The 144,179-nt window shown below is 36.9% G+C and overlaps 1 protein-coding gene across 1 annotated transcript; it reads right to left on the bottom strand.

The window, feature by feature from the left end:
* Positions 1–31,242: 31,242 nt before the first annotated feature.
* LOC131067021 (uncharacterized) lies at positions 31,243–132,555 on the bottom strand. Its single transcript, XM_058001955.1, has 11 exons — positions 132,139–132,555; positions 131,991–132,034; positions 130,397–130,477; positions 105,642–105,749; positions 105,340–105,431; positions 97,128–97,202; positions 96,959–97,028; positions 32,187–32,288; positions 31,894–32,005; positions 31,703–31,765; positions 31,243–31,583 (listed from the first exon to the last, which is right to left on the bottom strand). The coding sequence occupies exons 1-11, from the start codon at positions 132,344–132,346 to the stop codon at positions 31,492–31,494; spliced, it is 1,047 nt and encodes a 348-aa protein (XP_057857938.1). The 5' UTR covers positions 132,347–132,555; the 3' UTR covers positions 31,243–31,491.
* Positions 132,556–144,179: the final 11,624 nt, after the last annotated feature.

Raw genomic sequence — 144,179 nt, 5'->3', positions numbered from 1 at the left:
TGACTAACAGGAACCCCGATGATAGACATACGAAAACCAACTGAGACTCCACAACTGATAATGATTACAAAGGGGGTTTGAGCACAAAATAAGTGTTGATATGCAATGATGAAGAAATAAAGATAACAAATCTTGACATACGGAAAGAGAAGTTATCTTGACACATCTAACTCAAGATACCAAGAAGTGATTGTGTTTCATTACATCAATTGCATATATTGTTGATAATTCATGTGAGCACAAAAAGGAATTACTAATTTAACATATGAAAAATCAGTAATGACAACTTAGAAGAACATCAAGAACATACAAACTTGAAAGCATTCTTTATTGTCTTTGTGAGATTATACAATCTCATAAACCTCTTTGTACATAGTTTAAAATTAAAATTCATTACAAGATTCTCTAACAATTTCTGGAGAGTTTCCCATCTGTTGAAAGTTCCCCCCTCCCGTTTTACAATGCAAAAGCCTTGTATATATAGGCTTGAGAGAACAACTACTTGTAACCACCTAGCCTAACTACTCAGAATAACTACCCTTATAACCAACTTCAATCCTGGGTTAATAACTAACTCATTTCTGCGTAAATTTCAATGAGTTAATAACTTACACCTTTATGCAACTTTCTAACCTTTGGTTACAATAAGTGACATAAGTCACTTTTTACAAAAAGAATTTCAAACCCATTACATTGAATAAATAACCCGTTGCCGATTTTGTTGAGGTGGCCTCCATCTTCATTTGCTTCATGTGCATTTGTAATTATCCCAAAGTATCAACTATTGCAATATACTAACACATTAATGTTTTTGACCATTGACTTAAAAGAAATACTTGCCCACAAATATATTGACTTCAAGAACATGCTCTCCAATTGCACCGATGTTTAATAAGCTTTCTTTTCTTTCAAATTCATAATGTTCCTTAAATAATGAGAAAGCTTTTATGATGATATGATTTATTCTTGTCTAATCACTTTCATTGCTGCCTTGGAGTTCTAATAAACAATAACATGTTGTAATAACAACAACCATGGTGACAGAGTAAGGCTCTAGACCAATGAAAAACATCTGATAAAAAAAGTTTTAAGGCATCTTCTACTTATTCTTCCTAGATGTCATTTGCAACCATCGTATTCCATGTGGCACGTGTCTTCCTCGACTCGCCATCTGCATTAGTCTAAGTACTTTTGATGATTTATTCTTCTCATATCATGATTGGTTATGAAATGCAATGTTTGTTCAACTTTTAAGAACATTAAGATTTCCAAGATGAGTGTTTCTTCCCTTTTGTTTCTGTTTCACCTCTACCACTAAGAGTAAATAGATCTTGAAGCCGTCTTCCTTGGCTCCTATCTTGGGTATCAAAGAAAACTCGACATTCTTCATACCATTATCATATGAGCCTTAGGTACCTCTCGTTTTAATCCAGTCTCTGAAAGACTATGTATCTTTGTAGGTATGACTTGTCTCCTATACGAAAAACATAGAGCATTTAATGTCTTTTCGACAAATTGCAACTGTGCTGTCATTGGCATCATAAAGTAAAGTTGGGGACATTTTTAAAATAGCCACCACGATAAAGGTCAATCTGACACGCATAATGATCAAACTACGTATGTAATGCACTCCATGAGATGACATTCAAACCTTTATGTGCCTAGTCTGTGCTTCCACGATTCAAACAGTATACGACATTGGCTATACTTCCACATTCTACAGTATTATCTATGCTACCGTGATATTCATTTTTCAAACACTTCATGGCATGGCTATGCTTCCACGATCTGCATTCATGTCTACCAGAGCAGTTGCAGCTACAACATTTGATTAAATTCCTCTATCCTTTTATGCTTTGATGAATGTCCATACCCTGATCAAAAGCTCCCATTTTGATATAGATTGAAAGGATGCTTGCAACGGTTGTGGAATTTGGCCTTACACCTACCGATTGCATTAGCTTGAAAGATTCAAAGGATTTTTCAAGAAATCCATTTCGTGCATATCCTGCAATCATTGCCATTACATGAGATGACACCTTCTTCGAAGCATTCTGTCAAATAGTTCGTGCACATTGTCTAAGCTTTTACATTCATCACATTGTCTATTCTCTCATGATCTGCAGCATTCTGTGAAACACTTCACGTGCATGCCACTTCTCTTCCAAAGGCTGCGAAATGACATTTCTGAGGTGTTTTGTCAAACAATAACGTGCATTGCCTATGCGGCCACCTTCTTTGAAGCATTTTGTCAGACAGTTCACTTGCCTTGGCTACGCCTCCAACATTTCTCTTTGAGACAATCTATTAAATGCTTTGTGTGCCTTGCGTGTGTGCTTCCACTTTTTACATTCATGTGTACAAGAGTGTTTGCAACTACAACATCTGACTAAAACCCGCTTTCAATCAATTTTTTGATGGATGCCAATACTTTGTTGTAAAACTTCTATTTTATCGGGTATGGGAGATCGATGATGAAGGTTGTGGAATTTTGAATTGACACCAACCAATCATATTTTCATTTTCTTGAAAGTTCCTAAAGTCCTTTCAAAAGCTCTATTTTGAGCATCTCCTACAAACATACCAGGCCACAAGACTATATTCCTTTTGAGGTAAGCACTTTCATATTGGTACGAGCGGGAGAGGCAATGTTTGTACAACTCAGCTTGATGCCTTTTGATTGCATTTGGTAAAACAATTCAAATGCCTTGTCAGTGGTTCCACATTAACATGTATGTCACCTGAACACTTTCAATTATATTTTCAAAACAAAATTCTCCCACACCGACAAGGAGGATGGACACAAAGGTTATTGTAATTGGTTTCAATGCCTACCCGTTGCATATATTTGAAAGTATCTGAAGCCCTTTCAACATGTCCATTTTATGCATATCAGTTACGCATTCCGTGAGATGAAATCTCTTGAGGCATTTTGTCAAACAAGTCTTATGATTCCACATTTTGCATGAGCTATTAAGTTTGGAAAGCCGTTTACACTAGATTGCATCTCTTTTGAAAATCCTACCAAACAACTCATGTGCCTTTGCTATCACAATTGCCATTCATTTACTGCTCTTTGTATAGGCTTATCCCTTGAGAATCTTTTATTTACCTGTGAAAAAGGTTTAAGGATGCTGCAAAACGGAGCATTTCTAACCTTTTTATGTAACTCATAAAGTGGGCCCACACAAGATTAGAAAATAAGGTTAGAGATGCTCCATTTTGGATCAATCCTAACCTCTTTTGTGAGAGGTTATAAATTTGGATTAAGAATGCTAAAAAACAGAGCATTCCTTACCTCTTTTGTGAGAGGTTATAAATTTGGATTAAGAATGCTAAAAAACAGAGCATTCCTTACCTTAATCTCTCAAGGGTTATGATTTTGACTTTTAGGAGCCGTTGACCTTGAAGTGGGAGAAAGGAGAAATGAAAATAATGGTATTTTTAAATAACTTTCCCCCCGAAATGATCACAATATTGAAATTAATTTAAAATATTAAATTATTTTTGAAAAATAATTTAAATATTTTTCATTAAAATTTAATACCCAAATTTAGGAAAAACGGCCATAACTTTTAAATGGTAAGGATTTAGGCTCTAAAATTTGAAACACATGTTGATGGTAGGGAAATGAGAAAATACCATCACTTATCCTAATGACAATACCTAGGATGAGAGATTTTAATTATTTTTGAGCGAGGGACATCAAAATTTGAAAGTTTAAAATATGGCAAACTCTGAACTGGGTTCAGGCAAAAAATGGTCATATGGTATAAAATGATGCTTAGGACATGTTCACAAAATGTTTTTCCTCAATTCTTTGTAATTTTAAAAACTCATCCATTTTTCATATTTTGACTGACAACAACCTTGGATCACGTGCTCACTCATTACGCATAGACACATATTTGGGCCTTCATTCAACATTGGGACCAATTTGAAGTTCTAATTTTGGGTATGTCAAATATGGGGCAACAAGATGCCAAGGAGCTATTGGAAGTCGAGGATCAAAGTTCCTACCTGATGCATGCTAAGGAGCTTTCAATGATTGGGGGTTAAAAGCTACCACTTGACTTGTGTCAAGTCAAAGGGAAAGAGAAACTCCAAACCTCTAATGATGAAGTTTATAAGCCCTAAAGGTTATAACATGCAAAATATGTACTACCTACGATTTAGGATGCATAATTCAAATTCAGGCCTTGACACCAATTTAGGTTTAGGTGGACTAGTCTTTTCATTTGGGTTGTAGCACACAAAACTAGTAAAAGTTTACATTTTGAGAGGAAGAATGTTATTTTCATTTTTTTAGCACTTTGTGTTCATAATTTTTTCTATGGACAAAAACCTATAGGAGAAATTAATTTGTGCATGAAAATCCATTGCTATCAGGGAGTGGATTGGAGCTTCAAAATTTTGCAAGGAATATCAATTATTCATTTGAGCATTGTTTATTGTAGAATTATAGTTGTGTGTTGTTATCATAATGATTGTCATAATAGTCCATTTGTTGTATCAATCAGATTATAAATCAATATAGTTTGATTTGTTTTGTGCAAGTTTATGTGTTATAGAACTAGTTATTGGTGCCATTCGGGTATAATTAATAGCTACTATTTGGATATAGTTTGGTGAAGATTGTTGTTAATGTTGCAACTCTGTTATTCTTATTGATAATTTTGGAAAGGGACATTACATCTCTAAATCAAGATCTTGGAGAGATTTGATCATATCTCACAAACGGCTTGGAAATTTTGCACCAAATATTTTTTGTAGGTTGAAGAAAGTATCAGGAGCTCTCAATACAAAATTCTGAATTTTTGGAGTACATTTTCATTTTCTATGAATGTTTTATGATTTTTCATAAAAAAATAATTTTGAGAGCAAATGAGAGAATTTTTTGGATTTTCTTACATTTTTGGAAATCTCTCATAATTATACATAGGATCTGTTCTTTGTGATTTTAATTTTGATGCAAAATATTTCCCTAAAAATTGGATCTTTAAAAATTAGGGTTTTTTTCCTTATTTTGATCAGATCTCACAAACGGCTTCAAATTTTGACATCAATTTTTTTGTGAAGGTTAGGAAAAGTATTAGAAGAGTTCAATAAAATTTTTAGATTTTTTGGATCATTTTTTCAATTTATATGAATTTTTTATGATTTTTCATAAAAAATTAATTTTGAGAGCAAATTAGTGAATTTTTTGGATTTTCTTACATTTTTGGAAATATCTCAGAATTATAGATAGGATCTATTCTTTGTGATTTTAAATTTGATGCAAAATCATTCCTCAAAAATTAGATCTTTGAAAATTAGAATTTTGCATTATTTTACTCATATCTCACAAACTGCATGGATTTGTTGCAGAAATTTTTTTACGCAAGTTTGGAAGACCATCAGGACTCTCCAGTAAAAATTTCAAAATTTTTGGATCGATTTTGCATTTTATATGAATTTTTTATGATTTTTCATAAAAAAATAATTTTTGGAGCAAATTAGCAAATTTTTTGGATTTTCTTACATTTCTGGAAATCTTTTGAAATTTTACAGGTGGTCTTTTTTAATGATAAATCAAATCTTTGAATTGGTCAACAAAATGCATTGTTGAAGGCTCGTATTTCACAAAGTCTTTTGGATCTAAAATTTACCTAACTTGTGTGCTTGCAGGAAGGGGTGATTATTTCAAACAATCCAAACTACTAATAAATATTTGTTGTAGGTCCTTGGCAAGGGTTTTTGGATTTTTATTGTGTGCCTTGTTTTCATAGACTAGCAAACACTTCAATTGGTGCACTAAAATTGAATCATTGTTTTTTGTGTCTTGAGCAATAGGCTCTTTTTGTTTAATCTTTAGAGGGCCTGTCTTCTCGTGTGGTCATTAGGACTACTAGTGAGAAGAGAACAACCCAAGTGGTAGTGAGGAAAACCCACCTCTTCCGAACCACTATAAACAACTGTATTCATGGTGAAAACTATGGATAACGTGTGCTGATTAGTTCATACTGACACTATCTCCCCATAAATTCGTTTGATCAAATTTATTTGATCATTTGTAGGGCGTAACCCCTACCGGCTGGGAGCCTTCTGTATTTACAGAGCTGAAAGTGCCGCATGTATGGCCACACGAGCGGATGCCCTTACTAGCACCTTTTTGTTTTAGAAGCCAAAATCCTTCTAGTTGTTGAGGCAGGAGGTCGGACCTCTAGTAGCGGCCCACACACATACGATTCTTAGTAGAGATACAAAGTTCGCCATGGGGAGTTTTCGTGGGGACCGATGCTTGGTTGACCCGAGAAGTGAGTGCCGAGGGTGGAGCCAGTGAGGTCAAACATCTAAGTATCTGCTCTGAATAGTGTAGCCTCAGGGGTAAAACCTCATGTGGGATCAACAACTATTGTCTTGGCCAGCCATAAGAATTGTGCTTGACTTATTTTAAACATTCAAAACATTCAAGACCAAACAGCAAAACATTGTGTCTTTTGTGTCTTCAAGTGTATGCAAAACATTTTTACATCAAACAACACACTTTTCTTGGAGTCATTTTGAGTCTAAACACTTGCAAACATTGAGTCCTCATTAACATTGTGTCCTCTTGTCACGAAAAACAGTCAAACATTCAGATTTGGTCACAACCAACAACTTCACAAATTGGAAAATTTTTACAGTCCAGCAAACAAGAGCGATCAGTTTCAGAATTCTTGAGCTTCCTAGGTTGTTTCTCCAGGTTTTCATCTAGCATTCAACTTGTCTTTGGGTCTCACAGAATCCATCATTGCTTTACACATTACATTACATTCACATTTGTCTAAACTTGAGTCAAAAGGTCACTTGCTTGTCCTCACTATACTTTGTCAACACACTACATACAACAACATTTTGCTAAGTGGTCCCTCATCAAGGTCTATCACCTTTGGGTCTCATTTGGTCTTACTTAAGAGTCAAGGTCAACTTACCTCATCAAGAGAAACTATCATCTCTTTGGAAGTCACACCTACTCTACTACATACATACTTGGTCTTACACTTTGGACATTGCAAGTACACTTCAGATTCATTTACATTCCATCCAACCCTTGGTCTTCCATAATTTTTCCATTTTTCATCTAGTCTCACACATCTCGGTCAATACCTAGTTCATGGTTGAAACCTGTCTTAAAAAATCTAGGAGAGAAGCTAAAGAGGCTCAAGAGTCCGCACATATGAGTTCCTATGAGTATGACAATGATGTCTTTTTCAATTCTGATCATACTACATTACTTGACATGGATGCCTATAGAAACATTCCAAATGTTGAGAACATGGACACTACAAACAACAATGATACACACAATGATGATATGGACAACTTTTCAGTACATTCAGCCGATGTGGAAGAATCCATTATGGATCCCCGTTTCAATCGATTGGTTGAGGAAACAATGAGGAGGGATAGACAATACTTCTTACAAATGATGACACAAAGTGGAGCCAAGATACCTCATGATTTTGACACGTCTCAAATAATGGAAAATCAACCTTTGCAACAACCTCATTCCAACATGGATCAAAGGAGACCTAATAGTGGAGGCAATAGAGGACCACATATGGTGCCTGAATCACCATCATCTTTGTTTCAAAAACCAGAGGTCCCATATACACATGGTCAAGCATATGATACTCACCTTCCCAGACCATTATGGAAGTCTTATGCAGAGAAATATGCTCAATCACATATGAACGCTAAGGATCAACCACCAAAGCAATTGGATATTCAAAGGCATGCTCAAAATTTGGATACAAGGAAACCCCGTGTCAAATTTGGGGGCAACACATTAGAACAAACTCATGACATGCCTGTAGAGTATGGTATACATGGACAAAATAGATATTTCGTTCCTCAACATGAATCTATACCAAGTGGTCCATATATGCAGCATCACTATAGACCTCCTCCATATTAACATGTGTATGATCAATATCATCCATATATGCAATATGCTTCTCCTCCAATTGGTGCCTCAAGCATGGGGTATGGTCCAAGAAGTCGGTCTCCACCTAAGAACAATTTGGAACAACAAATCAAGGACCTACAAAAGAAAATGGAGGACATAAATACACCAAAGCCAACATACACAATGAGAGACATATGTCCTTATCCATTTGACAAGAGCATTCCAATGCCTCCATTTCCTACACACTTTGTGAGACCTAAGTTTGATAAGTACAGAGGAAAAGGGGATCCTAAGGCACATATAAGACAGTTTTTCATAGCTTGCATTGAGGTAGCAGTAGAAGAGACATATTTGATGAGATTATTCCCACAAAGCTTAGGTGATCAAGCTATTAAATGGTTCTCTCAACTCCCACTTGGAATTAAGTCTTGGGGTGATCTAGCAGAGGCATTTATTCAACATTTCTCATACAACATAGAGACAAACATATCAGTCACTACCTTGTGCAACACCAAACAAAAGGATGGAGAATCTTTTGCATCATTTTTACAAAGATGGAGGAATCTAGCCAGCAGATGCTCTTGTGAAATTTCACAAAAACAAATGGTAGAAATGTTCACCCAAAATGTTAACAAAGACATTGGCTATGATCTAAGGAAAGCTTGTTTGTCCACCTTCAAGGACGTCATTGAAAAAGGCTTAGCGACAGAAAAGGTCCTAATTGAACAAGGAGTCATTAAGATATTCAAGGAAAACAAAGATGACTTTAAAGGAAAAGACAAGACAAGATTTTGGAATAAAAACAAGAACAAAGTCAATGATGGTGTTGTTGATGCCAATACAGTGCAACCCAAATTCATTTTTTTCGGATCAAATTAGGTGAATACTCAAACAACTTCTAAATCACGAAGGAAGTACACTCCATTGGGAGAACCACTTGAGTCAGTTTTCAAAAAGCTAGTGGCAAACAAGGTAATCACTATTCCAGATTTTCCTCCATATGAACCAAAGGTTAAACCAAATTGGTGGAATGATGATGAATATTGTGAATTTCATAAGAGCAAGGGTCATAAAACAGGAAACTGTCATCGACTGAAGAACATCATACAAGATCTCATTGATAGAGGTGACATTGAGATTGAAGGACATTCATCCAATCAAGAATATGAAATGTTTAAGGAACCATTCCCAAAGCATGACAAGGGAAAGTCTAAAGCCACAGATGACCAAACCAACTATACCAGAGCATCCTATAACTATGATTCAACTATCAATCACATTTTGATGGACAATTATGTCTCTACCATTATCATCAAGGACATAACACCTGAGACTTCTACCCAAAGACCCAAGATTGTTCTAAAAGGCATCAAATCTTCTTCCAAACCTACCTCTGAATGTAATGTTACAACTTGTCGTGATAAATTCACTTTGCAAGGTGCTCCAGCTAAAAACACTGCTTCCTCATCAACCAAGGCTGAGTATGACCTTGTAGAACAGTTGGGGAAGACACCTGCACTTATTTCCATCCTTGAGCTCTTACGTATATCCCCCACACATAAAGCCATTCTTGATAAAATCTTGAGAGACACTGTTGTCCCCACTGATCTGAATGTGGACCAGTTTCAAGCCATGGTGGGATACCTTTCCCTTCCACACTCCCTTACATTCACAGAAGTTGATGATGCCTCCATAAGTCAGCCACATAATGCACCTTTACACATTGAAGCCTTCATACACAAACATCGAATAAAATGAGTCCTGATAGATGGAGGAGCAGGTCTGAACATTTGTAAATTGAGCACTATTAAACAATTGGGATATTTTGATAAAGTTGTGAATTCTACAAACAAAATTACCATCAAAGCATATGATGATGAAGAGCGTTCATCCAAGGGCACTGTCACCTTACCTCTCAGAGTTGGGCTAGTTACAAAGGATGTGGTTTGTCAAGTCCTAGATCTAGATCTCACATACAACATACTCTTGGGACGTCCATGGATTCATGAGATGAGCCCAGTCCCTTCTACATATCATCAATGTATCAAGTTTCCACACAATGGAGTTGAAGTAACCGTCAAAGCGGATCCAAATCCATTCATATATTGCAACAATCTGCAACCTAGATCAGAAATAACAATCCCAGTCAATCGACAAGTTGTTCCTTCTTCAGCATATGTGGATCCAAAATCCTTGAAAGCTTCTACGTCAAAACAAATAGAACTAAAAGAAAAATTCAAGATTAAAGACATGGGATGTGGTGAGTATATCTTTCATGTTAATCAACTCCCACTATCTCCTAAGACATTCAGTCGACAAGAACAATCTATAAACAATTTGAAAGGAATTGAGTGTGAACCACCTAGTGTTGTGGCTACTAAGTCCGAATGCAAATCTCCTCTAGAGGTGCAAGAATCTCTGGATATCAATACTCCTAAGAATGGTTCTAACGAAGAATCTGTTGAGTGTATTGCCAACCCTCTTGATAACTCACATAGCCTTACCATTTCATCCACTCATTCCATTTCCACTCCACTTCCAGACTTGGATCAACAAGAACCACAAAAGCCCTCACTTATTGGGGATCAAAAATCAAGCTTTGAAAAGAAAAATCTAAAAGTCAATAATAAAGAAAAGTCCTTTATTCCAAATCAAAATCAAAAGCTATTGGACTCTGAAAAAATCAAAGTCAAGGATAAAACTCCTATAAAAGAAAAAGAACAAGAGTTGATCTCCCCTAATATCAAAATAACTGGGGGCAAAAGTTCTAAAATTTTAAATCAAAAAGCATAATTGTTGATCCTAAGTCTCCATCATGTCATCCTACTTTCACTTCTTTTCACAATCATAAGCCTTCATCACTCATCCACTTGTTCCGCACATCCTTTCCCTTCTGGCAATACATCATGGACCTTTAATGGAGCTTCCTTGAGGGACTATGTTATTAGAGATGCCCAAACTTCTTTAGGTGACATGCATATGGGCCTATGTAGTCCACACACTAGTAATTCTATCTCAGTTCCTTCATCAAGGAAGACAGTCACTCAAGCTACACATCATTCAATCAAGGAACAATGCAGTTACAATCATAAGGTTAAGCCTCACACATTTGAGGTAGGTGACTTAGTTCTCAAAGAAAATCCCAAAAATCAGCAAGACAGAGAGAAGAAGGGAAAGTTCGAACCAAATTGGCTTGGTCCTTACATCATTACAGCAGCCTATGGATCTGGTGCATATTAGCTCTCAACTACAGAAGGTGAACCTTTGGAGGATCCTATCAACAACATGCACCTTCGCAGGTTCTACACATAGCTCTTTGGAATATCCTAATTCAAAAAATACAAAAAAATCAAAAATTTCAAAAATACAAAAAAAAATCAAAAAATTCAAAAATACAAAAAAAATTATAAAACAAAAAAAAATCATTACTTGGTGAAAAACTAGCAAACAGGTGCCTTGTGACACAAAAAACATTGAAAAATCGAAAAAAGTAAAGAGAAATAATTTCGTCCAACTGTAAAAACCACTTCGGTGGCGCCCTGGGCAAGTACCATGGTGAAAATTGGGTCACCAGCGCCATGCGTAGAGACATTTCTCCTCCCTCCTTTAGGATTCTCTTTCATCACTTCACTTTGCACACACTCACGACCAATTCATCCATAATAAACTTACACATTCCCATCATGGCTTGTTATTGATCTACCCAAGATTGGTTAGCCATTCATAATAAACCTCCCTTTTCACCTCCCTTTCCATCCATAATAAATCAGATCCTATCTATGGCTAAGGCAAATCCTACGTCTAGTGATGGGTGTGGAACTGAGAACATCATATGTTTCGAGGAGTACAGTTTCTTCTAGCTTCCTTCAGTCTATCCGCGCCCAATTCGCAATAAAGCAACATCTACATTACCGGTCCACAATAAAGTTTTGTCTTCTCCGCAATAAAGTATCAATTTCATGGATTCAGTCAGTTTCAGATGAGACATAGCAGCAACAATGGGCTTCAACAAATCAAATCTTTCAACAGACTCAGACAACATATGGTTCAATGCTATCTATCCATTTTGTGAAAGTAAACATTGTGACCACAATCAAATAAGACTTATACAAGTGACAAGAGACACTAAACTTGAGGGCTACAGTGAATGTTGGTGTCGAGTCTTGGTTTTCTTTTGATTTCATCTTTGTTGGTGACATGTCTTTTAGCTTTTCTAGGATATCTCTGACTAGAGATTCTATCTCCAGGATGTCTTTGACTAGAAAGGCGAGGATGGGGTATCGTCACCTATTTGTATTTGCTGTCTGTGGATTGTCTCTTAGTAATGCCACGACTTGTCCAAGGATATGAGGACACTGTGAGTCTAGTATGAACTGGGGCATTCCTTGTTTGTGACTGTCTTATCTCCATGCAAATAGGTACAATGACTTTCTGGGTCGAACATATGCCTCGATTGTCATAACCTACTTGCCATAATAAAGCTCAATGATGATAACGCACAAGAAGCTCTTTCACTTTCATATCTTCTGTCTTTCATCCCCTTTTCTTGATTGACTTCCATCGTCCTTCTCGAGTCCACGTAGCCTGCTATCACATGACTGAGTATAATGACATACCAAAAATATTTGTATTTCATGTAGTTGCACCTACATTACCACATATAAGCATTTCATACATACATATAGATATCACAACTGCATCACATCCTGCACACAACACCTGTTAGCACAATTTACATTTGCATTATCATATTCATCTGCATTACATACATTCACATTTGCATCATGCATACACATATAAAATACAAAAGAACAAAAAAATATATTGCATTGCATCATATACATATTTGCATCCATATCATAAGCATCACATAGAAACATACATCACATAGGTACACATGCATATAGCTGCTGCAAGAATGCATCTCATATATATATAATCATAAGTGTCATGATACAATGATGTCAAAATCATATGGCTACAATCACCCGAAGGTGTCTACATCATCATATAAAATGGTACAAAATTGATACAGAGAAACCCATTGATCACTCCTACTAGCACCGCTGCTAGCACCAATCCTGTCTTTGTCATCGTGTCCCACCCTCATCTCCACTCCCAGATCCTGGAACCCTCGTCTCAGGGCCTCCCTGTCTCCATCTCGATCATAGGGAATCAGCTCCCCGTCGATCGGTATCCTTAGGATCCTGTATACATCCTCGACGGTGACTGTCATCTCACCCATCGACAAATGAAAGGTGCAAGTCTCGGAGTGCCACCTCTCCGCCAGTGCAGTCAGCAGTCCCATGTTCGCCTGAAACTCAAGCACATGTAGAATATGTCTCAGATCCATAGCCTCAATAACCGCTCGGTCCTCGAAGGTCAGCTCAGGTCGCAATCTCTGTGTCAATGGGAATCTCTCCCGTGACTCCAGCATAGGCAAATACTCCTGCAGTCAAGCAAATCAATCATGTCAGTCATAGTGGCATTCACTGTTCATCACAAAATGCTCCTTTTTATCTAAGTGCATATGGCATTCTATCCTAGTGACACTCACTGTTCATCACAAAGTGTTGCTTCTATCCTAGTGGTACTCCCTGTTCATCATAAAGTACTACGTGTTTGGCACTCACTGTTCATCACAAAGTGCTTCTCACATTTGCACTCATTGTTCATCACAAAGTGCTGCTCATATTTTAGTACTCCCTGTTCATCACAAAGTACTATATCTTGGTACTCATTGTTCATCACAAAGTGCCTTGATCTATCCTATTCTAGGGCCTCTGTTTGAGTGAATCCTCTTGAGTAGTTTCCTAATTGGCAACGTATGTTCTATCACAGAATTATCAATCCTAGCCCTATTTGCAATCCTAGTCTTCCCTAGAGGACCTGCTTGAGTGTATCCTCTCAGTAGCTTATCCAATCGTCAGCGTATGTTCATCACAGAACTACCGATTTGACATAGAAGACACAAATTCACATTTTTTGGACATAAACGGGTTTGAAGACTGCATAAACGTGCCTATTTTACACAGGTACGCCTGAAAGACACAGGCGTGCCAAAATGTATATTGTGAAAATGGATAACAATAATAACGATATTGAAAGGCTAAATGAATTCAACTACAAAACCCTAGCTTAACAACAATAAAGATCCACCATAACATATGAAGATTACCTAAGACAATGCAAATCAAATGAAATCACAAAGATTATACCATCACATGTCCAATAGGGTTTGGATCTCTATTCTTCCTATCTCCATTGATCTTGTTTGATGTATTTGCTCTCAGATTTTATGTGCACAAGAGCTCAACAAAGAATGGAATGTGGTTGCAAGTAGGATCGCATATGCCAAGTAGTCAATTGATCAAGTAATTAAAATGATTGATTAGGGTTTGATAATGAAGGAAGCATCTCCTTATATAGAAGACACTATATGAAATGGAGGGATAAGATTGAGAGGTGTAAAAGGAGGTCGGCTATGATTAGAGGGTAGGTAAAGAAAATAATAAAATAATGAAAGGGGTAGGTAGTGTAGGAATTAAGAGATGAATGACATGTGTCATGGGTAGAAAAGGTTAATGAATTAATTAAATAAATAAAGATTTATTTAATTAATAGAAGAAGTGGGATCAATTAAATAAATAAGATATTTATTTAATTTAAGAAAAAGATAATTTAAATAAATAAATGTATTTATTTAAATGAGAAATAAGGCTAGAAGAGGATAAATGAATTAATTAAATAAATAAAGATTTATTTAATTAATAGAAGAATTAAGCTTAGATAATTAAATAAATAAATTAGACTGGACAATTTTGGGTGTCTACAGTAATGTATTGTGGGCACATGCTACCGACAAGGAGTTATATAGGGAAAAATATCAAGAAAAGAAAAAAAAGGCAGATTGGATTTGTTGTTCTTATAATCACCGCATATCCCTTTCCAATAAATCTACATATATAGCTGCAACTAGTATGATGTTCTCAGGAAAGGGGCCCCTAACCTAAGAGACTTTAAAAAAAAATTATAGTGAAGCAAAATGGAACTCCCATCACCAATGGTATATTGATTTTCAGTATACCAATTTCACTAGAGGTTATACAGGAAATACAAGAATATGTCAAGTGCAAGTATCATAATCCTCAATTGTGTGTGCAAATGGATTTGCAAAATGTAACAGTGATTCTATTCCACTCCCTAAAGCTTTGAGCAATGAGTACATGATTAATCTCCATCTTAGTTTGATGATCAATGACTGATATACTAGGAGAAAATCATGATCATGATGAACCCTAAAGTAAGGAGTACTTTATTGTTTTTGATTAAGGCCAAAACAGGTTTTGAAGAGACCCGAAACCCTTTACAATCATAATTTGAATGGATCTGGAACCCTCACCTAGAAAGTTGTCCTAACAAAAGGAGCACGAAAGCACCAAACAACCATGGGTAAAGATGGCACCCATAGCCAAATACATGGGTTTAAAAAATTGGCTACCACAACCTAATACAAATATGCAAAAAGAACAGCCAACAACCAACCTAAAACCAACCCCCAACCAAGATCCATCAAGATTTACATTTAGAGCTACTCTTGTGGGAGCGGAGAGTTATGTCAAAAGAAGGCTTAGAGAACTTAGCTTTCTTTCCCTTAACATAAATCCAACCCTCTTCCACTTGTGTTGCTTTATCATGCCAAGCCAACACACCATTATCCTGAGAATGAATGCATGCAACCATTGTCTTAGAGATGTCATTAGTATTCCTCCCTGTAGGCTTGGCCTTATCAAAAAAACCACCATATTTGATAGCCAAAACACTATCACCATAAATTACAACATGAGGTCCGATCTCTCTCTCTCTTTAGGGGCTTCAACATGATAATATTGCACAACTTCAACAACCCCACCATTTATGACATCTAGAGAGGATGCCCCAAGACCCTGTGATTCCATCACAACCACCTCAGAAAAACTCCTATGTTGCTCAGATTTCTTCTCAATCGTATAATGCTATTGAGAAGCACCTTTCCACCATGTTTCCTTCATTGCCTTTTTCTCAAATCCTCAATTTGCAGCTGGATGACCTATTTTAAAACATCTTCTACATCGGAAGGGAATCCCTTCATGGTCCAAAGATTGAACCCAAGAACCCTTAGAAGGCAACCCTTTTGAAACATCCATTTCAACCAAAATGCGGGCAAAGGTGGAGTGAAAAATATTAGAGGATTCATCATTCACCATAAAAAAAATCCAAGGGCATCACCCACTTCCTCTAAAAGAGGATCAACCCATAAATGAAGGGGGAGATTAGGAAGTGGTGCAGGAGCACCTAATAGGTCCTCATGGCACAATGAGGTCAAGTTGGTACAAGGTCAATACTTTTGTGTTTATTCTATGTAATAAAGTCAATAATGACCATTTATGATTTAATAAGTGTCCACGAGTCTATCTGTTAAGTTTTTGAGTTTTGACAAAATTGTCAAAAGTTGTCAATATAGTGCAAATATGTGAAAATGAGTCATGTAAGGGAATTTATGATATAAAAGGGTTTATTTGAAGTACTTGGATCTATTTGGATCCATTTTAGGTCATGGGAGTCCTAGGTTTAGTCTAGGTTGGATTTTGTGCAAAAATGTCAAAAGTTGACAAAAGTTGCATTTTGAAGGCAAAAATGTAAGTTTGTTCCAAAGTTGGTTTGTGAGGTAGTTATGAATGGTGGGAGGCCTAAGAATATTTAAAAGGGACCTTTCCCACGTGAGAAAGGCTGGTTATTGAATGCAATGCACATATATTAATAAAAAGTTGAAGATTCCCTGCATTTTCTATGAGTTTTCCCACGTTGCAGCCTGAAACCACTTGATTTTTGCATTGAAATCTTATTGGGTTGATTCTAAAATAATTTGGAAATGTTAGTAGGGTGAATATATTTCAATTTGGATTTTGTTTCATTCAATTTTTTTTCAATTTTGAAGAAGTTCTAATAGATTTTGTAAAACCTTGCCAAAACCCTCATTAGGGTATCCTGAGAATAAAATAAAATGTTTTTTGAACTAGTACCTGATATGTTTTATGAACTAGTACCTGATTGAGTGACCTCACCAATGATTGGAATGTTGTATTATATTTTTTTCTTCCTTGAAATGATGGTTGTAGGGTTTCATGCAAGAAATAGCATGTGCAAAAGAAAAGAGAAGTGATTGTCATAGGGTTAGATTGTGAACAACAATATAGTGCTGGAGTTTTGAATGTGTAGAAGTGTGAGAAAGGTTTGGAAAGGTGTTGAGGGTGTTTTAGGGTGAGAATGGATTGTGTGGACATGTTCCTAGGGTTTTGGAGCCAAGAAAAACAAAATAAAATTTATACATGGCTGTCCTAATATGATAGTGTTGTAAATATTTCTTGTTTGTTGGGTTAAATGAGTATTGGTTGGGTTCTTTTGGTTGAACTTGTGGTCAGGGGTTGGAGGGACCCTAGTAAGTCCTTAGAAGTCTATTGGAGGTATTGGAGAGTGGAGAGAATCCCCTAATACATGACTGTCCTGAACATGTATGACTGCTCTAAATATGATAAGATTGACATAGTTAACAATGAGTCAAGTTTGCTATTTGAACATAAGTTGGAAGAGTTTATTTGTTGTTTTTGAAGGCAAGGAAGAATAGAAGGAGTCTCCACATTTGTGTTGAGCATTGGAAGTGTTGTTTGGAAGGAGTAACTCTTGTAGTCATGACTATCCCAACATGGGAGTTTGCTGTCCTAAAACAGAGAATATAGCAACAATATTCTTTGTGTGTTCATGTGAGGATGGGTGGGTAAAGAAAGTCAATTGTGACTTGTTTGAGAACCTCAAAGGCTTGGTAAGATTGTGTGAATGTTTGAGAGAAAATGGGGTTGAGAGTGTTTAAGTGCCATGAAATAAGATTGTGAGTCCAAGATGGTTGTATATTTGAGGAAGAATGTGTGTGAGGGGTTGATCAAGGGTTTGAGAAGATTGAGTGAGTTTTGGGCTATTGGAGCCTACTGAGTAGTTTGAGAAGTTAAAGAAGGGTTTCACCTATTGGATAGGTGAGTCGAGAGAAATATCTCCCTAATGTGGTTAAGTGTCTTTGGATGCTTTGCATCAGGAAGTAGAACCCAAATCGGGATCTTATTAAACATTTTAGAAGAAGGGTTGAAATCAAAGTGCCAAGGCTTAATCATTAACAAAAAACTGTCCTCCCAGCTAAAATAATGATCACATAAGATTTTGTTTCTATCCTGAGCATTATCAAACTTAGCAATAAAAAACCCTTTAGCCATGGGGAAAATATGAACTTTACCAGTAATAAGAGGCTCCTACTATTAAGAGATCCAAGTGTGCAGCTGAGGGAGGCTAGGCCAAAAACCCCTAAACCAACATATCATTCCATGTAAGGAAAGAACCAAAGCATTATGATCTATTTCCTCTTCCGTCTCTGGTTTTAGATTAATGGAAATGGCATTTGCAACATGAATGAACCCACCATCAAACGACCGTTTGCCTTGCTGTGACCTCCGAGCCTCACCAGATCGCCTTTGCCCGACATTGACGACAATTGACAGGTTTCCAGAAAGTTGCACTCCCTGCGGACCACCAGTGACAGAGGCATAGGGGCGGGACGAAAAATTATTCACATCAGAGATCTCCACTTCACCCACAAGGGAGGAGGCACGCAAGCTTCCCACATCAGTGGCATTGCCATCGAGAAACACAACAGGATTGACAGAGGTCGAGGGTTCTACTCGTGAAGCACCGTCAACATTATTTGAAATCACCCCATGGGCGGGAACAACTATTGTAGACATATTCAAAACCATGATTATCTCTTTGGCTTCTTATTCCAAATGTTGTTATGGAGTAGTTGATTGGTACTTTGAACAGAATAGTGCCTTAGCTAGATCATTCTGTTCTCACAAAAGTTCTTAAAAAAATATAAATTATAACAACACATTTGCAAATTATTTGGGAAGTCTAAGAGTTCATGGAAACAAATGCAATTGGAGTACATGTCCTTAAAGGTCAAGTTGATGTTGAAAGAATAATTCATGGATTGAGAGAAGACACAATGTTTCGACAACTAAACTAATAACTTGGTTTTTCTTTGAAGTTATGTGTTTCACGTTTCATTTTTCTAAAAGTAATTTACGTTAAATTTATTGTAGTTAAAATTTGGAAAACAATTCTTTTTTTGAAAAATTTGTGTAAAATCTAACCAAAATAAGCTTTATTTTTATTTTTTCAAATATTCCAAGAAGTGGTTATAAGGTATTACTAGGTAATTATAGAGTAGTGACAAGGAGGAAACCTACAAACACAAGGTTATTTGTATTGTAAAAAAGGGGCTCTCATGGAGGAAATTTTTTAGAAGAGGAATTATGAAGAGATCTTTGGATGACTTTTGTGTTTGTGCTTTGTCCATAATGGTTTTTGAAGTTGTATAATTTCACAAAAATAATAGAGAAAACATTTGAATTATATGTTTCGGATTTCCTATGTTATTATTATTGATTTCTTGTATGTTAAATTGGTGTTTTTTTGTCATTGTGTAAATCTTAAGTTATCCATTGAAATATTTATATGTTGTGAAATCAGTGTAATAAAACACAATCACATCTTGGTGTCTTGGTTTCAATATGTTATCCTTCATTAATCATTGTTGCATATCAAAACATACATTGTGGTGAAACCTTGTTGTAATTGGTAAAAGTTTTCGAAATCCCAATCAAGATTCAAGTGTTTTCTGCAAGGGTTTCTATAATTAATTTTTATTTTAGTCCTTTCTTCTTTCCTTTCAATACTTTTTGGTTAAAAGTACACAAAAACCTTGAAAACCCCTTTCATATGAAGGAATTGCCCCTCTCAAACGTAGAAGAAAGTCATTGGCTGAATAACAACTTATCCAACTATTGAAACATTTGTCACTGCCAGTTGTGCAAGTCACATTGAAAATTTACAATGACACCTTTGTTTTACCAACAAGAACCAAGTTCATATCCCAAAAGGTCATGTAAAATTGAACTCTAAGTTGCGACTCTTGCTCTTCCATAGTTGGCTTCTAGTGTTGAAGTGGTTTTTAAATAAATGGATTTCTAAATCGACTCTTGGTCTTTTGTAGGTAGTTTCCATTGTGGTTGCTTGAAAGTAGCTTGCATTAATCTCATGTTTTCTTACAAGAGCTTGTATTGGTTTCATGATGATGCTCATGTGTGTAGAATATTTATAAATGATTAACAATATAGTTGCTACATTTTTCTAATTAACGCTCTTAAATACATTCCTCCTTCCATGCCTTGTACAAAAAGGTTCAATGCATTGGCAAATTTTTGTCACTAAGCATACATAAATGAATATTGATTCACATAAAAGTATTTTCCATGCATTATCCTTTTCTTGGCATTGTCAATATCTTCAGAGTTCATTTTTTTGAAATTGTGGACTAACTGTGATGTTAAACCATATTTCATCTACATGTATGCAACCACCAAAAGGAGAAAAAAGGTCACCTTGTTCACAACATGTGTGCATTAGAATGAGACATTGGTTGATTAAAGATTAGATGCAATGCTCGGGTAGCTGTACAAAGTGGCATCTATAATAGAGAAGAGCTTTATGATACAATGTCATAATTATATTAACATACAAATTTAGAATGTCAAATATACTTTTGTATACATTACTTAAGTTTATAAAGATGCATAATATGAAATTTGAATCTTCTTACTTGACCCTTTTTTCAGTTACAAAAAAGTGCATTAGTATATAACATGCTTTGGGAATTACTCGGTCAATTTCAACATAAAGTTCAGACTAACTGGAGAGAATATTTAATGAGAACTAGTGCTGCATTTTTCTCATTAATGATCTTAAATTCAGTCCTCCTACCTGTTGTAACCACATCACACATCGCCCCATCAAGATGGGGACCCCCCTTTTTTTTAGGTTTTGCCTCTCTAGGTTTAGTCTCTCTTTTCTCTCTCTTAGTGAGTGGAGTGGAATAGATCATCAAGTGTTGCAAAGAATTGATTAGTAGATGAAGGGATCAAGATTCAATAAGCTAAGCAAAGTTAGGTGAAAGAGATAAAGAAGAATCATCCATAAGGTCGCCTACCTTGCCCCAATTTGAGAGCAAAATTTTCATAAAAAACCGTCATTGGAGTGAAATTTGCTTAAATGCCTTGACCTCGTACCTTGTTCAAGTCCTAGAGAGAAATTTTGTTTTAGGTCCCATCCTTCCTAAGGTCACAAAGCAAATTTCCTCTATAGGTGTTCTTAAGGGTCGAATTGATGATGCTTTCATGTGAAGAGATTGGAAAACTTAAGGCTCAAATTGATGAGGTAAAAGAAAGTGGTGAATTCCAAGTCATGTCTTTGGATAGGTCTTGAGGCAAATGTTGAATTGATGTTCTTGGAGAGTACATAGAGTGAATTTTTCTTCAAGTCCTGTCCTTCCAAAGGACGTGGAGCGAATTTCCTACCTTATTCCTTGTCCTTCCAAGGGTCCTAGAGAGAACTTCATGCCTTGTCCTTGTTGAGGGTCCAGAGCGAACTTGAATATGTGTATCTTGGTGATGCAGACAAGGTAGGGAGATCCAGTGAAGGACAACCCCGCCTTGCAACCAATAACATAATCACCATGAAAGATACCAGTAACCGGTTCACACAACACAAGATGTAACCAGGAAAACAGAAAAAAAGAAATCCTTATAAGAGTTAATGAGTTACATATGCCCTCGAGCGTTACACATGTTGTACCACAACCCAAGATTACAAAGAAATTCTTACAACTCAAATCTATGATCCACAGATCATCTGCTCAACAATTTAGCCTCCGGTAACAGTCTGCACTGTTCTGCACTGATCTAGACCTCAATCCCTCTGGACTTCAGTCTCCCCAAACCAGAATCTCTCCGGAAACTACATTTGTTCTGAATCTTTTCTTCCTCGGACCTTTTTCCCCTAAATGAATATCCAAACTTCCTCTTTATACCATCCACAAGCAACATCAACTCGAGCAAGTCGGCCAAAGATCAACTGGTTCATAATGAAACATGCAAACAATAATATGTTGGCCCAAATCACCAAGAACACCTCCAATAATGCTTAGAACTTCGTAAGAACATTAGTCAGGTCCAAAACACCATCTCCCAACGATCTGCAAGTTACGAAAACCATCCGCAACCCAATTTAGCTTCAATTTACTCACTACAAGACCAATTGGTAAAAACACACCAATACCGGAATCGATATCTCACCGAAATCAAATCCAAATGCCATTAATCTTGAATATGTTTAAGACAATGATCTCAAGGTGATAAATCCAAATCCACAACTCAGAATCCAAAAACATGAAGAAATGCAACGATCTCCAAGCAACTCCACTGTTAATTGCTCCAACCGGATGAACTATTGTGGTGCTCCTGCATCACTTGGAGAAGTCTTAAAGTGAACTTTGTCTAGAATCATGGGCGTACCTTGCCAAGGTACAAGAGCAAACTTTATCATTTGAGCTTACCTTAGAAAGGTCTTGGAGTGAATGGCATTATAGGTCATGTCCTTCCAAAGGATAGAGAGCGAAATTCATTTTGAGACTTGTCCTTGTCAAGGACATAGATCAAAATTGTCATTTAAGTCCTGTCCTTCCAAGGGACACAAAGCGAAGTCTACTTTTAGGTCTTGTTCTTGCTAAGGACAAAGAGCGAAATCCTTATCAAAGAGTTTTATCCTTGCTAAGGACATGAAGCAAACTTTGAACTTGACCTTGTCCTTCCTAAGGACGAAGAACGAATTCATTTTAAGTCCTGTCCCTCCTAAGCACATAGAACAAAAATCACACTAAGGTCGTGTACCTTCCAAGGGCCCTGAAGTGAAATTTTGATTTAAGTCATGTCCTTGCTAAGGACATGGAGTGAATTTCCTACCTTATTCCTTGTCCTTCTTAAGGTCCTAGAGCAAATCATGTGTGTATCTTGCAAAGGACCTAAAGCGAAATTCACCAAGACAAGCATTTTTGGCGCCTAAACTTATTCAAAATTCAAATTGGTAAAAGGAGAATTATAATGTGTCAAGTCGGCCAGCATGAGGAAGACAATTTGTGGTTTATTTTTGCTAGAACAAGTTGGCCTTTTACCCAAAAGACACACCTTTACCCTAAGTTGCATATATAAGAGAGGTTCAAAGATCAATTCAAATCAAAACACAATTCCTCTCCATAAGCGAAATTTAGCAACAGATCGACGAATCACTACAATAGGTCAGTGAACTTCACCAAACATCAATGTATTTCAACCAATATATAAGGCAAACTTCACCATTAATTGCAGGGTTAGTCTTTTGGAGAAGGTGAATTTTGTCATTTGAAGATCAAAGGAAGCGAATTGCACTCAATTGGGAGCCTATCACATAGCGAATTCACCTTAGACAACCCAGATTTGTATTAGGCATCGGAATTGCATTCCAAATAGTGATTTCATTAAGTAGTGTCAGTCATTCAATTGATAGGAAATCATCAAAATCAGAGGTAAGAACTGCATTTAAGATTAAAATCAGGTTCGATTAAAGGCTGAAAGGCATAATTCATTCAAGTTAGGGTGCATGTGTAAGTTAGGATAGTTTTATGAAACATTCAATTATTGTTAAAATGTAGGACTGGTTTAAATCAATACTTCATCTTCATTTCTAAGGTTTTGCAAGCTCAAAGTCATTAATCTTCATAACCTTGTCAAGATCCTAACTTGAGCATCTCTTATAGGTGAACGATGGTAGCACCCAAGACAAGCAGATCTACCTCAAGGCAGGCTCTCATCAAAGAAGATTATAAGAATGATGACTTGGAGACCAAGATTACGTCTCGATGGAGCATCATTGGAGATAGAAATCTTGGGAACTTCAATGTGAAGAAGTTTTGTGAGGCACCATACATTGGCAAACCATCACCTATAGCCAAGAGGATAATAGAAAGCGACATCATCAAGGAAGCCATCTTCCCTCCTGCAGTTAGATGTCATGAACTAATGATTGAATTCGCCAGGCACTATGATTCACACTCAAGGACAATTGTGGCCGAGGATGGAACTGTTCTTGCCTACATATCAGAGAAAGCTATAAGTGAAGCTTTCCACCTACCAAAACAAAAGGACATGATCTATAGAAGCTTAGAAGGAGCCAAATCAATTTATGAAGACGATCTCGATGCATTCCTATCAATCATCAATAGGGATTGGTTGCAAAAGAGTAGACCTCACCTGAACAATATACCTAATGGGCTACACCGAATTGAATTCCAAGAGGAATTTAGGGATTTGATCACCTTGCTTGGTCGAGTTATAGGTGCTCCTCAAGCCTTTTGTTTTGATAAATGGGTGTTCTTTTTCATTCAAATAATTATTCAAGGGAAAGGAATGATCCATTGGGCAAGACTCATTAGTAATTGCCTAGATGTACAATTGAAAAGGTTAATTCCTACCAAGTCATTCCACATGAGCTCATATGTCATATATCTTTAGCAAAGAGTTATGAATATGCGGGGCTACCACACAGAGGTAGAGTTGGAAGATGGCCCAGAGAGATAAGGGTTTGTGATTCTTATGAAATATTGCATCACCCACCTAAACAACACTATAGAACAATCAATGATACTTTCACAATGCACATCACCAATACTCTACAAGGTGGGATCCATCAAAGATTGTCTCTGGAGGCACAAGCACTTGTCAAACAATATGGTGCATGGTTTATTCAATTCCCAAATTCACATATAGAAGGATCCAAGGATGTCCTTCCCCTCCTTATAGGTTGCCATGTTATCCCACATACATGATAGTACTTCTTGAGGTGGCAAGACAATTGTTAGCATGTACCAGGTCATTGAGGTACAAACACAGAGGTGCCATCACTAATTCCATTTCACTTGGGAATTCAATAGAAGTTTGTCCTTCCCTCCAAGTAGCTGAATATGCCGAGCCAGAGTTATCTCTCTATTTGTTTACACCATTTGATTCGAGGAATAATTTTGATCCCTATGGTAATGTGGAAGAAATGGCCAGAAGAAAGCATAAGCATAAGATTTTTGGATGAACGCACAAGATGACCTAGAGATAAAGAAGATGCATTCCCGATTGCCTCTTGAACTCATCAGGAAATGCAAAATCTATAGTGGCCGATCAAGCACAAGATAGTGGTAGATATATTCAATGTACCTATGAGATGGAGGATAAAGGAATAAAGATTAATTGGGATGAAAAGGAAGTCACAGATTTGAGGGAATTAATGAATATATCCAATCTACCTATGAGATGGAGGATAAAGGAATAAAGATTAATTGGGATGAAAAAGAACTCACAGATTTGAGGGAATTGATGAATCAAGTTTTGACTTGCACACACACGAAGATGGGTAGATATTCAACATCAGAAATTGAAGGAGCAAGATGTGACAATGACATTCAATTTGGAGACAAGGACAAAAGAAGAAGAAAGGGCAAGTGTCAGTGAGAGAACCTCTCATTCCAAAGGATAAAAAATGAAGAATGAACAAGAAAAGAAATAAGCATCCAAGAAGAAGCAAAATACAAATTCCGATCAGCCTCCTAGCGCTTCTTCTAGACACGAGAAATAAAATCAAGGCAAAGATCAAAGAATAGATGGAGGCATGGTCCACGAAGTAGATGAATCAATGGAGTCTACAATATAGAATGACAGGAATGATAGACAAGATAAAGGAAAAATGCCACAAGAATCATCGAATCCAGCTCTTCCCATCCAAATTTGTGATAATGAAGAACAAGGAGACGATAATGAAGTAACTTCCCCTCCCAGGAATGAACCATTGCCCAAAGAAGTGCAAGTAAAAGAAGGAAGATCTTCTATCCCCGAATGGCTCAAAGAGAGGCTACCAAAGAGGTAATAGAGGAAGAAGAAGAACAAGCATTTGATTTAGAAAGTCTTCTAAATGGACCTCAAGAAGTCATTGAGAGAAAGAAAGCTCCAAATATGTCTAAAATAATAAGAGATGATGCAAGCTCCAGAAAGATATAGATTGCCACTCCAACGGTAGATAAATATGAGGATGAGATTATGTCAGAGGAATATGATTTGGAGACATTTGACTTAGGTCCACTTACTTCTGAGCAAGCCATGAAGGAAGCAACTGACTCAGTGAAGGCGGTCAATGAGAAGCTAAAGGCCTAAATAGAGAAGAACAAAAGGTTAGAAAAGAAGCTAAATTCATGGAGGAACTGTGTTCAACATTTCAGCAACCATTGACACATCAAAGTCCGACAACCACACCACGTCCCTTGCTTCCCGCAGAGTCAGTTGATCATATGGAGAAAATGAGAAACTCAACACAACTTCTAGAGGCATGGATCAACAAATCCTTCACAATGGCTAATGAGTTTGTAAGAAATATGATGAAAATACTTGGTAGAGCCATTTGAGTTCTTGAGATAGTTCATGACCTCATGGTGATAGTTGATGCCTTCGCTCATGCTAAGGACGTCACCATTCCAGTATTGCAAGCAATAAGGAAAACACCTAGACAGGTACTGGCACAAGAATGGGTAATTAGAAAATAATCAACTCCTAATCTGTTACAGTGGTTGACCTTGCTTCAAATGAAGAAACTCCTTTTTGAAGACATTACTAACACATGTAGTCAAGTTGAAGATACTGTCCATCCTATTCATGACAAGATAATTGAGGTGATGTGCATCATTCTTGACAAAAGGGCAGAAATTGAAACAGATGTGGACATTCAAGAATTGGAGGGCAGGATAAAAGTTACCTTTCAAGGAGAAGGTGGAAAGGTGGACCAATCACAAACAACCAGTTGGATCTTATGCATGCCACTATGTTCCTTATTGATAAGACATAAGAACTTGAGCATGGATGAGAGATAACACTTCTTGCAGCCTTTGATGAAGTAATCCACCTAGAAGAATGTATGAGGAATCTACCTGAGATTCCAATTTTTGAAGTTGAAAGTATGACGTCCAGATTCATTGAATATGCCAGAAAGGAGAAGGAGAAAGGAAACAAAGTTCTAGAAGCAAGTTTGTTATGATTCCACTTGGCATTTCATTTCCCTATTGGAAAATGCTTCCTTGATTTTCGTGTAGGCACATGTTGTCTTCTCATTAGTTGATTCATGATGATGATTATCTTGATAGGGTTTCCATTTGTATTAAACCCTAATTAGGGTTTAGGTGGCAAGGTCTTGGCCCTTGATCTTCATTCGATCTCGACCCTTCACTGTATTTGGGAGTCTTATATAAGCTCCACTCATTTCATTTGTAATGGTTAATAGCAATGTTAATGATGTTAGTAATAGCAATAGAGTAGAAGAGAGAGTAATAGTGTTAGAATATTGGCAACAGAAAGACTTGAAGAATTGTTGTTGTATGGCTATTGGATCAATGAAACATTGAAGTTATGGTGTTTTTGCTCAATCCTTGAAGATTATTGCATGGTTCTTTTGTCAACTCAAGTCAATCTTTGATGTTAGTTTTAGTGTTTAGATTAAATGATGAAATGTTGCACTTGATATATTATGAAACTCGTTATTCATACCACTAGCTTTCTTGCTGATTGTAAGCGAGCCTTGTGTGGTCAACTAGAACTCTTGAATTGTTTAAGTTTGATCATTGCTCAATCATTGATATGCATTCAACTAATGGTGTCTATGATTAGTAGTGACTTGAAAATCTCTAAACATCCTTAGAAGATTGCACTAGTTCTAGTGGAGTTGTTCAAGCTATGGTGATGCAATAACTAGTTGAGTTTCACTTGTGTCATTTCTTCATTCATTCATAGCTTATAATTTCTCTAAACCCTCATCTTTTGCCATTTTTTTTGATAATCATTTAGTAGTCTTAGGAAGAAACTTCATTGCATATCATCTGCCAATCACTTCATGAAATCTTTTTGAACCATAAATGCCCATTGATGAAACAACAATCAGAACGATCAACTAAGCTTATCCACACGTAGTGATCCTACATATATGAACCTTGGAGTCTTTTTGGGTGATCCTTAAGCTAATCTTCAGTATCCAAGAGATTTTATTCAAGAGAGGATAAGATACTTAGGTATTTTATTTTGTGTTTGCATGTGCCTAAAAAACACATCAACACTACCATGCCTTGTAAAACATAAGTTTAATGCATTGGCAAATTTTTAGTCACCAAGGATACATACGCAAATATTGATTCACAGAGAATATGTTTCCGTGCGTTCCCCTCTTCTTGGCATAGTTAGTATCTTCACAGTTTATTTTTTTAACTGTGTTCCAATTGTGACGTTAAACCATATCTTGGTCACGAAATGCTACAATCTCCAAAAGGAGAAAACATAAAAGTCACCTTGTCCATAAAATGAGTGCATTCTCCAGAAGGAAGGCAGTTACCTTGTCCACAATTTGTATGTGCATCCTCCAGATGGAGAAAGGTCCAAAGCTAATTCACTAAGAAGTATACTAAATTATGTTATTGAACCTCCAAATTAGTCTTGTTCAAGACAATTATATGTATGTATCAGAATGACAGCGGTGGGATTGTATTACAGATATCCATACAAAGCAACATCCACAACAGAGACAAGGCTTATCATACAATGTCATAATTATACTTTTTTTTTAAAGTGTGGAATACCTGTGGGCTGTGACATTAAACCATATCTTGTCTACACCGTTTGTGCAACCTCTGAAAGAAGAAAGGTCACCTTGTCCATTGAGTGTATCCTCCAGAAGGAACACGATTACCTTGTCTACATGCATCCTCTAGGAGAAAGGTTCAATGCTAATAAACTAAGAAGCAAGCTAAATTGTGTTAATGAATCTCCAAATCAATTTTTATTGAAGATAGTTATATTTATGCATCACAATGAGACAGTGGTTGATTAAAGATAAGATACAATCACCAGATAGCTGTACAAAGCAACATCCACAACAGAGACATGCCTTATGGGACAATGTGATAATCATATTATTAATATACAAATTCAAAATGTCAAATATACCCACGCACACATTACTGATGTTTTATAAATATTAGAAATATGCAATTTGAATGTTCTTACTGGACCCTTATTTTACATACAGGGTAAACTGATGGGGTATACCTAGTTTGCTCGCACTTCACCTAGTTGGCGTTGCTCAATTCCACCAACCTCTCCAGGTCTAGCTATGCTCCAAGACCTCCAAGTCCTTCTCAATCTCTTATAGGGTTTTCTCCTTGCCAATCTCAAGGTGTTTGCAATAAGTGTTTAACTAGGAACCCTACCATTAACAAGTGACTTCCATATGCTCAATTATGCTATCCCGACGACAACTTGTCAGTTTCACCCCCATACTGTTGTGAGTCATTGCAGAGGTGTGGAGGTAGCATTTAATATGGAATGAATTGCATTTGGGTCCAATTGTGGTTTGCATTCATTATCTTTCCTACCAATTTCACCATTTTGCCTAGGAAAAGGGCTACAAGGAATGAGCCCCTATTAGACCTCCAAAATCCGGTTTTTGAGGGTTTAGAGGAAAATGGTCCAAAAGACCCTGCAACAAGGTTTGTTTTTCTTCAATCATTCACCTATCCCCAAGATATTTTGGTGGTTTTGGTTTCCCAACTTGCCATACCATGTCCTAACCCAAAAATGAGGGTTTTGAAGGGTTTCTAGGCATCCTAACCAGTAGTGATTGATCAATTTAGTGAAATAGGCATGTGAAGGTCTTGTCAAGGCTTCTCCTTGTAGTGGAAACTTTGTATGGACCTTTTGAAACTCTCCAAATGATTAGGCTAAGGTTTTGTGTCCACCTCTGCACTATGCTCTCAAATTTCACCCTGTCTTCTCTAACTAAGTTGCTCCTGGACTCGCCTAGAACAAGGTGGTAACCATATCAATCTTCACTTCCAGAACTCCTCCCTAAATATATACACTATACAAGGGGTTGCCTTCCATGTCCCAATAGGCGGTGATAGTAGCACGGAGGGATTTTATGGGGCAACCATTTTACATGAAATTGCTATTTACAAGCCAAAACTGGCTGATTGGAAACAAAACAATGAAAACACTAACACACCCTATCTACTAAGCTTGAAATGAAACAAATGACACTAAAACACACCAAAGAACTTCAATCCATAACTGGATCAATGGATTCAATCCATTATCATTCACATTTTATGCAAAATAAGACCAAAACTGTGATAACAGTCCAAAAATGAGTAGTTTCAGATTGTTAATCTTACAAAATTAAACTTCCAACCTTGGTAACCGTGCAAGAGGAGGTTTAAATAGTCTTCCCCATGTGTGGAGGCATTCTAGGCGTTGTGCTATCCCTAACTCCACCGCTAAGCACTTTTTAGGAGAAAAGTTGTCATGACAACTTTTACAACTTTCCACTTTTTGCTTTGCCGACCTATGCAACCTACTTCAAGTCATTACTCATGACTTTTTAAGCATTCCTAAGACCATTCTATACCTCTCTAATGCTCACACCAAGTTATGCCACTTTTGACCATCAAGAAGGTCATTTCAACTACTCAAACCACTACCTATTCACAAAGTGCAAACCTAGGAAGAAAACCAACTCAACTAGGCCTACACTTGACTCAAAACAAACATCACACACACTCCTTGGACCCTCCTAGAGTCCTTATTAGGAACCTGACTTGGCTAAGGTCAGTACAAGCCAAAATTGTGAAAGGACTATGAGCCTAAGTCCTAGGTGCTCCTGCACCATAAACATACATTGAGTTTAAACACTGCTTAATATATCCATGCTTTGTAACACTTTTTCACAGTAAGCAAGCCCTCTTTTTGGGAATTGCTTGATTTCGGCACAAAGTTCAGACTAATTGAAAAGAATATTTCATGAGTAGTTTCTCAGTTGCTGAAAATTTCTCATTAATGCTCTTAATATCAATCCTTCTACCATACCCTTTAAGAAACACACTTGAGCATTGGCAAATATTTTAGTCACCGAGAATACATAAATGAATATTGTTTCACAAACACCTTAACCAACAACTCTGACAGACATCCCAAATAATTGCACTGAAAAATTCAAACCAGGCAAAATCCAGAGAAAGCCCAATTGCAAAGGAGATTGAATGTTCTTCAGTTGTTTTTCTACTGCATTAGTGGGTCATATTGGTACATTTGTGAGCATGCAAAATTTTATCAACTGTCAGTTACTGTTGTAAGTGTCCAATGGAATGTTGTTTTGCAAATTAGCATCACTAGCACTAAAATGATGGGAGAAGATACAATTTTTTGCAGCATCCACAACAGAGACAAGCCTTATTATACAATGTCATAATCATATTAATATACAAATTCAGAACGTCGAATATACTCATGCATACGTTACTGTTGTTTATAAATTTTACTAACATGCAATTTGAATGTTCTTGTTGGACCCTTATTTTATATATGGGGCAAACAAACTTTGGTTAAAAATAAACATGCATTAATATATCACGTGCTTTGTAACATTTTTGTCAGTAAGAGAGCCGTGCCTTTGAAAATTACTCGATTTCAGCATAAAGGTCAGACTAACTGAAGAGAATATTTCATGAGTAGTTTCTCAATTGCTGCATTTTTCTCATTGATACTCTTAAATTCAATTCTCCTACCATGCCCTGTAAAAGATACATTTGAGCATTGGCAAACTTTTAGTCACCAGAATACAAACCTGGTAAAATCCCTTAACCAATAATTCTGACAGAATTTCTAAATAACTGCATTAAAAAATTCAAACCTGGCAAAATCCAGACGAAGTCCAGTTGCAAAAGAGATTGGATGTTCTCCAGTTGTTTTTCTACTGCTTTAACAAGTTATATATTGTGAGAATGTAAAATTTCATCATTTCTCAGTCACTGTTGTAAGTGTCCAATGAAATGTTGCTTTATCACTTGTGCTAAAAAGATGGGACAAGATATAATTTTTTACCTGAGTAAAAGTTATAAATTTTTGAAATGGCCAATTCACCATCGGCTGAAGCAAAAAGATGATCCCCTGTGAATAGGGCCTTGAGTGGCTTATAGAAGAGTGAGACGCAGCCCTGGAAGAAATTTTTCAGCACAGCATTTTACTCCATGGAGAGATTAAACGTTCAAGTTTTTCTTTGACAAAATTAGTGTAAAAGAATAAAATAATAAAATAATGTCCGACAATTGCATTTTTAGAAATAACATAATGCATCTACTTTTAATGTCATATCTAGATTTATTTTAATTACTTACCTCTGTATGACCTGGTGTAAAAATAAGATCAATGTCTGGACTAAGACTCCATTGTCCTTGGCCTTCAATTTTTCTTTCTACATCTGCAGTATGAGATTGTACCTAATATACAAGAAAAACAAATGAAGATGTTTTTTTCATATTGCAACGAGGGTACCTAATTTTAGTAGCAGAACAAAATAATTATAAATAACTGGTTTGCTTTATGTGCTGGTATGTGGAACACATAATTGTATGGTCAAGAACCAACTGTCAAAGAAGAGATCTTTTTTTTCATGACATGGCAGTTATAATCACAAGCCTGTTGATGCTCGTGCTAACTATAATTCATCTTCATTGCTGTGTATGTAATACTATATATGACTAACATTCTTACTGAATATGCCCCATCTAAATAGAATGGTGTACTAAGACATTTCTGATCATAGTTACCAAGAGATGAGGATTAGTAAAGGTATGTTGATACTCGTGCTAATTATAATTCATCTTCATTGCTGTGTATGTAATACTAACATGATTACTGAATATGCCCAATCCAAATAGAATGGTGTAGCTAAGACATTTCTGACCATAGTTGCCAAGAGATGAGGATTAGTATAGGTATGTTGATGCTCATGCTAACTATAATTCATCTTCATTGCTGTGTATGTAATACTGCCATGTTTACTGAATATGCCCGGTCCAAATAGAATGGTGTAGCTAAGACATTTCTGATCATAGTCACCAAGAGATGAGGATTAATATAGGCAAGGGAGATGGTGATGAGTATTGATACATTCTTTAAAAAGCCATTGGAAGTGGGGTACTTGGAGATAGCATATATACACACACATGATTGGTATACTGCTTTAAATAATGCAAAATACTAAAATGCTTAAAAAATTAAAAAATATCGAAATAGATTTCAATGAACGGCTTCATAAATATATCCTATGCATTTTTCTCACCATCCACCAAGTGCAAAAACTTCACCAATGGCTTAGTTTCCTACAAAGTACAAAGTGGAAGCAAATTTAAATTACAACTTACAATGAAATAAAATACTTCTCAAGTTTTAAAATAAAGGATTCAATTTGAAAATTAAATTAAGTTGAAGTTACCTTGACAATCTCTATAGCTCTAGTTGCAAAATCACCATCAAAAACTATTTTTACAATCCTTTGTCCAGCAGCCTTCTTTGAATAAGTTGAGTCTACTCATGGTTGACTCACAAACATATGCTTTAAGGGAGTCAATAAACTAAAAATACTTTGCAACGTTAGAAATTTAGTTGTGAACCTTGTAGCACTCGATCATATAAGCTCTTTCCTCTTGGTGTGATCTCTCATCAATTGAAGAACCCATGGGTGATTATATATATTTTGTTATATCACTTGCTTCTTCTACAATTGGTCTCATCTAATCAATTTTGCCTATGTCCTCCAAAGGAAGTTCAAGGCAATGAACAAGGGGTCCAAAAAAGTGTTCGATGCCTTTCTTGAAGCAATCTTCTAGCCACCAAATATGCCGTTGCATTGTCAGTAACAACTTGGACAACATTTTCTATGTCCACCTCTAAAACAACGTCCTCCAACATCAAGTTCAATTTTTTTGCATTCTTTATTATGTTGGAGGCATCAATTGACTTCAGAAAAACCAACTCACCATTTGAAGCCACTAAAAACTTAATGAGTGCGGTTCCTTCCATTTGTCCATCCATTTGAAAGAATTGTGCATCCAAACTTTTGCCATTGCTTCTTTTGATCTTCAACAATTTGTTTTGTATCTATGATAGCATCTTTGAGTAATTGGCCACTTAAATCTTTTGGAGTGGGGGCCTTGTACCCTTTTCCTACAACTGTAAATGCTGTCACCAAACACTCCCAATATGGCCTCCTTGCAACGTTGAAGGGGAGGTTGTTATAATACCAAAACATTACACAAGCCTTATCAACTTCTTTGTGCACCTCCCTATTCCACCTAGTAGCTTCCAATGAAGGTTGCGATCCTGGTTCATTTCTAAGCACAAAAAACCCTTGCAACTAAACGTTGCTCGAAGAGGAGACACATACACGTGGACTACCAGAGGCCACAATGCCTTGTGTATCCACCTCATATTCTCTTGACAAATTAGGAGCAATGATTTCTTGTATGGTTGCTTGTGTCTTTTCTCTCTCAAATTTCTTTTCATCTAGTGCTGCAAGAAGGGTTATCATCTCTCATTTCACCTTTTTAGTGGCTGCTTGACATGGCTTAGCATCACATCAAGAAAAGCCTACAAGATTGTATTTGAGGCAATTGATGCCTCCTCTAAGCCTCTTCATGCACTAGGTACAAATACTGCTCCCTTGTATTGATCTCATTATGCCATATTTCCAAGCAGGGTCACAACTATTGGGGGTCTCCTTCCAACGGTCTAACTTGCACTTGCTAAGGTTTAACTAGATGCGAAGCCGGATGCAATTGTGATTATATATTAATCTACAATATTGATAGCAAAGAAAAATAGTGATAAAAAAAAAATTATTTGGAGTCGAACATGAGTTTTTTTAAATCATGTAAAATTAAAATACATTTAAAATATTTAATTGAAATATGGTTAAATGCCAATTGAATTAACCAATTTGATAAATTTTAAAAAATGAAAATTAACCTTAAGACCTAAATCGGAACCCCTATATTAGAAAAAAAATAAAAAAATCAGCGAAAATCATATGTACAAATTTTGACAAATAGAACGATGAATCAGAATCATTTTGATTTATTATACAATTTTTTTTATAAAATATAAATCATTCATAAATTTAAATGCTTAGGAAAAAAAGGAAAAAATAAAATTAGAACTACATTGTTGCAATCCGAAATTATTCTTCAAAGCGCTTAAAAAATCTTCCCAATTTGCTATCAAAATCGTGCTTGCTGCTGTTTGAGTTCGTGAAGGGGTGAATGTAGAGCTAATTAGATGAAAATCATATGTACAAATTTTGACAAATACAATGATGAATCAGAATCATTTTGATTTATTATACAATTTTTTTTATAAAATATAAATCATTCATAAATTTAAATGCTTAGGAAAAAAAGGAAAAAATAAAATTAGAACTACCTTGTTGCAATCCGAAATTCTTCTTCAAAGCGCTTAAAAAATCTTCCCAATTTGCTATCAAAATCGTGCTTGCTGCTATTTGAGTTTGTGAAGGGGTGAATGTAGAGCTAATTAGATAAAAATCCACATCAAAAATGCGTCTAGACTCTAAACCCATGTTTAACTTCCCAAACACTTTCAGATAGCATTTTTTATTGTCAATGGGTTAAACTCACTTTTTTCCTCTTTCAAAATGTTTTTGGCCCGTGTACCCTCTCAATGCATTTTTTACTTGCGGCTTTGACCCTTTTGACATCTTTGATCTATGTCGCGATTTATCTCCAAATACTCACCTAAAACCTTGTGAGTTTCCTGCAAAAATCTGTGAGATTTCAAGCAAAAATCAGTGGTGAACAAGTGCTAGTTAACCTTGTGATTACTTGCGTGGTTGAAAAACCCATGAATATTCACAACTCGATGAGTATTCGCAGAGTTTCCTATCCATGGATCAAGTAGTGATTTTGTTCATGGAAATGAGTTTAGGTAATCTTGGTGAGCCTCATGATGCTTTTAGAATGCAATTCCATCCTTTTGGAGCTCTCCAAACTTCTTAAAGAAGCAAGCTATTTATAGACAAATGCCAAGTTGCTTTAGATCATCATCCTACGTCTTCAGAGACAATATGGTATGGCCACAAATTCATATGTATCTCATTTTGATGCTTTCCACAATTTGGGTGAATAATTAAATTATTAAATAATTATAACTTAAGTTGTCCTAAGGAGGAAATTTTAAAAAGGCAACAAAGGTATAATTATTTATTTAAAAGTGATTTAAGTTCTGCCTACATGGGGACACCTTGGCACATGAGGGACTTTGCTCTCATAAAAGGTTTATTATTTAATTTTAAGAAAGGAGCTTCTGAAGGGAAAGGAGAAAATTATTATTTTATTTTTTCCAGAATGTTATAAAAGGAGGTTAAGATCTCACTGTTGAGGTTAGACATGATTTGGTATTTACTTTTACATTTGAGAGAACCTGTGTTCATCTCTAATTTTCTTGAGGACAAAAATCCTCTTGAACATAGTGGATTTGAAGATAAAAACCCCCCTAGCTAGTCTTGGTGGTTTCGTACAAGAGCCACAACTGTGCCTGCAAGTGAAGTTTTTCCAATTGTTTTAAAAAATGGATATTTTGTGTGTGTTCTAAATTGCAAGGGTTTAACTTTGTTTTGCGTAATTATTTCAATTGCCAGGAGTGTTTTTGAAGTTTTTCATGCTGGTCGTACCAGTGCTTTACATGTTCGTTGTACCCTCCTTTTCTGGTTGTCCATTTGGGTGTGTTCTTGTTGAGTAATTAAATCATTTTTCCTACTGTTTTAGTTGCTGCTAATGATATTTGTGCAGGCCCTAGGCTTTAAAAGGATAGATTGAGGTGTTATTGATCCATGCCTTTTCTAAGGAGGTTGTAACACTCATGGATGGGGCGTGAGAATGGTGGCTGATGAAACACCTACTGCATGATGCTTATTCCTTCTTGTTTGGAGGTGGCTAGCAGTTATCTGATAATCCCAAGTCCTTGTTGGATGGAAAAAAGACTGTGTGGTGAGTGTTAAGGTGAAATGTATTGGCTGTACCTACAATATCAGCGAACAGCATGCTGTTACAGTCCTGTGAATGTTTGATTTTCATTATTAGTTGACAGATGACTTCATTCACTATGTTCAGGTGTGTGTATAGAGGTTTTGGAGTGGTGTTTCAAGTCTAATCTGTGTTCTCTACAACAGTTTACAGTACGTTTTCAATATGTTTAGTTCTGATTTTCCTGTTTACCAACATGAACAAAGTGTATCAGAACTGCATTAGCCACTAGTATCATCCATCAGAGGTATACATTTATGTTGGTACTTGAATACATTGTTTTCCTATGTTATATGGCTTTAATTTGAGTTCGTGAATGTTTGATTTTCATTATCAGTTGATAGATAACTTCATTCAGTATGTTCAGGTTTGTGTACAGAGGTTCTGGAGTGGTCCTCCAATTCTAGTTTGTGTTGTCTACAACAGTTTATAGTGCGTTTTCAACGTGGTCAGTACTGATTTTCCTGTTTACCAGCAAGAACAAAGTGTATTAGAAGTAGAACTGCATCAGCCACTAGTATCATCCATCAAAGATATACATTTATGTCGGTACTTGAATACATTGTTTTCCTATGCTACATGGCTTCAATTTGAGTGTTCCAGCAGTTGAGATTTGTGATCAGATTTTATCTCAACATCAACAAGCTTATATTCTCTAATGATGATTTGCAATGCAATTCATATTATCTTGTAATACCTTGGATGGTAGCACTGCAAGTGGTTTTATCTTGTACTTTAATGTAATTGCAGACCCAACTGTATAAGTAGAAGTAGTTGTACCTACTGTAATTGCACTCTGTTGAATAACCGAGAAGTGACTGTGCTTATGTAATTGCACCCCGCTAAATAAGCGAGAAATGATTGTGCTTGTGATTGAACTCTGCTAAACAACTGAGAACTGGCTATGCTTGTTGTTATTGCACACTTCATTGAATAAGTGTGGAAGTGTTCCTTTTCAGTTATTGCATTAACACACTCCACTGAAGAAGTATAGACTTGACTAGCTTTGCTACCTGTTGACGTGGCTAAAATCATATTGCTACAACTATATCTAGCCAACGCAGAATAGAATGTTCTCGATGAGTATCCTATCCTCTCTTGTATAAGGAATCCCTAATGCTAGCTGATTAAAGGGGACAACCTCAAGGTTCCAAATGTCAGTTCATGACTACGGGATAGCTCAACGGTTGATGTGTTTTGCTGGTAACATCCTGGGCGGTAATGGAGGGGTTCTCTCTCATTTGGGCAGGCAGAAGGGCAATGACGGGGGTCCCTCATCCAAGACGGGGTGTGTGTGCAAAAAGCACAACACTACCTTGTGTGCTTAGCTAATTAGATCAATTCATTTTGCTGCATTCTAGATCATTGGTGTGGTCCGTCCTATACACTGTATGCTCTCACCTTGAACATTGAAAATTGGGTGATCAAAAAGTAATAAGGACATTGCATTGTAGCTTCAATGCAATTGACAATTCCAAAGAAAATTAGGGGTGGTTATTATATTGTAACAATCCAAATCTTACTCAACTAGCCTCAATACAATTGTAATTGCACTCTGTTGAATAAGACAGACGTGACTATGCCTATGTCGCACTTTGCTAAATAAGCAAGAAATGATTGTGATTGTGATTGAACTTTGCTAAACAACTGAGGACTGGCTATGCTTATTGTAATTGCATGCTTCTCTGAATAAGCATGGAAGTGCTTCCTTTCAGTTATTGCAATAACACACTCCACTGAAGAAGTGTAGACTAGGCTAGCTTTGCCACTTTGTGTGCTTAGTTAATTAGATCAATTCATTTTGCTGCATTCTATATCATTGGTGTGTCCCTATACACTGCATGCTCTCACCTTGCTCATCTCGAGAATCGGGAGATCAAAAAGTGATAAGGCCATTGCATTGTAGCTTCAATGCAGTTGACAATTTCAAAAAAAAAAATTAGGGGTGGTTATTACTTATTACATTGTAGCATATCAAATCTTACTCAACAAGCCTCCATACAATAGCTTCTTAAAGGTCTTCTACACTCCTACACATCTAGAAAATTGAGTAAGAAGCTGAAATGGCTTAGAAGGGAAGAAACATAGTCTATAGCTGTTACTCTAAAAATTTGTCATCACATAATGAAATCATCTCATAATGAAAATGGTGGGAATGAACTGTGCATTATATGGATGTCAAATAATAACAGTTGTGGAGGTTTTTGAAACTGCCCCCAAAATATTGGCAACTAAGCAACTGCTACCTACGTCACTTGGCAATTGCACAATGGTTGCCTGCTTGAATTGACAATTCTGCTAGGATCAATGAAACTCTAAATTTTAAAGAGTTTACTAAACTAAATTCCACATCTTATGTGTCTAGATCTTAGACATGCCTCTACAATGTAGGCTACCTGCACTCTCCTCTAATTTTGGCTGAACTCAAATGGAAATGATCATTAGGAGGTGGCTACAAGTTACATTTTGGTCTTTTAAAGAATAGAGACTACATGTATTTTTCTGACACTGTTTTTCCATCTGCTACAACCCAAAAGTATTTTAATTTTTTCTTTTTAAGACAAGCATATATTGATTTTTATAATTTTGTTGTTTTTCATGAAAACCTTCTAATCACCTGACAATAAATTCACACCGCCATGATCCAAATTATGGAAGACAAAAATAATAAATATTGACAAAATTATGCAGCATATGAATTTTCCTGTCAGACTTGCCAAGTGTGAGTGAGCCTCTATAGAGATTTTCCAAGTAACTTGTGCAATACTCATGAGTTATGCAGCAGGCTTGTCTTGAGTATCATGCAAAGTTACTCATTTGCTACAAGAACTTGAGAGCATGTCGAATTTTAAAATACTAACATAACTGCAGACATCTAAAAATGACTAATGCATTTTGATCTTGTCATCCATAGCATTATTCTTCTATCCTTTATTAATTAAATAATTTCTAAATTATTTAATTAAATCAATTTTTTTTCTAATAATTAAATAATTTTTTATTATTTAATTATTTCATTAGCCTTTTCTATCCATAATTAATTAAATATTTAATTAATTTTACCATTTTATCTTAATATTAATTAAATAATTTTATCATTTAATTAATTTCCCTCTCATAATTAGATTTTTTTTAAAGGGGTAAATGCTTTGACCTGGAGCTATGAACCGGCGAGGCCACAAACGAGGGACCTCATCCCCATTTAAACATTCAACAATAGCACCCCAATGGGGTTTGAACCGTGATGCCAAGAACACCACAACTTAACCATCACCACATGCCAATGCCGGTGTTCAAAATTGTGTTTAATTAGCTAACACTTTCCTCTAAAAATTAAATAAATACAAATAATTTATTTAGTTTTCCCACCTCAAATAAATAAAATAGATGTTTTATTTATTTCCTCTATGCATTTACACCTCACCTTATCCTTCCACCTCATCAATCCATGTGCATTATAGGTCTCACCCTCTCTCAATTTTTCTCAACCATTGATCTTGCAGTTTAATTTCTACCATTGGTCAATGTTATGTGAGGCCTATAAATAAGACCACTCATTCATTTCTCCCTAGCTAGCATAAATTATCAAGAGTACTCCTAGCACTTCTGAGCACACATACTATAATCAAATTATCACTTTCATGAGCATTCTCAATCAAGAGATAGCAACTATCAAGCATCGACATACCATTGTGTTATCATGGTTATACTATTTTGAAAAGCAACCCACATATCAAAGCATTCAATAAAATCTCAAGTAACAATGGAGTCTCCTAAGGTCTTTGTGTTGGTATCATTGTTTATCATTTGATTTGTCCATAGATCTTAGACTTCATTTTATGATTGTGTGGATTGTGAGTTTGAATCTTGCATTGCATTTGTTTCCTTATTGTGATTCACATTTTCATCCTTTCACAATAACAAAACACTATAAAATCGTGACTTGATGGCAAGTGACATTGCACATATGACGAACGAATTTGGTGAGAGGCAACTAGAGCATGAAGAGGAGTGAATGGCGAGCAAAGAGGAGCAACCAACAAGCATATCAGAGTGAAAGGTAAGCGAACGATGAGTGAATGGTGATAGGAGGTCTGAAGTGTTTGGCATAGGGCATTCGTTGGCAGTGGTCAATGAAGGTGTTTTCGATCCGCTCAAGCATGTTGATCAAGTGAAGTTTGTTGCAAAGACAAACATTGGTCTAAAGCTCCCACCCTTGGTGCAGGTAGTTTCTTTGGCCTCCCTACTTGAACAGGGGCTCTCAAAGTCTGTGTAGTTTCACTATAGTGTTTGCAAAAGCTCCTCAAAACCCTATCACAATTGCAGTTTTTTTGCAAGCTTCAAATTTTGAAAGTTTGCCCTTATTGGACCTAGGCTTAAATACAAAAGCTAAGGCCATGTGTTCTCCTGGTGTTTAGGGTGAGAATATCTCACTTTCTCCTGATCCACCACCCCTCTTTTAGAACTAGGATTCCTCTTGTATTTTTCTCTTGGGGATACTAAGATCACTTCGTCTCCTCAACCACTCAATCTTCACATCTCTGATAATTGTATTCAAGATATCTCTGATAAACTTGGATCTAGATCTATTGTTTTTAAAAGTATGGGGAAACACCTTTCTATGGATGACTTTTTGGTTTGGAGCAAAGAAAATTGGTGCAATATGGAAACTCCCTTAGTGGATCTACTTGACTATGGCTCCTTCTGGTCATCTTCCACTCCTCTGCTAATTGCAGGTTTGTTTTGGATAACGGTCCTCGTTTCTATGGAAAATCAGGTTTGTTTATGGCTCCTTGGTCTCCCTTCTTTGACCCAGCCAATGTGAGAATTACCATCATCCTGATCTGGCCGCCTTTACAATCTCCCTCTGATTAGGTGTGATTTTGGGCTCACTGAAACCTTGGTTAATCAAGTGAATTATTTTATCAAATTGGATGAGGGAACTCTCAACAATTCAAAAAGATTTTCTACAATTTGTGCAATGATTGATGTATCCAAGCCTATATTGCAAATGGTTAGAATCAACTCCTCAAATGGGTTGTGGATGCAATACATAAATTAAGAGGACCTTCTCGAGCACTATTTAAGGCACAATCAATTGCAGCACAAAATTTCAAGATGTATTGCTAAATCTATTTCTGTTCTTAGAATTGTTAACCCCCAAAAATGGGTCTATAAAAATGGCAGTCGTGATGCTGATTTTATTTGGCGGAACCATGGGATTTTCATGGATTGTCCCTTGCAAGCTTCCTCTTTTGTTGCAGTTGTTGGGTCTAGTTCAGTACATGCAGATTCGATTTGTGGTGTGGTTACATGCCATGTGGTTTTACAAGACACTCAACAGACTTCTTGCACAATAATGTTGAAACTCAACAACACAACACCCAATTTACTAAAAATGAGGATCTCCTCCTTCATGCTTCCATTGAGGAGCATGACATTGGCCTTATCGACAGTTTGAAGCATGAAGATGAACTTGTCTGCACTAATATCACCAACACCACCCAAATTGCAAGTAAGATCTTGAAGCCAAACATTAGTAAGCGAAGAGGAAGGAAATCTGAGGCAAAAAAATAAGAGTAGAAGCACAAGATTCTATTTATGAGGGCTCACAATGGACTATGGAAGTGCTCCTTACTAGGATCAAATGAAAGAAATAAATAAATGAAGCTACTTTGAACTATGACATCTAGCAAAGTTATGTTTGTTTGCTTGATTAGTTTGGAACGATGATTTTTTACAAGGTAGCTTCCATTGGAGTTTGTCTTTGGGCACTTCTCTCTTTCTTTTCTCTGCTCCCCATCCTATGGATCTGAAGCCTTGTTTTGTTTGATATGTTATTTTATGTGGGAGTGGTCCCTCAACCCACAACTTACTGATAAAGAAAACACAATAAAATCAATTTATAGTTTTGTGATGGTACCATTATTAGCTTCATTAAAACCTTGATAAATAGAGATAGAACTTAGAAGAACAAAGGTATTAACAATTCAATAGGTAAGTAGACCCTAGCTCCTCTCAAAATGGTTTAAGTTTAGTTTTCATGGAGAATCTAAGGGAAACCTCGCCTCTTCTAGTTGGCCTTTGTGATGATGACTTAGGGTTTGCATTTTTTGTTAGTATCATGACTTCAAGATCTTTGTTCTCTGATGAGAAGAAATATCCATAAATTTTCAGCATAACATAATTAGCCGATAGGCTATTATAGGTGGGAAACCTCCCACCGTAATAATTGTTTGATGTTTGACACCGACATTTTTCCTTGTGCTGGTTTCTAGTAACACTCAAATGCCAAAATCACTTCTGATGTGAAGTGTGAGGCTTTTTAAATTCAAAATTCATTCCGTTGCGTAAATTGTACCATTGTTTATTGTTGTTCCAGCTAGCACATGCTTTTCAAGAATGGGAAAATTACTTTGTGTAGGGATTGACATCATATAATGTGTAAAATACGTCAGTTTTGTAAAATGCAGTGTTCTTTGGGAGGTATTGACACGTTACATAGTTAATGAGCGATAGAAAGACCTTCAATATTTTATTGTGGAATAGTGAGTGGCTTCGAATCTCAATATATTGGTTATGGTAAGAGAAATGGCGCCACGTAGGACTATAGTATTATGCTGGCAACTTGTCCGCCAAAGGTAAGAAACAGTAAATATGAAGAAGATTAGGATTTCTAAGTAGCCTCCATGTTATTTTTTTTTTGCTATGCATGACTTTATTGCTAAACTGTATTATGATTGCAGGAAAACAGAAGAATTTGTTTCCCCATTCCATTTGTTTGTAAGGAGGAGAAGCATGGAACCATTGCTCCCACCACCGAACTGTAGTCCATTGCATCTAGAGAAAACTTCTAGGCAGTCTTAAGATCTTCTTATTCAACACAATTTTGCAGGTTTTGGCCATTTTATGTCACTGCAATCTCCCTAGTACATGACGTTAGAACATCTATATTCACTACATGTGAAGATAAGTCTGGAAGCCATTGCATTTACATCACCAGCAGTAGTTAGTATCCATTCAAACTAACTTAATGATTCTGTGCAAGAAATGTGACAAAATAACTTTCAGATAGGAAAACAAGATGAATTAAAAAGGCCTACATCCATTTTACTATTTTTTTTTAAAATATCACCTAATAACTAGCATTTGAATATTTGACGTGTAGGCAACATGCACATCATGCAATAATGACAAGGCACGTGAACAAGCTGCTGTAGATTTCATGCAGAAGTGTTGACGTAGAGACACCTAATACCTAGCATTTGAATATTTGACATGTAGGCAACATGCACATCATGCAATAATGACAAGGCACGTGAATGAGCTGCTGTAGATTTCATGCAGAAGTGTTGACGTAGAGACAGGGCACGTGGACATTTTGCCAGCAAAAGTGAAGGCATAGTCGAGTCATGTTCACAGATTTGCAGATGTGGAAGCATAATCAAGGCATATGATTATTTTAAGATTACTGACATGACCCATTTTCTTTTATAAATATAAGTTTGTACACATTTCGTTACCAAGCCTAATATACTTAATAGAATAATATTCAGCTTTGAAATGGTTGTTGAAGCCTTGGCCATATAACTAAATATGATGCTTATAGATTGTTTACTTAGGACTCAAAAAAATATATGCACTCAATCAATTTAAATGTAAGCCAAATTAATATGGTTTAATCCCATTGGACACATCACCATGTGTACTTTGAAATGTTGACTGTGATGGGTTTCGCTTTGTTTGAAGGCACAATAGATATTATTTGAGGGAGGCTCACAAAAAACATATGTTGCTTATGTCTTAAAATAGTCTTATTAATGCCTAAACTATCTAATCTAGATGGCTTTTGTCTAACTATAAGATCAAGTCACTATTTAAATTAGAAGGTGTGATGCCCAAACTATCTAGTCTTAGATGGTTTTCATCTAAGTGTGGACATTGCATTGGTTTTAAACTATCTAATCTAGATGGCTTTCATCTGACTCTAGGATCAAGATTAGTGGGTGTATGCAGCCATATGCTTTAATTTGATTTGGACATTGCAAAAACAAGGAAAAATAATATACTTTGTCTCCATTAGTCAAATATGAGTATGACATGGAATGTTATAGTAATAAGGAAATGAAATGATCCTATCTATACTTTCAAAAGTTGACCCAAGTAGGTTCTGTTTTTTTAACTAAAAGAGAGGAAATTTTTTATTCAATCACAGAAAGAGAAACAAAACAAGAAGGGCCACACGCCTAGTAGAGAAAAAATTACAGAACACTATCAGTCTCCACTAAGTGATCCAACAAATGAGACATTTCCGGAGATAATTGCCCCCTATCCACTATATTCCAACCCTGAAGTATTATCTAACGAGCTATCAGAAAGATACAAAATAATTTTTGTAGTGATCAATTTGATTTAAAAATGTTCTGTTGATCCAATTTCGTTATGAATAATAATGAAGACCTTTTTATTTCATGTGTGTATGTGATGAATATTGTGAAGTTTTAAGCTATGGTACTATCATTGTCATGACTTCTAGACTACAAGTAGTAAGTTAAGTAAGCTATGAATAAAATTATAAAATTTAACATGAGCATAGAACATAACACAAATGAAAATGTGGTGTATTTTTTTTACAAATAATTTTTTATCACCTCTATAATTTGATGGGAATTTAAAATTTAATCAACTATATAAATGTTAATTAATTCAGAAATTTAGACTTCAATTCACCAATTGATTTTCAACTTTTTGAAAAAGAAAAATCTCATAAACATAAGGAATCAATTTAGAATTTTGACTTCAATTCACAACCTAAATTTCAAATGTTGAAAAAGAAAAATCTTTTAAACATAGGGAGTGCACTTTTAAAAACATTAATGCTCACAAAACATAAAAAAGGATATCTTTTAAACATAAGGAATTAATTTAGAAATTTAGACTTCAATTCACCAACTAAATTTCAAATTTTGAAAAAGAAAAAACTTTTAAACATAGGGAGTGCACTTTTAAAAACATTAATGTTCACAGAACATAAAAATCATGCTCAAAATTTATTTTTATATCAGAACATAAAAATCATGCTCAAAATTTATTTTCATATATAAAAGAAAGACATTTTGATTGAACATAATATAAAAATTAAATTATTTTTGTTCAATAGAATTAAAAATATATAGTAATGCATAAAAATTTAAGTAAATATAAAAAATATAATGCTAACATATGAGATTCACATAAATCTTAAATCATCATTCTTTTTAAATATTTTTTTAAATTTTTTAATATTTATAAAACTTATAATATAAATATATAGAAAAATCAGAATAACATAGCCCTGGCCATCTTTGAATGTTAGATTATACTCATTTTTCATTATTCAATTTTATTTATCTCAATTTTTTTAAAAGAATTTACTTAGAAGTGTTGTTCTATGAAGTCATAAAAAATAAATAAAAGCCCTTTAATAGAATGGATAGCTCTTAGCTGAAGCCTGAAGCCATAATCATAAGTGAATAGCTCTTAGTTGAAGAGAACTCATACTCCTGAATCAGATTGCATTTTAAAAAATATTATAAACATTATCTTTAAATTTTTTCTTTAAATTAAATTACCATAAATAAAAAATCTAATCCATCATATTTATAAATTAGAAAACATATTAAAATTCCGAATTTCAATTCATTAATTTAATAGCAACAAAAGAAAGAGCACCGGTTACAATTACAACAAATTATGCCAACAACCTTCTGAAATACCAAACTAAAGTCAATTCAGTTTATAGAGCGTTTGTGCAACTGCATAAACCACATTAATAAAAACCCAAGAAGAAAAAGAACCAACAAAAAATAAACCCTAATTTAAAAACCAAATCAGTAATATCACACCCCACCACGAGATTCGATCCCATGACCTTTCCCTCCCCCTACAGACTGCATGGTCATATTTCACAGTAGTGTAAAGTGTAAAATAAAAAATATAGGCATTTCACCTAAATTTTACAGTTCCCCAACAAAAGAAGACTCGTTGAGTCATGTTTTCTTGGCAAAAGCACTTTTCATTATCTCCATAAACTCTACGAGTTAACCATCCCATCCCTGTCCATGTCAACCCGATGAATCATATTCCAACAATCTCCAACCGTCCATCCTTCTTCAAACCCAAGCAAACACATAACAAACTGCATCTCTTCTGTAGTTATGAGGCCATCACCATTTCCATCAAAAACAACAAAAGTGTCTGCCAATTCTAGATCTTCCTCCAAATCCCCTTTTCTACCTTGCTAATCCCCTCATAAAACATCACTGAGATAGAATTAAGCGGAAGAGAGATTTTTTATGCAGCATCCTTCTTCAAACCCAAGCAAACACATAACAAACTGCATCTCTTCCATAGTTATGAGGCCATCACCATTTCCATCAAAAGCAACAAAAGTGTCTGCCAATTCTAGATCTTCCTCCAAATCCCCTTTTCTACCTTGCTAATCCTGTTGTGAGGTATTCACACATCGCCCCATCACTTTTTGCTTTAGGGTTAGCTCTTTTAGTTTTGTTGTTGGTCGTTTTGTGTCTTAGCCTTTGCATTGAAGGGTTTGAGTTTCTTAAAGGTCATCAAGTCAGGTGGATCTCCTCAGGGTGGAGTGGAAGTCAAGTCAGTTGGGTGATTAGGGGTTATTTAGATCATTCCTAGGGTCTTTATGTACTATTCGGTCACACTTCAAGTTGCTAAATTAAACCTTGGTTGAATGCATAGTGTCCTCCTAAGTCCTGTCCCTTACATCAAGGTCAAAGAAAACTCGCTTTAGAAGTTTGGAATGTCATCTTGATCTTGAAGTGTCCTGAAATTTGACTAAGTTTGGAAATTTGAAGGATCCTCCAAAAACTAGAGTTTGCATCATTAACTCCTGGAGGTTTGAAACCACTCTCAAACATCCTGACAATATATATGGAATATAACTTAAAGTATAAGAAAGAGAAAAGATATAAGGAAATGTCACTTATACTTAGTGAATTTTGTCTTTAGGTCCCGTACCTTGCCAAGGGTCAAGAGCGAATTTTGTCTTTAGGTTCTGTACTTGTTGTGACGTATTCACACATTGCCCCATTGTAAATGGGGACCCCTACTTTCTGCTTTCTAGGGTTTCCTTTTTAGGTCTTTTAGGTTCTTGTCTATTGACCTTTTGCATTTGAAGGGTCTCCAGGGGGCTCATTAGGGTAGCAGGCTCTGCTTGAGAAAGGTGGATCTCCTCAAGAGGTCAGGTCAATTGAGTGATTAGGGGTAATTTAGAATCTAGATCATTCCTAGGATGTTTTTTGTGTACTATCCGGTCGCACTTCAAGTTGCTAAATCAAACCTTGGTTGAATGCATAATGTCCTCCTAGGTCCCATCCCTTACATCAAGGGCAGAGTGAATTTGCCTTGAGAAGTCTGGAATGTCATCCTGATCTTGAAATTTGATTGAGTCTAGAAAATTGAAGAATCCTCCAAAATCTAGATTTTGCATTATAATTCCTGTAGGTCAGAAATCACTCTCAAACATCCTGATAGTATATATGGAATATAACTTAAAGTATAAGAATCTTTCTTCTTTCTTATACTTAAATGTTATATTCCATATATGAATCCTGACGGAGAGACCAAGATGTCAAATTTCGCCCCTGACCCTTCCAAAGGGTCCAAAGCGAATTCCTCTATAGGACATTCTACTTTGATCCAAACTTAGAACTAACTCATTCCCAGGCATTATTGAGGGCAAAATACTTATTTGGAGTGAAGAAATATGAAAATGAAGTTAGGATTTGAGCATAAGAAGGAATTTCGCTCCTGACCCTTCCAAAGGGTCCAGAGCAAAATTCATACAAGACCCCTTTTTCTTCACAAAACCTTGAAGTGAATGCTGACTTGGACTGGAGGATGATCAGGAGAAGCCTAATGAGTTATATCCAAGCCAAAGAAGGGAGAAAAAAGTGAAAATGAGCCTAGAAGGAAAATTTTGCACCTAACCCTTCCAAAGGGTCCAGAGCGCAATTCATATTTCCTCTATTTTGCTCTTTAACTTGACCAAGTTTGGAACTTCTAAGGCATGGTTTGGAAGACTTGGATGCATATTTGCCTTGGAGAGGATGTTTGAGGCGATGAAATGATGGAAATCAACCTGGAAGGAGAATTGCGCTCCTGACCCTTCCAAAGGGTCTAGAGCGAAATCCTCAATTTGACCTTCTTTTTTGCCTTAAGCCCTAGGTTGACCTTGTCTTGAGCTAGTTTGATGGCGGATTGCCTTGATTATGGTGAAAGGAGCTTGAAATTGATTAAGTTTGAGGGATAGTTGGATGAAGGAAGTGGAAAATCAACTAAGAATGAGGATTTCACTCCCGACCCTTCCAAAGGGTCCAGAGCGAAAATCCCCATAGACCTCATTTTCTTCCTTGTTTTGGCCAAGTTCTTAGTTTCAAAGGCATGTTGGTAGGTGGATTGATATGTTCTTGCCTTGGGAAGTGATTGAAAGCATTAAAAGGTGAAGATTTTGCCTAGAATATGAATTTCGCTCCTAACCCTTCCAAAGGGTCCAGAGCGAAATTCTTCATAAACCTCATTTACTTCCTTGCTTAGGCTACAAACCTTGTTCCTTGGGCATAGAGTGGTGTATTTTTGCCTTGCAAGGAAGTTTGGAGTTGAAAAGATGAAGAGTTAAGCCTAGAATCTGGATTTCACTCCTAAACCTTCTAAAGGGTCCAGAGCGAAATTCCCCAAAACCTCTCTTTTCTCTCAAATTTATGCCAAGACAAGTGTGGGTCAGGGTGAACAAGGATTGGAGATGACCTTGGGCATGACTTTGAGTTTCTAATAATCAACAAATGTGAAGGAATTGAGCAAAAATTAGGATTTCGCTCCTGACCCTTCCAAAGGGTCCAGAGCGAAATTCCTAAGATCACCTATTTCCCCTTCAAAACAAGTCAAACTTTTGGTTTTTGTGGCCTAGAGAGGAATGGAGTAATGTTTCCTTGACCTTTGAGGTGAATTGAAGTGGAAGAATGTGGGAATGAGCTCAAGAACAAGGATTTCGCTCCTGACCCTTCCAAAGGGTCCAAAGCGAAAATCCTAAAACCTATTCTATCTTCCAAAATATGTGTTGAAACAAGTCTTGATCAAAATGAGATAAGTTGGGAGATGCCCCTAGGATTGCCCTTGAATGGATTTTGGCGACCGATGACTAAGATTTTGAGCTGGGACAAGGATTTCGTTCTTGACCCTTCCAAAGGGTCCAGAGCAAAATCCTAAATAGGTCCTGTCCCTGGCCATGATTTTTAGCGAAATTCTCCTTTCAAGTCATTTTGAGGTCAAGAAAATGCTGTCTTCATGAGAGGAGGATCCAAAAGGGAGAGTCAAGGTAGAACAAAGTGAGAAGAATGGAGCTAAGTAAGAGAAAACAAGAAAAGAAAGAATTTTGCTTCTCTTCCAAAGGGTCCAGAGCGAAATTCTCAATTTCACCTAATTTTCTCATGATGAAGGTCAAGTTGTGAATTCCTAAGCTTTGGTGGAGAGAAGGCTAGCATGTGCTTGTCTTAGGGGGTATTTTGGAGTAAAAAAATGATATAATTTGAGCCTAATCAAGAATTTCGCTTCTGATCCTTTGAAAGGGTCAAGAGCGGAATCCTTAAAAACTCTATTTTGCTCCAATTTTGCATAAAACCTAATGTTGATTGAGATTAAGGGCATCCTTAGGCATGCATTTGAGCAAGTCATGGTCACAAGTTGTGAATATTTTGTCCTAGAATGCAAATTTCGTTCCTGACCCTTCCAAAGGGTCCAAAGCGAAATTCCTTATAGGTCCTGTCCTTGGCCTAGGTCCAGAGCGAAATCCTCTTTTTGGTCTTTTTGGGGGTCAAATCAATGATATCTTCATGAGAAAGCAATTCAAAGGTCAAGAGAAGTTCGAGGCAAGGAGAAGATGAAATTTGAACTAAAATACAAATTTCACTCTTGACCCTTCCAAAGGGTCCAAAGCGAAATTTTTATAGGGCCTGTCCTTGGGGAGGATCTTGAGTGAATTTCATTCAAATGCCTTTTTGTTGATGATTTAAGGTGGAAAATGCTATGTTGAAATGAATATGTCATATGTGCTTAATCATCCTTTGGTTTATTTTGCAGATAAAAGAAGATCGAGCCTCGACAAGGATGGCCTATTGCAGTCCATCCTCATCAAGGACATTCCAAAAGAACAAAGATGGACTCAAGGTGTTTTGAAACGTTGAAAAACTACATGTGTTGAAGGAGTTGTCAGCTATCTCCAAAACCTTCACTTCGCCACACAAAGGAACCACAAGATGACAAAGAAAGGCTTTGCAAGCACTTAAAAGCAATATGAATTATCAGAGAAGGAAAGACTTGACAGTAAGGAGGCCTCATCAAGCACATGGGAGTCAAGGGGGTACACTTTTCATCAAAGTACATCAAGGACGAAGGAAGATCAACCAAGGCACAAACGTCAGACAAGGTGGCATCCCAGTCACTGCTCCTCTAGTTGGATCGGTCCACCTCAGCATGTCTAAATTCAATGTACCTGACTCATCGGGGATGACACAAACTTTGAGGCACCTACCCCTGTTTCCTATTGGTTCTCAAATATTGAATGTAATTTTCTCATTGGCTAGGGAAGTTTGTAATAACAAACCCTAATTAGGGTTTCTATCTTACAATCCTAGCCATTGATTCTAAGTCAATCAGAGCCATCAATCTGTAAAGGGCTCTCTATATAAAGCCCTGGCTCCTCATTTGGAAAGGTTAATACTTAATAGTGAATAGTCAGAGAGTAGGAAATAGTTAAAGTAGAGTAGAAAGAGAAGGCAAAGATTGTTGCCAAGATATTGTTGCAAAAGACTTGTAAACTTCATTGAAGAAATGGTGAATTCTATGGGTCGATTCAACAATTTGCATGGTCTCTATACTTCTCAAATTTGATTTCATGTTATTAGGTGAATGGAAGAATTTTGTATGATCAACGATGAAATTCGTATATCCATACTACTAGCGGTTTGTTGATTGCAGACTTGCCTTGTGTAGTGTTGTGACGTTTTCACACATCGCCCCATTGCAAATGGGGACCCTTTTTTTTTGCTTTTTAGGGTTTGTCTTTTTAGGTCTTTTAGGGTTTTGTTAGTTGGCCTTTGCATTTTGAGTGCTGTCGGGGAGATCAATAGGGTAGCAAGTCCGGCTTGAGTGATGTCTTGACCCTGAAATTTGGCTAAGTCTGGAATGTCCTGATCCTGAAATTTGACTAAGTCTGGAAACTGAAAAACCTCCAAAAACTAGATTTTGCAATATAACTCCTGGAGGTCTGAAACCACTCTCAAACATCCTGAAAGTATATATGGAATATAACTTAAAGTATAAGTGTTCTTATACTTAAATGTTATATTCCATAAAATTTATCCTGATAGAGAGTTCGAAAAGTCAAATTTCGCTCCCGTCCTTCACTAAGGATCCAGAGCGAATTTCGCTCCTGTCCCTCTCAGGAGGACCAAGGCGAAGCGCTCGTGTCCCTCACCAAGGGACCAGAGCGAAAATACTTATTTGAGCCATTCCTGACCGTGTTTGGACGAATTGAGACATCAAAGGCATGGTGAAGGACGAAATGAGCATGATAGAGCATCCAGACTTGATCAAAAACAATGAAATGATGAAGTTTTTACCTAGAGGGTCAAATTCGCTCCTGTCCCTCTCCAAGGGACCAGAGCGAAAATTGCATAAAGGCATAGATTTCGAAAGTTAAACAAGCATCAAGCCGCCAAGAGGAATCAAGGGACTTCATTTTACTCGTTGATAGCAATTACAAGTTGAAGAAGGCAAAGACAAGCTCAAAACGTTGAAGTTCGCTCCTGTCCCTCAGGAAGGGACCAGAGCGATATACACCATATTTGCCAATTCATGCATAAATCACGTTAAGTCAAGGTTTTGCAAAGTGGTAAAAGGTCTAAGGTGTCTTTTGAAGACGATATACAAGAGTTTTGAACGTCAAAATGCTATCAATTGAGCTAAGGAACTTATATCGCTCCTGTCCTTTGGACAAGGACCAAAGCGATTTCTATTAAAACACTCATGCTCCTTCAAAATCAAGACAATGCAAGGGTGGGCAAGATCGAGGACGCCATTTGAAAGATAATGAACGAGGAACAAAGGTTGAAAGGTGGCAAATTCTAGCTAGAACACATGGATCGCTCCTGTCCCTCTCCAAGGGACCAGGGCGATATCACATCTTAAAGACATTCCTTCGCACAAACAAGTCAATCAAACTTGAAGGACCCAGCTAAAATGCCGATTTGAATGTAAGGATCAAGATTTTGAACGTCAAAAATGCAAGGATCAAGACCAAGTTGATGGATCGCTCCTGTCCCTCAGTCAGGGACCAGGGCGATGAGGTTTGTACTCTTCCCAATTCTCCAAATTTGGCGTTCAAACAAGTTTTTTTGAATTTATTTTAAATGCTAAAATTCGATATGTTTTGAAAATTCAATTAAATGGCATTTAAATATTGCGCTTGATATTATTAATTATTTTTTTGCCTTGTGAAAATCGAATTTGATTAAATTAATTTAGAACGATGGCATTTAATAATTAATTATTAATTAATAAAAAATCAAATGGGGCGCTTGATTTAAAATTTGTTTCATTTTACAAGGGTCGGCCTTTTAAGTTTATTTTAAATTTGTCTTATTTACCAAAGTCGGCCTAAGATCAATATGAAGGTAAGCGCCTATAAAGGGAAGGTGGTTTATTCATTTCAAATCATCATTTAACATCCTTCATTAGCATGCGATTTGGAGAAGACAAGGAGGTGCGAAATTGTCATCCAAGAGGAGGGCGCAGACATCATCAAAGGAGTGCGAGCTTAGTCTCAAGTTGGGCGAACTTGCCAAAGACCACGTCAAAGATATCCTCAAGGGTGATGAATTGATAAAGGGATTGTTCATTTAAAGGAGATCACGTTGAAGCCATCTAATTTTGATTTTGCCTAGGCGATTTCCTTGTTTTTGCATTCTAGAGTTAGCTCTCAAGAGAGGTATGGCGATATGGATTTATTGTTTTGATTTTGAACGTTGATCGTCATAGCTTAAATTTTGAATTCATAGCTCAATAGTCGTTTTTAGGAAATGATTAATAAAGGACGTATCATTAAGTTTCCTACAATTTGCTCTCTAATTTATGTTATGTATTGCAAAATCATGGTACTAATTTTGAAATGTTGTGTAGGCATCAAATGGAGATCTCTTCAAGGAAAATCAAGCCGGATCCAGGACGGTCTTCGCCAGGACGATCAAGTAAGGACATGGGCAACCTCTTTCAATCCAGCGTTCCAAGTACATCATCATCTTGCAAATCAAGGACAAAAGGAGTTAGGACAAGAGTTAATTAAAGATAGCCTCTCAACGACATCAAATTGAATATCTAGCAAGCTACAAGTGTCAGATGAGGTGGCATCCTAGTCATCATTTCTCCAATCAGTGAGGTCCACCTCAGCATGTCCAGATTCAATGTACTTAACTCATGGAAGGTGACACAAACTCCGATGTACCTACCCCGGCTATCCATTGGTCGATTTTTCTAGAAGGGACATGTGTCCAAGCAATACAATTATGTCATTGGTCAAGCATTAAATGTTATGTAATGGTTATAACAAACCCTAATTAGGGTTTTCATTGTAAAATCTTGGCCATTGATCTCGAATTGATCTAAGCCATCAAATTGTATTGTGGGCACTATATAAGCCCAGGCATTTCATTTGTAAAGGCTAATTAGCAATAAGTTAGAGATAGCATGTAAATAGTTGGAAGAGTTAGAATATAGTTGATAGGATAGTAATTAGAGTAGAATAGGAGGACAAGGCAAGAAATTGTTGCCATTGATTGTAAACAAACTCCATTTTCATTGAAGTAATGGTGAAGTGTGTCGTTTCTTGCAATTTGCATGGTTTCTTGTTGAGTCTTCAATCCTAGATGGTAGATGATTAGATGAATGGAGGAAATGTGATTGATTGATGGTGGAATTCGTATATCCATACTACTAGCAGTTTGTTGATCGCAAACTTGCCTTGTGTAGTCAACTGGAATCGTTTAGCTTAAGCTCAATTTCAATTTGTTGCCTCTTCATTGATATGCATCAACTTGGATGGTATCTATGCCTGCGGTGATGATTTGAACATCATAAAGCTTCCCTTAGAAGATCGCACTAGCCTTGTGTAGATGTTCCATTGATGTCAAAACAAGACCTAGTTAGAGTTTCATCAAAAATCAAATCATTGCTCCTACATTCTTAGTATTAGGATTAGATCCTCTCTTCACCCCCTTCCTTTTTCCTTTTTTTTAATCTAAGTTAGTGAGAGCTTGTGTTCTAGCAAAGTAGATCGGAAATTCAATCACCAAATGTAAGTCCCCTTGTGATTCCAGCAAATCACATCATACCACGGAGAGCTTGTCCACATGTAGAGACCCTACTAAAAGGAACCTTGGAGTCATCCTAACTGATCCTTTATGCGAATCTTCAGCAGTTAGAGACTTTTTCTCAAGAGAGGATAAGATACCCTTAGGTATTTTATTCTGTGTTAGGCTGTGTACAAAATACACGTCAACATGTAGTCAACTGGAATCATTCAGCTTAAGCTTAACTTCAATTATCGCTTCTTCATTGATATGCATCAACCTGACGGTGTCCATGCTTGTAACGGTGATCTAAACATCATAAAGCTTTCCTCAGAAGATCGCACTAATCTTGTGGAGATGATCCTAGGATGTCAAAGCAAGACTTAGTTAGAATTTCATCAAAGGTCATTCATTGCTCTTACGTTCTTAGTGTTAGAAGTAGATCCCGTTCTAGCCCTTATCATTTTTCCTTTTTTTAAAATCAAGGGCCAATGAAATTCCACGTTCTAGTAATATCCAAAGCAAATCAGACGTTCAAGTCATCGAAAGTAAGTCCCCTTATGATTCCGGCAAAACCACATCGTACCGCAAAGAGCTTATCCACACGTAGAGAACCTACATATCAGAACCTTGGAGTTACTCCGACTGATCCTTCGGCGAGATCTTTAGCAGTCGGGAAACTTTGTTCAAGAGAGGATAAGGTACCTTTAGGTATTTTATTTTGTATTTGGTCATGTACAAAAAAACACATCAACAGTACCTTACCAAGGGTCAAGAGCGAATTTTGTCTTTAGGTCTTGCTTCATACTTGGGTTATAATTGTGTTCCTAGGCCTTGATTGAAAGGGAATTGATTCATGTATGCCTTTGAAAGTAAGTTGAAATGAAGTTGATGATGAAAATGTAAAGAATTTGTGCAATTTTGCCAAATTCTCTCCTGTAGCTCTCAGAGGGACAAGAGCGAATTTCACTAGGGGTCATGTACCTTCCAAAGGTACACAAGCGAATTTGTCAAGACTAGATGTTTGACCCCAAATTTTAAGAAAGCAAAGCTTAAGGTGACTTCTAAGCATGATTCAAGGTGATAGCAACGTGAGAAAGGGTGAAAAGTGAGTGTTTGATTCAAATCCAAGCCTAATGCTCGTAATTCGCTCATGTCCCCTCCAAGGGTACAGGAGCGAACCTCTTTGAGGGGACCTTCTACCTCACCTAAGCCATCAAACTAATCTCATTTTGAGAAATAATGGAAGCAAATTGACTTGATTGTGGTGAAAGAAAGATTTGAAAGTTAAGTTTAAGGTGATTTGAAAGGAAAAGAAGTATGAATTGAGCCAAGGAAGAAATTCGCTCATGTCCCTTCCAAGGGTATAGGAGAGAAATTTCTTGAAGAGAGTGTTTTACTAATGAAATTGTGTTGAGAGCCTCCTTGAAGATGACCTAAGCTTTGCTACATTCTAAACTTCATACAAATCTTAAGGATTAAGTGCACTTTCATCAAAGAGTTGAGAAAACTAAGAACATCTCCTAGTTCGCTCATGTACCTTCCAAAGGTACAAGAGCGAATTTTACTAAAGCATGTGCCTTGCCCTTTGGTTGGATCAAATTCTTGATTTAAGGCTTTGTCTAAGAAGGTATCATCTTGACCACGCCTTTGAACATGCACAAACATGAAGATTGAGCCAGCAAATTTGAGGAAGTGATGGAAGTTTGAGTGCAAATGAGGATTTTGCTCATGTCCCTTCCAAAGGTACAAGAGCAAATTCTCCTGAAAAGCCCTATACCTTGCTATGGAATCTAAGCTAAACCCTTTTAAAGGTCAAGTTGGTTAGGAGAGGGGTTGAAAATCAAGGAGCAAAGCAATGAGGATCAAGTTCAAGCATGAATTAAGCTAAGAAGGCCAATTCGCTCCTGTACCTTGCCAAAGGATAGGAGCAAATTTCCTAGAGGCATGCACCTTCCAAAGGTACAAGAGCACATTGTGTTAAGAGAAGGTACCTTGCATAAAGTCATAAGAGAAATGTCTTGGAAGCCTCTTTAAGGATGATTTAAACCTTGCAACATCATCAGTCTCCTAAAAATCATATGAATTGAGCAAGCCTCGATCAATTTCTGTCTAAACTTGATGCATTTCTTAGAATCGCTCATGTCCCTTCCAAAGGTACAGGAGCAAATTGCTCAAAAAGTGTGCCCTTTCCTCCCAATTTCAAGAAAAATTGATTTAAGTGTTTTCTTGTTGATAGTTTGCAGTGAGAAATGCCATGAATATATCATGTACTTAACACCATCTTTTTTTTGTTTTACAGATCAACAAGATCAAGTTGGAGGGAGACCAGGCAAGGACATAGAGGATCTCTTCAAGCTTCATCATCATCAAGGACACTTCAAATGCGTGGAAGAAGACTCAAAGTGCTCCTAAGTTGAAAGACTTCAAGTGTTCAAGCAATAGAGCAAGCTATCCTCAAGGTCCTCATTCTATCACATGGAGAAATCACAAGATGTCAGAAGAGAGATCATACAAACATTTCGAGGCAATATGAGCTACCAAAGAAGGAGTGACTTGACCATGACAAGATCAAAGAGGAAGCTTCATCAAACACAAGAGAGTCAAGGACAGGTTCATCAAGTACATCAAGGACGATGGAAGATCAACTAAGGTCATCCTAGAACACGAGTATAGGACAAGGTGGCATCCTAGTCACTATTCTTCCAATTAGAATGTTCCACATCAGAATGACCAGATTCGATGAACCACACTTATGTACGAAGGCACAAACTCCGATGTACCTACCCTCAACATTCATTGGTCCACATAAACTAAATGTAATTTTCTCATTGGCTAAAGGAGTTTGATATAACAAACCCTAATTAGGGTTTTCATCCTGAAATCCTAGCCATTCATTGTAAATTAATCAGAGCCATTGAAATGTAAAGAGCTCTCTATATAAAGCTCTGGCTCTTCATTTGTAAAGGGGAATAGTCAATAGTTAATAGCTAGTAGAATAGTCAGTAGCAAAAGAATAGTGAATAAAATAGCAATTAGAGTAGAGTAGGAGGAGAAGGCAAGAGATTGTTGCCCACAATTGTAAATAAACTTCATTTTTCATTGAAGTTATGGTGAAATGTGTTGTTTCTTGCAATACACATGGTTTCTTGTTGGATCTTCATATTAGATGGTAGATAATTATATTGAATGGAGGAATTGGTTGAATGCATTTGTGGGGAATCCTTTAGTCCATACCACTAGCCTCTTACTGATTGTAAGTGTGCCCTGTGTGGTCAATTGGCATTAAAGAGCTTACTTTCAAATTGTTATACGTCCATTGTTCATGCATTAACTTGGATGGTGATCAGTGTTTGATGGAAATGATTTGAACATATCCAAAATGTCCCTGAGAAGATTGCATTGAGCTGGTGTTGAATTTTTCAGTCTGATGGTGAGACCTAGCCCAGTAGGACTCCACCTAGTCGTTCATCTATTTTCTTACATTCTAGGTCTTAGAGTAGACTCTCTAAACCCTGTATCTTTTTCCATTTCTTTATCTCCCAGCTAGTAGATAGGACTCAAGTTCCAGCAAATTAAGCGTTTAGGCAATCAAACGTAAGTCCCTTTGATGAAACAGTATTTACAACGACCAACTAGGCTTATCCACACGTAGAGACCCTACATACCAGAACCTTGGAGTTATTTTGATTGATCCTTAGGCAGCTCTTCAGCATTCAAATAACTTTGTTCAAGAAAGGATAAGATACCTTGGTATTTTATTCTGTGTTCGCATGTGCATAAAAAACACATCAACAAATCCCCTCATAAAACATCACTGAGATAGAATTAAGTGGAAGAGAGATTTTATGCAGCATCCCATACTAATGTAGTCTCTTATAATAAATTCATACAAGTTTTACACAAAAGGTAGTGCACAAATAGCTGTATTAAATAATAATTGCTTCTCTATGGTGATAGAAAAATATTCTTGTGTTAGAAATAGTCAAACCCAATCTCTCAGGGAAATTTTCTGGGAAACTTAAGACAATACAAAAATGAATTTGGGATGAACAAATCCACTTGGATAATTCAAATTAAAGCAAATAGATTTCATTGTAGAGAGTAATACCTTGCTCGACAAAAACAAAGAGATGTGTAGCAATAGGATCAATGGTAGAGTTAGAAGACCATATTGAAAATGACAATATAGTACATGTTTTTGTGTGAGAAACAATATGTAAATGTTTATTTATCAATACATATATGAAAATTGTTAACTTAAAATCTACAAACATACATCTATGTTGTAAAATGTGAAATCTACTTATTTCAATATTGCACATTTCACTTATATTTATCAATTTTTTGTGTGGGAAAAAATATGTAAACATGTGTTTACAACTAATTATATGCAAATTGCCAAGTTCAAAAGCCCAAATACATGTCAAACATATCTGTGTCATAAAATGAAAAGTTTACCCCTTCCAATATTGGATGTTTCACTTATATTAGAATTTAGATTGGTGTTGAGTACATAAACTTACAACGATTGTAACAATATGTATATGCTTGTTTTGGATTAAAAAGCCAAAAAGATTTTGGATGACAAAAAAGATAAATAAGTGTATATATCATTGAAGTTAGAGATACAATTTTTTTTTTTTGTTTCTTGACTTGTGACAGTTGTAAGAAGGATATCTCAACGATCAACAACAAATGTATTTAATGTAACCGATCTCTTAAGATAATGCTATCCATGCATTGCAAATTTTTTTTTTATCATAACTACTTTTCCCACAAATTAGCATTTTCAAATAATTGCATTCATTCTTAATGACTTTCCTACATTTCAAAGTCAATCCATTTGAATTATAAATAATTACTACCAACTGTAGACACCCAAATTTGTCCACACTCAACCTTATCCCATTCTAGCCAATTAAATAAATATTTATTATTTATTTAATTAATCCTTTATCTTTACCCCTCACCCTTAATTAAATAAATTTACATTTATTAAATTTATTTAATTAAGTTTAACCTTCACCTTTGTCTTTCACCATTAATTAAATAAATTTACTTATCCCACAAATCTTCCTACTCAATCAATTAATTAATATCTACTTAATTACTTGATTTAAGCTAATTAATCCTCATTACATTTTTCCTAATATTTAATTCCCCATCACCCTCAATCCTAACCCTTGAATCCATCTACATGGATCAAAGATCTAAACTTGTCATCACGTGACAAGTGTCCATAGCCTCTTCTTGTTCACACGTGTGAGCATGAAAAGTCACATCATAGCCACCCTACTCTTACACATGTCATAGACATGTAACTTTCACAAGCCCTCTACCTCTTACACATGTCACTTTCACAAGTCAACCTATCTCTTACACATGTCACTTTCACAAGTCAACCTATCTCTTACACATGTCATAGACATGTCTCTTTCATGAGCTTCCCCATGTGTGCTCACACATGTGTGAGCACACTTAGCCTTTACACCTCACTTCTCCTTGTAACACTTGTCACAAGGCTAAGCCTCCAAATCTTGGACCACATTCCCATTTAATCCCAACCATCTATTTATCTTTTAATCTTGGCCATTGATTTTCCTCATGAAAAATCTATAAATTGAGGCCTTTTCTCTCATTTTAGCCATCTCTTCATATGCTATCCTTATGTTGGCCATTTTATCACTCAATCACCCTTATCACACCGTCATGCTGCTGGATCAATGAGCAACCACATCCAACCAATCATCAACATATCAATCTACTTATCGTTTTGAGGTTTGCATTTGTTTGTTGAAAAGGCCAAGTTTATATGCATATTTCGTTATTACATTTGCATTCATTCATTTTGGTGAACCTGACGTGAAACGATACTACTAACGTGTGTGCTTTTGAGTTTTTGGGAGTCTAGTCTTGCAGGTTAAAAAACTTCTTTGAGGGGGGTCTTGGAGGTCAACTTTTACAAACAACCCTGAATCATGTAAATAACCTCACGATTGTGTCTGAAAAGGCTGAGAGATGATTTTTAAAATATAATTTGCTATATTTCAGTTAAAATCAAGTTTTACAGGTTTGCTATATATATAATGAATATACTCTTGAAATTTAAAACCACAAAGATATATACTACATAGTTTTGTGGTATTATAGGTACATTTTTCCAATTTTCTTCCTCAAACTGAATATACATCTTTTCACTATGTATATACCATTTGAGGTTTGTATATCTTTTGATCTTTAGGAATATTTTGTGTATATGTTCTGGTTTTCATTTTAAGGTTTTGTGTTTCTGTGTATATCACACTACATTTTGCATGGGTCTGATTTTATTTTTTGCAGCATATATATATGCTTGCAGTTGTGTATACACCCTATTGATGTGTTTTTTATGCCCTTCAAACACAAAATAAAATACCAAATGTACTTTATCCTCTCTTGATCAAAATCTTCTTGGATGCTAAATGATGTGATCAACCAAGATGACTCCAAGGTTTCTATAGTTAGGTCATGACATGTGGATAAGCTCAATTGTTGATGTGATTGTTGGTAATCCAAGGGAACATACATTGAATACTTGAATGTTGAATGTTTGGATGTTGATGGAACTTAGATTCTAACTACTTGCTTGGAAAATAAAAGAGCAAAAGAGATAGGGTTTAAGGAGTCTAATATAATCCTAAGAATGCAAGAGACATTGAATGATTGAGTGAAATTCAACTAAGCTTTGCTTCGCTATCAAAGAACAAATCTACAAAGCTAGTGCGATCTTCTAAGGAGAGAAAAATAATGTTCAAATCACCACCAACAACATAGACACCATCAAGACGATGCATATCAATGAGGCAAGTAGCAATTGAAGTTAAGCTCATTTAAGGATTCCAGTTGACCACACAAGGCAAACTTACAATCAATAAATTGCTGGTGGTATGGATAAACGAATTTTATCATCAATCATTCACAATTCCTTTCATTCATCTAATCGACATGGAAACAAGTGAGAAGTAGAAATCATGCAACTTGTTGAAACAACACATTTCACCATATCTTTAATGAAAAGAGTACTTCCATTTACAAGTCTTTGCAACAATTTCCTCTTCTCCTACTCTATTCTAACTTCTAACTTATCTATTTTTCTACTGTTGTTAACCTACTATTAACTATTAACCTTTTCAAATGCGGAGATTTGAGCCTTTTATAGATAGCTCTTTACAATGAGTGGCTTTGATTGATTCATAATCAATGGCCGAAATTACAAGATGAAAACCCTAATTAGGGTTTGTTACAACAAACTCCTCTTAGCCAATGAAATAATTACAATATTTGGACACATGTCCTCTCTAGAATATTTGACCAATGAGAATTGAGGTTAGGTACATAAATTAGTAGTTGATGAGGCGCCATGTGTCACTTGCTCAGCCATAAAATGAATCAGGTTCATTGAACTTGGACTTGCCGATGTGGAAGTAACTTGATTGGTTGATGATGAGAGGATGCCATCTCAGCTTGCTCATCTAAAATTTTCTTAATCACGTTCGCTTTTCTTTATTCTAACATGGAAATTTTAATCCTTCTAATGTATTCCTAATCTCAACCTTTGAATCTTGAAGTACTCCCTTCCTTAACCTTCTTTGATGACCTTCTTATATTCCTTTTTGATGTGTGAATGCTTTCCTATCCTTTTATAGATGCCTATCATCCACTTCCTTGAACTTGAGCGCAATCTTTGTTTTTGTTATGATATCCTTCTTTCATGCCTTGGATATGCAACTTGAACTTCTTTATGTGATTTATCTTCTTTGTATGACTTGTGAAGTCCCTCTATGAGGTTGATCCACCATCTACCTCTAATCCTAATATGCAAGAGAACTTCTGGAAAGTTCTTGAGTTAGCTAGGAGATTCACTCGAATCTGCTCGTGATTCTGCAAAACTCGCTTTGAAAGAGGTTTGATTTATAATATGCTTGCTCAATCTCAGCTGCAATTCACACTGATTTCTTCTCCTTTATCAGACATTTTCCTTTAGGTCTGATTCCACCCTTAATGATCTGGCAGCAGCACTTTAGTTTGGAAAAGTAGTCAATAATCCTAGGATTCTGCACTTGTAAATTTCTGAAAATCACTCTTAAACAGCTTCGCTTTGGGTCTGGAAATGACACTTTTAGAACTTGCAGTTCTTATTTAAAACCTGGAAATACTGGTGAAAGACTCTTCTCAAGTCTGGATGTGAATTGCCCTAATTCCCTTGACAATTTTCCTTTGACTAGGACTTAGACCTGATTTCAATTAGAATTTGCCCTTTGGTCTGATCTGATCTGGAATTCACTTTGCAAGCTGATGAAGGGTGATAAAATTCGAAGCAATAAGTATGCTACCACTGGTCTGCTGCTGAAGATGCAATTAGCCTTGTTTATTGTGATCAAATGACATGATTCAAATGCCCCTTTATATGCATCTAAAGGAAAGGTGTGTCTCTTCCCTATCCAGGCCGACTTGATAACCTTTCAAAATAAAAAAAATATTATCATCTAAGGGCTGACTTGCTAATAATTTTAAACATTTTCTTTTCAAACTCAAACCCTTAGTGCTAATAATGCTCATTCCTATTGTTGTTTGGCGTGATTACAAGAGGAAATTCGTACTTTTTGCCCAGAAAAGGAAAATTTTGTACTTTATGGGGGTCAATGGAAGTGCAATCGGGCTTTTTCACTAGCAAAGGAAGTGCCACCGGACTTTTTCACTAGCAAAGGAAGTGCCATTGGACTTTTTCACTAGCAAAGGAAGTAATTTCGGGGTTTTGGGAGAGCAAAGGAAATTATACAATGTTATATTGCTCTTCCTTATTGGCAAAAGAAATGACTTGTCTCATGGGTTGCTGACTTGGACAGTCAAAAGAAGTGTGTCGGTGCTTGAAGTGCTTACCAATGCCTTAAAAAACTTTTTAAGTCTCCACCGTAAGGTTTGTGGGGCCCAAGGAATGTATACGGTAGAGAGGGAGAAGAAATCACAATGCCTTAAAAAACTTTAAAATCTCCATCCTAGAGTTGGTGGGGCCCAAACATGTGCGGCAAGGTAGTGAAGGGAGTTAAAACTAATGAGCTGGAATGAATGTGAGGCGAAGTGGAAATGGTGGGAGATGGAGGGAAAGAAAAGAAGGAAGGAAGGAAGGAAGGTGAAGGGAAGCGTAAGATGAATGGAAAGAAATGGAAGGAGATGGGAGTGAGGGTTGATCGGGTTTGGGCACCCACCGGCAGTGCTGGGAGAAGTGGAAGTGATTATGCCTTGGCTGGGCAAAGGAAGTGCTGTCAATGCCTCGGTTGCTGATCTTAGGCAATCAAAGGAAATTTTCATGCCTTAGTCAAATTTAGCATTTCATCCCTAGTTTTGCAAGCAAAAGACATAAATCATTCATTTCGAAAGCTTTGGCAACTGAGTGACCTCACTAAATCGAGAGGGAGAGACTTGACCTGATTTCCTCCTGGCCATTTGAGAAACTACACCTCTTACAAATGAAAGGCTAATAGCTAAAAATTCTACAACTATCCTAGAAAGCAGAAAAAAGTGGGGGTCCTGTTGTGACCATTTCACACATCGCCCCATTGCAAATGGGGACCCCCTCTTTTTGCTTGTTTTTCGCTCGCTCTTCGTTTCGCTTTTAGGATTTTGTTAGTCAGTCAGTTGTCTGGATTTAGGGTCTAGCCTTAGGGTTTTAATTAACGTCTTTTCAAGCCAGAATCCAGTCAGTTTTGAGAGCTTTTGAGCTTTCTTTCGTTGAATGCAAATTTTGAATGCAATGATTTCGCCAAAATGGTCTATTTTCAATTGGAATTTTGAATGCAGAGCTTAAATTTGTCTAAGTGTTGAAGGTGAAATGTGAAATTTTGTCCAATTGACTAATTTTGACCAAATTTTGACTTTTTTGATTTTTGATCCTGGGCATTGAAAATGATTTGTTTTCACCTTGTGAAGTGATAAAATGTATAAAATCATGTTATTTTGGCCTGTAGGAGCAAAATCACTCCTGTCCCTCAGTGAAGGACAGGAGCTCGTTTTCAAATATCTTACTATTCCTGCAGGGTCAAGATGAATTTCGAGTTGGAAATGATGAAGAAAGGCGTGATCTTTCCATTGAATATAAATTGAATATTTTCACAAACACAGAAATACCTCCAGGAGAAAAATCGCTCCTGTCCCTCAGGAAGGGACCAGGGCGAAATACTTTGTAGCTCCCGTCCCTCTCCAAGGGACCAGAGCGATGTTCTTCATAAGGCGAGATTCAGGCGAAGATCAAGTCAAGTTTATGTTTGAGGGTAAGGAAGACGGTGAAATGAATTCATTGAATACAAATTGAAGATTTTGAAACGTCAACAAGGGTCCCAAAATGCCTAGATCGCTCCTGTCCCTCTCCAAGGGACCAGAGCGATTTTTGTTATAGATGATTTTCTTGCCAAGTTTCAATCGACCTCAAGGCATGGATAAATGGAATGGAACATTGCGAATCCGTTGAATATAAACTTTGAAGGTGATAAAGTGAAGTGAAGCCCACAAGAGCAAGATCGCTCCTGTCCCTCTCCAAGGGACCAAGGCGATATAATGGTTATATTGTCATCCCTTCAAGTTCAAGACATTCCAAGACGAGAAACAAGGTGGCAAAGGCGTTTCAAGGCATTTCAATCAAGCACGAAGTTACAAAGGTCGTCACGTTGAGGGAATTTGCATTAAGACTCCCAGTTCGCTCCTGTCCCTCAGGAAGGGACCAGAGCGAAAGTTGCATAAAGGCATAGATTTCAAAAGTCAAGCAAGTTTCAAGCGACCAAGGGGAATCAAGGGACTTTATTTCACGCATTGAAGATAATTGCAAGTTGATCAAAACAAGAACAAGCTCAAAATGTTGAACTTCGCTCCTGTCCCTCAGGAAGGGACCAGAGCGATGTTGAAAGTATTGACCGATTCATGCAAAAATCACGTAAGGCCAAGACTTCACAAGGTTGTAAAAGGTTCAAGGCGTCTTTTGAAAGTGATATATCAAAGTTTGGAACGTCCAAATGTTATCAATCAAGCTAAGGAGTCTATATCGCTCCTGTCCTTTGGGCAAGGACCAAAGCGATTTCATCAAAAACACTCATGCTCCTTCAAAATCTAGACAATGCAAGGATTGGCGAAGTTAAGGACGACCTTTGGAAGACAATGAACGAAGAAAGAAGATTAAATGTTTATGAATTTGAGCCAGGACATGGAGATCGCTCCTGTCCCTCTCCAAGGGACCAGGGCGATATTTGCCAAAACACATGATATCCTTTGAAGATCACGCTAAGATAAAGTCGCACATGGTTTTAAACATCATTTGGAAGGCGATGCAAAAGGAAATGGACGTTAAATATCACCGATTTGAGCTTAAAATGGAGAAAAGACAAGGATCGCTCCTGTCCCTCTCCAAGGGACAAGGGCGATGATCCTTTAAACATCAAAACGTCTTGTGAAAAGCAAGTGGGACGAGCATGGAATGAACAAGCAAAGTTATTATTCACCATACAAAGAAAAGTTGATGTCAAAATGGAGAATTTCAAGTGAAAACATTAGGATCGCTCCTGTCCCTCTCCAAGGGACTAGGGCGATATTACATCCAAGGGCATCCCTTCACACATGCAAGTCAATCAAACTCGAAGGACCCGACAAAAATGATGATTTGAACGTAGAAATGCAGAGGTTGAACGTCAAAAATGCAAAAAATCAAGACCAACATGATGGATCGCTCCTGTCCCTCTCCAAGGGACCAGGGCGATGAGGTACGTATACTTCATTTTCAAAATATTTTGGCGCTCAAATAATCATTTTTGAATTTATTTAAATGCTAGCAAAATAGATATTTAATTAAAAATGGCATTTAAATATTGCGTTTGGCATTTATTAATTATTTTAATTATTTTGCCTTGTTAAAAAAATCGAAATTTATTAATTGAAATAAAAGGCATTTAATAATTAATTAATTAATAAAAAAATCGATTGGAGCGCTTGGTATGTTAAAGGTCAGCCTTGTTATTTTATTAAAAATCGTTTAAAATTGCCTTATTTTTACCAAGTCGGCCTTGGGGGTGAATGGTGAGGTGAGTGCTATAAAGGGAGAGTAAAATCTTCATTTTTACATCATCATTTTACTTATCTTACATGCGATTTTGAGGAAGAAGGTGCGAAATTGTGTTTGAAAGTGCGATTTGGAGTTTATTAATCAAAGGTGGTGCGAACTATCAATCCAAGGTGGCGCTAGTAACTTCCAAGGTGGCACGAATCTATATTGAGCGAATTTGCCAAGGCTTGAAGATCACGTTAAAGGGGAATTTGAAGATCACGTCAAGGACACAAAAGGTGGCGAAATTACTATCTTGAGGAGATCACGTTGAAGACCATCTATACCTCAATTTTGCCTGGCCGAATTTTGTTCTTTTTGCATTCTAGAGTTAGCTCTCTATTGAGGTATGGCGATTTGATTTTTATTGTTTTATTTATTCATCGTCGTATTTTAATTTTTGAATTTTGAATTTTGAATTCCTAGCTCAATCATTTTATTTTAGGAAATGATAACTCAAAGATTTATCATGAAGTTTCCTAAAATTTATCCTCTAATCTATGTTATTTATTGCAAAATCTAGTTCTCATTATGAAATGTTGTGTAGGTATGGCGACCCCGAAGGCGGGAGCATCCACCAGTCGCTCAGCTCTCATGAAAGAAGATCAGAAGACCGAAGAAGTGGAGACCAAGATCGTGTCAAAGTGGAGCAACATTGGAGATACAAACTTGGTTAACTTTAGCACGAAGAAGTTTCGAGAGGTCCCTTACATTGGCAAGCCATCACCTGTCGCCCGGAGAATAATAGAGAGTGGCATCATTAAGGCGGCCGGCTTTCCTCCAGCTGTTCAGTGCCATGAGTTGATGATCGAGTGTGCTCGTCACTATGATCCACAGTCCAAGACGATCGTGTCCAAAGAGGGAAACATTTTGGCATACCTTTCAGAGGAAGCTATAAGTGAAGCTTTCCATCTTCCAGAGCACAGGGACATGATATACAAGAGCATAGAAGGAGCCAGATCAGTGTACGAAGATGATCCAGATGCTTGTCTAAGCATTATCAATAAGAACTGGCTACTCAAGAGCCGTCCCCGTCTGAGCAAGGTCCCGAACACGCCGCACAGGATTGACTTCCAGGAGGAGTACAGAGATTTAATTACCATGCTCAACCGAGTTACAGGAGCCCCTCATGCCTTCTATTTTGAGAAGTGGATGTTTTACTTCATCCAGGTGATCGTTCAAGGAAAAGGTACGATACATTGGGCTAGGATGATTAGCCATTGCTTAGACGTACAGTTGAGGAGACTCAAGGCTACTAAGTCCTTCCACATGAGTTCGTATGTCATCTATGCCTTGATCAGGAGTGTTGAATACGCAGGACTACCTCACAGAGGAGTGATTGGAAGAGGACCCGACGAGGTCAGAGCTTGTGATTCCTATGCCTACTTGCATCATCCGCCAGGGAGCAACTATAAGTTGGTTAATGATACTTTCACGATGAACATCACCAGGACGTTGCAAGGTGGAATTCACAACAGGTTATCTCAGGATGCCCAGGAATTCATAAAGAGGTACGGTGCTTGGTTCATTCAGTTTCCGAAGTTCACTTATATTAGAGTGCATGGATGTCCTTTACCTCCATACATGTTGCCGAGATATTCGACAGACAGAATTATGTTACTTGAAGTAACAAGACAGTTGGCAGCATATGTGAAGGCATTCAGACACAGACATCAGAATGGAGTTCCAGTACCTATCATTTTGGGTAATTCAGTTGAGGTATGTCCTAATGCTTTAGCTATGGATGACGCAGAGAAGGAGTTAGCCTTGTATTCTTTCTCATCTTTTGCTTTGAGAGAAAGCTTTGATCCACGTGGACATTTAGAGGAGACAGTCGGCAGGAAGTTTAGACATGAGTATCAGATTGAGGATTTTATGATGAATCTCTTAGATGATCTTGAAGTGAAACGAAAAATGCATTCCAGATTACCTTTGGATTTCATCAGGAAATGCAAGATTTATAGAGTGGCCGACCAAGCTCAGGACAGTGGCAGACATATTCAGTCTTCCTATGATCGAGAAAGCAAAACAATAAGGTTAGATTGGAATGAGCCCGAGGTCGTGGATTTAGATACTTTGATGGCACCAGTCTTGTCTTGTACTCGCAGATGGGTTGACATACAACATCAAAAGTTGAGAGAACAAGGCATAGCCATGACTTTCACTTTGGAAGAGAAACCTGCCGAAGGTGGAGCTAGTGTGAGTGAAGGCAATCCTAATCCTAGAAATTCAGGTGAAGGAAACCTTCGATGTGTCAGTGAGGGCAATCTCCATTCAAGAGGTTCGAAGAGGAAAGAGAGACCTGGAAAGGAAGAATCTTCCAAGAGGAAACAAGAGGCTAACAGAGATCGATCATCCAGTACTTCTTCTAGACCTGAGAAGAGAACAATTCAAGTGGAAGAATCCATGGAGTCTATGGTACAGAACGATAGGCAGGAGGAAGGACAGGCACAGCATGGGTCACCAGATGGATCTCTCCAAGACTATGAGTTAGATGAAGACAAAGAAGACAATGAAATGACATCTCCTCCCAGACAAGAAGAAATAGTGCATAAAGAGATTCAAGTTCAAGAAACAAGATCGATTATCCCAGATTGGTTGAAGGAAAGATTAACCAAGGTGATCGTAGTAGAGGACGAGGATAATGCAATTGATTTAGAGAGCCTTGTTGGACGCTCACATGAAGTAACAGAGAAGAGAAAGGCTACCAAGATGTCCAAGATGATTCGAGATGAGACTGGATCCAGGAAATTGCAGATAGCTACACTGGCAACAGACAAATATGAAGGTGAGATCCTAGCCGAAGAATATGATATACAGACTTTTGAGTTAGGACCATCCACAGCAGAGCAGACTTTAGATGATGCTACTAACTCATTTGAGGCGTTGAAGGACAAGCTTAGAGAAGAAATGGAGAAGAATAGAAAGCTTGAGAGAGAGAGAGGTGCATGGAGGACATATTTCAGTCACATCAATGAACCTTTGGGACGTCAGGATCCAGTTAGATCACCAGTACAAGCACTTCCACTTCAATCAATCAATGAAGCAGAAAGATTCAGGAACATGGTCCAACGTACAAGTAATTGGATGGATAGATCTCATACAGTGGCTATAGAATTTGCAACAAGGATGATGAAGATTATTCATCAAGCTATCCAAGTTCTTGAGATGATCCACAATTTGATGATAACAGTAGCTGCATTCGCCCATACCAAGGATGTTATCATTCCTGTCTTGAAAGTTATTAGACACACATCAAGGAAGATTTTAGCGCAGGAGAGGATCTTGGAGGGAGAACCTCACAGTTTGTTTCATTGGTCAACCTTACTCCATATGAAGAATGTTTTCTTTGAAGACATCAGTACTAGATGTGGCCAAGTTGAGGAGGTAATCAATCCGATCCAGGACAGAGTATTTGAGGTACTTCGTACCATTCTTGGCAGAAGGATCGAGGTCGAGACAGATGTGGATATGCAGGAACTAGAGGATAGAATCAAGGTCATCTTTTGCAAGGACGCAAATGTTACAGATGAGCAGTATGATCAGATGTTTGCCACCATGCTCCTGATTGAAAGAACAAAAGAACTTGAATCTACTTGGGACGCAGCTCTTCTAGATGCATTCGATCAGGTCATCCACTTAGAAGAGAGTGTGAAGAATCTTCCCGAGATTCCAATTGCAGAAATCGAAGGAATCATTTCAAGATTCATTGCATATGCTAAGAAAGAGAATTGGAAAGGGAATAAGATTCTAGATGAAAGGTTGTTACAGATGACATGACATCTTATTTCTCATTGGTTTATGTCTCCTAGGTTTTTGTGCCAAAATTTAATATTTGGCTATGCATTTACTATTGTTTAGTAAAAAGGAGGCCATTTGTAACAAACCCTAATTAGGGTTTAGGTGTCATGATCTTGTCCGTTGATCTACTTTCAATCTGGACCTTTCATTGTAATTGAGGATGCTATTTATACCCTCATTTTTCATTTCAATAGGGAATAGTATAATAGTCAATAGTTGATGTAAGAGAGATTAGAGCTAGAAGCAATTTTATTTTGTAGCAAAATTGAGTTTTGAAGAGAGGAATTCAAGCAATTGTTGTACATGATGATTTGGAAATCAATGAAATATTGAAGTTATGGTGTTTTGTTGCAAATTTCTTGAGTTATCTTCATGGTTGTTTGATTTACTTGAATTTTGCTCAATCAAAGTAGCTTGTTAGTTTGAAGGACATTGTGTGAGACTTGATTTTTGGTAGGATTCGTAATCCAAACCACTAGCTTCTTGCTGATTGTAGGAACGCCTTGCGTGGTCGACTGGAGAATACCTTGAATCCCTTAATCTTCAATCATTATCGTATCTTGGATATGTACCTTCGTGGTAGTGCCCATGATCTTTGATGCGTTAAATGTCATTTTATTACCTTAGAAGATCACACTAATTTCAATTGAGTTGTTATCTTATGGCAAAATTGAAGTTGGTTGAATCTTGCCAAGTCTTGTCTACACGAAGTCATTCTTAGGGTTAGACTAGATTAGACCTCTTTCAAACCCTACTCCTTTTGTTATTTTTTGAATAGTTTCCTTAGTTTAGCAAATCTTGAACTTTCGGAATACGTAAGGCCCCTTGGAGGAAACAGCAAATCACATCATACCGCTGGAAGCTTGTCCACACGTAGAGACCCTACTAAAAGAACCTTGGAGTCTACCTAACTGATCCTTTACGCGAATCTTCAGCAGTTAGAGACTATTTTCTCAAGAGAGGATAAGATGCCTATTGGTATTTTATTCTGTGTATGATGGTGTACAAAATACACGTCAACAGGTCCCCATTTGCAATGGGCTGATGTGTGATTACGTCACAACACACTCGAGCGATGTCTGGTCAGACAACAAATATGAGGGTTTTAAGTCTGCGACTGTGAATACAGTCCATCAATTGTATATACAGACTGCACACTGTATACATAGCTGCAAGGTTAAAATTTCATTTGAAATTATAAAACAAAGACAAAAAAAATAATAATAATTTCATAGTTAAGTCTTGCTCACTTGTGGTATACTTGTGTGTAGCTATTTACATAATTTGAATTGCCCTCTTTACTATTTTAGCTAATCAATCATGGGCCCTGTTATCACAAAAGCTTGCACCCTTGCTAAGCTATCAACTCAACAACCTTGTGAAATATGGAAACAACCCCGAAGTGTGGGACCTTGCACAAGGGGTTGAATCTCCGGAGAAGGTCGGCTTCCTTCTTCAAATAGATCCAGGTGTTGAACCAGCTCAACACTTTAAAGCTAACTCTTAAGCCTATCCTAACAATATGTAGAGGTAAAGGGAAGAAAGAAATGCTAGAAATAAAGGGAGATGATGCACCAAGAAGAGATTGTTCCTCTCCCCACCCTAAATGGCACAAGGAAACAACTAAAAAGCCCAAGAGATGCACAAACTTGAATTGAATGAGTGACCCAAACGTATGTGTGGAGGTTAGAATTTTCTAAGTGTCAAGAGGGGAGAAGGATTCCCACAAAGTCACACTCAGAAAAAAAGTTAACACAACATACATGTGAAAGGAAACCACAAACATACACTTATAATGGAGGTAAGAACACACACACATCATACATAAGTTGAAGGAAGGCGAGAATGGAGATTTTCTATTAATCATAAGGCCAAAAGCCAATCTTACAGTTGCAGAAATGCAAAAAATAATTACAAGTCTTCAAGAGAAGAGAAGAGCATAAGAAAACTCAAGCCAACAGGGAGAGAACCCTTTACAATGAGGCTTAACAGCTTTATATAGAGAAATGGGTTACAATGGTGATCATGACCCCTGCATGTCAGTTTGGAAGTGCAGGGAAGTGCATGCACTTGGCTTGTACATGCAAGCAACCTAGCCATACCTCAAAAGGCAATTCTAAGGAAGGTGGATTGACTAACCTTCCAAAGTCAGTCATGACATAAGTCACCATGCATGGCCCTGTACCTTCTTTGATGGAAATCCTGCCAAAAACACCTAATGCACCCTTGTGGCTCCACAAAAGAAAGTGTACAAGTCACCAAGCTGTCGGAAGATTAAAAGCCTTGAGTGTCGATCATGCCATCCAAAAGTGTCGCCAGTCAGAAGGAAGCCCAGAGACTTCAAAGCTCGGACTCTCGAAGTGAGGAAGACAAGGGAAGAAATTCGGAACCTTGGGTTCCGGAGTTCTGGGATAGAGAGAAGAAGAGAAGGAAAAGGCCTTCGGAACCTCGGAATTCCGAGGAGAAGAAGGAAGAAGGGGGAGGAGGGAACCTCGGAACCTCGGGGTTCCGGGGTTCCGGGCAAGGCAAGGGAAGGGAACTTCAGAACCTCGAGGTTCCGGGGAACTGTGCAAAGGAACTTCAGAACCTCGGGGTTTCGGAGTTTCGAAAAGGGAAAGGGCTAAAGAGAGAAGGGGAACTTCGGAACCTCAGGGTTCCAGAGTTCTGAAGAGGGAACGAGAAAAGGGACAAGGAACTTTGAAACCTCGGGGTTCCGGAGTTCTGAAGAGGGAAGGAGAAAAGGGACAAGGAACTTTGGAACCTCAAGGTTCTGGAGTTCCGGAGAAGGAAGAAAAGCGGCTAAGGCAAAGAACTTCGGAACCTCAAGGTTCCGGAGTTCCGGAAAGGGAAGAAGGAAAGAGACAAGGGCAAAGAGAAAAGAACTTCGAAACCTCGGGGTTCCGAGAGTTCTGAGGAAGAAGAAAAGGCCAAGGGAGGAACTTCCTCCGGTCAAGGCAACACTTCACACTTCATGATTCTTCTCTCCTTGATCAACTGGGGCCACGCTGGTCCATGGAACATATCTCTGATCGGTTCTCATTGATGGACCAAGGGTGTCATAAAATGACAACAGGCCCATTTAATTACTAAGCTTTTAGTTTGCTGTTTGTTTATTGTGTTTATGCCTTTTAAATCAGCAAATACATAAAGAGTTTGGTTTTATATGAAGGTGCTTAAAAATTCTCTTAATTTTAAAAAGTTAAGTTTCACTTTATTATTATTAATATTAAATTCCTTTTTAATTTTCTTTTTGAAGGCTAGCCCTTGGTCATATGGAGGACCAAGGGAAAAGCTAAACAAGCTCACATCACCTTCATTTCAGATTTTGGCCATGTGGCTGACCAAGCATTAGCTCTTTGGGGCTTAACTTAGACCCTTCTATAATTATTTTTTAAATACCTGTTTTACTAAACTGGGTGTAACGTTTTGCTCACAGGTTGGATTTTCAAAATTCAAAAAGCATTGAAAAGCTACTCAGAGATCTACTCCATGGTGAAAACAATTTTTACAGATTCTGCTCCAAAAAACAGGTGCACACGTCCAAAGTCAGTCTTTCTTTTTGAACTTCAAATGCTCATACCTTTGTCATATGAAATTATTTTTGAGCAATTTTTTTATAAAAAATTATTAGAAAGACATAAGGAATCCATTTTTTCAACTAGTTTTTTCTTTAGACAACTTGTTTGATGTGTTTTCCTCATATTTGTAAAATGGGCTTAAAATTAACTCCTCACATTTAGATTTGGATCTAAAAAAAAACGTGTTTTTTGAATCCCAAGACCCACTTACATATGCTCTCCTCTTGCACCTTAGGGTGACCTTGAGTGCACCAGAAATGAGTGGTCTTGTTTTCTTTTTTAAGGAGGCCTACTTGGGGATTTCATCACCCTAAGGGACAACCTCAACTCTCGTGTTTTGGCGGAGTATAAAGAGCGGAGGCTGAATCGAAAGGCACCAAAGAGCAGGGGGTGAATCGGAAGGCACCCCTCTTGGAAGTAGAATCTTGTCAATCTTGGCTAAGACCCAAAGAACTTTATACCCTTGGGAAGTGAAAGTGGAGATTGGGTTACCGTCTCTTCCTGGTTGTTTGGCATCATTCTCTTTCCTCCATGGATTTGGGCCTCATGTAGCTTGCGTATTTAGAGGACACCCCCTAGTTGAGCTTGTGAAGTCTAGTTAAAACTTTTAGGCCATCTTTTCTTGTGGTGCCTTGTGCATAGAAGGATTGATAATCTCTTTTGAATAGGCTTGTTGGTGTGTCTTATGTGTTTGAATCTTTAGATCACCTTCACCACTCGAAACCAAAAGGGGACAACATCATCCAAACTAAGCCATAGGATTTTGTATTTTGCATCATTTCTTTGGGTGTTTTCATATTAAATCAAAAAAGAAAAAATCAAAAAAAAAAATCATAAAATTCCAAAAATCCAAAAAAATCCACTCCTAATAATCCTTAATCATCCCAATCATCAAATCCTAATCATCTTCCTAATCATCCTAATCATTCCTCTTATCTTTATTATCCTAAATTCATCCATAATCCATCCATTAGGAACCTAATCCTCATCAATTTTCTTCATCCAATCAAGGTTCTAATTCTTATCCTAATCATCCTCCATGGTCCACATCAAAATCCACTTCTCTTAGTCCAATCTCGTCATTCATCTTTGTCTCTATCATATCATTCTCAATCCCATCCTTCATCATCATCTTAATCCAATCCCCTCCTTCATCATCATCTTAATCCAATCCCCTTGTCAACCTAATACCATTCCAACCAAATCCTAATCCAATTCATCTACTCCATCCAAAATCAATCACCCATTAGCCATTCACTTATCTCAATCAACCTTCCAATCCCTAATCTTTAATCAAAACCATCATTTAAGAATCAAAATTTTATGGTTTTGAATTTTCATATCCAAATATCTATCATCCTTTATCTTCTAAATCTCATCCATCCTCCAAATCAAAATCCAACTCTCTCGACCAACCTTTCCCCAATTATGAAATTCTTCTAACCTAAACCCCATCAAAATCATCTCAAAACCTCACCTTCCAAATATCATCCATTTTCAATCCCAATCCTCAACCAAAGCATAATCTAATCCAAATCCAAAACCCACATCCAAACATCATAGTTTGGTTTGAAAAAGTGGTTATAGAAGTTCAAGGATCTATGTCAAACACCATTCCTCAAACCATACATCCAACCCAACCAGCCTATCAATCATGCCCATCCAACTCATGCATACCTCAGCTATCCAACTTCCACCTATTCATGTCTCCCACCCCAACCCACTTACCAAGTCAATCCCATAGCATCCAATCCATATACCCTATCTCCATCCATTCCACCTCAACAACTTATATCCAATCGCAATCCTTCTCCCATTCCTTATCCTTCCTCTACCTTTGACAAGGGAAATCCATCTTATTCCTCATCCATGACTCCATAATATCCCTCATCCACATATCCCTCACATCCAACATCTATACCTCCATCTTCTCCCCTATCCACATCCCAATCCTCATATTTGTATAACCCCTCCATTACCTCCACTCATAATCCAAGTCCCTTATACTACAATCCTCCAAACCATAATCCTAATCTTCCACTAAATCCAAACTTCTCGCATAATCCTAATCCTCCACTTAATCCTAATCTCCCAATTCATAATCCTAATCTTTCATCTTATCCTAATCCTCCATTTAGTCCTAAATCCCATAAATCCCAAAGCACTCCATCAAAATCCACATTATCCCCATCCTTCAAGGCCATATTTCAAAAAAATGCCCAAGAATTATTAGCAAAGGAGACAAAATCCCCACCCTCGAAACAAAGTTGACCAATCTTCCCATATCATGCATCCACCTCCATGCCCTCCAAATCATGACAAACCTCAATCCCCTAAGCTTCATGAATCCCCCATCCCTCCACCCACCCAAGTTGAACAATCCATATCCTCCTCCATCACACCATCCCCACAACCTCAAACATGTGAAGACCTTATTCCAAAGCATGCTAGCATAGATTCCTTTCCACCTCAAGATCAAAGCATCCCCCCATCTCATGATACCTCTCCATCTGAAAATCCAAGTCTAACCTCCACTCCATCCCATGATTCCCTTCCATCTCAATATCCAATCATCCCTCCTAATCCCCTTCATGATCTCATTCACAATCAAGATCAAGACATCCCTTTAATGCAATACAATTATTTCCCTCCATGTCAAGATCACATCACTCCATCTCATAATCCCATTACATTTCAAGAGGAAAGTATCCCCTCCACCCCATTGCATATTCCCCTTCTATCTCAAGATCCAATCATCCCTTCCACCCCACCACATGATCCCATCCCAAGTCAAGATCAAAGTATTCCTTCATCTCCATGTCATGATCAAGATTCTAATATTCGTCCTAATCCACCACATGATCCCAATCCTACACAAGATACCATCACCCCTATCCAAGCTATCCATGAATCCCATACCTATGAACTTGGCTCTTCCACCTTCATCCACTATGGTTTCCTCCAAGAGCTTACAATTCCTTCCACCTCCCATCCCTCTCAAAATGGGCTTGCATCTTGTTTCCAAAATAATAAGTATCCTATTGGAAAATTAATTTGTCAAAAAATGAATTATCAAGGCAAAAGGTTAGGTCTCCATGAACAAGGCATATTCAAACCCCTCCAAATCAAAGAAAATACAAGTTCATATGGCCTTGGCTACAAAGCTCATGCTCAAGATGTTGGTATACTTTCTATCCCTTGTAAATCCAAAATACCTCCATATAAATCCAAATATTGCCATCCCCCATCTTCAAAATCCATTTTAGGCCCTTATGTCCAAAATTGCATTCCTTCCTCATCCACATCTATTTTGGGCCAGTATATCCCAAAAGATAACCCTTCATCCCTTCCATCCATCTTGGGTCCTTACATACCTCCATCCACCACTCTATCACCTTAGATCCCTAAACAAGATCAACAAAGGCACATGTCCTTAAATTCCTTCCAACATTCTTCCTCCATCATTCCATCCATAAAATATCCAATTCAGCCATCCTCATGCATCCATACCATTGCTATTGGAAGCTATGGATGCCAAATCTAAAATGTATAAAGCCAAAAATCCACAAAAATCCAAGGATCAACATGTCTCATCAAGAGGACATTCTAAAGAAAAACAAAAATATGATCCAAAAGCAAGAAAATCCCAAAAGGCCCAAAAAAACCAAAAAAAAAACCATGTGGATTCCCAAACTACTCATAGAAGCAATGCATCTAAAAGAGAAATCCAAATTGGCATCCAAAATATTCCTACACTCATAAGTCCTCCAATCCACCCTCTAAAAACATCCCACCTTCCAACTCCATTTTGGGCCCTTATGTCCCAAAATCCACCATCTCAAGTCCATCATCCCCTTCATCTATTTTGGGTTCTCATTTCCCAGAATCCACATTTGATCTTGTTGTGACCTAATCACACATCATCCCATTCCAAATGGGGACCCCCTACTTTTTAGGTCCTCTTGGTCTTTTGGCTTTGGTTTATTGGGTCTTTTCGCGGTAGTCACGTCAGTCTCCTCGGTTTCCAAGTGTTTGGAGGTCAATTTAATCAAGTTTGCAGGTCATTTGAGTAAATTCAGCCAAATTTGGAACCTGTTTTGTCCATTTTAGGGTTTTGCCCTTCAGACTTGGATTTGAGGCTTTTCCTTTAGGTTTTGGAAAAAATGAACATTGCATTGGAATCAGAGCCCTCCAAGAACCTATTGATGTGTTTTTTATGCACATGCGAACACAGAATAAAATACCATAAGTATCTTATCCTCTCTTGAACAAAATCTCTTGGATGCTGAAGATTAGCTTAAGGATCATTCGAGACGACTCCAAGGTTCATGAATGTAGGGTCACTACATGTGGATAAGCTCTAATGGTTGATGTGATTATGCTGGAATCACAAGGGGGCTTACATTCGAATGCTTGAAGGTTTGATTTGCTGGAACTTGATCATCTGATATTTCAATTGGGCGATGCTCTTTGTCCTAGACTAGCTTGAATTGAAAAAATGGCAAAAGAAGAAGGGTTGAGATAATCTATTCTAATCCTAAGAATGTAGGAAGACGAGTGAATGATTAGATGGAATCCTACTGAGTGAGGTCTCACCATCAAAATGAACAATTTGACACAAGCTCAGTGCAATCTTCTAAGGACATTTCTAAGATGTTCGAATCAATACCATCAAACATTGATCACCATTCAAGTTAATGCATAAGCAATGAGTGTAGAACGATTGGAAGTTAACCTCCTAACATTCCAGTTGACCACACAAGGCTCTCTTACAAGCAGCAAGAGGCTAGTGGTATGGATTAAGCGGATTCCACATAAATACATTCAACAAATTCCTCCACTCAATCTAATTACATGAAAGCAAATTGAGAAGCAAAGACCATGCGAGTTGTTGAAGTAACAAATCAAATTCACCATAACTTCAATGAAATCAATTGTTCTTTACAACCATGTTTGGCAGCAATCTTTGCCTTCTCCTACTCTAACTTTTATTCTAATTGCTATTCTATTCTTTCCTAACTATTAGCTATTCTCCAATTATTAACTATTCACTATTTACTATAAACCTTTACAAATGAGAGAGCTTGAGCTTTATATAGAGAGCTCATTTACAACTTTATATAGAGAGCTCATTTACAACGAATGGTCAGGATTGAATCTCCATCAATGGCCAGGATTTTACAATAAAAACCCTAATTAGGGTTTGTTACAACAAACTCTCCTTAGCCAATGAGAAAATTACATTCAATGAGCATTGACCAATAGACATTGAGGGTAGTTACATCGGAGTTTGTGTTGTAATTGGTGAGTCAAGTACATTGAATCAAGACATGCAGATGTGGAATCCCTCTAATTGGTAAGGATAGTGACTGGGATGATGACTGGGACGTGACCTCCAACTTGCCCTTTGTAGTTCTAACTTTGATTAACTCTTTTGAAATTATCTGCTCTTGAATGTCTTAGAATGAACTTTTGATGTCATCTTTGCATCTCTCCTTCAGAATTCCTTCTCTTGTGACTTCTTTCATGTTGTTGATGTTGTAGATCTTGTCTTTGCGCAAGTGAATGCTTCTTGTTTGATCCCCTTATTTCGTTCTTCATTTCTTGCAAAACAAACAAGCAAGTATCAAATACACTTAATATAGGTTGATTAAAGCATATAAAGAGGATTCACCATCATTAAGCAACACTTGAAGTTGCATTTTGCTCGTGAAGAGGGGCTCTTGAAGTGTATTCCATTCTTAATGTTCATTAACTTTCTCCTCACCTTAATCTTCTTCATTTCCTTGAACTTTGCTCATACCCTTCAAATTGTGAAGTTTGCTCATGTCTTAATTCTTGAAGTTCATTTGTATCCCTTGGTTTGTAAAGAGGGAATTTTCCATTGAAGCCCCCCTATATGAAGCTCGCTTGTCTCAAACATGGAGTTAAAATTCACTCATGAAGCTTGATTCATGAAGTTGACATTCGCTCTTATTTCTCAATGTATGAAGTATAACTTTGCTTCACTTCTTCAATTCATGAAGTAACATTTCGCTCAAAAACCTTCTAGGATGAAGTTTGCTCCTTCACTTTAATTCATGAAGTTGTAAGATCGCTCCAAATCGGTAGTTCATGAAGTAACAACTTCGCTCCAAATCGGTGGTTCATTAAGTAACAACTTCGCTCCAAATTGGTGATCGATGAAGTGAAAAACTTCGCTCTAAATTAGTGAAACATGAAGTTGCTTCTCTTAATTATTTCTCTTATTTATATCCAACTTCATTCTTAAAAATTGCTCCACTTAGCAAGATCATGAACTTCGCTCCTTATCCCAAACACATGAAGTAGTAAACTTCGCTCCAAAACCTCAACTCATGAAGTTCGCTTCAAAACCTAAACTCATGAAGTAACAATTTTGCTCCTACTTAGCAATTCGTGAAGTGGAGGATTTCGCTTGAAGCTTGCAGCTGCTAAAGTTATGAACTTCGCTCATCTCTTTTGATACATGAAGTATGAATTTCGCTCCTAGTTGCTTGAACCCGAAGTTTGCTCCTATCTCCTTGAAGTTGAAGTTGTAAAATCACTCTACTTCACTCCTCTTGATGAGATCATGAAGTTCATTTGGTATTAAGTCCTCTTTAGGTGGTTATCCTTCTCTTATTCAATTTCGCTCATGCTTATGAAATTCGCTCTCTTTCCCCAATGCATAAAGTTATCTACTTCGCTCACCTCCTTCAACTCATGAAGTAGCATTTCCCTCACCTCCTTCAATTCACGAAGTTGGAAATTTTGCTCACTTTCTTCAATGCACGAAGTAAAAAAAAACTTCGCTCATCTCTCTTAACTACCGAAGTTGATTTATTTCACCTATTTATATCCAACTTCACTCTCAAGATTGCTTCATTTTGCTAGATCATGAATTCTGCTCCAAAGTGCTCAAGCATGAAGTTGTCAATTTTACTTCAAAATGCAAACTCGTGAAGAAGAAACTTCGCTCTAAAGTGGTGAAACATGAAGTTCGCTCACCTCTCCTTCAACATGAAGTTCGCTCACCTCTCCTCCAACATGAAGTTTTCTCACCTCTCCTTCAACATGAAGTTCGCTCACCTCTCCTCCAACACGAAGTTGTTTTCTTATACTTTAAGTTATATTCCATATATATTGTCAGGATGTTTGAGAGTGGTTTCGGACCTCCAGGAGTAATAATGCAAAATCTAGTTTTTGGAGGATCCTACAAATTTCCAGACTGTCAAATTTCAGGATAGTTCAGGATCAGGATGGCATTCCAGGCTTCTAAGGCGAGTTCTCTCTGACCTTGATGTGAGGGACGGGACTTAGGAGGACACTATGCATTCAACCAAGGTTTGATTTAGCAACTTGAAGTGTGTCCGGATAGTATAAAACCCTAGGAATGATCTAAATAATCCCTAATCACTCAACTGACCTGACCTCCTTCACTCCACCTTGAGGAGATCCACCTGGCTTGAAGACCTTTGAGAAACTCAATCCCTTCAATGCAAAGGCTAAGACACTAAAACAACCAACAAAAAAACTAAAAGAGCTAACCCTAGAAAGCAAAAAGTGGGGGTCCCCATTTGCAATGGGGCGATGTGTGAATACCTCACAACAAAACCCACTAGTGAAATTTGAGTGAGTTCTGAGAAGGTTCCTATTTTTTAGGGATTTCACTACCTCCCGGATTGTCTTTATTTCACCGAAAATCAAACTTACTATTTTTAGCAATTTCTATTTTTTAGTAAGTGTCGCCTCATCCTGTTTTGCCCTAATCTTAACATTTTGAAGTACTTACTATTTATAGTAATTCTATTCTTGGTAGGTTCATCAACAAGCAGGGCTCCTGATACTGAAGACTGAACATTCTTGAACACTTCTAAATCCAGAAAGTTTGAAAAAGCAGGCTATTGATCGAAAATGGCTAAGTGTGGAACTCATTCCAAAAGTGGAAAGCACTGAAAAAAATCTTCTAAGTTTGGCAGAACAAAAATCCACTTCAATTCCAAATATGGCATCCGAATCCGCTGATTGATAAAAAATGGCTAAGTCGGGCGAGAAAGTTAAGAAAATCCTTCATCCTGACAAAATGAGGTCATGGAGGATTATTCCTCCATGGCAAAATTCCTTGGCATAGTGATTTTGGTGTTCAAAAGGAGAAATGGGCACTAGAATGGGGTGGTGGAGGAATTTTCCTCCACCCCCAAAATTCCTTGACCATGTTGATTTAGCACAAAATTCCTGAAGCACCTCAAAATTCCGCCCCAGTCAGAGGTTAGGCACCAAAACAGGGGTGTGAAGGAATGCATTCCTTGACCAACATTCCTCCACAAGCAAGAAATTCCGCCCAGTCAAGTGCTAGGGCACCAAATGGAGGGTGTCAGGGAAAACTTAGCATGGTCAAACATTCCTTCACCACATGGAAACAACACCCAAGTTGGATGTCGAGCGCTAGGAAAGGGGTATCAAGGAAAAGAAAATGAAAGTCAAATTCCTCCACACTAGCAAATTGGCACCCAAATTGGAAGAGGAGCGCCAAACCAAGGAAGGGAAGGAATTTCCTTCCAAATAAAAATTCCTCCATATGGTCATTCCAACACCCAAGATTGAAGGTTGAATTCCAAGGCATGGAAATTAGAAGTCAAGGATGAGTTGAAAAGGAAAATCCCCTTGGAAAATTTTTCAAAAAATCCACTTTCAAGCATGAAAATTCATCCGAATTTCAAGATGGTGACAAAATTGTCTTATCAAGAGAATTTTCTCTCCCAGATCCCAAAACTCAAATTTGAAAAAAATCTTAAAAAGTAGGAAATGTGGAAAATTGATGAAAGATCCCCTCCAAGACAAGGCAAATTCAAAAACTCGAGAAAATTCTTCCCGGATTAAGTTTTCTCTCTCCAAGGGTTTCTTTCTAAGTGGATAGATAGTCAAAATCCTAAGTAAATCTTTCAAATATCCCTTCAAAATTCAAAATAGAAAGATTGGTGAGTTGGTGATGCAAAAAGAAAGAATATTCCAAGTTATGATGCATGACTCAAGGAATTAATGGAAATTTCCATTTTGAAACTCAACCATAATGGCGGGACCCGTTTGCATGGCTAGATGAAGGTGGAGTGATAGTGAATTACCTGAGGGACCGGTTACATGAATTCTTCTTTGTGGAATCATTTTCCAAGGTACATCTGGAAAATGTTTCCTTATTTTCCGGCACAATGCGGAGGACACAGGAAATGGCAGCAAAATGGGAGAAGATTTTCTCCAAGAGTGAAAAAGAAATCTCCTTTATGGAATTTAGGATGGAGAGTGTGCCAAGTGTCTCTGTAGGAGAATTGGAGGCCGTTGTCGCCAAGTTCATTGCTTATGCCATTAATGAGTGAGATAATGGTCGTCCATTTTTGGACGACGATCTTTTGACCGAATGACATAGTGGCATATTCATTTAAAGAATATTTGACTAGGTGGTGGCTGGGTCAGCGCATGCTAAGGTAGTGGAGCATCTTCTTGCATGTAGCCATCAAATTTATGGCATTATGGCTAATTCTTGCATGCAATCGTCACATTTGGGAAATGATGGGCATTTATGGCAGCATGGGCGATTTTGCATGGAGGAACATTTATTGCATGTTGGGTGAACTTGGTGGGCAATGGTGCATTTGATGCATAGTGGGTACTATCTTTAGACAACAAAAATTTATTGTAAGTGGGAATGAACATTTAATGAATATTCCCACCTTGTTGCATCATGTGTGGGAATCTTTTAGGGTAAACCCTAATTAGGGTTTTGCATGTAGCCAAGGCTTGAGGCTTATATAAAGGGGTGACCTCCCTCATTTGTAAAGGAGAGATTGCTTTTGAGATTGTTGCGATAAGTGGTTGAAGCAGTAAACTTAATACATTGTTCAATTTGATGGTGTATACTTGTTCTGTTTTGTAACTTGCATGGTCTCGCTTTCCTCACATTAGAGTAGATTTGCTTTCAGTACTTAGATGAACAGGATTGATGAGATTGTTTGTAGTGAAATCCTTGCTCATACCTTTTGTTAGTAGCTGATTGTTATTAACTTTGTAAGGTTAGTTAGAGCCTTTTATATGTGAAAACTTAACTTCGATCATCAGATGAACATTGTTCTTTGATGGTGTTCATTGGTGGTATGAAAAAATCCTGCACAACCTTTGAAGATTGCACTGCCTTTGTGTAGTTGTACGAAGTTGGCAAAGCAAAGTGCGGTTGGTTTCACCCAAGCAATTATTGTCTCTTTGTTCTTAGAGTTAGCATAGCTTTTCTAAACCCTTCCCTTTTAATTTATGCATATTTCAATTTGAAAATAAAAAATCCTAAAAAGAGCTTCTCATTGATATATCATTCGTGACCGAATTCCTTGAAAGTTACAAAATTGTTTAAATCTTCTTCAAGTGTGCATAAGTCCCCTTGGATTACCAACATATCACATTGAGCCTACTGAGTCACGTCCATTGCATATAGGAACCTTGGAGTCAATTGTCTGAACTTACTGCAATCTTAGCATACAATCGTACTTTGATCAAGAGAGAGCAAACTGACCATTGGGCAACATTATTCTGTGTTAGGTGTTGTCGTAAAAAACACGTCAATAGATCCTCCATCTAATTCGAAACCCCCTCCTCCACAACTCCACCACCCTTCAAGGAGTGTGCCAATGTTGATCTTCCCAACATCCCCATCCATTTATCCACAAGTCTTTCAAAACTCTATCCATTATCCAACATCCATTCTCCATAATTCTATCCATTTAATCCAAGCAATTGCATAAATCCTTGTCCTCCTCCATCTTCCCATCCATATCATCTCCCCATTGCTTTCTAGCAACATCTATGAGCATGCCTCTAATTGTCTTGGTCTATTATAGCATATCTTCAAGGGATACCATTAATGGAACTAGATGCGTGAGTCCTCCCTCCATCCCCTTATCACCCGTCCACTATCCTCAAAATTCACTTATATACATCCATTTATCCCCATCCCTCTATCCAAACTATTTCAAAAATCAAGAAAATAAAAAAAAAATGATGAAAAAAAAGAGAAAAAAAAGTAAAGAGAAAAAATCCATCCAAAGGTGAAAACCACTTCTTGTGGCGCCTAGGGTAAGAACCATGATGAAAACTTGGTAAACATGCGTCATGTGTAATCCCCCATCCTCTTTCACTCTACACTTGGGGGCAAACTTCATCCACACTATCCTACCATCCACATTCTCCATATCCCTTATCCTTCATCCATCATCCTATCGAATTCCATCCTTCTTTCATATCTTTAATCTTGACTATCCTATCCATGTCCTCTATCTCATATCCTTCATCCTATCCAAATGCATCCCCCATTCCTACCTTTGATCTTGATCAAGCTTGAGGCAAAATAATATCCATGCATGCTTTGGACAATACAAGCCTTTATTCTTCAACCATCCACCATATCCCTTACACATTATCCTTCCATCTCATACATCTTTATCCACTATTCTTCCATCCTTAATTCCACCACCTCTAGTGTGGGGCATTTCATTCCTTTGCAACGTAGTCCTTGGATCCTCATCCACCTATCCTCCATCCTTTAGTCCTCTATATCCTATCACCATCCATCCACTCAACCCATCCATCTCCTATCCAAGCAATCTCTCCATCCATTCCATCCTTTTACCAAGCCTTGGTTCTCCCTTGTCATTGGTTCGCATTTATTCTTATATCTTAACCATCATATCCTCCATCCAATTCCTTTATTATATTTTATCCACCATCCAATCCCATCCTATCCCATCCATTTATCCTCCTCCAATCCTATCCCATCATCTATCTCCCTCCCCTCCTATAAATCCATTTATCCTCTTCCCATCCTATCCAATCCATTTATCCTCCTTTCATCCCTATAATCCAAAAACCCCAAATTAGTCCAACCAAGTGCAATCAATTCTAATCCATGCAATCCAATCTTGCAATCTAGCCCACCATCCTTAATCAATCCATCATCTTGATCCAAATCAGCTGATAATCTATTAATCAATCTTTAATCCCATTATCATCATGGGATGTATCCTTCCCAATCCTTGGGGTATGCATTGTTCTTATCGTTAACATTGCTATCCTCTTCAATCAATCAATCATTTGGTTTTCAGCTTGACCAGGGGCAAAATTTTGGTTTACTTTTGGTTTATTGTGTACGCTTGCTTGTTGCACTTGACCTTTTTTATCACGTACTTAGCACATTGTCATCCTAGTTCCTCATACTTTGATGCATAGCATCAAGTACAATATCAAATCTAGGTTGCTTATATCATTGCAACATGATTCTCCTCCATTCTTCCACTTATCCACCCCTTCATCACCCTTATCCTTTTCACATCCTTAATCTTCTAGCCCTCCTATCCATTTCGAGAGCACACCCATGTTCTTGGAACCCACATGTCCTCTCAAGGGGGCATACCACTACCTCCTTGTCATCCTTCCTCACCCACCAATGACTGGGGTATCATGCTACTAGTCCTTATCCATTTTATCCACTATATTTTATTCTTCTTCGATATAACATCATTTCATGATGCTATATCAAAGAGGGGCAAAACGTAGACAACTAAATTTGTCCACACTCAACCTTATCCTATTCTAGCCAACTAAATAATATATTTATTATTTATTTAATTAATCCTTTATCTTTAGCCCTCACATTTATTTAACTAAGTCTAAACCTTATCCCACAAATCCTCCTACTAAATCAATTAATTAATGCCTACTTAATTACTTGATTTAAGATAATTAATCCTCATTCCATTTTCCCTAATAATTAATTCCTCATCACCCTCAATCCTTGCCCACTCAATCCTAGCCCTTGAATCCATCTACATGGATCAAGATCTAAACTTGTCATCATGTGACAAGTCTCCCCACCCTCCTCTTGCTCACACGTGTGAGCATGAAAAGTCACATCATAGCCACCCTACCTCTTACACATGTCATAGACATGTCACTTTCAAAAGCCCTCTACCTTTAACACGTCACTTTCACAAGTCAACCTATCTCTTACACGTCATAGACATGTCTCTTTCATGAGCTTCACCATGTGTGCTCACACGTGTGAGCACACTTAGCCCTTACACCTCACTTCTCCTTGTAACACTTGTCACAAGGCTAAGCCTCCAAATATTGGACCACATTCCCCTTTAATCCCAACCATCCATTTATCTTTTAATCTTGGCCATTGATTTTCCTCATGAAAAATCTATAAATTGAGGCCTCTTCTCTCATTTTAGCCGTCTCGTCATATGCTATCCTTATGCTGGCCATTTAATCACTCAATCACCCTTATCACACCATCATGCTACTAGGTCAATGAGCAATCACATCCAACCAATCATCAACATATCAAGCTACTTATCGTTTTGAGGTTTGCATTTGTTTGTTGAATAGGCTAAGTTTATATGCATACTTCCTTTATTATATTTGCATGCATTCACCAGCTAATGCACTTTTCGCTTTCTGTAATTCATGCCTTCCAAAATATTATTCAAAGTATATTTAACTATCGCCGTAACCATTGCACCTCTTTTTGGTGCATGTGCTAGTTATATATTTATTTGCATGCATTGTCAAATTATGTGTGTACAGGCATACATTGTGGTATATATGTAGTATTGTTACATCTTCAGAAGAGTTGGATCCAAGCCCAAGGAATAGTAGACTAGATTCAACAACACTGATCTACTTAATATTAGATTGATTGTTAATGATTTCTAGAGGACTACTAGGCCTCTAAGAATTTATGATAAGATTTTCAAGAGAAAATAATAAATTAATGTAATCAAACAACTTAAAGAATTCACATTGATAACATACACATATTGTAGCTTTCAAGTTGTTATTAAAGTAATATCATAATATTAGTTTATAATGGTCAATTAAATTGTTAGCATAGGCTTTAGGAATATTTTTCTTATTCTTTTTAGATAAGTTCTTATCCTCTGCTTTCTTAGTTGTCGATCTTATCCTTATCGGATAAATTATTTGTAACTCTTACTTAAGGAGACTTTTGCTCATATCAAATATCTTGGTAATCATTCCCTGTGTCATTACTTTCTGTCATATGGTACCAGAGCTTGGGTTTGTGAAACCTCACGATCGGTGAATGCGTTTTTGTATTCATGGTAGAGAATTTAGGTAAAGGAAGCTATACAATTTCATACAAAGGTTTTTGGCGAGTTTTTGTTTTCAACAAATTCATGAGTTTTTATTTGTAGAATCTCATGGTTATTTTTCAAAAAAAAATTGGTAGATTTTTTAAAATAAATTTGTAGTTTTTTTTTTGAAAAAATTGCAACTTCATTATAGCAAAAAATTGTGTTGGATTTTTCTTAAAATTGCACTTGTTTTCCTCTATGAAAGTCACACGACTCTTTTTCAATCAAAATCACGTTGGTTTTTTGGTTGAATTGTGCCATTGTTCATCTGTAAAACGTGGACATTTTGTCTGTATAGATCACACATGTTTCTAAGGTTTTTGTGAGCTTTTTGTTTGATTTTCTAATTAAAATAGAGGATTATTTGGCATGTGCAACTAGTTTTCTAGACGTTTTATAGAACAATTTTCAAAATAATTGTGGCATCTTAGTGCGGTCAAGGCATTTTTCTCATCTTTTGATAATTTCATAAAAAAATATGAGATTTCTTGTTTCCTACAAGCAGCTAGGGTTTTGAATGATTTTTTCTAGAAAATCGTGGTGTTCTTTGTTATTTTTTCTAAAGTTTTTCTTCAAAAGTGTGGGCGGCTAGAGTTTTGAATTTTTTTTCCTAAAAATTTAAATGGTTTCATTTAAAAGCAACGAGTTTCTTCATTTTCCATGATTTCACATTGCAGGAGGGGTGGCTTCATTGACGAACATCATTTTGGAAGGCAGGCAGAGATTTGCTGGCAAAAATTATAACGCCTCGAAATAGTGGATGCTTATGATCATCGAATACCAGTGCCACAATAAGATCATCTTCGGTATTGAAACTTTGCCAATAGTTGCGAGTATTGCGCGTAAAGACTAGGATAAGTTTGATGAGCGTAATCATGAAGCCATTATGCTCATTAAGTTATCCATCATGGATGACATGCTTCCGGAGGTTCCCTCAAACAAAACCTCTACAAAGATTTGGAAGCACTTTTGAGATTTGCATGAGACATCAAATAAAGGAAGGGTCTTCTTTCTGAAGAATATGTTGTTCGCAATCATGATGGATGAGAAGATGTCCTTGCAGGAACATTTGATGAAAACTAAGGGCATTCATGATCCATTGGCAACTATTAGTCGCAATATGGAAGAAAATATGGTGGTAATTACACTAAAGAGCTTGCCACAAACATATGAACATTTCATAGAAACACTCAATATCACATCTACTAATGTTGACCTAAAGTTCAACGATTTATGCAACACCCTCTTGCAACAGGACAAATAGAACCAGTTTGGTAACAAATAGTAATTCATCGAGTGTGGAACAAGCCTTTACAACCAAGGACAAGAGCAAAGGCAAGTGGCCTCAAAAGAAATGTCCAGGGAATTCAAATGGACTTCAAAGAATCTAAAAAATATCATATGTCACTATTGTGGTAAACTTGATCATATGAAGAGAGGAAGAGGCTGGCTGAAAAGAAATTCACCCAGGGAGGGCCTCCACAAAAGGCTCATGTTGTAGAGCATTCTTAGCAAAAGGAGTCAGCCTTCTATGCTTTCATGGCCAAATGACCAATTGATCATGCAAAGTCTTCTGTGTGGTATATTGATTCTAAAGCATCTTGGCACTTCATTCATAGGAAGAATGGGATCATGGAGTACATGACTTGCTCATATTCGGTGATCTTTGGTGGTGGTGAGTACATAGTTGTTGGAAAAGGCAATGTTTAGATAAAGTCTAGAGGTAAAAATCTCATTTTCCTCAAATGTGTACTATGTTTCAAGCATGGAGCTCAATTTTCTCTTAGTGGGTTAGATTATGCGTCATTGTCCCAAGTTGGATGTCATTTTTAGCACACACAAATGCTGTATTGTTGACAAGGAGACCAAGAAAACCCTTGCAATTGGCATAGAAGATCATGGTTGTATTGGCTGGTTGATACTAGAGAAGTTTAGGAGCATGCATTGGCAGCCAAGAGTTTATCTACTCTCAGTACTATTGGTATCAATGTTATAGGCATCTCAACCTTTTTTATCTCTCAGTTGACTTTAGAGAATATTGTTGAAGGTTTACCTGAAATCCAACACCAAATATAGTGTTTGTGGATCTTACAAAGCAAGGAAGTAGCACAAAACTCCATGTTTTGAAGGACAAGCTTGGAGAGCACATAGGGTCCTTCAGCTGGTTCATGCAAGTGTTTGTGGACCAATAAATATAGCATCGGTCATTGGTGCTATGTATTTTCTCTTGTTTGTAGATGATTTCAATAGGAAAATGTGGGTGTTTTTCCTAAATCAAAATCAAAAGTGTTTAAAGAATTTCATAAGTTCAAGTCCTTAGTAGAGAAAGAGCCTAGTTATTCAATAATCACTCTTAGGTTTGATAATGGAGGTGAATTTTGTCTCAATAATTCACGGACTTTTTTGTGCTAACCACAGTATCAAACACCAATTCACCACACCCTATACAACATAATTGAGTAGTGAGAGAAGGAATCATACAATTACAGAGATGGCTGATGTATGTTGGAGAATAGTTCACAAGAAATTTTGGGATAAAGCAATTTACACTTAAGTTTATCTTCTCAACAAGTCTTCGACACAAGAAGTGAAGGAGAAGACCCTAGAGAAAGCATGGTCTAGGAGGAAATCAAAGGCAAGTCATTTGAAGGTTTTTGGTTCTAATGCATATGTGTAGATTTCAGATTCAAAGAGAACCAAGTTGGACTCCATGAGTTAGAAGTTGATGCTTACAAGGTATAGTGACAGTCATAAAGCCTACAGGCTACTTGATGTGGACATTGACCGTTTGGCATTCCATAGGGATGTAGTGATTGATGAAGAAGTTGAGCCTTTTCAGCTCTCTTTTGATATCAAAACCACTAAGGATTAGCCTTTGAAGACTAAATATTTAAGTGTCTAGCTTCCATTAGCTACACCTGTAGGGGTGATTTTGATGATTCTAAACAAGTGGAATCTCCCAAGCAGGTACTAGAAGATTTTCTTTGGGAGAACCTAGATCAGCATCTAGATGACATAGCACCAGGCAACCCAAGTCATGATGGGAACGTTGAATTGGATATAGAAGTTTCTCAAAAGAGACCAAATTGGTGGGAATAACTCATTGGTGATGTTCAGGATGATGAAATGATTGAAGGGAGATCATCTAGAGCAAAGAACAACAACACAATTAACTTTTCCGTTATGGATCACATTTAGTAAGTTTACGAACCTCAGGTGTTTGAGGAAGCAAAAGGCAAACTTGAATGGGAAAATGCCATGGAAACAAAAAGTCAAATTTTTATGAAAAATAAAACTTGGGTTCTTTTAGATCTTCCTCCAAGGAAGAAACCCATTGAGGAAGCAAAAGGTAAACTTGAATGGGAAAAGGCCATGGAAACAAAACATCAAATTATGAAGAATAAAACTTGGGTTCTTTAGATCTTCCTCTAGGGATGAAACCCATTGACTGCAAATGGGTTTACAAAGTCAAGTACAAAGCTGATGGTACGCTTGACAAGTACAAAGCACAGTTGGTGGCTAAGGAGTTCTCACAGAGAGAGGGTATTGATTATGAGGAGACCTTTGCTCATACAACAAAGATGAGAACCATTCATATAGTTTGGTTGGAGTCCATCAAATGGACATGAAGAGTGCCTTCCTTAATGGTCATTCGAAGGAAGAGATGTACATGACTCAACCTCAAGGTTTTCATGTTGTGGGAAAGGACCATCAGTTATGAAGATTGACGAAGGATATTTATGGCTTGAAGAAAGCTCCCAAAGCATGGTACATAAAGATTGACATGTATTTGATTCAACATGGATTTCAAATAAGTCCTTCAAATCCAAATTTCTAAGTCAAAAGCATAGGCAATAACACCTTCCTTTTGATCATTTATGTGGATGATATCATCATTATAGGTAGTGAGGCCCATTTGATTGAACAAGTCAAAAGTAATGTGTAAAGCTTTTGACATGACAAACTTAGGGCTCCTACATTATTGACTAGGTGTAGAGGTTTGGTAGATAGGTAGTGGTATTTTTATTTCTCACTCTAAATATGTTAGGAGTTTGGTAGACAAGTTTAGAATGACATATTACAAAATCTTGTCTACATACATGGAGAAAGGGCTGAAGCTTTCAACACCGATACAAAGGTAATCAATGAATCAGCATTTAGACAACTAGTGGGCAACCTTATCTATATTACAACCACTAGACCTGATTTGAGCTATACGGTGAGTTGCATTTTTAGATTAATGATAGCACCAAAGGCAGAACATTAAGTTGCAACAACGAGGGTGCTGAGATGTGTGAAAGGGACACTTGACTTTGGCTTTCTGTAAAGTAAACAAAGATCCTAGGCTAGTTTGGTTTATAGTTTCTGTTGATGGCATGAAATCCACTTTTGAAAAAGTTTTCAGACTTGATACAGGTGCAGTCACATGGACCAGTAATAAATAGTAGGTAGTAGCTCTTTCGTTGATAAAAGCAGAGTATCGAGGAACAAACAAAGCAGCATGTGAGGCAGTATGGATTCATAGGATGCTTTCAAATATGTACATGTCTCAAGTAGGGCCCTCACCCTTGTTTTGTGACAATCAAGGGGTGCTTAAGCTTGTCAAAAATCCACTCTTCCATGAGCATACCAAACATGTGGTGCTTCATTGTCATTTCATATGACAACTTGTCAAAGTGGATCAGTATTGTTGCAATATTGTCCAACTAAGGACCAAACTACAAACATTCTTAACAAGTCATTGAGTCTTGACAAATTTGTTAAATTTTGGAATAAACTTGGTGCAGTTAGTAGATTGACCATTAAGGGGGGGTATTAAAGTAATATTGTAATATTAGTTTATAATGATCAATTAAGTTGTTGGGACAAGATTTAGGAATATTCTTTTATTCTTTTTAGATAAGTTCTTATCCTCTGCTTTATTAGTTGTTGATATTATTCTTATTAGATAAATTGTTTGTAACTCTTATTTAGACTTTCGCTCCTTTGTTAATATCAAATATCTAGGTAGTCATTCTTTGTGTCATTACTTTCCATTATAGTTGTAGCATCAATGGTCCCTACTGGTATTTTTGAATATGGATTTGGTAAAAACTCGTAGCATCAAGGGCCATATATTTTGTGATGGGTTTGCTGGTGGATTATATTTTTGAGCATTAATGAAAAGATATATTATCTCAAAGTTGCATAGAGTTTTATGTGATTTAAACAAGATAAACACTATGACCTCACATTAAGCTAATAAAATCTAATGATCTAATGTTTTGTCACCTATAAGTTGCAATCATTCCTACAAACAATAAGCAACTTGATCATCCATGTCGGTGTACTGTAAATATTTAATATTTACAATTTTAAGATTTCTTTACTTGCAGTGGTTCGATCCATAGTTACAAGACTCGGACTCAGCAAGCTGATTTTTAACTCAGACTTGGAATTGGTGCCCAGACTTGGCAAAGACTCGGCCAAGACTCGGCAAATTGAAATACCTAAGAAATTCAAAGATTTTTAAGGATTTAAAACTTGTTTCATGCATCATTTAATAAATAAACCTTAAAGACACAATAATCTCATCAAATAGAAGCTATTTTGAACACATACACAAGTTTACATTCATCACATAAGTATAAACTGAAATTTTAGCCCTGAGATGAAGGAAATAAGCTAAACTAAATAACACATTAGAAATGCAAATAGTGTCAAATGTCTACAAAATTCATGGAATATGAATTCCATGTCATCAAATGTTCAAAACATATATCGACATAAAAGATAGATCCTAGAAGTCTAAGGCTCAGAGGAGCAATATCATTCATCACTCGACCCCGCAACCGTCCTAAATGTGCAACTAAGATAGGTCTTGGAGCGTTCTGCAGCCATGATCTCTGCCTGTGTCTCAGCCTTTACCTATACTCAGCTAGCTACAACAGTGACTAAGGATAACATATTTGCCTTGATAGTGACTTATCTAGTGGTATCTCAGTCTACAAAATCTGTTTCAAGTACTTAGATGGAGCTTGTTTTCCATTTGGAGGTGCATTATAGTCCTATCGCTGCCTTAGAATGGGTTGTTTCATGCCAAAAAGGTGCTACATTGTTTCTGTTACTGACTGTCCACAAATCTGAGTTTGCATCAGGTCCACAACTTCCAAATTAGCTGCTCAATCGACATATTTTGGTGCCTTTAAAATTATTAGACAGTTGTTAAGTCATTTCATATTGTTATCTTCAAGTTTAGCAATGACTATGCTCCAAAAGTAATGTAAAAAAGCATTATGAATGAATGTGAAAACACTGTTCAAACTTATCAGCGTTGTCAAGAAAACTCTTTCTATTTGGCAAAATCTTTCAAAAATAAAAAATTAGGGGTTTACAGTTTACACTACAATTTGTTGTTTGTAACTAGGTAAGATGGGTCCGGATTGCCTTAAGGCAACATCCGAACCCATATAGGACTAGGTCCTCTCCTAAAGGGGTAACGTGCCCCCAAGTTAAGCTCAGCCCCATACCCTCACGCCACCCTAAAATACACCACGCCTCAATAAATAAATTGGCGCCAAAAGGAGGAAGGCCGACTTGGATTTAATAAAGGTTAAAGACTCATATAAATAAAGATCAAATGCAAACTCAAATCAATCAATCATTTCCTCATGCAATCAGCGAATTAGCTCTGCTAATAAAAGTGCAAATTTATCCAAGGATTGTGTGAACTTGTCAAGGATTGTGCGAACTTGTCCAAGAGGATATAGGCCTCTTTTGGTGCAGACTTGAAGTGCTTAGAAGTGCAGATCTGACATACAAAAGGGATCAGATCTGGAGAAGCAAGCTAAGTATTGTATTTGTGCAATTAAGAGAGAATATATAATCTGACCTGTGGGTCTTTAATGCTGGGTTTTTCCTCCTTGGAGGTTTTCCCAGGGTATTTCTATTTGTCTCTTGTTTACTTGTTTCATTTCTGAGTTTACTGAACTATGGTTTACTAAAATATTACGAATCTGATTAACAAACTAGGGCATAATTAAAAGACATAAATCTGATTACTGATCTAGGGCACAAAATTAACACAATTTACCAAGAAAATATCAAATATTTTGTAACTATTCATTCTCTTCGAACTAATCCAAGAAAAATGACTTTTTATGGCAAAAGAGAAAAGATATGCACCTTTTATTGCACTTAAAACTAAGACTTTTTAAATTCTTTTTGCTTTTTGTCATGTGTTGGCACAGCAAAGTCCAGGGCTCAGGACTCGCGAGTCTGCGGAGTCTGACAAACTCGGCGAGTCAGTGCAGACCCGGCCAGACTTGGCCGAGTCTGAGTCTAGGGTCCTCTAGCCTCGGTAGAGGTGACTCGCCTCGGGACTCGCCAGGTCTAGGCCAGACTTTGCGAGTCCTATAACTATGGTTTGATCTTTAATGAGTTTAATTCTTAGTAAAGTTTTAATAGCATATCTTTCAGCATTTTATGCAAGTAACTTCATCATATCCTTCTACAACACCTTAATGAATGAGAGTACATGAAATGTTAGTTACCAATACCATGATAAAAACCACAAAATGAGTTTTTTAATTGGTAATATAAGTAAATTAAGCCATAAGTATTTTCATTGTTAAAAATATTAGGATTTCTTTTCTACATTCACAGAAAATTCATTTCATACGGTTTTTGATTAAGGGTTATATTTTAGAATATTACAGGGGAAGCTGGGATCATCTGACACTTAAGATTATTTAACCATAAATAGCTGAAATGATAGTTCAGAGAATGTAGAATATTGACGAGAGAGGTTTTCTCTCTTAAAAATAAAGATGATACAAATGGTTGTAAAAAGAATTATATAATGAATATTATGATAACAAAGGATACAGTGACTTAACTAAATCATCTTGAAATAATTAGCAAAAGAAAATATTGATTTCAATCAATAATTTGCAAAAGGAAAGGATGCTTCCCGTTTTACCTCATATTTGTGCAATATGCGTTCACAAGATAACTTCCTTGCCCATTTATCATGATCAGCCACATCATCTCTGTGCATTGAATTGAAGGAAGTCCATTAGGTAGTCTAACTTTCCACGTTCGATCCAAAGTGAAAAAGAAGGAATAGATGCCAATATAATGTGACTTACCTGTGGGTAAGGAACATGTAGCGAGCCCCACCAAGTGCTTCTATTTGGTGCACAAGTTTTCCTTTATAGCTTGGACTGCAGAAGTGAAAATGATCAACTAGATCAGATCTAAAGAACAGATAATTTTAAGTCAACCAAGTGCAAGCAGATAATGTTTCTAATTTTCTTTTTTGGATAATACAGAAATTTTATGAAGGATTTTTTCACAAAACACTAAGCCTAGGCATGAACTGCAACCAAGTGCCATGGCAAGACAGCTGTCAAAGATTGATTATATTGACAGAAACAGAAGCTCAACAAACAAAAAACTAAAATTACATCTAACCTCTTTCCTATTCTTTTTTGAAAGGATATATATGATTCTGAATCAAAATATGCCTAGTGGATATAATATTTAATTGCTCTTCTTACCAAGATAGCCAAGAAGCACAAAGACCATATATATGTAAATTGCCCAATAAAGTTGTGAAAATCAACTAATGAAGGAATTCATTGTTCAAAGACTTTATATGCTCACACATTAGCTTCCACTTGGAATTATGTAAGGATGGCATAGGTCCTTCAGATGTCTTGTCATACAAGGTTGAAAGGGTGTTCTCATGAGAAATCCAATTTGGGGTTGTATTTCTAGTGAATGGTCTATAAAGGAAAGAGTTACATGATCTCCCACAAAAGGAGGAATCCACAGAGATTTCAGGCTGGGTACCTTGTCTTTTGTTGCTTGCTTGCCAAGCATTTTATTGGATGATTTAACAAAGTCTTCTTTATTCCCTTTCAGTGCTTAAATATGCTCTATTGCCTTAGTTCTAAATTACCTGTTCTATATGGATCCTAGTTTGGGTTCATGGATCTAGAAAATTATTTTTTTGGTTTGTCCATATAAAAACATGTAAATATCATATATATATACATGCAGCCTAAAAGCAAGAATTAAGATTAGAATATCACATAGCATCATATAAACAACAAAAACCCTATAAACTTGAATGTCATTTAAACATAAATGATAAATATTATAAAATATGTATTGTTCAAACTTCAAGTTCAATATTAAAATATTAATATCGAGTTCAACAATTAGTTTTAATCATCAAATGGATTTTCTAAATCATCGATGTTATCATCATCAACATTAGATGTAGGAACATTATATGAACCACAAGGAATGCTAGTGACACTACCACTTGCACTAATAGTGTGCTCGCTTACAAACTCCTCAAGTGCAATATGTTGGGAAGGGAAAGCATCCAAGTCAATATGCGCTGACTCTATATCCCACAACTTCATGTCCCCTTTCTTGTAGCCATGTTTGTGCAAAAGGAGGCGCCAGTTGGAATGCAAATACACTAAAGTTCTATACTCTTTTTGAGTGCAATATATTACACTTTATTGAGCGAATGAAATAGTATGTGCTTCAATTCCTCTTGGATGCAAATGAACTAGAAACCAATGAAGACAAAGTGGAGAGATAGAGTTATACATTATAAAAATAAAAAATTTAATTATAAATGAAAATTTATTAAACTTACTTGTTATGAAACTTTGATTGCGAGAGTTGAAGGTGTTGAAATTGTTGGCCATGGATGTACCACCAATTGTGAGCATCCTTCTTGAACTTATCAAGAAAATCCTCAATACTTTTGACCATTTGAGTGTATAAAATAAATCAACTCACTGGTGAATACATCTTGCAAATCAAGGAAGAGTCTATGAAATGCTGCCTTGTACCCTTAAACAAATTCAAAATCTCCATGTGGGACAATTCCTCATTGCCATAGAAAGAATCACAACACTATAGTATTTTGGACTCAATGCAAAGGAAAGAAGATGTTAGGGTGGTCACTGTGTTCCATCTTTTTTCAACAATTGTGCATGCTTGTTTAAAGAAAGTTTCTTCAAGGTTTTTCTCTTTTGTATTTATGATACTCATCTTCTCAATCATTGAGTCGATGCCATCGTTTATCTCAGGCTTGTCCATGTCACCATACCAAATCATGGTCTATATGGGCTCAGTGAAACTAAAGAGATACTCCACACATTCCCACCAAGCGTCATCTAGGATCATCCACTTAATATTTATTACCCTCTCAATGTTGCTTTACCTCCATATGGACCAAGTTTGGCTAATCACCATGTTAAAAAGTGCCTCCCAAATTTTCACAAGTCTCAAAACAATTGTATTAGAGCCAAAATGGGTGTCAAGACTCGTTCAAAAATTAAAAAATAAAATAATTAAAAACAAACTTTAAAGAAGAATTAGAATACACAATCAAATTATGACTTAAGTAACTAAGTTGAAGAAATAAATCATGTAAATAAAGTGAAACTAAAATACAAAAAATTTATATTGCTTCACTTACCTTTAATAGCTCCAATTTTGAAAATGATCTAAAGATGTCTTGTGACATGTGGTGGTTGATGACAAACATTTGGATATCCTTATCCTTTGCATATAACTCTTTGATCCAATCAATTTTACTCCTAATCTTTTTTAGCATAAGATTGAGAGAAAGGATTGCACAAGGTATCAAAAAGATGCACAGATACAATTCCTCAACCCACAACCTAGCAACCGAGAATTAAAGGGAAGGACATGTGTCCAAAATGTTGTAAACCCTAATTAAGGTTTCTTTGAATTATATCGGCCATTGATTTGTAATCAATCTTGGCCATTCATTTGTAAGCGAGACCTCTATATAAGGCTCAATCTTCTCATTTGTAAAGGGTATAGTTAATAGACAATTGATAGTTAGCAATTAGAGTAAAGTAGGAGGAAGCTAGAGATTGTTGCCAAGACTATGTTGAAATCAATACATAACTTTCATTTAAGCTATGGTGGATCTTTGTGTTGTGTTTCTACATTTTGCATGGTTTCTTGTTACTTCTCAAAGTTAGTTGAAGTACATTGATTATAATGGATATATGTGAAGATGTCTGATGGAATTCCAATTCATACTGTTTGGAATTTGATGATTGCAAATTGCAATGTATGGTTAGCCTAAACCTAATTTAGCACTAGTTCGATTGTGGATGTTCATTTGTATTGTGCCAAGATTGGGTATTTGGATGAATGTTTCACAATATGAAAATCCTTTGTTACCTTTGGAGATTGCATCGGTTTAGTGTAGTTGTTTCCTCATGGCGAAGCAAGGCTTGATTATGGAATCCAATTATCAAAGCACTATCTATTATCATCATTGTCCTTAGTCTTAAATTAGATTTCCTTAACCCTTCATCCTTTTGTCTTTTATTTTCCGAGTGAGTTAGTGTTCCACGTTCTAGCAAAACGTAAGTCCCTTTGTGTTACTAGCATATCACATCATATACACTGAGTCTATCCAATGTTAAAGTCGATTGTTCGCATTGTAAACCTTGGAGTTGCCTTATTTGATCACATTGTTTAGCACATGAGGATTCTTTGTTCAAGAGAGAATAGAATACTTAGTATTTTATTCTGTCTTCGAGGTGTCATAAAAAACACATCAACACATACCTTTAACAATATCAATCTGTCACTTGGATACGTGGGGATCTTATAAGGAGCTTTGTGGCATCTTGCAATTTTGATGTAAGTAAAGGTCTTGAATTGGATGTACCGACATCCCCAATTCTTCAATTCTGCATTAGCTTCCATGGAGAATCTTTTGTAAAGTCATTTTCCAACTATTTGATGATGGCAAAGGTGAATGCATCATTGACAAGGCAGTAATGTTTTTGGCTTCTTTCCAAGCTTAGCTAAGGATAGTGATGGTATACCTTAACATTGTCATTTCTCAAAGAGCTCACTCTTTCTAGTCTAGGGAAAGTGACTTGTAGACAAGCTATGAAGTCATATAAAACTTAGAGCTATCCAACACTCTTTTCAACTGGCTATCAAGATTGTTGTTGATGATAGTGCCCTAGTCAATCTTCTCTTTATTCTAAATGATAGTCCTCGTGAATAGATACATCCATGGGTGGAAGTCTCTAGTATTTGGGTGCACATACACCCTGCTGATGAGTCTAATCTAGTCTTTGGCATCCAACTCCAGTTTTGCCACTACCTTCCTTTGCTTAAGCAAGAAATTATCATTGATGTAGTTAGGAGCACTTTTGCTTTTCTCATAATATTGTACTCCTTTCTTCAAATATATATCTACATATTCTTCTTGCAAGGGTATTCCAAAGACCTTTTCAATTGTTTCTAGTCTTATATCCAAGACTTCTTCACCTAAAGGTCCAATGACATGTCTCTTTTTGGGTTTGTAGTGTGTGGCACAAATCAAGACTAGTTCTAGAGATTAAAAAGATAGAGGAAAAGCAACTACTTCCACCAATCCATTGTTGTCTCCTTCCCATCATGATGTACTCTCTTCAAGAAGTCTTCTAAGTCCACATGCTCCAAATCAGTATCTCCAATTTCTTCATATGATGAGAACATCTTGGATGGTGGATGATACCATTTGAATTGGTAAATCATCCTTCCTTGTTCATCTAAAATGATTTTTGCAAACATGGCTTTTATTAGAAATTCACTCATGGTAAACATCAACATTAAAACCCTAATTTATATAAGCCTTACAAAGATTAGTCTTTTATTCCTATAGGTTAAAACAAACAATTTTTAAATCCAACTTTAACCAAATAGGGGAATTGAGGTTCAGTGTTCCTTTTTGTAGTTTATCAAAACATAAGTAATTTTTCCCATAGAAACCTCGAACTCCAATACTTGATTTGTATTCAAGTAATCAATCTTATATTGACATTAATGAATCGAGGATGCAATTTACCATATTTAATTAACAATGTAAGCATTGAATCAAAAGATTGTAAACTGATGCTTGATGAGAATAACGGTATGCAAAACTATCAAGTTTGGATCATGAGGGCTAAAAGCTCTTTTTTTAGAGTTGAAATCAACTTTGAAACATGGAACCCTAAGGCCCGATGGCCGATAGACTTAGCCTTTTGGAGCATGATCAGCCAAGTGGGGGATCGAATATCGACAAGTGGTGATGCTTTTAATCTCTTTTTCTTGAAAACTTGAACCTTTAGTGCATAAAGATGAGGGCCAAATTTTGATCGACTTAAAAGGTCTGATGTGTTGTAAAGCAAATTTTAAGGATCGAACATCAAGAATATCTCTTCATTCTTACATATGTTAGTTCTGGCCATTAAGAGGAAATCCAGAGGGCTGAAGCCTAATGGCCTTTGTTAACTTTAAAACTTGTGAAGGTTTTCTTTTTGTGCGGTATGGGGATTGACATTTCACCTTACCCTAGGAGAATGCTAGGTGAAGGCTTCAAGATAAAAGCCCAATGATTTAAGTTCGATGGACTTAGCCAAATTTGAATGTTTCTATGCCACCTCAGAGATATTTGGGGTGAGGTTTACCTTTCACTTTAAGAATTGCAAACCTAAAAGGCAAGGTCGAAACTTAACTTGAAATGTCACGATAACATCTTGGACTATCTCAATGCAAGCATTAAGGGAAGAGGAGATTTGGCAAGAGGGCAGCGCAACAAAAAACCAAACCCAAAAATGAGGGCAAATAACAAAACCAAACGACAAAGAAACCAACAAAATAAAGGAGGAAGGTTAGGGACAGACTCACCTGGGGTTTGCTAGAGGCAAGACAACAAGAAAATTAACAAATTCTCCCCACAACAACGAACCAATTGGCAAAAGCATGCAATGCCACAATTTAGGAGCAGGGCAGCTTGGAAGGTCAACTCACACATGCTGAAATTCACCCAAAAGTTGCAAAGCTCAAAATGACAAGGAGATAATTGCTATAATGATAGGTGTAGTATTGCATTTGGGATTTTAAAGACCTCTTCAATTTTTCTTTTAATCTTGTCATTAATGCCCAACCACCTTGTTAAATGCATGGCTCGACAGCGAAAAGGCTCAATAATCGAGGTGATGTGACCTTTCATTCAGCAGGGTTCGAGGATTGATGATGTAAGATTCTCCTTTTGGTGTGAATAGCGATTCCAATGAAACGAGCAAGAGAAGTAAGAAACCATCAATGATTGGGGATGAGCCTTTTAGAATTATGATACGACCAACCTCAAACACCGAGAAGTGTAGATAGATCAAACAAGGTTTAGAGATCAAGGGTAAGGATTCCAAAATTTGAAAAGCTTAACCACGCACATCGATCAATACAAAAGGGCAAAGGAAATAAATGAACAAACACCAGGGAAACAAAGGAGACAAGAGGCAAAGAACAAGCAAAGAAAATAGGGAATGGTACAAGGCACAACGTCTTTAGTAGAACAAAATCAATATAGGAATGATATCAATGCCCAAAAATCCAAGTGCATCAAAATAACTATGCAATTATAACATATTGATTCTCAAAGCTTCACACAACTAATAAAATTGCTTGTTATTCATCATTTTAAATCATTCAAACCATTACATATATAAAGGACTAAAATTTATTTGTACGGTTTTACCTGAAATCTAGATTTAGCAAGTTCTTAAAACAACTCGTAACCAACACATAACAAACTGAGCACTCATAGATTTCCCAACAGTCCATTAGTGCTTTGTTGATTTGTAAAACTAGTCTCACCATTCTGATTTTGAATAGCCTGTGGTATATTCTGATTGAGATTGGCTAACGTCTGTACATCATGTCCAAAATTGCATTGAACTCCATCTCTGATCTGAAATTTAGACAGTCAGGTGTGGCTGATCCCCACTCTTATCTGCCATGACTCTAGGTGGCGTCGTTGTTTGTGGATTGTGAAGAACTGTCACTGTCACTAGTTAAACTCCCATGCACTCTCTTAACTTCAGAAAAGGGATCTTCAACCGGGCTTTGTGGTTTTGATTTTTTTTTCTCTCGTGTAAAAATGAAATTCTTTGTCACTCATAAGGAATATTGCAGCTACACAAAAGGATTAAACACACAGGCTAAAAAGATATAGTGTAATAATGAATTTCTCTGTCACCCATAACAAATACCATAACTACACAATAGGATTAAAAGCACAGGCTAGCAAGATATCTAGCTCTAATATCACTATAATAGCCATACACAATTTCTTTTTTTGCCAAATATGAAAGTATCAACATAAACATGCCAATAATGATATATATGGCAGTCATAAAGTGTTGATATAAGTTTTAAAGTGATGATACAAAGTCTGGGTAATAACAGTGGCACATGCAATTTCATAATCAAGGCCAACTAGCATGAATGACATCAAATTGAGAACAACCACAAAATGCCTTGTAGAAAATGATGGAGATGTGCTGGTATAGGCTTGAAAGTGCTTGTTCTTGCTGATAATAACTTTTTGAGCAGGTCTGTGATGAATTGTGCTGTTATAACCCCCACACAGCTCATCATACACCCTCAAAACTCAAGCCAGAACTAGGAACACTTTCTCCAAACTGAAATGTAACATGCACCCTCCAAGATCACCTCAAACCATCCTCAAACATGAGCAAGGCAAAGACAAAATAGACTGACATTAATTTTCAAAAATTCTGGAAACTGAACAAGGAATATCTTGTTGGTACGGCAGCCAAGGAAGAGCAGAAATCTTCATTTAAGGTCTTTCTTCACCCCAGCAGAGAAAATAACCTTCATTCTTCAACTAGGCGACTCCAAACAATGCATAAAGCCACCCCTAACAACAGCACTTCAAACTCCATTTTCTCATGCCATGCTCTAGGCACACTATGCAAGTGGTACAACCCTTCTAGAAATTTGAGCGACTTGCAAACAACTTCAAAATCAAGGGGGTTGACCTGCTATGAAAATCTCAATATACACAGTCTAAGGTGATTTGGAACTTTGTACTTAAGTTTGTACAAACTAGATTGTACCTGAGAATTTGTAAAGTTTCAGCATCTAGTTATTATTTATGCACTATGAAGTATATTTTGTGCAATGCAATGTAATTGGCAATATGAATATAGTGACACAATCTTTTTTCTACAATTCATGGGCTAAAATCTCAATTTTATTTTCTCTTTGTCTCTATGCTATGGAAATGTCTTTAACTTTTGAAAACAAGAATTTTTTGTCCCCTTTTCTACATTTATTTACATTCTTTTCTAAATCCAAAATTTTCCTGTTTTGATTAAACTAATGAGGGTAGCAAGTCTCACAGACATAAAAGTAGCAAACCAATTAGAATCTTGAAGTGCAAAGTGGTGGAGAAGTAGCTGACATAAAAATAACTTAGGACAAAATAGTATAGAACAATACCTGTCAACAAGTATGTTCCCCTCTGGATGCTTGATTAGGTATGAAGTTGCACCATAGGACTTTCTGGAATGATAACCACAGTGATAGACACCCTGTACACAATAACCCCAAAATTAAATTATCTCTAGCAATATATGAATGTTTCAATTGATTCTTAGCTTTTTTCATTATATTGCTAAAAAAGTTGCTTAAGGGACAGGAGGAATGAAAGACAACTACTGAAAACTGCATTAAAGATAAATACCAAATAGCACGAATGACGAAACTTATATTCAAATTAATAGTGTCCAGACAATTCTTACTGGGAGACTCTTCTCATCAATAGGAAGAGGCAGAGTCAAATGCACATCTAAAATATCAGAGGGAGGATTCTCAGTACGTATGGATGCCACTGGACAAGATAGCAAAGCCTGCAAAACATTAAGGCATTTCAAGGATTCACTTACAGAACCATAAGCTTATATTTCATACACTAAAAATTTAGCTGAAGCCCTTGAATCATATATAGATACTTTTCATATTTGCCAAAATCCATGATAAATCTGAATTCAAGATTAACTTGACTTGATATAAGCTACAATGCTGGAAGTTTGTCAGGATGCAAAAATTAGAGAGATAATTAATAAGAAAATCTTCCATTGACTCCAATAAATTTCACAACTAAAAATATGATATTTACCATGTATATGATCAAATCCAAATTATGGTGACAAATTTCCCATTTTGCATCATATGTTAATTGATGAAGCATCACACTCCTTGCACAATGTTTATAAATGAGTAATTTGTGTCTCATGTACATGGTATACAGACTGTATGCAAAGGTTTCACTTGAAATTTGTGATAAGCTTTTAGCCTGGCCTTAGAAATTTCAGTTTCCATCCATATCTCACTCTTAAAAATTATTAGTACTTTTGGCCTGGCCTTAGAAGTTTCAGTTTCAATCCATATCTCACTCTAAAAATTATTAATACTACGCGCGCTAATTCTAATTATCTTCTTCATTGACTCAAATTCATGTGCTGTTTTTAACATGTTTTTAAATTTAACTGTATAATATTTTTTGAAGTATGGTAAAATCACCTCTATTTAGACCAGGCAAACATAACATTTTAAACAAAAATTGCATAGTCATGATTGAATTTTAGAGGATAAATATTAGTTGTTGGAATTAAAAATATATGGTATCTGCTTTCAACAGTGCAAGATGAGTCAATTTATTGGAACATAGCTTGACCTAGGACACCGATGCATATGATAAAAGCTAACAAATAAAATATTCCAAGATTGAAACAATTAAAAGCTTAGGTTGATTCCTCGGAAAATCAATATACTACCTATTAAATAATCTGCACAAGATTAAAGATGCAATACCTGATTTAAAATGGCATAATAAAAGACCTTAGTTTAATGCAAAATATTATGATTCACTTCAAAATTCCAGATGGTTTTTTTTTAAGGGGGTCACAGATTTTTCAGGGGATTTTTTTTTTTGAGGGGACTTTAGTGACAGATTCTGAGGGGAATACAAAACAAGGAAGTGGGATTCCAAACACTTAATGCCATTAATCTAGCATATAAAATAACAGAAGTTTGCACGCTGCACAAGATTCAAAAAGTTGAAGTCCTGCTACGAGGAGGATGGTATTCGATGTTGAATTTATTCAATATATTGACTAAAAGCATTATTTCATCACAGTTTTCAATGCTTAGATCACATTAATTTTCAGATCATTTTGCTATCAGTTAAGGAGAGAACAAATATAATTATAATGAACAACTTCTGGTTGTAAAAAAATTAATGGTTCAGCATTTCAGTCGTGATGATCCGCTGCAGATAGAATAATGTCAAAAACATAAGGTAAGGAGATAACCTGCTTTTTCTACATTGTTTCATCATATATTTATGCATGCATCATACATCAAATATCTCAAGGGTGCATATGTTAACACTTGAAAGTTGAAATATTGTTTCAATAAAACTGCAATAACACAGATTTGTGAGGGGAATTTTCTGTTTTGAGGTGACTTCAACTATGACCCAGCTATTCTGCATTACTAATTTTTTTACTTTCCAGATGCAGAAACCAATACTATTGACATAGGAATCTGTCCACAACCATCCTGCGCCTTTGATGTAAACCAAAAAGAAGAAAGGAAGCACATAGAGCTTTAGACCAAACTTCAAAAACTCGGACTCGCCACGGACTCGGCAAACCAAAAATTTGGACTCGGACTCGGACTCGTGAAAGACTCGCGAAAGACTCGGCAAAAAAAAAAACCTTAGTTTTACAAAAAAACACAAAGAAATTAATGCATTTAGAGAACATAAGAGCCATAATTGAAACTTTACACATGTCATATGATCAACAAACGCGCAATATTTGAAATTTCGTCATTCATACTCGTAGTTTCAAACTTTCAACTCTAAAATGTATAATACCAAGATTTATTCAATGCTAATTATGTTGTTATATGGAGCCTAATCAGACTCGGAGGTTAAATTTTCCCTACTTCCATCAGTGCAATTTCCCCCTATATTTTTTGACGGGGATTTGGGGGCAGCGCCCTGTTGATGTGTTTTTTATGCACATGCGAACATAGAATAAAATACCTAAAGGTACCTTATCCTCTCTTGAGCAAAGTTTCCCGACTGCTGAAGATCTCGCCGAAGGATCAGTCAAGGCAACTCCAAGGTTCTTGTATGTAGGTTCTCTACTCGTGGATAAGCTCTTTGTGGTATGAGGTGATTTTGCTGGAATCACAAGGGGACTTACACTTGATGACTAACGTCTGATTTGCTTTGAATATTGCTGGAATATAGGATTTCAATAGCCTAGATTTTTTGAAAAAAAGGAAAAAAGGATGAGGGTGAGGGAAGGATCTAATTTTGACACTAAGAATGTAGGAGCAATGATTGATCTTTGATGAAATTCTAAGTCTTGTTTTGACATCCCAGGACCATCTCCACAAGATTAGTGAGATCTTCAGAGGAAAGCTTTATGATGTTTAGATTGTCGCTACAGGCATAGACACCATCAGGCTGATGCATATCAGTGAAGAAGCGACAATTGAAGTTAAGCTTAAGCTGAATGATTCCAGTTGACTACACAAGGCAAGTCTGCAATCAACAAACTGCTAGTAGTATGGATATACAAATTTCACCATCAATCAAACACATTTCTTCCACTCATCTAATAACATGAAATCAAATCTAAGAAGTATAGAGACCACGCAAATTGTTGAATCGACCCATAGATTTCACCATTTCTTCAATGAGGTTTTACAAGCCTTTCACAACAACATCTTGGCAACAATCTTTGCCTTCTCTTTCTATTCTACTCTAACTGCTATTCTATTTGCTATTAATCATTAGCTATTCTAACCTCTATGAACTAACTATTAACCTTCTAGCTATTAATGACTAACTATTAGCCTTTACAAATGAGGAGCTAGGGCTTATATAGCGCCCTCAATACAAATCGATGGCTCAGATCAACTTGAAATCAATGGCCGAGATCTTATAATAAAAACCCTAATTAGGGTTTGCTACAACAAACTCAATTCTGGCCAATGAAACAATTGTATTGTTTGGACACATGTCTTCTCTGGAATATTCAACCAATGGATAACAAGGGTAGGTACATCGAAGTTTGTGCCATCTTTGATGAGTCAGGTACATTGAATCTGGACACGCTGAGGTGGACCAATCCGACTGGAGGAGTGATGACTGGGATGCCACCTTGTCTGACACTTGTAACTTGGTAGATGCTCAATTTGATGATGCTGAGAAGCTAACTTTAATTAACTCTTTTGAAACTGTTTGCTTCTTCAACGAACCCTTGCTTTAACCTCCTTTGTCTTTGACGTGCAGGATGGATGGTGTACCTTTCCTTCAAATGCTGGACTGGAAGAGGTCGTCCTTGTTGATGCTGGATTGGAGAAGGTCGTCCTTGTTGATGCTGGACTGGAGAAGGCCATCCTTGTTGATGTTGGACTGGAGAAGGTCGTCCTTGTCTTGGCTTGATCTTCTTTCATCTGCAAAAACAAATCGAAAGATGATTAAGGACATAATAAATTCATTTCAACATAGTATTTCACACCTTAAATCATCAACAAAAGATATTAAAATGAAGTTAGTTCAAGACTCTTTCCAGGGACAGGGCCTATAAGAATTTTGCCCAGGACCCTCTGGAAGGGTCAGGAGCGAAATTAGCATTCCTGGCCAACTTGGACCTCTTTTCAACGTTACCTCACAACCAGCTCCTCACCTGGCCCAAACAAGGTGAAAAATAGTAGTTTCAAAAGATTTCGCCCTAGACCCTCTGGAAGGGTCAGGAGTGAATTTTGCATTTTTGGACAAATTCCATCATGTCTCTACTCCAAAATGTCTTCCAAGGCAAGCATACACTATCCTTCTTCTCACCAAAGGCTAGGAATCTACAACCTGACCTTCCTCATGGGCAAACTAGGTGATTTTGGGAATTTCGCTCTGGACCCTCTGGAAGGGTCAGGAGCGAAATTCCTTCTTTAGGCTTCATTTTACACTTCCTTCACTTCAATTCATCTGGATTGCCCCACATTGAATCCACTTCCCAACTTGGCAACATTGGTTTGATCTTCACAAGGCCAAAAGGTCAAATTTGCTCAAAACCTATTGACTTGAGCTTACTCCTTCATCATTTGTCTTCAATCAACTTCAACAGGGCAAGAACACCTCTCCTCGCACCCATCCAAGCCATGAAAACCTAACATTTGACTAGACTTGCAAGGAAAATAGGTGGTTTTAAGATTTTTGCTCTAGACCCTTTGGAAGGGTTAGGAGCGAAAATCACTTTTTGGCTCAATTCCTTCAAGTTTGATAATCATTGCTAAGTCAAAGTCATTCCTGAGGACCTCTCCCATCAAAACTCGCCCTAGTCAGCACTTGGCTTGGCACAAAATTGGGAAAAAAGGTGATTTAGAGAAAATTCGCTCTGGACCCTTTGGAAGGGTCAGGAGCGAATTTCTTAATTTAGGCTTATTCCTCCATCATTTCAAGTTGCATTCACCTCAAAAGGCTAGAAAACACTTCTCCTCTCATGTCCAACCCAAGTTTGACATGATTTTGCAAGGGGATATAGGTGGTTGAAGAATTTTCGCCCTGGACCCTTTGGAAGGGTCAGGAGCGATTTTCATCATTTGGCTCAATTCCTTCAAACTTGATAATTATTGACCATTCAAGGACATGCCTAAAGACACCTCTAATCTTGACCCACACTAGACTTCGCATAAATTTGAGGGAAAGATAGGTTTTGAGAAAATTCGCTTTGGACCCTTTGGAAGGGTCAGGAGGGAAAATCTCATTCTTGACCAAAAATCATCATTCTTTCAACTTGAAACTTCATTGCAAGGTAAAATCTCATCTCTCTTCGCCCTAGGAACAAGGTTTTAAGCCCAAGCAAGGTAAAAAATATAGGCTTGTAAGGAATTTCGCCCTGGACCCTTTGGAAGGGTCAGGAGCAAAATTTCCTTCCTTGGCTAAAACACTCATTCCTCAACTTTTTCAAATGTCCTTAAGGATTTCAATATGCCCATTCGCCCTTTCAACATGCCTTGGACATCAAAATTTGGCCAAATAAGGAAAGAAATGAGGTCTAGGAGGATTTTCGCTCTGGACCCTTTGGAAGGGTCAAGAGCGAAAATCTCATTCTTGGCTTGATTCTCCATTTCTTCAACTCCAATCCACTCTAGAAGACAACTAGACATCATTCTTCACCCAAGGGATAAGGTCTTAAGCCAAAACAAGGTCAAAAGAATAGGCTTGCAAGGAATTTCACTCTGGACCCTTTGGAAGGGTCAGGAGCGAAATTCACCTTCTTGGCTAGAATCCTTCATTTTTTCAAAGCTCTCACACATTTCCAAAGTCCAAACACGTCCATCCTTCCTTTCAAGATGCTCTACAAATCAAAATTTGGTCAAACTAGGGAGGAAATGAGCTTTAGGAAGATTTTCGCTCTGGACCCTTTGGAAGGGTCAGGAGCGAAAATCTCATTCTAGGCTTGATCACTCACTTTTCCAACTTCAAACCATCTCAAGAAGCAAACTTAGATCATTTTCCACCTAAGGGACAAGGTTTCAAGCTCAAACAAGGTAGCAAATGAAGTTTATGATGAATTTCGCCCTGGACCCTTTGGAAGGGTCAGGAGCGAAATTCTCTTTTGGGCTAAAATCTTGCTCTTCAAAATCATCCAACTCCATCTCAAGGCAAGAACATACCAATTCATTCCCCAACATGCCCTAGAAACCAACACTTAGTCAAAATTTGAAAGGAAATGAGAGCTACAAAGATTTTCGCTCTGGACCCTTTAGAAGGGTCAGGAGCGAAAATCATGTTTTGGGTTGGATCCTTGACTTTTCCTATTTTCATCCTCTTTGGGAGGCAAACATAGATCCTTCCTCATGCATTTCCACCTTGGTCTTGACTCTTGCTAGAGGAAAAATGAGTGTTTTCAAGAATTTCGCTCTGGACCCTCTGGAAGGGTCAGGAGCGAAATTCATCTTCTTGACTAAAATCCTTCATCTTTCAATCTTGACAAGGCTAGAACATTCAAAAATACTTTCAAACATGGCTTAGGAACTAGAAATTTGGCCTTGATAAGTGAGAATTTGAGGTTTTCAAGGATTTTCGCTCTGGACCCTTTGGAAGGGTCAGGAGCAAAATCCCTATTCCTGGCCAAGATCCTGACTTCATTTTCACATTTCTTCATTCAAACAAGCGTTTTTACCTTCATTCAAGCCTGGGAATGCATTAGTTCTAGGTTTTGGTCAAAGTAGAATGTCTTATGGAGAATTTCGCTCTGGACCCTTTAGAAAGGTCAGGAGTGAAATTCGCTTTAGACCCTTTGGAAGGGTCAGGAGAGAAATTTGACATTTTGGTCTCTCCGTCAGGATCATTTTATGGAATATAACATTTAAGTATCTCACTTATACTTTTAAGTTATATTCCATATATACTTCTAGGATGTTTGAGAGTGGTTTCGGACCTCCAGGAGTTATATTGCAAAATCTAGTTTTTGGAGGATTCTTCAGTTTTCCAGACTTAGTCAAATTTCATGATCAGGGCATTCCAGACTTAGCCAAATTTTAGGGCATTTGAAGATTAAGATGACATTCCAAACTTCATCACTCACCAACTTGACCTAGCTCGGACCTTCAAGAATGATACCCACTCACAAAGCAAGACACAATTGGCAACAAGAGCAAAACCAGGCCCTAAGGAAGACTCTCAAAGAAACCCTAACCTGGAGCACCTGCTGACTCCCCTGGCTCAAGCAAAGCCTACCATCCTATTGATCCCCTAGCAACACTCAAAATGCAAAGGCTAACAGACAAACCCTAAACACCTAGAAAGCAAACCCCAGAAAGCAAAAAAAGTAGGGATCCCCATTTGCAATGGGGCGATGTGTGAATACGTCACAAAACGGCCCCAAGTTGGGGTCAAGGGGCGGGGTCGAGGGGCAGCGCCCCGTGAGGCCAAAAATACTTTTATTATTTTATAAAGGTGTCGGGTGTTATTTTTCTATTGGCCCACGTCCAATTAGGTTTACCCCTTAACCCCAAAAAAGTCAAAAAGGGGGGGAGTTACGCCAAATGAAGGCAAAAAAAAGGAAAAAATACTCATTTTTAAAGCTTGCCTGAGGGTTGTTTTGGGTCGCGCGAGTCCATTTGAAAGACTTGCGAGTCCGTGCAAAAGACTCGTGAGTCTTTCAAATGGACTCGCCTTGCGAGTCCTTGGCGAGTCGACTCATGGCTCCCACAGACTCGTGAGTCCGTGGCGAGTCCACGAGTTTTTAAACTATGCTTTAGACCATGTCTGCAAAATATCAGTGCAACTTCCACAATATCTCTGTTAGATTGACAAAAAAATTGACTATCATGGAAAATGGAAGCTCAAAGAAGTTGGGAATTTGTTCACAGGATGTCCATGATCACATACAACCATTTGGCTTTGACCAATAGATTCATCAAACAATATCAACAGACAAATTAACAAAATAGTCAAATTGATGTCAATACTTACGGGTTACGACTAACAAACAGGTCACTAGATGCACATTCAAATGATATGCTAAACTTCATTTCAGAATCACAATGCAGCAGGATGAAAGCATGGCAATCAGAGTAATATATTCATTATAAACATTAAAAAACATTAATTTTGATGGTTGGTAAAACCTCTTTAATTTTATGACTAAAGGGCAACCCCATTAATGCATTATGGTAGTAGAGGAAAGCTGCCAACTAGTAAAGTTTTTCATGAATATATGGATGCATGTACTTTGCCCTAATCAGTTTAAACAGCGTATCACTCTCACCATGTTGTAGGAAACTATTAATTTTAACTCTGTTTTGATGTCAAATAACTGGATGTAATTAATACCAATTTCTATTGGCTTTTTAATCATCATATTCCCCTATTTTTAACCATTTCAAAATAAGATGGTGTTGTGTTTCATATCCTTGCAATTTGTGAAGTTATAAATTGCCACTAACAACTCCTTTGTCAACATTTTAGTTTTCATAGATTTAATTTCATCAACTTTGTTTGAAATTTCATCAACTTTCACACACAGACACACAAACACACAGATATTTCACCAGGAAAGATAAATGATACCTAAGTTACCGGGTTCGCCCTTGGACCCCCCTGGTACCGGTCCTGGTTCGAACGGGTTCCTAGTTCGGGTCCGGTTCATACTGGGTTCGACCAGGGTTCGAAAAACCTAGAGGTGGTTTGTCCCTGGTTGAACCCAGGTGGTTGGGCGGCCCAAAAAAGCAAATTATATGCAAAAAATTTTTTTTTTTGAATTCCGCCTACTAAAAAGTGAAACTTATATCCTAAAAGTGACTTCTAAAACATTATATTCACTCATTTCACCTCATTTGTGTTGCAAACATATATTTTATGAGAGCAGGTTGAAGAAAGGGTGAACAAAATTTGGCTTCCAAGATCAAAGAGGAGTTGAAGACTGAAGTTTGTTTTGTTGTTTATATGATGCTATGTGACATGCAAATTTTTAATTCATGCTTATAGGCTTCACAAATATCAATATATATATATAAAGAATTTACATGTTTTTGTACTAACGAACCCAAACGAACCCAAACCCCTTTTCAAATTTTTGTTGTACCGGTGTACCGAGTTCTTTGAACCCGAACCCGAACCCGAACCGGTAACTTAGAATGATACTATTGAGATGATTTGTAAATGTACAATAGCCTTGCCTAAATAGGCAAGAGATGATGAGGTAGTTAAAACTACGCTTGATACAAAATTAAATGCATGATACATTATGGAACTAATATTAAATAATGAGCTATGACTCATCTCTATCTAGAATGACACCTAAGATGACTAACATGAACAATATTAAATGAGAGTTCCATTTGACAACTAAGTCATCCTAAGTAAACTTAACATGTGTGAATAAGTGATAACTAAAAACTAGTTAGGATATGTTCTTATTCACACCAATAGAGTCCATGCCTTTTAGTCTATTTTTTCAACAAACTTCTCTTTGAATCCAAATCTTTAGTCTGGTAAATAGCTCATTTTGTGCCTCTTATTAATTTTTTGACATCATTAAATTGAAGTTATATATTATAATTCTTAAACAAAACACTTGTACACTGTTAGACCACATTAACTCAATGAACATGCCCATTTTATGTACCAAAGGATACCATATTATTGTTTGGAATACTGTCAATGATGTCAAAGGCACTCAGTGGAGATTGTTGGCAAAGATATCATCATTGATGTCAAAAGAGTATCGATGAGATTGTTGAACATATTGTCATTGATATCAAAGCATAATTCATTGATATCAACAAGGAAATAATTTATGTCACAATGATCTTATCAATGAAGAATAGGGAATATCTTATTGTGAGATTTTGCCAAGATCAAGGGCACAATGAAAAGCATAAAGAGAGACAATAGAATGACAAAAACAAACTGTATTCTCATCAATATACAAATGATCAACTGGATTAACCAATACAATGAATATGAGTCTGCTTATATAGGCAAGGCCATATGGATATACGAGCACACAATCATGACATGTGGCTCAATAAGAAACAAGGGTAGGTAAGAAATACTAGGGGTAGGTAGGAGAAATAATATAATATTCCACAAGAGGTGGATGACCCACCGAATGTGGAGTGTAACAGCAAGATAAGACCACCAAAGGTGGAATTTCTCCTACAAGCTATATCCCTATGTGCACACTTCCCTAAGTGTCTCATATCCAAACTACGAAGAGATGCTCTATCCTAAGTTAACTTAAGTAAAGTGTAATAATATACATGATGAATATTTATTTACACCAACACCCCCCCTTAAGTGCAACTTAGGGGAATGAAGACTCAAGTCAACAATGCAAGATGGGTCTCGACTACTAGGCCATGATAGGTACCCGTGTACAAAATGCAAATGCAAGCAAAACTATGCAATGCAATCTCTCACAAACAGAGAAAGGGAGAAAACACAGTGGGGAAAAAACTCCACCCCAAAAGAGAGATGAATGTACAAAAGACTCTCAAAGAAGAAGGACAAAACCTCAAAGAGGAAAAAGTCCCCCCCATAAGTGAGGAAGGAGAAGTCAGCTGACCCCCCCTAATGAGACATCCCGCACCCCCAAGAGAGCTCGCAGCTGCTGGAACTTACTCTCGGTGAAAGGTTTGGTAAAGATGTCGGCAACCTGCTCTGTTGTAGGACAATACTACAAATCAATGACCTACTCTTGAATCAACTCTCGGATGTAGTGCATATGGATCTCGATGTGTTTGGTCTGTTGATGCTGGACCGGGTTCTTCGAGATTGCAATAGCACTTTGATTGTCACAATGTAGAACTGTCGACCGTGGAAATGTGAACCCAAACTCTGTGAGAATCTGCTGAAGCCAAATGGTCTCAGTCGCTGTGTTAACAACTCCTCGATACTTAGCCTCAGTCAAAGAGAGAGCAATAGCATGCTGCTTCTTGCTCTGCCAACAAATGGGGCCCGAACCAAGGTGAAAGTTGTAACTTGAAGTAGACTTACGATCATCAAGATCGCCAGCCCAATCGGAGTCAGTGTAACCAACCAAGCGAAGTCCTATGCCTGCTGCATAGTGAATCCCATAGTGATGTGTACCCTAGATGTAATGAAGGATGCATTTGGTGGCTTTCCAATGAAGCTCATGTGGTTCCTGCATGAAGCGGGAAACCATGCCAACCGCAAATGAAATATCAGGGCGTGTGTGAGTCAAGTAGATGAGACTACCCACAAGCTGACAATACAATGTGGCATCAACTGGTGGAGAAGAACAACAAGCCTCAAGCTTGACTCTTGAAAGAAAGGGAGTCGGTGCAGGCTTACAATCAATCATATGAAAGCATGCAAGTAGATCAAGAGCATACTTGGGCTGCGATAGAGTAATCCCAAAAGGTGACTGTGAAATCTCTATCCCGAGAAAGTAGTGCAAAAGACCCAAGTCAGTCATAGCAAATCTATCATGCAAAGTAGATTTGACATTGCTAATGATGGATGCGGTGCTCCTTGTAATGATCAAATCATCAACATAGAGCACAAGTATCAAGTGAGAGTCATCCTGTCGCAAAATGTAGACATTCGGATTGGAATAACACCTAGTGAACCCTGCTGAGAGAAGAAAGAAATCCATCTTGGCATACCAAGCCTTGGGGGCCTGCTTAAGGCCATAGAGAGATTTCCTTAGTCTGCAAACCAAGGAAGAATCCTGGATGAAACCCTGTGGCTGCTCCATATAAATCTCCTCATCAAGATCACCATGAAGAAAAGCACTCTTCACATCCATCTGATGTACAGCCCAACCATGAGCTGCGGCAATAGCAAGTGTCAAGCGAATGGAGTTCATCTTGGCTACGGGCACAAAGGTCTTAGTATAGTCAACACCTGGAACCTGAGAGAAACCTTTCGCAACAAGCCGAGCCTTATACTTATCCACACTACCATCCGTTGCAAACTTGGTCCGATAGATCCACTTACATTGAACCATCTTTCTCCCCTTATGGAGAGGGACTAACTCCCATGTGTTGTTCCTAATCAAGGAACTATACTCTTCCTCCATAGCTTGGTCCCACTCAGGAACCCTTGATGCTTCCCGAAATGTCTGTGGATCGGAAGCGGTAGCAATGAATGCATGTGGAAGGTCCTGATGCTATGATCGAGTCATCTATGTATCTGAAGGATCCCCAACAAGAGAACCCGCTGACTCAAGTGTCTCTTAAGCCTAATGAGGTCTAGGTGGAGGTGGAGAACGAGTCTCCTCCACTGCTAGTGGACCTTGCGGAGGTGTACCCCTGTGAGTCGAAGTTGAAGGAGTCTCATCATCTGAATCACTAGCATCACTATCCACAATGGAGGAAGGTGGAGGAGGTAGAGAGTCTAAGCTAGGAGAGCTTTCCTCAATATGAACACTCCTCTCAATGAACACCTCATGTGTCTCAGGATCTATCAATCGATATGCCTTAACACCCCCAGGATATCCAACAAATATGCAAGGCCGACTCTGAGGTTCCAATGCCTTGCATTTCTGCGGAGGTATGCGAGCCCATGCTAGACACCCAAAGACTCTGAAATGTCTCACAATCGGTTTCCTACCAGCCCAAGCCTCAAAAGGAGTAATACCTTGTAAAGCTTTGTGAGGAACCCGATTCTGGATGTGTGTGGCACAACTGATAGCCTCTTCCCAAAAGGCGGGATCAATAGAACGTGCATGTATCATACAACTAGCCATTTCTTTGAGAGTTATATTCTTGCGCTCGGCAACTCCGTTTTGCTGTGGAGTGTATGCAATAGAATGCTGAAGATCAATCCCCTCAAATGTACAAAAATCCTCAAGTCTTTTGTTCACATATTCCCTTCCATTATCTGTACGAAGAATCTTGACCATTTTCTCGGATTACTTCTCCACACGAGTCTTGAAGTCCTGAAATCTGTCAAATACTTCACTCTTATGAATAAGAAAGTAGACCCAAGTGAAGCAGGAGTAGTCATCAATGAAGGTGAGGACATAGCGAGCCTTACTAAATGAAGGTGCTAGAAATGGACCTACTACATCGCTGTGAACAAGTTGAAGAACTTCCAAAGCTCTCCAAGCTTTCCCCTTATCAAACTTCTCCTCGTGATGCTTGCCCATGGAACATCCTGAACATACACCCTCTGAAAAACTGATTCGAGGTAGACCTGTGACCATGTCTTTTGTGTTGAGCTGCTGAAGATAGCAGTAGTTGAGGTGACCAAACCGCTCATGCCATAGCTTACTTTCTGAATTTGAATGAGTAAGCAAGGCCCTAGAAGGAGAACTTGGCACAAAGTGGGAGAATGAATAAAGCCTTGAGTTGTCATTGACTTGTTCCACTGCTACCAAGGCATCATCATCAAGTTCCTTTACCACAACTGAATCAGGTGTAAACTCAACCTTTTTCCCATTCCCATAGTGAGTGATTTGGTAGATAGAGAGAAGGTTGGTAGACAAGTTAGGAACATAAAGAACATTCTCAAATGTTCCATCATCCATGTCAATTGAACCTTTCCCTTCAACCTCAACTTGTGCATCATCACCTATGTAAATGTGAGGTACCTTTGATGGCTCCAATGAAGAAAACTGCTCCTTTATAGAACCCATGTGATAAGAGGCACCCGAGTCAAGTATCCACTGCTGTGAAGAACCTGTTTTAGCCACAAATGCTTGCCCTTTTCCCTTAGACTGTGAGGAAGAGGAAGGAGATGAATCCTTCTTTGTGTAGGCGGATGGCAAGTTGATGTTATTTTTCTTAAGAAGATTTGTCAACTCATCAACTTGCTTGGTGTAGCATCAATGCTCATCATGACCATACTTCTTGCAATATGCACAAGTTGGTTTATCCTTCTTAGGTGGAGTCCCCTTCTTGTAAGAGGATGAAAAATCGCCTTGTGATGAAGAGGATGATTGCCCTTTTTCCTGCTATGGCTTTGACTTAGATTGCTTCTTCTTCTTGTTGGAATCTTTGCCTTGACTCCCTTGATTAGCCACCAAAGCATTGGACTTTGAAGACTTGAGAAGCCCCATGTTCAACAACTTAGATTGTTCCAATATCAACATTTCCGTGAAAGCATCAAATGAAGGCATAGTGTAGGAACTCCCTACCATCAAACGATGAGTTTGGAAGCTTGAAACAAATGTTGCATATTTTGGTGCAAGCTTGTCCAACAAGTTGAATATCAATTGAGCATCCTTTTTGTCAATTCCACAATCCTTATGCTTTGCTCTTAGCTCATTTTCTTTGGTGACATAATCTTGGATTGTATCAAAACTCTTGGGATCCAAGTTGGTGAGCTCATTGTCAATCTTGTAACCTCTAATTTTATCAACTTGACCATACAATTTCTGAAACATATCCCAAGCCTCTTTGATTGTAGTACACTTCTCAATGTGAAAAATGAGGTCATCTGATACATACTTACGCAAAGTTCGAAGAGCCATGCAATTCTTAGTGAGCCATTCTAACTGAGCATTAGGATCAGCCTTAGGATCAGGTGTTGCTGCTATTGTTCCATCTATGTAATGTGTGAGACCTTTTTCCATTAATTTGCTCCATACTTAAATTTTCCAAGATGCATAATTATGTGGAGTTAAAGGTGGAAATTTATGAGGACTCATTGCAACAAAAATGAAAGAGCACAAGGAAAGAGAGGCACAATCACACAAGACACCCCCCCAAATTCACTCAATCAAAGAACCCACCCCAAAAATGATGATTTGGCACTTTATACTTAGTGTGTGTACAATGGGCCACTTGCAAAAAATGGCAAAGTGGACTTTTGATTTCAACTTTACAACTGCCTCAATGAGGCCAAAGGAGACCCAAACTAATAATGCAAGAGATCTAAACTAAGATCCAAGCAAATTACAAGTACCAAGTAGGCCAAAAAAGACCAATGTCTGAAATTACAATATCCACTCAAAATCTCTGAAAACTGATCATAGATTATGAAAGGAGACAAAAAAATATGCACTTTCAAAAAAAAAAGCACCTGAAAAGGAGGTCGTATGAGCTCAAACGAAGCCTTTGAAGTTGCAAAATTGAGGATTGGACAGGTACAGTTGAGAGAATCCGAAAATTCCGAAAAACCTGTGCACCAAAATCATAAAATAACCACACCACTACGAAGAGCACGAAAAATTAGCCCAAATAAATAAAATTGCATCAAAAAAAGAGCAAAATTGAGCAAGTTATGAGCCTCCAAAGTTGACCCAAAAATCCAAACTGCTCAACAAAGGGGGGTCTAAAATTTTCAAAAAATGCCGACGTCAACAAAACACTTTGCTAAATTTGATGCCCGAATTGGGCAAAAAATTTCTCCAACACCCAAAATTCAACTTTCACCAAAATAGGTCGAGTTTATACTCGATTTTTATGAAAATGGCCTCCCAGACACAATGGTGAGGTCGAAAACGCTCTAGAATGTCTTCAAAACACGCAGTACCTTTGATCCAAAAATAGAAGCCTTCCAAGATGTCTCCCAAAACCAATCAATGAAGCCCCAATAGCTCTAAAACCATGTGAGATTTTGCCAAGATCAAGGGTACAATGAAAAGCATAAAGAGAGACAATAGAATGACAAGAACAAACTATATTCTCATCAATATACAAATGATCAACTGAATTAACCAATACAATGAATATGAGCCTGCTTATATAGGCAAGGCCATATGGATATACGAACACACAATCATGACATGTGGCTCAATGAGAAACAGGGGTAGGTAGGAGAAATAATATAATATTCCACAAGAGGTGGATGACCCACCGAATGTGGAGTGTAACAACAAAATAAGACCACAAAAGGTGAAATTTCTCCTACAAGCTATATCCCTATGTGCACACTTCCCTAAGTGTCTCATATCCAAACTACGAAGAGATGTATTATCCTAAGTTAACTTAAGTAAAGTGTAATAATATCCATGATGAATATTTATTTACACCAACACTTATGAAGAGCATAAATTTATTAAAGTTTGAATTAATGGTGGTTAGTTAACAAATGGTCATTCTTTTATAAAAGGTTGTTTCCATTCAAAGGGATGCTTCCTTTCATGAAAAGGCATAAGGAGGATATAAAGGTAAAGAGAAGTTGGTGAGAGGAATACGGAAATGTAATAAAAGATTTGTGCGTAGAAAATTATGATATCATTCAAACAGATTTATTAATGAAGAGGTGTTATTAGCATATGAAATGAAGAATTATAATTTTTAAAGGTGAAAGGAGATGTCTCTAAATGAAATTGCCTGTCATGGGAAGATATAAAGAGAGCATTGAGTGAGCGATGATAGTGTGAGTTGTGTGTCCAAAAAAAAATCTCAGAAATAAAAATCAAATTGATTTGAAGATAAATAAAAGCATTTTAAAAAGGCAATCAAAAGGAATTGTTAACAAAAGGTGATATCTTTTCAAAAGGTTGCCTCTATTGAATGAGATGTCTTTAGTCAAATGTGAAAAGAATGTGAGTGTAATAATAAATAATAAATTTATGAAAGTCCATTATTCAAGCACAAGGAAATTAACAAGGAGTCGAGACAGATTTGTTAGTGAAAGATGTGACTATTCAAATGGTAGTATCCATTCAAAGAGTTGCATCCATTCATAGAATCATTAAAGATATAAAGGCAGATCATTCAAGTGGAATAATGAAAATAGTGTGTGGAGTAAAAAGAAAGTAGAGTGAGTGAGATATAAAAGATATATAATTCTGATATGAAGAATATTGCACAATAATGAAGGGTTACATCTCTTGGTGATGAGGTATGTTGAAGTGGTATAAGAGAAGATAAGTGAGAGGTGTGAAATGAAAAAAGGTTTAATGTAATATCCTTCCGTATAGTGAGCAGATTTATGAAGACTTTATAAGCAGATCTATGTAGACTCTAAGAGCATAATTGTGAAACTTATGAGACTTGAGAAGAGGGTTTCATGCAAAGAGAAAGAAGACTTTAAAGCAGAATTATAAGGCATATTGAAGAGAATTTTGTGATAAGTAGTATGGCAGATTTATCATAAGTTTTATGAGGATATTTGTTAGAATCAAGGGCCACTGAGAGGGGGGGGTGAATCAGTGTTCTGCAATCTTTAACATTCTTAATCTGATTCTTTAACCACCTAATCCAAATCGACAAAAGAAAGATGCAAACACATAAAGCAAATATCCACAACACCATAACACCAGATTTATATGTGGAAACCCCGGTTAAGGGAAAATCCACGGTGGAATTGAGACCCACAATATTAATATACTCTATGTTAGAAGTATAGAAATATTACATAAGGGGAATGCACATGCATCCAGGCACACTGCCTAGAGATCACTGCTCAAATTACAATACGAGCTATAACCCCGGAATGCTCACTGCCTTAAAAAATGATTACAAAAGATTAAAAGAAGGTTTGAACTATTGAATAGCATCAACAAATGCCCAAGTATAGTTCCGGTTAAGCACAAAACACATAATCTTACTCTGCTCTGCTACACTGCTTTGTTCTATTGTTCTGCATTATATCGGAGCACAATCCTTCATATGCATACATGAAACTGCACACAATCGCTCACAAACACTTTCCACACAATCACCGATATAAAAAATGATCATATCAATCGCTCTTATATATCCGCAACATCAAATTAGATATTTTACATGTCGACCCAAAAACGCATAACACGCAAATGAAACGTGTATACCAAGTTGGCTCAATCCGAACTCAAATGCATATGTGGACCAAAACAAATTGTCCACACGCTTCCCACATGTCAGCTAATCCTCAAACACAAATACAACCACCAAAATTACTCCGCACGATCCGCGCAACAAATATCCACACGTTACTGTTGATGAACATTGTTCTACTCAAAAACCTGTATACCTGAACTTCCAACTTACACAAGATTCATCACCGAGGGCCACAAACTTAGAATAGGGTAGATTACACATCCATAATTCTTTCCAGAGATCCGCAACACAAAATATTCAACCAAAATGAGGTACCAACCAAAACACCGTACACTGCCGGATGTCCTGTTCAAATTCACCGAACCCCACCATAGCTCAATTTGTCTTCCGGTATGAACAAATTAAGAACTGCAGATAGAATATTTGACATCAATTGCCATCAATGACAACATCTGATCATCTATGCAATGTCTCTTGCCAACAAGATAGAGATTGGTTTTGTGGTAGATTTACTGTCACCATAATAGCAAATTTGAGAAGAGAGTTACAACTCTTGTGAAGACAATTTGAATGAGGAGTCGATGCCTCTAAAGTGAATGAGGGGTTGGTGCCTCTACTGGCAAGTGCTCACGAATTGAAAGAGAGGTTGGTGCCTCTAGTAGGTTGGAACCTACAAAATTTGTAAGAGATTATCATAAGCAAGTAATTTGTCGTGGTTTTCTCCTGTAAGGGTTTCCACGTAAATATTATGTGTTATTGTTTTTTTCTTATGTGCATGATTATTGACGTTGAGTAAATGATGTTATTATGATTGATCAAGTTTTAAGTATGGTATTAAGTTTTTAAAAAGTAAATATTATCATTATGCTAATTCATTGCCTGCCCCTCACCCCCTGCCCCCCCTTAGTATAACCGTGTGCTCATCAATTATATTACATATAATTTGATAGAGATGCCAACATGTGGCACACATGCCCCTTAAATTAGTTATATTGAGTGATTAAATATATTAGGTAATGAGTAGGCTTACATGGGTTTAGTGGTTTACCCTTCCATCATGTTATTAGGAGGTCTATATAAAGAAGGTGAATATCATTATAAGGATATGTGAAGAGTGCGATATGTGTTTGGGATGTCTTGAAGATATAGTGTGGAGTGGATTCTCCCATGAGGAATATTGTATAGTGTTAACTACTGCAAGGATTTATTCTATTTCTGCATATATTAGATATTGGGGCATCTCAACTTGCACACATCTCTTGTCGTATGTATAATCTATCTTCTACAGTGTATTACTTCCATTTTATGAGTTGATCTTGTTGGTTTTAAGTGATCAGATTAGCAGTATAGAATAGAAAATCAGAATGCAAAGTAAATCATACACATAACACACATGTACCCTAGGAAAACCTCCCTCTTGGAGGAAAAACCCAGCAACCAAAGATCTCATATCTGATTAGATTAGATATAGCAGCAGATTACAATTTAACCCTTCTAGGGTACACAACAACTATAGCAAAACTTATCTGAACTTGGAAGATAGAGTGTATATGCAGGTCACTGTCAATCTAAGACAGAATTCGGCAGCCTTGACCTACTTCACAAGTCCTTGAACAAGTTCGACAGTCCAGGATGGTATCCGCTCAACCTTGAGGATGATCGCCCAGCTTGAGAACTCCAATTCGCTGCCTTAGACGGATTTGCCAATGCAGATGTAATTCGCTTGTATATGCAACAGTTCGCTGACCTTGTTTGTACTTCACTGATCACAGAAGTAGTTCGTTGATAGGATAGATTCGCTGATTGAGATGATATGTTTGAACAATGAATGTTGACTTGTATATATAGACGACTTAGCCTTTTGATTCTCCAAGTCGGCTAGCATAAGAACACATTTAATTACAAACAAATGCATTAAGTTGTAGCCAAGTTAGGTCCACACGTTACACAAGACCCCAACACATTACAACAAGATATTGATTATGGGACATGACTAAGGCCACGGGCCCATTAGTCATCCAAATGTGCTAGGTGTGCTAGGTCGGCCTTAGAAGGGCTCCGACCTAGCTACATATATCAACACTCCCTCTTAGCTAGGGAGGAGACCTTCTCAAGATCCGAGATACATGGATGTTCCCATGAAAAATGCAAATGAATACAACCACCATGGCTACTCCCATGGATGGTGTTCACCATAGCTACTCCCAGAGGGTGAACAAGCACGAGTGCTAAATCATAACATCCACCATGCCTACTCGCAGAGGGTGGGTCCACCATACCTACTCGCAAAGGGTGGAAAACCACAAGTACATCATGGAATTTCTTCCATCACATCCACCATGCCTACTCGCAGAGGGTGGAAGAGGGCTTTCACCTCAAACTTCTCCCAGAGAAAAGTGCATTACCACCATGCCTACTCGCAGAGGGTGGATCCACCATACCTACTTGCAGAGGGTGGAATGAGGGCTCTAGCCTCAGACTTCTCCCAGAGAAGAATGCATCACCACCATGCCTACTCGCAGAGGGTGGAACGAGGGCTTTCACCTCAAACTTCTCCTAGAGAAGAATGTATTAACCAGAAGATGTGGCTTCCTCTAAAACTAAAAGAAACTGGCTCCCTCTAAAGCTAAAGATGTCAAGCTCCCTCTAACATTTCCTCCTTTTAGAAAAGCAAGTCTTCATTTGACCTTTGCTCCTCCTGAGATGTCCCTATGCCAACTTCTGCAGAAGAAGCAAGAGGAGTAGACCTGAATTTGCAATCCTAAGCAAAATGACCTTACTTGTCACACTTAAAGCATTGGATGTGAGATAAGTCCTTTGTCCTTTTCGATTTAGGGGCAGGATCTGAATCTCTCTCTCTATCCCACTTCCTTCCTTTGCCTTTAACCATATGTGAAGCAAGGACTTGATTTTCTACATCATAATGATCACGCTCAATTCCTCTTGCTATCAACCGTGACTCTTCTTGTATGCAATCTTCTCTCAAACAATCGAACTTGGGAAGTTCTAATCTTGCACTAATTCCTTGAATGTAAGACTCCCAAGATGCCGAAAGACCATTGAGAGCAAGCATGGTCAAGTCATTGTCATCAACAACCTTCCCAATGGATGAGAGTTGATCTTCGAAATCAAAAATCCTCATGAAGTATGCTATGATGGATTCACATTTCATCATCTTGATGTGATGAAGTTGTTGCTTCAAGGCTAGGGCATGGCTGGTGTTGTTGATTTCGTACATCTCTTCCAATGTCTTGAACATTTCATTGGCAGTCTTCAGCTTGGAGATGATAGGTACAATATGATCCTTCATGGAGTCAACCAACATTCTCTGAGCTTGAAAATCTTTCTTCCTTCATGAAGTCTTTTCCTCTTCTGCCTCAGGTTCAATGGATGATCTCTCCACAAAGTCTGCAAGATCACTTCCACTCAATGCAAGCATGATTTGAAATCTCCATGATGTGAAGTTGGATGCACCATCCAATCTATCTTCAACCCTGAGACAGTTCAACATTTCGAATGAAGTGATAAGAGCAAATAGGAAGAGGAGGAACAACTACAATCAATTTGATTACCCCTAATTCAAACCAAGCTCTGATACCATGTTGATTTTAAGTGATCAGATTAGCAGTATAGAATAGAAAATCAGAATGCAAAGTAAATCATACACATAACACACATGTACCCTAGGAAAACCTCCCTCTTGGAGGAAAAACCCAGAAACCAAAGATCTCAGATTTGATTAGATTAGATATAGCAGCAGATTACAATTTAACCCTTCTAGGGTACACAACAACTATAGCAAAACTTATCTGAATCTGGAAGACAGAGTGTATATGCAGTGCACTGTCAATTTGAGACAGAAGTCGGCAGCCTTGACCTACTTCACAAGCCCTTGAACAAGTTCGACAGTCCAGGATGGTATTCGCTCAACCTTGAGGATGATCGCCCAACTTGAGAACTCCAATTCGCTGCCTTAGACGGATTTGCCAGTGCAGATGTGATTCACTTGTATATGCAACACTTTGCTGACCTTGTTTGTACTTCGTTGATCACATAAGTAGTTCGTTGATAGGATAGATTCGTTGAGTGAGATGATATGTTAAACAATGAATGCTGACTTGTATATATAGGCGACTTAGCCTTTTGATTCTCCAAGTCGGCTAGCATAAGGAACACATTTAATTACAAACAAATGCATTAAGGTGGCGCCAAATTAGGTCCACACGTTACACAAGACCCCAACACGTTACAACAAGATATTGATTATGGGACAAGACTAAGGCCACCGGCCCATTAGTCATCCGAACGTGCTAGGTGTGCTAGGTTGGCCCTAGAAGGGCTCTGACCTAGCTACATATCAACAGATCTTATCAGGTGATCTATCTTCTATATTGTTTTATTTCCATTATTATAGGTGTGGATGTTATCAGCCTAACTATGCAAATGTGTGATGACACTGTCCAGAATTTAGTGAAAAACACTTTAAACTACTTTACACTTGTAATGCTTAGGCAAAGAACTACCTAACATGATATACTTCTCAAAATTTAGATATGCGCTGTCAACTATTAGAAGGGTTCCCAAGAAAAAAAACCATAAAGTAAAGTTTTAATTCCCTGAATAACAATTTGGGCCACTTTGATTTACTCATACTCAAAGCCATTGGTGGAATTAAAATTTATGTTTCAATTAGGTGGACACATTTTAGGAAACAATTACAGTTTATTTCCACTCATTAATACATTATCAATGGGTCTTGTTGTGTTGTAAACACACACGCCCCATTGCAAATAGGGACCCCCACTTTTTCGCTTTTTAGATTAGGTAGTTTTGCTTAGTTTTGTTTTTGTTTGGCAATAATTTTGATCTTTCAGCCTTTAGAGGGGTTTTGTATTGTCAGTCCAAGAATGCAATTGATTGATCCTTGAAATGAGTTAGAGTGTGATACTTGTCCTTGGATGGGTAGGTCGAGTCAGGAGTTAAAGTTTCGAGTCCGGAATCCATGAATCAACGTCAGGATTGGGAATTGAGATCGAAAATGCAAAATGTTGAGAGAAAATTCCAAGGAATGTGATACCAAGACAAAGAAAAATCCTATCAAGGTCGGAATTTTCTAACCTTGACAGGACAGAAAATAAGGGAAATTTTGTAAAATTCTTGGACAAAAGTGCAATTAAGTGACCCTTGTTTGAGACAAGGAATTCCTAAATTAAGATTTAGATTCCATTTTTGGAGTAAGGAATTCACAAAATTCATTCAAAATCCCTATTCAAGTGGGGAATTCCAAAATCAAAATGCAAAGTCCACGTTACAAACTTGGACTCACATTCAAGTTTTGATTTTTTCCTTGGCAAATCCATGGAATTCATTGAGAAATTCATCATAACGCCCACTTGTCCATGCACAACCTTGTTTAGCACTTGGAATTCCTTGCTACACCTTGTCTAGCGCTCAAGAATCCGAAACAACCTTTCTCTAGAACTCAATTGCCCTAGACAACCCTGCTCCAGCGCCCACTTGTCCTAGACAACCCCTCATTTGTGCCCTTTAATCCATGGACACATGCAAATACTGCTAGGGTAGAGTTTATGGGGTTAGGTTGGCTGATTTGAGGGAAAATAAAGATTTAAAAGCTGGCTGACTTATTGTGAATTAATTCAAATTTGATAATACAAACCCTTGTTTATGTCGGCCTCACTATGGAGTTTTCTATTTCTAAGGGGAGCATATACATAAGAAGATCAAATCCACATTAAGGGCGAAATTCCACCTAAACGAGCAGACCTGAGTTGAATTTCTAATTTGGAATACCAGGTTGAAGTGTGGAATTGCTAGGTGAGTGCTCACCTTATAGCATCCAAGTTAATGAATTTCCCTCTTCAAGAAGGCCGAGCTGATTTGAGAATTCTCTCTAAAATGCAATAAAATCCAAGGAGAAGTGGCTGGCCAACCTGGAGTAAAGTGAAAATAATTTGCAAATTGAAAAAAAAACAAAAGAAAATGTTTTATAGCCGACCTCATTTCAAGGAAAGGTATCTCCATGTGCACATATAAAGGGCGAATTTAACAAGAAAGGCCATCAAGAACCAATTCACATCAGCCAATAAAGTGCAGAATTCAAGAGCAGAGGGCAAGCGAATTATGGCAGACTTTGATGAAGGTGGAATCAAACCTAAAGAAAAGTGTATCGGACCTAGATAAGGACGAAAGAATCATTTCCTCTACCATTTCCAAACAAATTAAAGGCAGATGCAAGTGAATAAGGAGCAGAGAAGATGCGAATTAAAGAAGAAAGGTGCAAATTTCTACAAAGAGATCAAATTTAAATCAAGTGTTGAAGGTGAAAAGGAAGAGATTGACATGGAAAGCCAGCAAGGAAGGTTGTTTATAGAAGGAGAAACAAGGAATTTAGAGGGTGCCATGGTAGTGGACGAAGAAGGAATCTCAATGGCAGCAGGGTTTTACCTGGTGGATGGGCTGGAGTTGTTTATATTATGAGTTCAGATGCTTCATGACCATCAACTCCAACTGATATTTTGATGTTAGAAGAAGGGAAGGAAGGTGAGGTCAACATGAGCTTGATGTGGTGGGGTGAAGAAGATTTGAATGTTAATTCACACTCTGAGGCTATCACCAGCGCACTTTTGCAGGTTTCTTTATCTATAGTCTTCTATGTTTCTGGTCTAGTGTTCTATTGTAATTAGTTTTCAAGTTTATGCAAAATAATTGTGTTTTCCCATTTCCAGTTCTGGATTATTTTGGATCTTTTCTGTAGCAGCTTATACTGCATATCGAGGTGCTCTGCCTATGAGTACACTTCCAAATGAATGGAAAGGTCCCCAACATAATTTCCTCTTCTATTTATAAAGAAAAAAGATAATAGTAATGTACCTAATTTTCTAAGCATATTCTTGTATTCTGTGAAAATTCCTAATAGTAGAAGGCTAAAAGATTTGCCAATTATTAAAAACTATTTCATTCCTCAGTTATAGATGTTAATGGATCAAAAAATCTTTAAGGTAGATAACTTAAATGAAATAGAAGATGAAACACGTGTCTTTTTAACAGTATGCGGTACAAATCCACATATTTGTACTCATGGCATATAGCTAGGAATCAAAAATCCTAAACTGAAGATCTATAGAAACAATCTTCTAAACAAGTAAACATACTTTAACAGATCTTACAGGTCCTACAGATCATTTTGACCTAAAGTACATTAAACTTATCTTTCCTTATTTCATCTCACTATACTAAAAAATCTAAGTGAACCTTAACGAACCTGCAAAGCTGCTGTTCTTTCTTTAGCAGAGGTTGGTTGTTTGTATACCGCTGACTGCCCATCACTCCTTTCAAAAATTTCCTACATCAGGTGTAATTATTTGAAATGGTCATAAATGTATACACAAAATTATAAAGCATCGATAAAACAGATGAAGAAACACATTTACTGTTACAACTATAAGGATATCTCATATCGAACACCATTACATGGGTATCTGCAAGTCAAAACCTAATACAAGAGCTTTAAACCAAGACAATCAAGCCAAGCTCAGAAAAATTATTTTAAAACTGACTATCAATAGAGACACTCTTTGCAAGAAGTATATATACACTTCAAGAAATCCAACAGACCAATTTGTGCCTAAGGGACATCACAAGTCACGTCATCCAATTTTCTTCAATGTATTAATTAATTAATATATTGTAGTGAGATTTTAAAACTGACTATCAATAGAGACACTCTTTGCAAGAAGTATATATACACTTCAAGAAATCCAACAGACCAATTTGTGCCTAAGGGACATCACAAGTCACGTCATCCAATTTTCTTCAATGTAGTAATTAATTAATATATTGTAGTGAGAAAATCTCTTAAACAAAACATAAATTTCTAGAAGCTCAAAAATTTCTAGGGATTTTTTTTTGAAATAGAATTGTAATTTGATTTGTTAAATCTACATGAATAATATAAAATATTTATACAAACTTGCTTCTGAACAAAAGTTTGCGTGTGTTGCTATGCAGATTTTCTAGAATCAACTGCATAACTTATATTTTCTGATTTCGTGCCTCTGCAGTACCCATCAGAGGGATAAAGTTAAAAGCAAGCCACCAGCGGGGATAAGTTTAACCCATTCATGATGAGTCCTGTGCAAAGATCCAAAATGTCGGCACTTAAAAATATTATACAGTTGATTCCAGAAGACACACACATTTACCCACTCTCCTTATGTTGGCAATTTTTCAAGAAACGTGTTCCCTAAATTTCATCTCCAGTTGGCAAGTACTATTTTAAAAAGATGAGAAAAATAGCCGTAATAAAGATGTCAGCTACTAAAACTTTCGTTTGTAATAGTTTTAGACCTTCAATTTTAGAATTTACGAGCAATGATAGCAAATATTGCACTCTATCTCGAGTTGAAAATGCATTACATTCAATGAATTTTATGATATCTTTTAAACATATTTTAGGTCTAAATAACTTGGATAGTTAATTTAATAGCTGTAATTTGCAAATGGGTAGGGAGCTAAACAAGCTAATTTCCGAGAGACGGCTATCAATCCGCTCAAGGATGGATTTGGTAACGTGTCCAGCCATGAGCACCATAGAAGTGGCCCATTCAAGCTCATGGGAGATCAGTCATAGAAGTAAAGAAATGACGAAGTGGGTCATTGAAGGAATAACTTGATTATTACATACTAAAAAACAATACTTAAAACTGTTAGTAGCGCTTAAAATCCAATTGCTTGAAAAAGGATTTAGAATTGTGCAGGTGCGTTTTTTCATTTATTTTAAACCTAATTGATGTTTAACATCTTCTTCTTCTTTTTCTTTTCTAAAAATTTAGTATAGAAGATTGAAAAAAACTTACAGGGGCCATCCACCTGCATACGTCACAGTCGATGCACTCATGATCTGAAAAGAATTGATGAACATTTCATTACAAATGAGGAGGAAATTACTGCTCTAGTTATTGTTTGTTATTTTGAAATAAGAATTTGTGAAATGAGAAGACTTACTGACATAAAATTCTCCATCTACGTTTTGAGGGCGTCTGTTTAATGGAGTGTGAGGACGGGCGTTAGCTAATGAGCAGGTGACGGAAGATAAAATAGGCTGTGCTTTAATGGTGGAGGTGCTGCTATTGATATGTTGCAGAAACTGAGTGCCTTTAATCCCAAATTGGGGTTTATAACTGAGGATGACAGAGGCGTTCAAAGCCGCCATTTTCAAACCTCTCAGATAATTGAGGCGGCCACAAACTTCGCAATTTATGTTTGTTTGGTATAAGAGCAGAGGAGAAATTCCAAATTATTCATTGATTCAAAATGAAGAGGACTAAGTTCATTCCGACCTGGATTTCTTTGAGGTCGACGGTCAAATGAAAAGAGATTTTAATAATGTAGACGAGATTAGGCTGAATGAGTTGATACAACGGCTGTCGTAAACATTTCTAGCCTCTTTTAATAGTATTTTTTTTTTTTAAATTGTTAAAAAAAAATAAAATAATAAAGTTTTGTTTTTAAAATATTATTGTTGAGTTTTTATTTTTAAGGTATCTTTTTATGGGAATGGTTGTTCTCCATACAAAATGATACCTCATCAAAAATACAAATTTGTATAACACAATCATTTTTCAGTTTCAACAATTTTTTAACATTTTCTCGACATTGAGAAGGCAGATTAAAAGGACCAAACCAATAAGAATTTGTTGTAATGTGTAGATTTTGCAATGAATTGTTAGAATTAAAATAGTGTGATCAAATTTCTGATGTATATATTTTTTTTAATTTTTTCTTAAAATATCAAAATAATTTGAATGAAAGTTGTGAATAATCTTACTAGTGTGATGTAAGCTATAAATTTTTTAACTTTTTAAGGTATAAAATCTTATAATTTTTTTATGCAAAATTATTTGCATGCCTATGATTTATTAGTTGTCAACAAATAAAGTAGTGAAATGTTAGAAATAAAATAGTTTGACCAAATTTTCTAATGTAAATTTTTTAACAAAATTTTCTATAAGTATTAAAATAATTTATCTACCATTTTATTATTACATCAATATGCATGAGCAAGGTCTATAGAAGTCAACGGTGTAACAAAAATAAAAAGTAGACTCACCTACAAAGAAACTAGATTTGATTTGTTAGTTTTTGTCATGGCAATAAAAAGTAGACTCACCTACAAAGAAATTGGATTTGATTTGTTAGTTTTTGCCATGGCAAGAATGAAGGAACACAATGGACCACTGAGAGGGGGGTGAATTAGTGGTGATCAGTAAAAACTTTTAGGTTTCTAAAAGATTTAAGCATCAATAACTTTAATCACAAGACTATGAACTATGAGCAAAGATGTTAAACTAAACAACACACACATAAGAAGCAAACCCATGACACAAGGTATACAAGGAAAACCCAATGTGGGAAAAACCTTGGTAAGAAATGTTGTTGGAGTCTATTGCTCCTATCCAGCCTCACAAGTAAAACACTGGTTACAAATTTTATGGGCACCAACCCAAAGGAGCACCAACCCCTAGCTCTGAGCACCCACTCAGAGATTACAGTAAAGATATATTCAATTACAAAATTAGGTACCTTGTTGCAAATGAGGTTTTGCAACTCACAAATATTCTTCTCTTGAGATTGAACTGACTCGTTTCTACTCTCTGATCTTAGGCTTCAATCTCAGCAATCATCTCTCTATCTGTCTTTGTCCTTGTTCTCTGCTCTCTGCTCTCTGCTCTCTTCTCTCTACTCTCTACTCTTTGTCTTCTGCTCGGATCACTTCTTCCTCTCTGCCTTTCTACCTTGGCTTCTACTCACTTTGGTTTCTACTACTCTCCCACTTGGTCTATGTTGCTTTCTCTCTTTTTCTATTCTGTCTTCTCTATCTCTGCACTGTCAACCTCTGGTCACTATTGCTCCCTATTCGTTTTCACTCTGCAACCATACCACACCATTCATTGTTCTCTCTTGAGATACTTTTCTTCTCCACAACAACACACACCCTTATCCAACTCTAATCACCACCTACTTTTTTGACAAGTCTATGTTTTTTTTTGTATTCAGCATACACCTCCAAGAGGTCAGTTAGATCATAACTCATCACATATCAGATAAGATCTATTTGCTTCGTTGTCATGCCACATGATCTGTACAATTCACAGACATCTTTGTACCTGTAGGATTTACCTCCAAGAATAGATTCAAAATCTAATATCCTCGACCTTTGAGAGATTGTGTTTGCTTACTGATTAGATTCTCTGTACACCATTCAGACAGATAGTCGTCATCCATAAATGTATTCTCCATGTCTTCCTATATAGGATTTCTATACTTGGCAATCTTCATCCTGGTAGATTTTCTCGAGCCTAAAAAAGAAGCTCACCAACTCCTTCTCCAACATGACGGTCATTGAATGCTACTACATTCTTCCTAGTCTGCTATGTACTTTGATTAGTAACTTTACTAATATACATCTATTTGGTGAGATCTGATTTCCTGCTTGTTGATCATCTTGAGCCACACACCAACAACCTGCAATGCGGTGGCCATTAAAGCACATCTATTCTATGTCGACCTACTCTAAAGATTTAACAGTAGTCTCCATTGTCACCGACCTCAGCATATCTGATTTGTCCTTTGACTTTTGCATTGATTGGGTTGACCAACTGCCATACTGAAGTCCATTGTCATCGACTTGTTCAAGTTTGATTTGTTTTGTGACCTCTGGAAGCCTCATGTCCTCATTATCATCATCCAAGTTACTTTGTCAGTCCTAATCAACATCCTTGTGGACATCTAAGTTTATCAGCTTGCAGACATGACAACGAAGTCGGTTACAAACTTCAATTATGTCGGCAAACTAACCTTCCATCCTTAAGCTTTGTTGCTGTGAGATAAGCATCAAGAAGCCTTTCTCCTTCTTTGTTAGTCTGCACCTCATTTGCATGGTTTCTCAACATATGCGAGATAACACTTCTCCCTTTTGTTTTTGCTGGTTCTTATCCTGCACCATGATTCTTTGTTAGATTTCACCTTGCGTGATAAGCTTGGTCTTTCGCCTCGACAAGAAATTCGTCATTCCACGACCCTTTCCTTATCCCCACAGGGACGTGCGGGATAAGGAAAATCCTCTATTTGCAAACCTTCTCATCCTCTCTGCCATTACTGCAAAGAAACGACGCCAAACACCTTGAACCAAGTTTAATTCTACACCGTAGGTCTACCTCACCACTGGCAAATCGAACAGTCTACAATGGTCAATCTGAAATTGACCTTTGCGTTTGCAAATGACCCCACTCGGCCAATAAGAAGACTCTGCGTCGAACACTACCTTACAACTCAACTTTGTGCCCTCACCTTCATCTTTGACTACTCGACATGGACACATGGAAGCATCTCGCGATGTCATGATACTTAACATCCTTGCACCTTCAACCACAGAGTCTGTCAAATATGTTCAAATGTTAACTGCATGCTACGATGACCACCAACATCAACATCGTTTCGCGGGGATACGTGGCATCTTCTCACGATGCCATGAAGAATAACATCCCTGCAACTCACATCGCAGGAACACGAGAACTGTCAGATCAAGCCTAAAGTTAGCATCTCTACCAAAGTAACCACCAACGAGCACCTTTTGATCCTGATTAAAACATCACCATCTAATTTTCCCACATGCAGAAAGATGTACCTTTAGTAGCCCAATCATTAACATATTTTCGCTGACCTTCTGACTTAATTGCATATTAAAATATTTTAGGTTGAACTATAGTTTGCGGGGGCAAAGGGGCCCGCCCACAGGAAAATAAAATAAGGCATGCTTAGACTTAGGAAAATAACAAGGAGGACCGACCAAACAAATTAACACCTAGGAAAAAGAACATGGCCCCGCACAACAACTAGATGACCGTCGACTTAAGTCAAAAAGGCAACACAAGATTATGATAGATATAAGGGTTTTAACAAAAGGATTTGATCAACAAGTCATAAACCCTAAACCCCAGGCTTAAGGGCAGTGAAAGAGACTTATTTTAATTTTGAATTCACCACTGCATTTTCATTAGCCAAGCCCTACACACGCACATGATGAATGAAATCATATAGTAACTGCTATCTGCTTCTCTACATTGTGGGAGTCTGCAACAACACTGTCTATCTTCAATGATATGATCATCAACTTATGACATCAATGGCACTCTTTTGCAACTTCATCAGCCCTACACACACATGTTGACATCAATGACAACTTCAATGCCAACAAAGAATACTAATGCATTCATCCAAATCTATTAAATATCAAAACATCAACCAATTGGAATCAAGAATTAAATAGGTTGACCAAATTTTCTAATGTTTATATTTTTTTCAAGTTTATTTTAAAATACACAATTTGCTTTATCTATTATTCTATTGGATAATAGTACTCTACAACCCTATTAGTATGATGCAAGCATTTTAAATTTCAAAGCATCAACCAATGAGAAGCAATAATTAAAATAGGTTGACCAAATTTCCTAATGTTTGTATTTTTGTTTGCATTTTCATACAATAGTATTCTACAATTATTTCGCTATTACGTAATAGTAACTAGTTTTGTCCTATTTCTTTTGATAATGCAATGGGTGATAAAACCACTTGATTTTTTATAATAATAATTTGAAAATACATAAAATTATAAATATCAAACATATAAAAACGTTAAATGTATAACATTAATTAATTGATTTACATAATGATAAGATAATAATTTTTTATATAATATTATATAATAAATATTTTTTTTAGATACTAATATAATAGCTAATATATAATAATGTAACATAATTTTTATATATTAACTTGGGATTCCTTTCTTTGTTAAACAGGGTAAGATTGGTTTTTGGGATAAGATTATCTCGGTCATTTCTAAAAAAATTCTCTCATGGAATCATAGATGGTTAACTTTGGGAGGTAAAATTGTTCTCATCAAGTCTGTTTTGAATGTTGTTCCCATATATCTCATGTCAGTTTTGAAGTCTCCAAAAGTAGCCATTGTTAGTTTACGGGATACTCTTAGAGATTTTCTTTGGAACAATAATAAAGATGGCAAGAAGAAACTCCCTTTAGTTGCATGGGATAAGGTATGTTTGCCTAAGGAACTTGGGGGAACAGGAATTCAGAGTCTAGAGAATCCGAATTTAGCCTTAGGTGCTAAGTTGGTTTGGAAATTATATGACAAGCCTAGCTTCTTATGGGCACAGATTATGTTTGCCAAATATTTAAATAATGGACCAAGAGGGTACATTTTTAAAGTCTCAAATTTGCCTTCGGGTTCTGCTATTTGGAATTTCCTTTGTAAATGTAGATCAGTTATTTTGCCTCATCTCTCATGGATTGTTCATAATGGTAGAAAGGACAGATTTTGGGATGAAGTATGAAATGGACACACACCTTTGGTGAATATTAGGGATTGGTCTCCTCTGATCACTGTTCTTTCCTCCCTTTGGGATGTTTTTGTAGCAGATTATTTTAAAATTGTGACTAGTGGACCCCTTAACCTAGCTAGATGGAAGTCGATTGATTTCTTAGATGTTGATCAAAGCATGAAATTAGATTTTGAAAAGATTTTGGGGGATAGAATTGTATTTCTTTCTGATTCCCAGGATGAACTTATTTGGACAAAGAATATTTCTAGTAAGTACACTATTAAAGATGGTTACAACTCTCTTATGGTTGCTAAAGATTTATCTTCTTGGCCTTATAAGTTTTTTTGGCATTTGGCTTGTCTTCCCAAAGCTGGAGCCTTTGCTTGGTTGGTAGTTCAGGATAGAGTCCTTATAGGTATGAGACTAGACAGGCTTGGTATTACTGTTGTTTTCCCTTGTGTCCTTTGTAACAAAAATTTGGAATCTTCTTCACACCTGTTCCTACATTGTGATTATGCTTGTGAATGTTGGTAGTAGTTGTTTGAGAAGTTAAATATATCCTTTGTTATTGGTAAGGATCTCATTTCCCATTTTAGATCTTGGCCCTTTATGTTTGCATCATCTTTTTATGCATGCCTTTGGATCATATCTCCATCTATTGTAATTTGGAATGTTTGGCTAGAGAGAAACAATAGGATATTTTTAAAAAAAAGGTCTCCTGTGTCTGAGGTTCTATTAAAAATTGAGTCTTCAATCTCTGAGGTTGCTTTGTCATTTATTTATAAGAATTTGGAAAATCTTACTTCTTTTTCGCACTGGGATAGTAGAGTTGCTAGAGTTTGGAAGCTGCTGTCAGTTTTACCCTCTCATGGTTCAATTTTAAAAAATAATGATGCAATAGGTAAGAGATGCTCTGCTAGATGGAAACCTCCTCCGCATGGGCACTTTAAACTAAATTTTGATGGGGCATCTTGTGGTTACCCTGGGCCAGTTGGGGTAGGCATGGTAATTTATGATCACAATGCAAATTTTATTCGAGCTAAGTGTCATGCTATTGGTTTTAAAACTAACAATTATGTGAAATTTCATGCTTTGTCTTTTGGATTGGATATGACAATCTCTTTGGGAATTAAGGACTTAATAATTGAAGGTGATTCTATGGTGATTATTCAATGTGTTATGAAAAAGAAATCGAATTGTTGGAATTTGCAGTATATACTTGATCCCATTTTACAAAAAATAGAATTGTTTGAATCTTTCTTGGTATCCCATTGTTATAGAGAAGTTAATAAGATTGCAGATTATTTGGCAAATTGAGCCATTGATAGCAATGCTAATCAACGAGAGGTGGGTTTTGAGGAAATTCCTTCTAGGGTATAGGAAGGTTTGCAACAATAGTCATATGATTTTCTTGAGTAACGTCGATGTAAAATTTTATGATGATAATTATTCACGCTTTCCCCTTTCATTTCAAGTATTCATGTTCATTGTCTAGAGAAGAGTTTGAGGTTATGGTATTTGATATAATAGTGTTTTTCCAAAGGTTTTTTGATACTTTCTTTTTTGGCAGGAAGGTTTTTGGCTCATGGGATTTGGCACAGGGCTTTGGAAAATTTTGTCTTCTTCCATTGATAGCAGCTATGGAGTCTACATTTGAAAATTATCCGATGGGTTTTTTTGGCAAATTGTCATATGGGCTCTATGCAAAACTGATATTATATGTGTTGTGACTGCATTTTGTATGTGGTTTTGGGCGGGGTGTATAAATTGATCCGTTAGATACTATAGGTTTATTTTATGAGCTGTGACTAGAGGTTTTCTTCCCATGGTTCTTTCCTCTGGTATGCTCTTTGAATCCTGTGTAAAAAATAAAAAAGTTTAGTGGAATAATCCACTTTTATTGAAAAAAAAAATATAATAAAATTAATTACATAAATTAAATATAATTAAATATTTAGTAGTTATTGTTAATAATAATTGATATTATAATAAGTTATTATTATATGTCTATTATTGTTATTATTATTAATATTATATAGATTAATTATTACATGTACAATTATACATGATACTAATGATCTTAACTATTATTATATTTAATCAATTAACAATAATAACTGTATAGTTATAATAATTATATAGTTATTATTGTAATATATATTAATTAATTTTATTTTAATGTTTAAAAATTATTATACACAGACTTTTAATTCTAATTTGAAATACTTTGTTTTTTTGCAAAACCTTTAGTATACGTATCTAGTTTTTGTTACATGTAGAAATCATTATTGTTACAATGTTGCTTAACTAAACAATATTTTATAGATTTTAGTGATTGATAGGAACTAGATGCAATGCATTTTTTGTTTACATACTAAGGAAAAAATGTTATGTTTTAACATTTAAATATAGATTAAGAGTGTCAAGATTTTAATATTATTACTGCAATTTACAAAAGTTCCAACTTTAATATACAAGTATTATGGCAAGACCACAAATATGTCTCTTGTTTTTGGAAAATGGAAATGGGATTTTCTTTGCTTTTAATTGTGTTTTTTTCATTTTTTTTTTTCTAATTGGATGAAAGTTGTGAATAGTCTTATTAGTGTGATGTAAGCTATGTAATCTTTAATTTTTTTGTTTTGACTTTTTAGGCAAAGTTATTTTCATGTCGCTTTTATATTTATTTATTGTCTTTTTTTTTATATAAATAACATTATTTTTATTCAAAAAGTTGTGGGTCAATCAAACAATTTATTTATTTTATCATATTTGTCAATTTTAAGTTACATCTATTAGTTTAAAATATTTTTAAAATTAACAATAAGATAAACAATATTTAATATTTATGTTAATGAATTGTTATATATTTTTAATTTATTTTACATCTATTTTTAGTATTTGTAGAGGAGGAATATTAAATAATATAATGCATTCAATTTATTTTATTAGTTTAGCTAATGAACATATGGAATTAAAAAATTGAACAACAATTCTATACTGTACATTTAATTTTCTATTTTAAATAATTATAAAAAGAGTATTTATCTTTCTTTTTAATGGTTCATGTTGGGAATTGTTCGTATTTTTTTTCTTTTTTTTCTTTTTTGCGAGGTAGACATCTAATCCAATGCATTTAATTCAATAAATCAAATTTCAAGTCTACTAATGATTCTACTAACATAAGCACTATTATATACATTAAAATAGTCATTTTCTATGTGACAAGGCAAGTTAATACCAAAAAAAAAAAAATTCGTATTAAAATTAATTTTGAATTTATTTGTCTCCTTAAATGATATTTTCTAAAATTTCTCAACTTCAATTTATTAGGCACAACAAAATTCATTGCACTTACTACATGGCAGGACCTAATGCAATGTCTCTCTTGTTTGATATGGATGTTATTATATGATGTATATATTATGATATAGTCCACTATCTTTTTGTTATGAAATATGCATATTCTTATTTCTCACTTTTTCTTAGATGTTGTTTCCTAGTTGACCACAACTTATTATGATACAAGCTAGTACTTAATCGAGTCATCAATCTTTTTGCCTTCTATTTGATTTTGCTTTTGCGTAGACCTTTACATCATTTTCACATGTAGGATTAAACTATTTGATATAGTATGCTTTCCTCCACCCAGTTTATTTTTTTACATGGTTGTTGTGAACTTTTCTTCCATACTTTTTAATATCCTCATTAATATTTGAACGCATTTACAAGTTAAAGACTCATTTTCTATCCACTTGTCATTTTGGTTCATCCATATGTTCTTCCTTCTACTCAACATCTCCTCTATCATCATTTGAGACCATTAAAATATCTCCATACCTTATATTTATTTTAAAATAACTTTATATCGAAAAGATGATTAGTTAATATTAAGTATATGAAGATGACAATTAAAGTTGCAACTACCAACTCTATGAAATTCATTTGTCATAACCCAAACCCCTTTAAACTTAAAATAAAAATGTTAAAGGGCATGGCCAACATACCAATTGACAACCATTAAGTGTTTGTTAACAATATTTTGGCAATTCAAAACTTATGCCCACAAAGTTCTACCTCAACTAGATATAATCAAGAAGAGTGAAATTTATAGTGGATGCTAACTAGGATAAAGAAACCTAGCAAGATAAGATATTGTTGGATGTAGTGTAAAATTTATAATCATCATTTATCTAGAACTCATAACCTAAGTCTAGAGATAATAAAATATTGTAACAAATTTTTATATTCAAAAGAAAAGGAAATTGATGCAGGAGCACCAGAGTAGTTCACCTGGTTGGAGCAGTTAGCAGTGGAGTTTCTTGGAGATTGTTGTGTTTCTTCATGTTTGAGAATTTAGAATTACAAATTTGGATTTAGCACTTGGAGATCATTGTCTTAAACATATTCAAGATTCATGGCATTTGGATTTGATTCTAGTGAGATTTCGATTCTGGTATTGTTCCGGTGTTGGTGTGTTCTTACTAGTTGGTCTTGAAGTGTGTGAAGCAAAGAAGAATTGGGTTTCAGATGATTTTTGTAACTTGCACATCCTTGAGAGATGTTGTTTTGGGCCTGACTGATGTTCTTGGAGGTCTACGTGAATTTCTAAACATTTTGGAGATGTTCTTGATGATTTTGGCTGACATATTATTGTTTGCATGTTTCATTATGAACCAGTGGATCTTTGGATGACTTGATCGACTTGTTGTTGCTTGTGGATGGTATAAAGAGGAAGATAGGAGATTGAATTGAGGTGACACAAGTTTGAGGAAGAAAAGATTCAGAGAAGATGTAGTTCCCAGAGAGATTCTAGTTTGGGGGGACTAAAGTGTAGAGGGACTAAGGTCCAGATCAATGTAGATAATGCAAACTATTACCAGAGGCCAAATTATTGAGTAGATGATTTGTGGATCATAGATTTGAGTTATAAGCATTGTTTTATAATCTTGGGCTGCAATTCAACATGTGTAAAGCTGGAGGGCATATGTAATTCATTAAACTATTATAAGGATTGCTCTTTTCTATTTTCCCTCATTATATCTTGTGTTGTGGATACCAGCTACCGGTACCTTTCACAGTGTTTGTGTTATAGGCTGCAAGGCAGGGATGGCTGTCATTGGATCTCCCTGCCTTGTCTGCACCACGTGGTATCAGAACTGGTTATGAACCTATTGAGGGAGGAAGAGCTGGTTGTGAACCGGTTGGATGAAAAGAAATCGAGGCAACTTGAAGACTTGTTCAGATCACTGAATATTGAGGCAATGCAAGGCTTGCAAGAAAACCGTCAAATGTAGGAGCATGAATTTGAGGTAGTTGGCAGGTGGAGACTTGAATAGGTCACCGAATAGGCTGCAAGGTGGTCAGGTAGATCGCTGAGGAGAGGCAATCAGAACCTGTAGTTAGACTGCCGAACCCTGAGGTAGTTGTAAGTACCTACTAGCAGATCAACAAACCAGATCAAGTGATGAGACTTACTTTTTAATTAACCCCAAGAGTCTGATGCAGAAGCACCAGAGTAGTTCATCCGATTGAAGTAGTTAGTAGTGGAGTTGCTTGGAGATTGTTGTGTTTCTTCATGTTTGATAATTTAGAATTGCGGATTTGGATTTAGCACCTGGAGATCGTTGTCTTAAACATATTAGAGATTCATGGAATTTGGATTTGATTCCGATGAGATATCGATTTCTATATTGTTCTGGTGTTGGTTTGTTCTTACCAATTGGTCTTGCAGTGTGTGAAGTGAAGAAGATTTGGGTTGCGGATTGATTTTCATAACTTACGGATCTTTGAGAGATGTTGTTTTGGGTCTGACCGATGTTCTTGGAGGTCCATGCAAAGTTCTAAGCATTTTGGAGATGTTCTTGATGATTTGAGTTGACATATTATTGTTTGCATGTTTCATTATGAACCGGTGGATCTTTGGCCAACTTGATTGAGTTGTTGTTGCTTGCAAATGGTATAAAGAGGAAGATAGGAGATTTAATTGAGGTGACAGAGGTACGAGGAAGAAAATATTCAGAGAAGATGTGGTTTCCAGAGAGATTCTAGTCCAGGGGGACTGAAGTCCAGAGGGGTTGAGATCCAGATAAGTGCAGATTGTTACCAGAGGCCAAATTGTTGAGCAGATGATCTTGATAAACTTATAAGGAACTAAGGGGGAGGGGGGTGAATCAATACAAGAAAAAAAATATAAATCTGATCACCACTTTAATCAACTTTAAAATCAATAGGCATGCAAGAAAGATAACCACATAAGACAACACCAAATAAGACATGCACACCATAACACAATGATTTTAATGTGGAAACCCAAATGGGAAAAACCACGGTGGGAATTAGAACCCACAAGATTCACTATTTGTAGAATATAAATCTTTGACTGGTTAAGGTCTTACAAACTTGCCCAGTTAAGAGCAGGCCCTGTTAGGAGTCACCCGGTGAGGGGATTTACAACTTAGATTTGTTAGAAGCTTTACTATGTTAGGAGTAACCTCGCTGGAGGATTTAAACTCAATTTGTTGAGCTACCTGGTTAAGGGATTTATACAATCAGGCCTGTTAGGACCTACCCGATTAAGGGATTTTGACTGCTGCAACTATTAGGAAACAACAACTAGATGATCTACATATAGAACCTCTATGC

The sequence above is a fragment of the Cryptomeria japonica genome, chromosome 3, assembly GCF_030272615.1.
Source record: "Cryptomeria japonica chromosome 3, Sugi_1.0, whole genome shotgun sequence".
Classification (NCBI taxonomy): domain Eukaryota; kingdom Viridiplantae; phylum Streptophyta; class Pinopsida; order Cupressales; family Cupressaceae; genus Cryptomeria; species Cryptomeria japonica.
The sequence above is the reverse complement of the archived record's forward strand: the minus strand, read 5'-3'. Positions and strand labels throughout refer to the sequence as shown.

What these genes read in the sequence shown, in the direction of transcription:
- LOC131067021 (XM_058001955.1), bottom strand. Translation starts at nt 132,346, where the DNA reads ATGGCGGCTTTGAACGCCTCTGTCATCCTCAGTTATAAACCCCAATTT. An exon ending in GGGAACATACTTGTTGACAG is followed by an intron (nt 97,203 to 105,339) that starts GTATTGTTCTAT and finishes TCACTTCTGCAG; the next exon opens with TCCAAGCTATAAAGGAAAAC. An exon ending in CTTCGTCTGGATTTTGCCAG is followed by an intron (nt 31,584 to 31,702) that starts GTTTGAATTTTT and finishes TATCTTTTACAG; the next exon opens with GGCATGGTAGGAGAATTGAA.